Source organism: Typha angustifolia, chromosome 15 (assembly GCF_048772165.1).
Source record: "Typha angustifolia cultivar Huaian chromosome 15, ASM4877216v1, whole genome shotgun sequence".
Classification (NCBI taxonomy): domain Eukaryota; kingdom Viridiplantae; phylum Streptophyta; class Magnoliopsida; order Poales; family Typhaceae; genus Typha; species Typha angustifolia.
The window spans coordinates 15,176,072-15,290,679 of record NC_133253.1 but is presented as its reverse complement, the minus strand read 5'-3'; the positions used below and the strand labels follow the sequence as shown (position 1 = coordinate 15,290,679).

The 114,608-nt window shown below is 36.4% G+C and overlaps 11 protein-coding genes, 1 long non-coding RNA gene and 1 other non-coding gene across 38 annotated transcripts; 9 read left to right on the top strand and 4 right to left on the bottom strand.

Moving 5' to 3' along the window:
* Positions 1 to 5,567: 5,567 nt before the first annotated feature.
* LOC140777809 (pentatricopeptide repeat-containing protein At5g46460, mitochondrial) lies at positions 5,568 to 11,834 on the bottom strand. 19 transcript variants are annotated; one of them, XM_073122172.1, is made up of 4 exons: positions 8,828 to 11,828; positions 8,628 to 8,727; positions 6,051 to 7,903; positions 5,569 to 5,927 (listed from the first exon to the last, which is right to left on the bottom strand). In XM_073122172.1, the coding sequence occupies exon 1, from the start codon at positions 11,089 to 11,091 to the stop codon at positions 8,980 to 8,982; it is 2,112 nt and encodes a 703-aa protein (XP_072978273.1). In that variant the 5' UTR covers positions 11,092 to 11,828; the 3' UTR covers positions 5,569 to 5,927; positions 6,051 to 7,903; positions 8,628 to 8,727; positions 8,828 to 8,979. The 19 variants fall into 19 exon arrangements, with proteins under 19 accessions (XP_072978268.1, XP_072978269.1, XP_072978272.1 ...); XM_073122176.1 differs by having other exon boundaries at positions 5,571 to 5,927; positions 6,051 to 7,265; XM_073122177.1 differs by having other exon boundaries at positions 5,571 to 5,927; positions 6,051 to 7,261.
* An 11,552-nt stretch (positions 11,835 to 23,386) lies between these two features.
* Positions 23,387 to 31,804, top strand: LOC140777650 (protein MEI2-like 2). 3 transcript variants are annotated; one of them, XM_073121906.1, is made up of 13 exons: positions 23,387 to 23,626; positions 24,267 to 24,310; positions 24,404 to 24,547; positions 24,671 to 25,137; positions 25,490 to 25,648; positions 25,733 to 25,849; positions 26,117 to 26,268; positions 28,558 to 28,649; positions 29,039 to 29,750; positions 29,826 to 29,910; positions 29,988 to 30,056; positions 30,265 to 30,444; positions 31,335 to 31,804. In XM_073121906.1, the coding sequence occupies exons 2-13, from the start codon at positions 24,277 to 24,279 to the stop codon at positions 31,485 to 31,487; spliced, it is 2,364 nt and encodes a 787-aa protein (XP_072978007.1). In that variant the 5' UTR covers positions 23,387 to 23,626; positions 24,267 to 24,276; the 3' UTR covers positions 31,488 to 31,804. The 3 variants fall into 3 exon arrangements, with proteins under 3 accessions (XP_072978007.1, XP_072978005.1, XP_072978006.1); XM_073121904.1 differs by having other exon boundaries at positions 28,787 to 29,750; XM_073121905.1 differs by lacking the exon at positions 24,267 to 24,310 and having other exon boundaries at positions 28,787 to 29,750; positions 31,335 to 31,754.
* Positions 31,805 to 46,940: 15,136 nt separating this feature from the next.
* On the top strand, positions 46,941 to 49,469 carry LOC140777003 (probable WRKY transcription factor 31). The gene is made up of 6 exons (XM_073120903.1): positions 46,941 to 47,274; positions 47,383 to 47,481; positions 47,572 to 47,733; positions 47,841 to 48,176; positions 48,295 to 48,408; positions 48,513 to 49,469. The coding sequence occupies exons 1-6, from the start codon at positions 47,014 to 47,016 to the stop codon at positions 49,185 to 49,187; spliced, it is 1,647 nt and encodes a 548-aa protein (XP_072977004.1). The 5' UTR covers positions 46,941 to 47,013; the 3' UTR covers positions 49,188 to 49,469.
* A 3,605-nt stretch (positions 49,470 to 53,074) lies between these two features.
* LOC140779150 (putative zinc finger protein CONSTANS-LIKE 11) lies at positions 53,075 to 57,621 on the top strand. Its single transcript, XM_073124132.1, has 4 exons — positions 53,075 to 53,650; positions 53,780 to 54,016; positions 55,034 to 55,380; positions 57,011 to 57,621. Exons 1-4 carry the CDS (start codon positions 53,120 to 53,122, stop codon positions 57,144 to 57,146), a joined length of 1,251 nt encoding a protein of 416 aa, XP_072980233.1. The 5' UTR covers positions 53,075 to 53,119; the 3' UTR covers positions 57,147 to 57,621.
* A 6,064-nt stretch (positions 57,622 to 63,685) lies between these two features.
* LOC140779955 (ribonuclease 3-like protein 2) lies at positions 63,686 to 69,216 on the bottom strand. 2 transcript variants are annotated; one of them, XM_073125306.1, is made up of 4 exons: positions 68,759 to 69,216; positions 68,491 to 68,658; positions 68,032 to 68,402; positions 63,686 to 64,284 (listed from the first exon to the last, which is right to left on the bottom strand). In XM_073125306.1, exons 1-4 carry the CDS (start codon positions 69,191 to 69,193, stop codon positions 64,104 to 64,106), a joined length of 1,155 nt encoding a protein of 384 aa, XP_072981407.1. In that variant the 5' UTR covers positions 69,194 to 69,216; the 3' UTR covers positions 63,686 to 64,103. The 2 variants fall into 2 exon arrangements, with proteins under 2 accessions (XP_072981407.1, XP_072981408.1); XM_073125307.1 differs by having other exon boundaries at positions 68,491 to 68,628.
* A 961-nt stretch (positions 69,217 to 70,177) lies between these two features.
* On the top strand, positions 70,178 to 73,505 carry LOC140777279 (U-box domain-containing protein 33-like). Of its 5 annotated transcripts, none has more exons than XM_073121295.1 (7): positions 70,178 to 70,376; positions 70,926 to 71,030; positions 71,239 to 71,360; positions 71,576 to 71,680; positions 71,948 to 72,056; positions 72,400 to 72,456; positions 73,201 to 73,505. In XM_073121295.1, the coding sequence occupies exons 2-7, from the start codon at positions 71,010 to 71,012 to the stop codon at positions 73,303 to 73,305; spliced, it is 519 nt and encodes a 172-aa protein (XP_072977396.1). In that variant the 5' UTR covers positions 70,178 to 70,376; positions 70,926 to 71,009; the 3' UTR covers positions 73,306 to 73,505. The 5 variants fall into 5 exon arrangements, with proteins under 5 accessions (XP_072977396.1, XP_072977394.1, XP_072977393.1 ...); XM_073121293.1 differs by having other exon boundaries at positions 71,948 to 72,164; XM_073121292.1 differs by having other exon boundaries at positions 71,948 to 72,164; positions 72,400 to 72,544.
* A 148-nt stretch (positions 73,506 to 73,653) lies between these two features.
* On the top strand, positions 73,654 to 74,806 carry LOC140777280 (U-box domain-containing protein 70-like). Its single transcript, XM_073121297.1, has 2 exons — positions 73,654 to 73,728; positions 73,834 to 74,806. The coding sequence occupies exon 2, from the start codon at positions 73,872 to 73,874 to the stop codon at positions 74,547 to 74,549; it is 678 nt and encodes a 225-aa protein (XP_072977398.1). The 5' UTR covers positions 73,654 to 73,728; positions 73,834 to 73,871; the 3' UTR covers positions 74,550 to 74,806.
* A 284-nt stretch (positions 74,807 to 75,090) lies between these two features.
* TRNAM-CAU (transfer RNA methionine (anticodon CAU)) lies at positions 75,091 to 75,162 on the bottom strand. The gene has a single exon. It is a non-coding gene; the product is annotated as a tRNA-Met (tRNA).
* Positions 75,163 to 80,246: 5,084 nt separating this feature from the next.
* Positions 80,247 to 80,888, bottom strand: LOC140778991 (uncharacterized). The gene is made up of 2 exons (XR_012107275.1): positions 80,719 to 80,888; positions 80,247 to 80,628 (listed from the first exon to the last, which is right to left on the bottom strand). It is a non-coding gene; the product is annotated as an uncharacterized lncRNA (long non-coding RNA).
* Positions 80,889 to 81,637: 749 nt separating this feature from the next.
* Positions 81,638 to 83,290, top strand: LOC140778674 (fatty acid hydroperoxide lyase, chloroplastic). Its single transcript, XM_073123498.1, has one exon. The coding sequence runs from the start codon at positions 81,713 to 81,715 to the stop codon at positions 83,162 to 83,164; it is 1,452 nt and encodes a 483-aa protein (XP_072979599.1). The 5' UTR covers positions 81,638 to 81,712; the 3' UTR covers positions 83,165 to 83,290.
* Positions 83,291 to 89,291: 6,001 nt separating this feature from the next.
* LOC140778817 (pathogen-related protein-like) lies at positions 89,292 to 90,668 on the top strand. Its single transcript, XM_073123686.1, has 4 exons — positions 89,292 to 89,484; positions 89,596 to 89,728; positions 89,934 to 90,235; positions 90,351 to 90,668. Exons 1-4 carry the CDS (start codon positions 89,344 to 89,346, stop codon positions 90,477 to 90,479), a joined length of 705 nt encoding a protein of 234 aa, XP_072979787.1. The 5' UTR covers positions 89,292 to 89,343; the 3' UTR covers positions 90,480 to 90,668.
* A 3,959-nt stretch (positions 90,669 to 94,627) lies between these two features.
* On the top strand, positions 94,628 to 95,485 carry LOC140778782 (uncharacterized). The gene is made up of 2 exons (XM_073123645.1): positions 94,628 to 94,972; positions 95,062 to 95,485. The coding sequence occupies exons 1-2, from the start codon at positions 94,738 to 94,740 to the stop codon at positions 95,220 to 95,222; spliced, it is 396 nt and encodes a 131-aa protein (XP_072979746.1). The 5' UTR covers positions 94,628 to 94,737; the 3' UTR covers positions 95,223 to 95,485.
* Positions 95,486 to 111,379: 15,894 nt separating this feature from the next.
* On the top strand, positions 111,380 to 112,072 carry LOC140779923 (large ribosomal subunit protein uL24y-like). The gene has a single exon (XM_073125263.1). It carries the CDS (start codon positions 111,461 to 111,463, stop codon positions 111,914 to 111,916), a length of 456 nt encoding a protein of 151 aa, XP_072981364.1. The 5' UTR covers positions 111,380 to 111,460; the 3' UTR covers positions 111,917 to 112,072.
* The last annotated feature ends 2,536 nt before the right edge of the window (positions 112,073 to 114,608 follow it).

Sequence of the window (114,608 nt, the reverse complement as noted above, 5' to 3'; positions counted from 1 at the left end):
GCAAACATTAAAGAAAGGTACATTATCCATTGCTGACTACTTTGACAAAGCCTGCAACCTTGCGGACAATCTTTCTACTGCTTCACATTCTATCTCAGACCAGGAGAAAGCACTATATATTTTGGGTGGTCTTGGCCTTGAATATGAGTCGTTCATAATGACAGTCACGGCTCACCCCGAGTGCATCGCACTAGACGATCTCTATAACTCTCTCTTAACACGAGACTCGACTCTCCATGACACAACAACTTTTCCAAATTGATCTCTCTTCTCCACAAGCAAACTATATCTCTCATAGCAACTCCCTTAACAACCGTGGACGTGGTTGTGCTTTGAATAGAGGACGTGGTAATAGTTATCAAAACCAAGGGCGTGGTGGTCAACAACAATACTTCCACCATGGTCACGATGGTGGTGGATGCAACCAACATGGTCATGGTCGCCAACAACAATACCTATTTCCACCTCAACAACAATAATTCTAGCAAAAACAAGCCTGGAATGCTGCACATCTAACTTGCCAACTTTGCAATGGCGATGGTCACACAAGCCTCAACTGCTCAAAGCGTTTTGACCATTCCTTCCAAGGCTCCCCCTCGGCTAACCTCTCTTCTTTACAAGTCGAAGGATCTAATCCACTTTGGTATCTAGACTCTGGTGCAACACATCATCTTACCCATGATGCAAACAATTTGGACTCCACCCAATCCTATGGCGGAACTGACCATGTCTACGTCAGGAATGGTCAAGCTTCGGGTATATCTCATATTGGAAACTCTTCGTTTTCTTCCTCAATTTCTCTTTGCAATGTCTTGCATGTTCCATCGCTTCAAAAAACCTTGATCTCTATTTTAAAGCTCACCAACGATTTAAACTGTATTTTTGAATTTAGTTCTTTTGGCTTTGCTATCAAGAACAAAACGGCAAGACAAATACTTATGCAGGGCCCGATTAACAATAGGTTATACTCCTTCAAGAAATCAATAAAACTTGCAAATAATGTTGTTGTTCAAGGTGATCGTGCAACAATTTCCACTTGACACAACCGGCTTGGTCATGTTGCTCTTTCCACTGTCAGCATAATTATTAGTAAATTTCACCTTCCTCTCTCTAGTACTTAGCAAATAAAAACACCATGCACAGCGTGTGAAATGAGGAAATCACATCATCTTCCTCTTCCTCACTCTGGCATCCGAAGTAGTCGTCCTCTACAACTGTTGTTTGGCGATGTATGAGGCCCGAGTCGTGATCCCTCTCATGCTAGCTATCGCTATTATGTTTCATTTGTTGACGACTACTCACGCTATATATGGTTCTTTCCATTGAAGAATAAAAGTGATGTTCTTGCCACTTTTATTAAACTTCATTGCTACATTTAGAAGCATTTAAATCAGAAAATTTCTTCCTTCCAAAGTGATGGCGATGACGAATTTACCAATACATCGTTCAAACATTTTCTTCACCCAAATGGCATTAAACAACGATTCTCATGCCCTGTCGAACGACGTCATTGGCAAATTGTTCATCATGGTTTTTCCCTTCTTGCGCATGCTTTTGCACCTCTCAGTTTTTAGGTTGAAGCTTTTCTTCATGCCACGTACCTTACAAATATGCTTCCCTCTCCAATTCTTCACAGCAAGTCTCCATGGGAGAAACTTCTACAGTATCCACCGAACTACACAATGTTGCGCACCTTTGGTTGTGCTTGCTATCCTTGTCTTCGTCCTTATGCCACTCATAAGCTACAGTTTGATCATCTTTATGTATTTTTTTGGGATTTAAACCACAACACAAGGGTTATGTTTGCATGGATTGGAAAACTGGACGTATGTTCCTCTCATGCCACGTCATCTTTGACGAGTCTCACTTTCCTTTCTCCACAATTCCCACCATCTCACCAACTACATCACAACCAGACTCACCACTTGTTTCGTTGCTACCTATACCTGCATCACTATCTACTTCACCATTAATACTATCAATACCCAATTCCATTAATGCTTTACCTCCACCGTCACTTGAACCTTCTTCCACTCAAACTGAGCCAACAACTATTATCACATTTTCATGCTAGGAGTTTAGCCCACCACCACTGCACCAAACTTCCCTAGCATCCCCTCCACCTAAACGACAACTAGCTCCCCTTGCCACTCACCACAGAGTCACCCGCTCCATGACAAATAATCTCAAACCTAAGTGTTTGCTTGCCTCGAAATACCTAGTAGATCAACTACCAGAACTGGCTCCAACTCGCTACTCTTAAGCAGCAAAAGATGTAGCATGGAGATCGGCGATGGTTGACGAATTCAACGCCATGCTACTAAATAAAACTTGGTCTTTGGTCCCTCTCCTTACTGGCTGAAAGGTTGTCAGTTGCAAATGGGTATATCGCATCAAACGAAACCCAGATGGAACTATTAAAAGGCGCAAAGCACGATTAGTTGCAAAAGGATTCCATCAGCAAACAGGAAGAGAATTCCATGAGACCTTCAATCCTGTTATTAAACCTACAACCATTCGAATCCTGCTCTCTCTTTGTCTCTCGAAACTGGCAAATTTGGCAACTCGACGTACAAAATGCCTTCTTACATGGCTATTTAAAGGAAGAAGCCTACATGCTCCCACCTCAAGGTTTCCAACATCCTTGCTTCCCCAACTATGTCTATCGACTCCATCGCGCACTCTACGGTCTAAAACAGGCCCCTAGAGAATGGTTCAAACGCCTATGTGGTCTTCTATATCATGTTGGCTTCACTCCTCTAAGTCTGACCCATCTCTATTCATTTGGCAACATCACAACTCTCTCATCTACATGCTAATCTATGTTGACGACATCATTGTCACTAGGAACAACCCGGAGTCCATTAACAAACTTCTCCTCTACTTAGGCCACCATATTGCACTCAAAGACTTGGAAAAACTTCATTTCTTTCTTGGTGTTGAAGCACACTTTACTAACTCTGGTCTTCACCTTTCACAAACAAAGTACATAATAGAGCTAGTACAACGATTTGGATTTGAAGGCACTAAACCTATCTCAACTCTTGCTCTGACATCTCATAAATTAGTCCACAACAGTGGTGATCTACTTCCCGACCCAACAACCTATAGAAGTCTAGTTGGTGCTCTTTAGTATGTTATACTTACTCGCCTAGAAAAAATTTTCATTGTCAATCAAGCATGTTAGTTTATGCATGCCCCATGCACATCACATTGGGTACTTGCAAAGTGAATTCTTCACTATCTAAAAGAAACATTGCATCATGGTCTACAAATTTATAGTGACTCATCTCTCCATCTACAAGCCTATTCTAATGTAGATTGGGTTGGATCTCCAGATGATCGGCGCTCCACCATAAGCTTTTGTGTCTTTCTTGGTCGCAACCTAATTGCTTGGACAGCAAAAAAATAATCAACAGTGTCTCGCTCAAGCACGAAATTAGAATATCGTGCGCTAGCTATCACTGTAGCCGAATTATCTTGGCTCCAATATCTTCTTCACCAACTATGCATCTCCATTTTTACTACTCCAACCTTGTGGTGTGACAATACTGGCGCAACATATCTCGCTGCTAATCTCATTTTTCATGCACGAACTGAGCATATAGAAGTTGACTATCATCTTGTTCGTGAAAGAGTTGCACAAAAATGCTTGGTGATCAAATATGTTCCCACTTCTGATCATCTCGTCGACCTCTTTACAAAGAACTTATCGTGCACACGCTTTGACTTTTTAAGAGCCAAACTCAACATCTGTCTTTGTCGGATGTTGAGTTCGCGGGAGGGTATGAACATAAAGCCAACATCATCACGCCAGTCACGTCAACTTGATTGAGAATCATGCCGCTGTTACATAAACAGCCCCTATTGTTACTATACATATTCTATGCTGTTATGGTAAATAATCGTGTCAAATATTTCTGATATCATGCCTTGTATAACGTGAATAGAGGATATTCAAATCAGCATTGTAACATCATTATAAATACAGAAGCATAGCAAAGGTTATAATTGCCTTTGCTAATCCTTATTTGAATTCTTACTGGATTTAGATGAAATGTGCTTGTGCACGGTTTGTGTGTATCATTCCATGAACTCGTGCACACTAGTTAATGCATGCCTGGAAAAATTAATGTGTGATAACATGTCATGCCAAAAAGCTTTTTTTTATTTTTATTTTTTAACTCATGAGATTTTTTTTTTAATTTCTGAATCGTACATTAATTTGCTCAAAATCTAACAGGAATCTTAAGTTTACTTCATCGAAACTGCTTTACTGAAGTCTTCATTTGCATGTAAGATATTGAAAAGGTTTGAGAGGTCTGACTTTGCAATACTTTTACTGGTCTTATGCTCACTTCGTTTGTTTAATAAAAAAAGGTGGAAAGTAGCAAAACTGGAAACTTCGGATTCAATTATGGAGAGTTTTATGTTTGAGATAAAGCAGTAAGCACCTGCAGTATCTTATCGTAAACCTCTGATAACTCAGTGTTTTACTATCAAGCCCAATAGACGGTGATACGACTAAGTCTATATTGGCTCCACTTGCGATATTAGATTTACTGGGATGAATCTATTTATCTAATTATATTTAAAGAAATAAAATGATTTTTGCTAAGAGGCATTTGAATACAGGGACCGCGTTCGAACGGGTTATGCGAACGCTTACACGCATTCACAAAAACAGGGAATACAAATTATGCGTTCGAACTGAATCGGACCGTTCAAACACGATCATTCAAACGTTTACACACGTTCCCCCTTTCTTCCACCACCCAAGTCTTTGGTCGGTTTCCTCTAACTCCTATTCTCCCTCTTCTATAACAACTTCTCCCCCTTCACACCAAGAAATTAATCTATCAAGTCACTGAAGGGCTATCAAGCTAGAGTTTATTTGACCTTTGATCGCTATTCGTCCGATATCTCAAGATCCAGCTATCCAAACTCTATAATTTTGGATTTGTTAGAAAGCTCTTTTCAAAGACGACAACATATCCAAAATTTTGGAAGATCGAACGACTAGTAGATCATTCGCAAATTCCTTTGAAAATCATATCCCTAATTTAATTCAGAACTGTTTCGGATCGAATTAAGTTAGTTCGTAAAAGATAGGAGGTGATATATCTCTCTTCTGGACGATCACTTTGGGGGATGGATCATTTTAGTAAATGTTCTCGATAATAAATTTCATTTTACTTGATACTGCTTGGCTATAGCTACTCTATTAACAACGGCAAATGCAATTCAATACCCATCTCTAATGTAGATTCCTAATCTAATGGATACGATGACCCAGAAGTACGACTAAGAGAAATTATGTCGTTGGTATTACATATATAGGTTGAGTGTATAGATGAAGAGATATGGAGTTAAATTATATTTAGTGGGTTCTCTAACAAGAATTCTCTTTTAACTGTAATTAAAGTACATTTTCTGACAAAATCATAACTGATGGACATTTTTTTAATGTTAATTCCTGAGGAATAGTAACTAAATGTTACCACAAAACAATAAAAGATTATAACTAATCATACATAAAATCTTTAAACATTCGAAATATATTAAATAACAAACTGCTTAAATGTGTTTACTATTTTAATTAATGCTACTAACTGAGGACTGAGAAGTGAATGTCATTTAAAAGAAAGTTTGTTGACTGGATGTTCATTTCAAAAAAGGAGTTACAATTGATTTCCGAAAGTGAATCTATGCTATTTGGCCAGCCAATTGGTGCACCTCGTCGTCCTGACATGGATGGATGTCGATTTCTTTCAGTGTGACACAGGCATAGGAATGGTGCTTGTCTCTCCAAGTAGCCTTCTCGCAGTGGCCCTTCTTCACTCAATCCTTCTTCTATGTTGTTGTTGCCGTTATTCTGCACATATCATTCTTCATTATCAAAGTATGGAAAATGGTTCTTTCACAACCTGCATTAGTCCAAATGCAAATTTTGTTAATCTGGTACTACAACAATTGTTTAAAGAGGAATGGAGAAAGAAGGCTAAATGCAATATCCACTTTTTTTGACGACTTTCATTTAGGATTGCTACCTTTATAACAAGATTCTTCAAGCATCCGGAGTGTTTCTTACCAAACACAAGAAGGGAGCAAAGTTCTTGAAAGTGAAATCCATCTCCAACGCCTGTGAATTAAGCTTGACAAAAAAAACTACTTAGTCGTGCTCATCTGGATTAGAAACCCTAACCTAGTTCAATAACCAAACATCTTTTTATCTTTTTTATACCTAACCAAGTTTACTCTTCAAAAAAATTAAGACTAAGATATAAAACCAACTAATCAAATTCAAAGCTTAGCCTCAAAATAAACAAGCTGGGCAACCATATCTTTGGCAAACACTGACCAAGAAAAACTACTAGAGATTAAGATGGACAAGAATTACTGTAAGACGTGACAAAGAAGCAGATGAGATCTAGCACAAACACAAGTGGATTGCCGAGTTAAGAAAGCTCATCAACTCTTAGTGAGATAATTCGGAACACTAAGACACAAACTTCCTTCTCCAGAGAATGGCTGAGGGCAAAACACATTGATACAAAGAGAGTATGGCAGGAAGGGAAGCACGATTATAAGATTCTATATTTGAGTTGTACAATGAGAGTAAAATGTATAGGTCCTTGAACTGGAAATCATCAATGGTCTCTCTCGATGCCTCAACATGTGTTAGCCCTAGTCCAACGAGGCGATTGAAGCCATTAAACCAAAAGGAAGCCTCAAGGTGCAGCCTGCAAGAGAAGATTCTGAGAGCATCAGAGGCACAGAGATGAATCGGGAAGAAATGTTTTGCAATGTTGTAAACTTTGAGGAAATGCAATCCTCCTTTATTGGAAAAGGTGTGGAGGAAGCACACGGCTACACGAGTGTGACATAAGTCAAGGCTGGACTGGATGAGCTCAAAGCTGTAGACAGTGCCGTGATGGAACAGAAGTATGTCGTAGATGTCGCCCATCCAATCTCAGGTGCCAACCACAACAGATGTGAAAGGATAAGGAATAGTAGAAGTAAATTACTTTGAATGCTACAACTCTAAACCCATGAACTTTGAGGGAACAGAACTAGGAACATCATAATTGTTATGAGACGATCTGGGAATAGATGGTATAGGTCCATACATCACACCAATGGCGGGAGAGGACAGAGGTTCGAATGGCTTGGCAGAAGGGGAGGACAGACTCATTCTTGTGGCAGGTTGCTGATGTGGTCTTGCATGACCATCATTCTCTAGCTCTCCACCGTACCTAATCTTGCTAAGATAAGAATATATATCAGAAGAAACAAGTCTACATTAGTAGATCGAGTACGACAATCTAAACGTTTTTATTTTATTTACATGTAGAAATGTATTAGATAAGAGATAATAAATATGGATAGCATATGAACATTTAAGCCAATCTACTCAGCCTTTGAATTTCATAATTTGAATTCTGATTATCTTCAGAGTTTTCGACTATATTAAGACCATTAATTTCTTCCAAGTTGGTACAAGAATTTTCACTTTGTCGAAGATCTAGCAATGCTACTCAATGGCTTAAATGAATGACCATGATTGTCAAGAACAACCAAGTTTTAGACAATTTATGTCATCGACACAGAAGAAGAATGCTGTAATAAATGAAATAGATTGTTGAGAATTTTCGCCTTGTGCAGAAAGCGTAGATATTGTTATGCCAAAGATAACATATATTCCATGATAAAAAAAAAAAATTCACATGTTTCCAAAGAAAGACGGAATTCCTCTTGCTTAGTTTCACTCTTCTAGTGTCAGCAATCCTTGGATGCAGAGGGACATATCAAAGAAACAGAAAGATCTATTACTTTCTGTATGGACCTGCCACCAGACTATACCGAACTCTTCCCATCTCACAAGTTTGCTTGTATAATCTCCCTGCTTTCATTTGAGTTTAAGTTAATTTACAATATAATAATTAAAAACATGATATTTGGCTGAAAAAGAATATCAAACTCGAATTTTTTGCTTCCCAACTCTTTTATCTAAAGCCTGATGAAAAAGAATTTATCACAGTTCATATTGACTTTCTATAATGGCAAAAGATACACATTTCTTGCAACCTCTGGCCAACCTTTTGAAACATAGAATCTCTTCCAACTGATTGACTTCTATACAAATTAACAGTAGTCTTTAATTTGAAGTGAAATCAGTGATTGAGTAGCAATTATTGACTTAATCATATTATAGTTGCAATTTTCATATCATTCAGTGTGATGATAAGGATTGCAATCATCGAAAGTCATATAAAGAAAAGAAGAATCATTTATATCTTCAAACCTTATATGGTCTTAATATCTTGTTCCTAACAATACATTTTGCAAAAATAGCACTGAAGATGTTTGCATATATTCTCTTTCATTTATAATGTGAAGATTTTCACATTATGGTCTTGACTCACGCAGACTGAAGTGCTTTGTAGTTTGCAGTTTACGCTAACAGAACTGCAAAAGGCCAGATCCTAATGTAATGATCAATGATTATAATTTGAGTCCATGTGGCATTTTTAAGCTTGTTAATCAGTGGAATTGTAAACAAAAGTAAGGATTAACTTAGAACCAAGAACAATTGGTTGTGATCAAATGTAAATTGACAAATATACCTCAGTTATAAACATCTGAACTTCATCATTTGTTTCTTGCATGGCCAACAAAATGTTCCACGAAAGCTGGAGTTTTCTTGATGTACCTGCTCTTGCACTTCTTCAGATGCATTAAGCATGTCATAGGATAAATCATTCAATAAATATGTTCATTCAGAACAAGGCGCTCTAATACTATAGACTCAAGTAAGGGAAATAACCATTTCAAGAACAGGGCAAAGGATGCTTGCATTTTAATTCCTTCTTGGACCTTCCATTGGTGGAGCCTCATACACAAGGATGCTCTTTTTGCCATCACCATTCAGAAGCAATAACAAATCTGTGCACTACACACAAACGGACAAAGAACTGGCTACCAATAATCTCCACAAGAACATAGGCCATTCTTGAAGTGATGGAAGCGTGTTGAATCTCTCAAAACAATCTCACGGCGAACAATTTCTGATATAAGTTTAATTGCAGAGTGACAATCTCCACACACACGGAGGTTCTTCATAACCCTAATTGTACTGCCATCTACAGTACTTAGAAGTCCAAAGGCAATTGCGAGCTTCTCACTGTGGTATGTCAGTGCAGCCTCCTTTTGTTCATCATCCACGTCATGCAACACAAATTTCTTGTCACATACATAACCAAATTCTTTCAGTTTACTACCAAGCCAATCCAACTTTTTGTATATCTCTTGCGTCATTGTGTGAGACCTGTCTCCACAAACAAATTCGTGCCTTGATTCTTTTATTGTTATCCAACTATATCCCGGTATCTTTAAAATTCCTTGGCATCTCATCATCACCCTAGTTTGTAAGACATCATTCCATCGACCAGAAGAAGCATATATGTTGGACATCAGTACATAAGATGCACTATTATATGGATCTATTAGAAAGATCTCATTTGAAGCTCTTCGAGCCACTTCTACATTGGTATATAATCTACAAGCACCAAGCAAAACTAGCCATATAGTGACATTGGGTTTCATTGGCATGCTTCGTATGAACTTCTCTGCTTCCTCTAACTTTCCACATCGACCCAGCACATCAACCATGCAAGCATAGTGCTCTAGTTTTACATCCACCAAAGGGTCCTCTTTCATCAGTTGGAAAAAATATCTGCCCTTCTCAAGCATCCTAGCATGGCTACAAGCAGTCAACAGGCCTATGTAGGTAATCTCATCAGGTTGCACGAGGCAATGACTCATGTCAATGAAGAATTTGTGGGCCAACTGCACATAGCCATTTTGTGCACATCCAACTATGATAGAGTTCCACGACACAAGATTTCGCTTACTCATATTATGAAACACAATCAAACCCTCATCTATACTCCCACATTTTGAGTACATGACAATTAAAGAATTCCCCACAAACACATCAAGTTCCAATCCAAGCTTAACTGCACTAGCATGAATCTTCTTTCCTCTATCAAGAGCTTCTAGCCCACTGCACGAGTTCAATGCACTAGTGAATGTGGACTGGTTTGGCCTAATCCCAAACACTATCATTTTCTTGAATTCATCCAGTGCTTCCTCATGCTTACCATGTAAGCCATAAGCAGTAACCAGAGCTGTCCAGGAGACCACATTCCTATCCCTGTTCTCGTCAAATAATTTCCTAGAATTCTCAATTTCCTTGCAGTTTGCATAGAGCATGACAAGGGATGTAGAGACGTAGGTATCATAAAGGTGGCCTACTTTAACAATATGGGTATGCAGCTGTTTGCCTAATGCTAAATCAGACACATTCACACAAGCCGTTAGTACACAAGCAAAAGTGCTCGAAGAGGGCTTGACCCCTGAACAACACATCTTGTAGAAGAGGCTCAATGCTTTTTCACTTTCCCCATTCTGATCATACCCTCCAATCATCGCGGTCCAAGAGATGACATTTGGGTGCGGCATCTTCTCAAACAACGTATGAGCATCTATGACTCGTCCATTGTTACAATACCCAGATATCATCGAATTCCATGCTGCAGTATCCCTATCCGGCATCCTCCAAAACAATTCTTCTGCCTCACCAATTCGACCGGCCTGCGCAAGTCCATTTATGACAGTAGTCCAAGAGATCACACTTCGCTTCGGCATTTCATTGAAGAACTTAAGAGCGCCTTTTAGATCACCGCAGTCTAAGCAGGCCTTTATCATTGAGTTCCAAGAAGCAACATCTCGTGTAGGCATTTCACCAAACAGCTGGAAGGCCTCATCGATAAGCTTAACTCGTGAGTACCCATTGATCATCATGGTGTAGAGGTGAGCATCTGGGGATGGGATCTTGGCGAAAACTCGACGGGCTTCATCAATTTCCTGGTTCTGAAGGAGACGGGATAGGATGGGCTTCCAGTAGAGAATCTCTTGCTTGGACTTGTCCTTATTGCAAATGATGGGTTTGAAAGATTTGGGGCAGCTGAGGTGCTTATGAATTGAAATTAGGGCGGGAAGTCTCTTCCTACTTTGAACAGAGCACATGATTTGTCCTTAGATAACCTAAGGTTTAGCTTGTTCTTGTGGCATGTTTCAAGAAGAGAAAAACAATGTTAGTTCGATCATTCTTGAAATACATACGCACAATCACATATGCATGAAAAGATGTATAATATTGTAAAAAATTAACAAATTACCAAACTTAAGTGTGTCCAAGTCAAACAATGTTCAAATAAAAGCTTGCAAATTTTGGTCGAAAATTAATCTTGAATTTATTTGATTAAAGCTTGACATATCAAAGTTGAATCGAGCTTAATTCTAAAGATATTTTAAGTTTATCTCAATTATTGCTATCAAGCCGCTTGACAACTCGAATAGGTACGAAATTGAGCTAGAATTAAAGCTAAATAAACCAAGCTTTCCCTACTTTAGTTAGCAAACTATTGGCCACAAAACATGGATGTATTATTAGGGGAAAGTCAATTGAAAATATAAGACGTTCGATCTCAGCATACCTCTTAGACTTAAGCACTGGATCCAATGTGGTTCAAATCAAAGTTGCAACTGCTAATTTCTTTCATTCAAAACTAATGGCCATAAATAAGTAGCTAAATGACCACCGAAAGACCCAGTCTGGAACTAGCAATCCAAGGCGCAAAAGTGAAGAAATGTCTCACCTTCCTTCGGGCAATGGAGTGGACCTCCGTCTCGTAAGCGGAGACCACAATATCCTTGGAGGAGGGCCGGAACGAGGGGGAGACAGAGGGCTATGGAGGTGGAGAACGGAGTTACGGAGGGGGACGGAGAGGTGCTGAGTCATGTTATTTGACGGTTAGGGTTAAGTGGGTCGGGTCGGGTCGGACTTAAGAATTAGTTATATTTATAAATGGGTATCCAATATCCCAATCCGGATCCAACTGATTTATAATTAACCGTATCTGGATATGGACCCAAACAAATTATGAAAATGCTATCCGGACCCGAATCCGAAATAATCTGACCATTTTCACCCTCGGTTAAATGGTGAAAATATGAGGACAATGGGCTAAAATAACAAGCTAAAGCACTTAAAAAGGGCTCTAAAATTCCAAAGTATCCTGTGCTCCTAAGAGTGAAATCGAATCTCATATGAATTAAATAGTGCTCAACTTATATTCAAATTCATATTTTTAGTCTAATTCAGATATAAATATTGGACGGATAGTAAAATTTAAAATTGTATCCTAACTAAATAGATATGGATAATTTTTCGGATAGATAATCAGATCTTAACCGGATGCTAATCAAATTTTAAATAAATTATGATATTTTAGTTAGAGATAATTAACACAAAAATATTAAGAATTTCAAAAAAAAATTATATGTCAAATAGATATACAATTAGAAAAAATTAATCTTTAAATAATATATAACACATCATTAATAACAACATTAATATTTACTATTTAAAAAAAACAAACTAAAAATTATTCAAAAAATATGTGGGTAAACAGATATCCAATATTCGTATCCAAATTTAAAAATTATATTTAACCAGTATCCGAATTTGTATTCGAGTTTTTTTATAAAAAAATTATATTCATTTTTAAATCCGTATATGAATTGGATAGGAATTTTTTATCCGAATCGGATCAAATAGCGAGTCAAATTAGAGTTAATCTGACTCATTTTCATCGCTGTGTGCTCCGCGTATGAGTCAGCCTAGCTTGAAGTTCATATAACGTCCAAGACAATAGTCTCATACATATAAATCAGCACTAGACATACTAAAAGATAAAAAAATATATATATAATGAAAGCAAAAAAGAAAACCCCTCAAGCCACCCAAATTAATCAGTAGTACATTATACAATACTAGTATCAGATGAAATTGCATTCAAAATTGATATTTGAAACTGATACACAAATAGAGAATCTAGTCCTATTATAATTTACAGTGTAACAAAGATATAACTATAAAGCCTAGTCCCCCAGTGCTCCATCGATTATCTCGACAAGTCTGCACATTTCAACAATAGTGGAGTGAGGCTAATGCTCAACAAGTGGCCACATCCATGCACATTAATTTAAATATGAAGATACAAAAATAAATATATAAAATATAAATAAAATAGGAATAATTTCAACACGAGAACAATTCATACGTAACATATATTATTCTACAAAATTTTGCATCACTAGGAGTAAGTACAATAGCTACAAAATATAATTAGAGTGGAAGAAGCTACATGAAAGATATTAACATATTCTTTTTAAGTTCATAATACTGCATGCATTCATACAATATTATCCACTATCAAGCACTTTAAGACAAGTTTCTCAAAGGCATAAACTTGCAAAAGCAAAGGTGTCACAATCATCATTTTGTTCTTATCTCTACTTATTTTCCTCGGTGATTTTTATAACTTATTTATATATTATCTATCTCTTTATCTCGTACATCAATCTGTCACACTAGTTGCAACTTGCATATCGACCCACTAGACCTCAACTTTGCGCACACATCTCACTTGTCGTTATTTTCACTAATAGGAGCTAATTAAGGAGGCATTACTAAATGAGGTAGTGATCATAGCAGAGTCTATCTATGTTTGACAAACAGCTAATTGATAGTCTACCATCATAGACAAAGGATTTTACTTGCTAGCCCAACATCCTCATATCACGACATTATCACACGTTAGCGTATCCTCATATATCATTATCATTACATATCTGTGTGGAATTACACCCACTTAGTACCCTTTATCTCCACTTACTTTATCCATGTAATTCAAATCGCCTCATCAATAATCATAAGCCAAGTCATAATAATATCGTGTTTGCCTAAGCTCGACACATAATCTGTATAATTATCTGTAGATTCATAAAAATTAAGATCCCAGGCTTAAGCTTATATATATAATATATATAATACTACTACTTTGCAATATAATATCATGTGTACTTTGTCGCCAACCCTACCCTGATCGACTACTAGATACTTTCAAGCTCAAAATTTGATTAATTCAACATAATGACTCATGTGTGTGCATAGAACATTTATGTTCAATAACATACGCCTCAACAATACTACATTATAACTAAAAACACAAGCAATACATGTTATGATAATGAAAGTAGATGACATGAAGTATAAGCAAATAAATAATAAACATCAATAAAGATGGAGATAATACTATCACATTTGCCTACTATGGTGTTAGGTGTTATACACACTTAGCAAGTATACTAGAAAATAAACTACGGTAAATGTGATTTATATTGAAAGGATGAGAGATATCCACTTGCCTAATGATTAGTATGTCTTAATATTATGGGATGGTGCAGCTACTATTCGTTTTCGCAACCCCAATTGCATGAATAAGTTGGCCACCATAAGGTCATTTTAAGTGATATGCATCTAGACCTATTATGGGCCTACAACCATTAATAAACCCACTGATTTGTGCAGCATATGATACAAACAATCTCTGAAACACAGTGGCATTTTTCAAGATAGCCCTATCAACCTTCAACATGGCAGCACTCCCTGAATTTTTTGCTTTTATCATTTCACAATAATCTCTCCATCTCATATATTGCATAGAATGATATCCTTCAATGACCTTAATAGCCTTCCTCTTAGTTCTATATACTTGTTTAGTAGAAATATACAACATTCAATCCCTTAAAACTGTCCATTTAATGGATCCAACACTCCATTCCGGATTATCCACTAATTTATTCAAATATTTGTTTGAAAGCCAAATACTTGTGGCACTATAATTGTATACACCCTACCATAAGTATGAGGACCTCTCAAACTTTTAACTTAAAAAGTACTTGTGTGCTTAATAAGAGATGCATTACATCTAAAACCATAACCCCTCTTACATACTACTGAATTCTTCTTATTTTATTTTTAATATACTTAAACTCATAACCTTCCTTAATATGATACTCTCTTAGGAAACTCGTAAACTTAGTGGTTGTGGCAAATTTTATCCCATTTTGAAGGTTGTTCTTGTATATCTCTTTCTCTTCTAAATTCTAAAAAGTTAGGCTTGCCACATTCATCATCAGAATCATGCAAGCTACCCATGTCGTCGTTGCTGTCATCTTCTTCATTTTTCTCATTACTTGAGCTATTTATCCAAGGGATGTCATCACATTCTGTATCATCAGTGCTATATTCTTCATCTTCATCATCTTGATTCACATTCTCTTCATTCCTGGATGATTCATTCCCAGCTAGTTCATTTACAGTTGGTTCATTTACAGCTGGTTCATTTACAGCTAATTCATTCACAGCTAATTCATTCACAGCTGGTTCATTCATAGTAATGGCTTGAGTTAATGATTCTTCTTCAGTAAAAACAGTCAATGTTATAGTAGTTTGACTTAAAAGCTCTTCCATATTAACAGTACTATCCACAAAGTACATATCAATATTTTATGAATCTAGAATTGTACTAAACATATAAAGAACATCTTTATCATGAGCTATCTCCACTAAACCCTCATCCAATGATGTCCCTAGCAGCAGATAATATATTTTGCAAGTAGATGAGCAACCAAATTGAACTGCTATATCCATAAATTTAATAACTGACATCTTATCTGGGTCCACAAAAGAATATGATATCTCCCCACCCATGTAGTGTTTTTTGGAATCATGCAGTATCTTATCCCTATAAAATATCCTCAAGTTACGTCTACAATTAGCCATTTGCTATGCAAAGAATAATAAAATTAACTATCTGAATCACATTACATTACATGGTACCACATAATATGTGGAAAAATATCTTGTCTGTCAAAGAGGAGCAGAAATTAATGCTTTAATATACCATGGGACCCATTTCTACAATTATGAACAAAAGTAGTGATACGAACTGGGTCAGATTGGATCACATCAATGGGAGATTAGACTCAATGGATTGAGTCTTGTTATCTTAATTACTTATTTGGTTTAGTTAGAAGGTTAGGATTTTATTTAATTAGCTAAATCTAACTTTGCACAATTTTAAGAAAATATTCGCAGAATATTCTACAAATGTCCGAATAATATCAAACTAGCTGGATAAGATCTCTAACCTTTATATCTACAACTTTGGTATTCAAGACTTCCCCAGATTCAGAATCTATTTATGGCGAAACGAAGGATTAATCCAAGAAAGATAAAGAAGGCTGATTTAGTTAGTTAGCTAGTTTTATCTTGTTGTTTGAATTCCAAATAAATCAGATAATCCGCATATGGATCCGATCCACTATGGATTTTTACTCCTATAAATAGGAGTGGACATGTATTGATAATTATGGAATGGAATTGAATCATTGAGAGAAATCTAAGTTTAGCCATTTACTATTCTCGTCCTTATCTTTTTACGTTAACAGTTGAATTGATCTTAATCGTAGATCTCTTACAAACATCCAAACCCTAGCCACCTCCTATCTCCAGTAGCCACTCTACTACACGGCCATCCACCACCACCCTTGGCCATTTACCACCCTCCGACGGCCGCCACAACGTCGGAAACTACCGTTCTACCTTCCCTGATCTATCTCCACTATTTTATTTTTATCTTTTCATTCCAACCTCCAATTTAAGTGAAACTAGATTCATTAGAACCTTATCTCATGAGTCTACCTCCACCTAAATTTTTATATTCGACCTACGGATAGATCGTTCCAGATCTGGTCCGTAACAGGCAGTTGTTATTTGACATTATAATTAATGGCAATGGACCACAATGGTAGGGTTTCGGCAACAGATCCCTAATAGCAATTTATAATTAAAACACATGCATACAGTTGGGGGCCATGATAAAAAAATTCATGCCCTAAAAAGAATATAAAATAAATTAAGAGTTTCAAGTAAGGGAACATCTTACCTAACACCCTTTGTCGTCTATTCTCCTTTATATTCCCTACAAATAGTTGAGAGCAACTGCTTTGGGTGGAGATATGCGTGGAGTAGTGGAGATATGCTTAGAATAGTGGACACGAGAGATGAGTAATGCTTTGGGTGGAGATATGCGTGGAGTAGTGGAGATATGCTTAGAATAGTGGAAATGAGATATGAGTAAAGCTCCGAGTAGGGATATGCTAGGGATAAAGAGAGGAGGACAGGTCGGGATGAGGATGTGCTCGAGATAGAGAGATGAGAGGAAGAGAGGAGATGAGGTGCGCAGAGTGTGCTCAGGATGGAGAGAGGAGAGGAAGAGAGGAGAGGAGGTGCGCAGAGTGGTGGAGACGAGACGAGGAGTCGGGGTGGTGGGATGTGCTTGGAGGAGATCGTTGGGGTGCGATAGAGGTCGGGGTGTGAGAAAGGAGAATGAAAAAAAATTGGGGCAAAAGGGTATTAGGGCAGAGGGCAATGAAGGCATTTCAAAAAATAAATTTTATATTTAATTTTAGCTTTGCCATGTAATTAACCCGCTATATTGAGTGGAGGGGCAACTTGATCAATTCACCGATTTTGTTAACGACATCAGGGGGTGGGATATTTCTAATAGTTTAGGGGTCATAGTGTACCAAAAAAAAAAATTTAGGGGGTCATTGTAGAAATGAGTGGTAGTTCAGGGAGTGAAAATGTAATTATTCCTAATATATATTACTACTACTTTGCGATATAATATCATGTGTGCTTTGTCGCCAACCCTACCCTGATCGACTACTAGATACTTTCAAGCTCAAAATTTGATTAATTCAACAGAATGATTCACATGTGTGTATAGAAAATTCTCTTGAATGTATGTGCAACATTTATGTTCAATAATATATGCCTCAACAATACTACATCATAATTGAAAACACAAGCAATACATGTTATGATAATAAAAGTAGATACCATAAATTATAAGCAAATAAATAATAAACACCGATAAACATGGAGATAATACTATCATATTTGCCTACTATGGTGTTAGGTGTTATACACACTTGTAAGTGTACTAGAAAATAAACTACGATAAATGTGATTTATATTCAAAGGAAGAGGAATATCTACTTACCTGATGATTAGTATGTCTTAATATAATGCGATGATACAGCTACTACTCGTTCCTGCAACCCCCTTGACTTCGATGTCTTCAACAATAAATCAAGGTCTTAAGGCCATTTGAATTTTGAATACCTTTCTCTCCTTTAACCTTCTCTCATCTTACTCATATATTACCTATCCGACTTCCTCACTCTCTACTTCTATCACTATCCTCTTCCTTCCTCCACATTCTCTGCATGTTTACTTTCCTTGCTCCTCTCTCTCAACTCTCTTCTTTCTCTCCTCTACTCTTCCCCTGTCATCTCCTTCACTCTTCTGGGTGCCCTTCCTCTTTCCTCCACTTCTCCCCTCTAACTGCCATCCCATCTTTTCACTCAATCTCTACCTCCACTATCTCATTCTCCATCTCCTCTTCACTCTTACTCCTCCCTGAATAATTGATCGAGGAAGGCTTGACCCCTGAACAAGAACATGCTCAATGCCTTGTCACTTTCCCTATTCTGTCTTACCTTCCAATCATCGCAGTCCAAGAGAAGACATCTGGGTGCATCATCTTCTCAAACAATATATGAGCATCTATAATTCTTCCATTGTGAAATCATCAAATTACATAATGTAGTACCCTTGTTCGAGGCATAACTAACATCAAATGGAGATATTTGACTGAAGTCAAATCGATCTCAGTTCACCTTCTCTCTTATCAACTCAAAACAAAACTTTTTTTTTAATTTTTCTAGTGTTTCTCTCTCTTTCAATTTTATATTTCAACTAATATTTTGATGCAATAATAACTTTCACAAATCAATTAAGTTGCATTTTCTAATACATCATATAAAACGATAAAAGAACAATACTACAAGAGATATATGGCACGATGTCTAATTGAATACTACCAAAATGGCTTTAATATTATGTACGTGGTAGCTATCTTCGTTTATCTTTTCATAAAAGAAATGTTAGAAGGTAAAACTAAGCCAAAATATTTGTTATGAACCATATTTGAACAGATCCGAACATAAGAAAATTATAAAATTTGATATAGTGGTAGTCGAAAGTTATGGTTCTAATGATTCTAGTTTCACATAAATCGAATGTTAGAATAAAAAAGATATAAATAAAATAGTGGAAGAATGTCAGAATACAAAATAAAACAGATTGGCAGGTGGATGGCCGTAAGGTAGGGTGGCTGCTAGAGATGATGGCTATGGGCCATGGGTTAGAGGTAGAATTAGGTTTTTTTTACTTAGATCTACTCCTAGAAAAATAAACGGCTATGATTAACTTAGATTTATTCCTAGGAAAATAAATGGCTATGATTAACTTATTTATACTCCTAAATTATCTTATTTTTATATTTAAAATAAACTCAAGACTAAAATAATTTTTCAATGTTTGGATACTTGTATGGTTAAATAAAGAAGCCCAGCCACTCTATATATAGAGGTCGGGTATAATGAGTCTTATTTAGACTTAGCCCTAAACACTTATACGACTCGAATTAAGACTTGTTTTAGATGATTACATAATTGAATTGAACTTGCCTTAATGACTTACGTGACTTAATTGAATTTGTTTTAGTGGCTTATATGACATAACTAGACTTGCTTTAAGGGTTTACATAAACATTAATTAATTAAAAAGTAAATATGCTCAATTTATCGAGCCCAATGTCCTCGAAATTTGATCCGATTAGATTTGGATCATATCAATATTAAATAGTAAAAATCAATCTATTGAGAAAGATATCTAGAGAACTTCATAAGACATTGTCCACACTAAGAATGAATCACAATAACTATGATGAGCAAACAAATAATGTGACAAAAATTTTTTTTAATAGGAACAAGATACTTAGAAATGATATATCAAATTGTCATATATATAGGTGACTAACACTTTAACATGAACTCTATAATATGACAACTTAGTATCATAATAGTCATTTTAATTCAAAATGTGCATCAATTTTAAAGCTTTCTCATTTTTTATTTATTTTCAAGATAGGCAAATAAAATAAAAATAAGAAACACAAAATAATTAGAACCAACCAAGAGTTGCCTAAGGGTTAGATCCAAAGTCTTCATATACCTCCTCAAAGAATAGCTTAAAATATCATTCGAACATTTGCAAAGCAGACTCTGAAAAATTAGATATGTGCTCGTATTTTCGAATCACATATTGTAAAATTGAACGAACTCTTGTGAAAACTCATTTCACTCCCAAATTGTTAACCAATCTCCATGCTTATACACCAAAATTTCTCAAACCTTTTAGAGTTGAACCACTATAGCAAAACTATCGAAGCTTTATATATGTCTTCTTTTCGCAAACTAATGTCATGTATTGAGATTCTTGATTTTAATCCCAATTTTGTATTGTAATATATTTTTTATCAAATATCTTATAACTTGTGCCAAACTTATATGAATAAAAATCTATTTATATCATAAATTATTAATTACATAAGTACTACTAAAATCTTACATAAATAACATGAGATTAAGTGCTTAAGATTAAAATATACATGAGTAAACAGTTACTTATACAAAATATAATATCATTTAGTAAAGTTTTAACTAAAAGTATGCAATGAATTAAAATGACAAAAGAATGTAAACTATAAGAAATTCTATAGTTCATCTTGGAAAGACGACCGAAGATACTTGGAAGAAAATTTAAATCAAAGACAAAATGTTTGCTTTGCACTTGCATCCTGTTTCAGGTTGCGTCTCTTATAATACTTTTATATGCCTTTAGGCTGGATATAATATATGATTAATATTACAATGAATACCTATCAAAGTTGTGAGGCTTGTTTGAAGCAGGTTTATGATAGTTTCACTTCGAGATAGATTTAGATTTGTGCATCAACTCTTCCTCACGTTACTTGTTTGATTATTCGAGGATCCAAAGATATATTTTCTAGTCAAAATAATTTATATAGTTTCCATTAGTCGTTTTAACTCCGTAATTTACCTAATTTAATTAATAATTAAGAATAAGCTGGACAAATTATTCCAATAAATACCATCATAAATGGTTGTTGTCAAAATGGACAAACAAAGTCTAGCCCACTTCTTTGTACTTACAAACGAGGTTGAGCATGACCCACTTTGCTAAGGCTTTGTGCTCATTATTATTGAAAAAAAAAAATTATAAATCACACCCTATATTTTATTTATTTTATAATTCGCATTTCGTCTTTGAGATTTTTATAATCTGACTCTTACTTTTTTTCTTATAATTATCATTTAACATCCTTTATTAGCAAAAAAATATTTCATTCTAATTTATAAATTTTTTTTATAAATCACACTCTATATTTTATCTATTTTATGATTCATATTCCGTTAATTTGACTTTTACTTTTTCCTTATAATTATTATTTAACATCCTCTGTTAATTTAAATAATAGTACCATCAAATAAATATTTTATTATAATATATAAAATAATTTATAAATATCTAAATTACTTATGCCTTCTTAAAAGAGAGCCTAATGAGAAAACAATAATTGTGATGATATTTTAGTAATTTAATCGATATCAGTTAGTCAAAATAACGTTACAGTGTTGAACTAAAATTATAGAGAAAAATAAAGAATCTAGTTATAAAATTATCCAAAATGAGATACAAATTATAATATATATAAAACATAAGGTGTGATTTGTATAATCCCGAAGTCAATGTCCATTCTGCATTTAATTCCAAAGAATAAAATGATTGCTTAGAGCTAATCAAACCCGTATCTCACTCAATAAATAATATTTTATTTCCATACCATTTAAAATGCAATTACTTCACATAGCTTTATACACGATACCTCAACTACTGTTATTTTTTTATTATATTTAATGTGACTAAGATAAAAGTATTTTTTAATAAAATAAATGACTAATTTTATATTAATTATTTATATGCGTTAGGATCATATGAATATCCTCTCTAAGCCCCAAAAATAATTGTCACAATCTTATTAAGAAAAAAAATAAGATATCATTGTCCCGGTGAATTAGTGAGAAGCTTTGCCTATTCACTTTTGACTTAAATATTTAAAGATTAATATTTTTAAGATAAATTTATATATAATACTTTGTCTTTTAGTATAATTATGATTTACCCCTATGTATTTACTATTTACAAATCGAATCCTATAATTTAATAAAATAATACAGAAAGGTCTAAATATTTGGATTAAGTCATACTAAGGATATTTTAGTTATTTTAGAAATAAAATGTTTCTACTTAACAAAATATTTTTAGTTCAAATCTAACTCGAGTATTTTTTACACATATTTTCTAAATAATAAAAATATACTATATAAACTGCAATTTTATTAAAATGTATGGTGCTATATGAAATTTTTTCTATTTTTTAAGAACAGATTTGCCGCGTAGTACTGAAACACAGAACAACTACTCTAGAATTATATTTATTTATTTATTAACTACTCTAAAAATTTTAAGTAATTAAATAACAATATTTTTTATATTCTATGAATTCGTAGCTCTGTAGCAATAGGAATTAGCAATGCTAGCTCTTTGTTAGGCACCCCAAGGACGAAGAGATTTAAATTGCCACGTCACAGCTTATAATTAGGAGATAAGGTTACTCGTAATGACGTGCTACCCTATCCCAGCATTACCAACTGGAGGTTTACTCCCTCTCATACTTTGAAAGCATATCTTAATCACCCACCAAATCAAGGCTAGATAAAATAATTAAGGAAAGGGTTAATAGATTAGTCACCGTAATCCGCGTCATCCGAAGCAGCCCGAAGGTGGCATAGCAATCGAATTAATGATTAATTAGGCAACACCTACCTTTGTACTTAGTCTAACTAAGTCTTTTTTTATTAATTTCTTTTTTATAGCACCAATCCCTTTGGTTTAATATATTTTTTTCCATTTTCTTATCATTAATAAGATGGGAAAATTATTAATCAGTCCCTATGGTTTTTCAAATTTATAGGATAAGTACTTGTGGTTTCAATTTTATAAAAATGTGAATGTGGTTTGTTAACCTTTTCTTAAATTACTTTGTTTTATTTATGTAATATTTTAGTGTACAACCTAGTTGGCAAAAAATATAAAGAAGTAGAAACTATAGAGATATATATATTTTTTACAAGAATAAAATAACAAGGAGTGATTATCTAAAATTGCAAACTACGGGAGCAATTTAGAAAAAAAGAATGTGGGCCAGGGACGTATTTTAAGATATATTCGTATAATAATAGTTTATCGGCTGACAAGGTGAGCGCATTAGTGTCAACGGACGCGAATCGCTTTTCCAATACAGCGAACTCGGGATATGAGCAGTATATTTCTCTTTCTCTTTCTCTTTCTCTTTCTCTCTCCCTCTCTACTACTGTTTATTAGTTTTCTCTCCCTCCAATCACCGGCTCTCTTTCCTCTTCGTCAAATAATAGAGGGAAGGGTAGGGGAAAGACGGCACTTTTGCCTAGATTTTTTCGGTTTTGGTCGCAGAGCAATCGAAGGATCTTGTAGATTGGTGCGGGCCACTTTGGTTCCTTGTCTTCTCGGAGCTGTTTGAGGACCATTTGATCGAATTTGGAATTGTTGGAGTTGGTAAGCGGTTCTTGATTCATTGTTTCGGTACCTTCGCTTCTGGGGTCTTCTGAGATCGCGATTTAATCATTGTAGAGTTATGATCTTTTGCGGTGGCTGAGAAAAGTCTTGTTTTTCGTTCTTTCTTTCTTTGTCAATTTTGGATCATGTTTGTGCTTGATTATATGTTATTATATCGATGTTTATTGTTTAGCCTATTCTGGGTTTAGGCTATGCAGTGATTGTAGTTCTGCTGAGGGGTGACGCTGGTGAGGTTGGGGTTTTGCTGTTTGTTTTGTGATGTCAGATGAAAAGATTTGATCTTGACCAAAATTTCTCTCTTTTTCCGTTGCCTAAATGTTGCTATTTGACAAATTGAGTTCTATTCTCATGCATAATAATGAACCTTGATTGATTAGTTAAATTAAATATTTTCTGAATAGCTTCTGTTATAATACTGCTTGGCTCTGGAATGAAATCTGGATTGCTGCGCTTGGCTGAGTTGAATTGGAGGAGATCATCTAATGTCTCTGAGCTAATTAGGATGTTTTTTATGCAATTTATTGCACAATGTTTTCCTACATTAGATGATAATATCATTCGGTTCTTACTAACTCCTCCTTTCTCTTTCTCCCTAAACCTTCTTTTTGTCAAAAATCAGGGTCAATGAAATGGATAAGTCTATGGACAATAGAAATCCATCAGGTAGACTAGTAAATAAAATAGTTGTGGGTTTTCATATCGGGAATGAACTTCCTTCCATCTGAAATTGAGCTTTATATATGATTTTGTTTATAGACCCGTCAAGTATTCCGTCTGTGAAGACTCATGAGAAGGTTGGAAGCAGCGCACGGGGAATTACATCAGGACTACTTCTTCATTATGGATCCAGTGATGCTAGCCTTTTCTCAACCTCATTACCAGTTCTTCCACATGAGAAATGTATATAAGTTATCTTCTTTGAGTTTCTTTTTTTTTGACAAAATTCTTGAGTTTCTAATATTTGATAATTATTGCCAGCAGCTGTTTGATTAGGTTTGTGCCTTCTTTCTTTCTTTTATCCAGTAAAGTTTGCAGATTCAGAAAATGGTACTCTGTCAATGGATGATACTTCCTCCAAATTTAAAAATTTTAACGATGATATGGATGGAAAGGATATTATGGATTATCTTGATCTCCAACAGATTGGAGATTTGTTGCCTGATGATGATGAACTCCTAGCTGGGGTAATTGATAACCTTAACCATATTGAATTGCCAAGTCAAGTGGAGGACCTGGAAGAGTATGATGTTTTTGGCAATGGAGGAGGCATGGAGTTGGATTCAGATCCTACAGAAAGCATCATTGCTGGTATGGCAAGGGTGGGCATAAATGATGGCTACACGGGAAATGTGATTAATCAATACAGCCTCTCAAATGGTGTAGGAACTGTTGCTGGGGAACATCCATATGGGGAGCATCCTTCTAGAACATTATTTGTTAGAAATATCAATAGTAATGTTGAAGATGCAGAATTGCGTTCTCTATTTGAGGTAATTAGTTTTATATGTAGCTTTCATGTCAGATTGCCTTTAACTTCTTGCAGCGTGACTGCACACCAATTTTTCTTTTTTTCTAATCAAGCTAGAATCCAACTAATTCAGTTTTCAGGTGTCTTGAAAATGATTTGCAGAATCAATTTACATTCTTAGTTCAGCAGTTGTGAAACTCTATTCTTGCTGTTATAGTAGTCCGTCTCCGTCATGTATCTTTCTATCTGAATTTTAAGATGAATTATTGTGCATTACTACGCGTAAAATGATCTTAAGGCTTTTCTTAGTTTAGTTCTTCTATTTTTATAGTTTTTATGTGACAAATAGCATGATATTTGTTTCTTTTTACCAGCAATATGGGGACATCCGGACTCTATACACTGCAACCAAACACAGAGGATTTGTCATGATATCTTACTATGATATTCGAGATGCTCGAAATGCTATGCGTTTATTACAGAATCGGCCTTTAAGGAGGAGGAAACTTGATATTCATTTTTCAATCCCGAAGGTCTCTTGCAAGATATGTCTCATTGATTTGGCATTTCTGATATTCGGTATATCTTTGTTAATTATTGTTTCAACTTCTTTCCAGGAAAATCCATCAGACAAAGATATGAACCAAGGAACTCTTGTGATTTTTAATTTGGATTCGTCAGTCTCTAATGATGAGCTTCGTAAAATTTTTGGGGCTTATGGGGAAGTAAAGGAGGTCAGAAGCTGTCCCTTAAAATTTTCTACCTTCTATTGCTAGTAAAGGAGGGTGTCACTTGGTGTGACAATAGGTCCTGAAAACAATCTCCTCAAAAGTGAGGGTAAGGTTCCGTACATTCCCTTCCCCCACACCTCGCTTAGGTGGGAGCCTCGTGCACGGGATGCCTTTTTTGTTTTTTTTTTACTGCTAGTTAGCTTTATAGACTGGAAACATTTAATTGATTCATTTACTAAATCTGTGGGATTTCATTCTTCTTGAATACAGATTAGAGAGACACCACACAAACGACACCATAAATTTATTGAGTTCTATGATGTTAGAGCAGCAGAAGCTGCTCTTAGATCATTGAACAAGAGTGACATAGCTGGAAAAAAGATCAAGTTGGAACCTAGCCGTCCTGGTGGTGCTAGGAGAAAGTATGTATATGGTTACTTATTCATTTTATTTCTATGTTATTGCAATAAGATTTTACATTGTTTGATAACATATATACTATATCTACAGTTTGTTTTATTGTTCCAGAATTTTCATTTGTATCTAAGAACTTTCCTGTCTGTAACAATCTGTATAAACATTGGGTGGCTTGCTATAATTACAATCTTGACATGCATGCAAAGAGCCATATAGGATATTCTACTTCTGAGATAATGACTCATTTTCATTCAATTTCTGTTGATGGATGCTTGAACTTTCATTGTTTCCAAGTAAGTTGAGTTCATTATCTACTCTTTTGTATATTCAAGAGTGAAGGAGGATATTCTTCTTTAGAGAAACTGTGAACTTCTGTGTTTCTTATATTGTCTTTTCAATCGGTATCTCAATAATGTAAGTTATGACATTCTAGTATCAATATACTGCGCCATTTTGGTTGAAAGAAAGCAATGCCCAATGATCTTGTACATGCCCTCTTGAAATTTAAGTTTGTTAATTTTACTTTCTTTAACAAGTTAGTTTTTATTGTCAATGTGGCATTTGTGGATCGTTGCTCAATATACACATGAATTGCTGTTAAGTATTTAGCTTTTGACACTTTCTTCCCCCAATTGCCTATTGCTGTCATCTAAAGTATGACATCATCAAATTATTTGTTGGAGCACTTGTTAGGTCTCTCGGTTCTAACTGACATTAGGAATCAATTAGGTGGAAAACCGTGGAATGAATGGAGTATAGTACTCTCAAGGACCAGTTGTTCTGAGAGAAGTGATCTTATAAGCATCTATCACAACTTATGACCAACAACAGTGAAAACTTTCTTTCACAAGTTAGATATACTGCATGAGGAAAAATCAAGAGAATGATTCTCGAACTATTGAACTGATCTGGTGAAATAGATTTATGACTGTACTTTGATTTATTCTGCTGCATCAACTTTTTCATCTGAATATCGAATTATCAACCGGAGTAACTTGTTAACACCTAAAGAGTCATTTTCTATCAGCATAAGTCTGTCTGACCTCTAATTTATAACCTTTTCTCGAACAAACAAAAAATTGGAGAATGCTTATGTGATGTAGGCATAATATTGTTATCATGAGTGCATGACTATGATGCAAAATGGTTGGCAAGTTTGTTATCTTCTAGAAGAATAATATCTTGCTGAAGATATTATTGTGAAAAGAGTGATATCTTGTTTTAAGTGTCACCTTGCCTACCTTGGATGATGTTTATTTGCAACTAGTGGCATCACATGCTAAAACAGGGGATAAACATTTTTAGTCATGATGTCCTCTTCCCAAGTTGTTTTGCATAGCCTATCTTATAGTATTTGTCAATAGGGTGTCAATGAGCCGGGCTTGAGCGGGCTGAGGTTAGCTCACTCGGCTCGAAATTGGGAAATGTCTAACTGGCTCGAGCTTGGGATCAAGAAGAGCTAACTAATGTGGGCTCAAGCTCGGCTCACCCAAGTGTCGAGTTGGCTCGATTTTCAAAAGAAAATTATAATATGTACCTTAGTACTTTCTAAGAGGTGGGTAGATATAAAAATTATTCTTTCTCTTAGTTTCTCGATGTGAGACTAAATTTGATCTAACTAATTAGACAAAGTAATTATTTTACATTGTAAAACCTAGGATTCAAACCCAAATCATATTATTTGACAATGAAGCACATAACCAACTATACTACAACAGATTACTGCATATTTTAAAATAGAAAATATGTATTATATGATATTAAAAATATATATATCAAGCTAATTATAGCTGAGCTCGAGCGAGTTGAGTCTAGCTATTTCGAGCCAAAAAATTGAGCTCGGTTCGGTTTGTTTAGAGCTTAAGCTGCACTTACTAGCGTTTTGAGTCAGCGAGCTATTTTGAGAGCCCTATTTGTCGATGATAAATTGATAATATCCATATGTTGTACAGATGCAAACCTTAATGGAGAACATTGCCAAATTTCATTTGCATTGTAAGTTGCTGGACTGAATTATTCATGTTCACAATATCTGGAGGTTGTCTAATCTTCTGGACCAATGTTTGAAAGGATAATGAGCGCTCCCTTCCTATAAATTTAAGATAACATAAAATCAATTCGTATTTTTATTATTTTGTCGTAATATAAATGGCAAAGATCTTCAACTAGGTTATACAAATAAGTAGTTGTAGTTTTGTATGAGAAGATAGATTCCTTTTGGAATTTTTTATTCTTTCAAATACAAAACAGACTTGTCTTTAAAATGAATATTTTTTTTTACTTTGTAAATTCAGCTTGATGCAGCAACTGACTCATGAGTTGGAACTAGACGATGCAAGAGTTTATAGACATCCTGTTGGTTCACCTATTACTGCCTCTCCTCCAGGTATACATCTTTTTCATTTTTCTAGTTCCTAAGAAATAGCCATTGATTCCCATCTTATCTTGCTTGGAGCTGACAGCATATTTGTGTAGCAAATGTGCCACATACTGATCTGAGGAGACTGCCTCTTTTAATGACAGGGACATGGGCTCAATATAGCAGTCCAACTGATAACAGTCCATTGTTTGGAATGTCTCCAAGTGGGGTAGCGATAAGTCCTATTGCTAATAATCATTTTTCTAAATTAAGTTCAGTACCGCCCCTGATGTCAAACTCTGTGAAGATTGCACCAATTGGAAGGGATCCAAATAGGATTAACAATTCTGACCAAGTATTCTCTCCTAGCAATTCATTACTGCATAATGAAATTCAGCAGTCTCGTTCTTTTCCAGGGCATAATAGTGAAATTATGAGCTCGAGTCCTGGAAGTCGATCTTCTTTTGGTCCATCAACTTCGAATACGTCCGGCATTGGAATGTTGACTGGACACCAGTTTTTATGGGGTAGTCCCAAAAATCATCCAGAGCATTCCCAAAGTTCTGCTTGGCAGTCACCACCTATGGGGCATTCATTGTCATCCAATGGCCACGCTCCAAGCCAGGCTTTTCTCTATGGAAGTCGTCAAACCACCATCTTTGGTTCATCAGACCATCACCATCACCATCATGTGGGATCTGCTCCTTCTGGTATTCCTTTTGAGAATCACTTTGGCTATTTTCCCGAGTCATCAGAGGCATTTATGAGTCAGGTCAAGTTTGGAGGTATGGGTGCCAATCAAAATGGACGGGGCCTCATGATGAACTTAGGTGCTTGTGCAAATATGAGTCCTGCAGTTGCTCTCAGTGGGAGCTTGCCGGACAGTGGCTCACCAAATTTTAGAACAATGCCATCACAGAGATTGGGTAACACGTTCTTGGGGAAGGCTCCATATCAGGGACCGAGTTCCATTGGTTTTGACAGTTTGCTTGAGCGTGGCCGAAGTCAGCGCATCGACAATAGTGGGAGTCAAGCAGATAGCAAGAAACAGTATCAGCTTAACTTGGAGAAGATTGTCAGTGGGGAGGATACTCGGACAACTTTGATGATAAAGAACATCCCAAATAAGTATTTCTCATAATATTGTTACTAAATAATCTTATTTTGGTAAGGTTAGACTATTACTTAATCTACGCTTTCCAGGTATACATCAAACATGCTTTTAGCAGCCCTAGATGAAAACCATGAGGGAACTTATGATTTCTTTTACTTGCCTATTGATTTTAAGGTAATTCCATTTAATTCTAAACTTTATTTCATTTGTCATTTTTCTGTTACACTTAATAATTATTTTGAGATCTGCAGAATAAATGCAACGTTGGTTATGCGTTCATAAACATGGTATCCCCTGCACACATCATCTCCTTTTACGAGGTGCTTTTCCCGTACTGAGTATTGCTTTTCTTTTGGCTTTGCTATAGAAATTTCATTTATATTCCAGTTAAGAAACAGATTCATGTCACATTAACAAAAAATCTGAAGTAAATGTCAGCTATTTTATGTTCTACTTAAGCCCATATGTTGAGATTCAAAGAAAATAACCTATTAGAGAGTTTTTCTGAGCCTTGTAATACATGCACAGGCATTTAATGGGAAGAAATGGGAGAAGTTTAATAGTGAGAAAGTAGCGTCATTGGCATACGCCCGAATCCAGGGCACAGCTGCACTTATTTCACACTTCCAGAACTCAAGCTTGATGAATGAAGACAAGCGATGCCGTCCTATTCTCTTCCACTCTAAGGGGGTTGAGGCTGGCAATGAGGTGAATGAGTTAGTTGAAACTTTAATTACAAATTATTTACTGCAAGAAAGGCTGGCAATGGGGTGACCTATTTTTCTCTTTCTTCCTTGGTATCAATATTCCTGTCATGCTCTTTTCCCTAGGTCCATTGTATCAAACCAAGTGCATGCAGTTGATATTCTGTAATCTCTTTTGAGATTGTGTATGGTAGATATCGCAATGACTACAGCATATGCATATCCCAGTATTTAGAACTGATAGTGAATTTAATTTGTTATCTAGAAAAGGCATGAGTATCTTTTGAAATAATCTGTTTCTCTCTCTGTAGACACATACCAAGTTAATACACAGATGTAGAAAAATGTAGCACTAACTTCCAATATTAAATTGTTCTACTGTAGAAGCTTTTTGTTGGTGTGCAGATCAAATATAGAGTAACATTACTTTTCATTTTGCATAACATTTCTTCTATGAGAACAGTATTATATAAAGCAGAATAATGTTTGACACTTTTCCTGTATATAACTCTAAACCTCTATTTCTTATTTGATTTATGATTACGATCACAAATATTAAATTGTTCTCCTTTTTTTCTGCCCATTTAATCCATGATGAGTGAACAACCTTCTGTGTGTATATAAAAGATTTGATGCCCTTTCCATTACGTAGGATCTGTTTCGATCTCTAGACATGTATTTATGCATCTTGATATTCTAGACACCTGGTTGGTGTAAGATGCTCTTATGGATTAAGGACACATTAACAGAGGGAGTCCTCAGTGAGTCGGTCCCATCAGCATCATAACTTGATTAGCTTCTAATCTTCTTTCATTGATAGACAAATCTAACTTTATTCTTGCTAATACTTTGGTTTCTTCTGTTGGATAACTTATATTAACAATCTCTTTATAGGAACCATTTCCGTTGAATGGCATAAACATCCGTGTGCGCCAGCAAGATGGTACCATCATAGGAGGGTATTCATCTGAAAGTTCAACAAACGGCTTCCCATCGGAGAAACTGGAAGCAAGCAACTTACCTGAAAGTGGCTTGGACGGGAAGTAAATAATCTCAGATACCGGGTCATCTTTAGGTGAATATTCAATCGGTATTCAAGTGTACAAAGTGTAAATCTGAGGAAACCGTGCTATTGCAATTGTAAGATAACGTGCATCTAATTCTAAATCGACTGATGCACGAGGCGTAAATGGGAACTGTAAAGGGTAGCTAAGGTTTATTAGTGCTCCACATTTTGTACAGATTGAAGATATTAGAGGTGGTGTAAAGAACAAAAGTAAGATGTATAGTGTCATATTTCCCATTTCTTGTTGATTTTTGGGTTTTGCTGGAGTCCTAATATATTATTAGCTGTAATGGGAATACATTTTATTAGTTTGTGCAGTTGGAATCCACTTGTTTCGAGATAACTTGTGGAATTGCAGTGATTTAATCCTTTTTTTCTTATTGTTTTTTAAGAGATCTTATTGTTTGTTTTGCGTGTAAACCTCTAAATCTTTTTATTTACATTTGTTCGTTCTAAATTTCACATTTGTATGTATTATTTCTCAATCAAAAAATTAATATTTGTATATATAGTTTTTCAAAAGCTATGACTTTTTTTGTGGATATATTTTATTTATTGAATTTTTCCTATTTTGTTTTGAGAGAACTGGGTACTTTAACAATTACTCTCAGTTAGAACGATGTATTCATACATTATGAATTCCTTTAGCTATCTGACCATAATCTTATTGGCCTTTTACCACATAAGTTCAAATTTTAGTATTTTAGCATATGAAAAGACAGAACCTTCTGTAATGAATATATGTAAACAAGAGAAAGAGTATTTATATTTTTTATAATTTAATTGATAAAATTTTAATACTTAGGTCGCTTTTTTCGGGGGAGGGCAACTCAGGATTAGGCATGATAAGGTGGCCTTAGGTATGATATGGGTGGCATGGGCTAGGCCTTAGCTTGACTCGGCTTGTATATCCACCTGTGGCTCAGAATGATATGGGCGGCAAGGGTTAGGCCTTAGCCAGACGGCGGCTTGCTACATCCACCTGCCGTTTACCCTCTATTGCTGAATCTGAATACTGTTCATTAATTCTCACACAGCAGTTAAAGTAACATTATTTATGCATCTTCTCAAGAGCCTTCGTGCTGTTATCTTCCACCAGCTACTCTAACATGTGATAATTAGTGTTGTTTTCATGTTGTGCAATCCTGTGTCTAAGTTCCAGTCAAAATATATAGCTTTGGATTATCACTTCGTTCATGGAAAGGTTGCCTCTTGTCATTTACGTGCTTGCTTTGTTCATTTCGAGTTCCAAATTATAGATTTAGTACTGAAATGTCTCCCGTCTTAAGTATGCAATCTTGAGGTCTAAGCCCAATGCTATTCTTAATTCCCATGATTAGCTTGCAGGGTGAGGAACAGAGAGTATATATATATATATATATATATATATATATATATGTATATATTATATCAGCCTTTCTCTAGCCACTATGGTGTGAAATAGTGTAAGATTGTCGCCTGGAAAAAAATTATGTATTTGAACATTAACTTTATATAAGCTTTGAGCCTAAAATTTTGTGAGTTTCAATAATGGATTAACAGTAGAATTTAAAGAGCTCAAAGAGTATTTAATATTATATATTCACTAATTTAAATTTATAAAGTGAGGTGAATAAAAACTGGTTTTAAAGTGAGTTAGTACTATATTAACTATTTATGAAATATTGGTAAGATAGTGAGGACTGAGTTATTACTGTATTAACTATTTATGAAATACTAGTAAGATATATAAAGTATCAAGTTTTACTTGGGATTTGAGGCCTAATAGGTATCCATTTCTGTTAAAATCTATACAAATCATTCCATATGTGTGCCATTTAGTATCTGCACGAGTCAAATTATTAATTAACTCTTTATTTAATTAAATAAGAAAATTAATACCTTTACGTAAATTCAATTCCCATATTAATTTTGGAGTTGATATTTAGTACATTTACTATGAGGCATTATATATTAAGCTTGTTGTGCTTGTTTCTTGAGAGAGGATTAGTCTAGTTGTCTAACTTAAGTAACGAAGGGCTAACCTCTTTGTCTATTATATAATTCACCTACATACTTATAATCTACTAATAAAAAAATAAATAAAATTTAGATTAAGCCTCTCATCTTCTGCCAAGGACATGATTCTTTGTTGTAAAGTTTTAGAGCAATAATTCAATACAAACCAACTATTTATTAAAAAGAATTATTTAAGGAATTTTATAAATTATACTCTATATTTTACCTATTTTGATTCATTTTCCGTCTTTACAAATTTTGTAACTTGATTCCTCATTTTTTTTTTCTATAATTTGTATTTAACACTCTAATATTATTTTAACTAACTAACATTAAATAAATTACTAAAATACCTTTAGTGCCCCCTCTGCTCCTCTCTACCACTCCATCATCTTCATTCATCTTCTCCCAATCAACGCATCCCGATGCCACCATTGCCACCACCTTTCCTTGCCTTCCCCTTCTTCTTCTTCTTCTTCTTCTTCTTCTTCTTCTTCTTCTTCTTCTTCTTCTTCCTCTCTTCAGCTGGTTGTCGGAGAAGATAAAGCAAGCTGAGCATTTCAACCGATTTTGATTTGATGATCAAAATCTCCCACTTGAGCACGATGAGGCACTGAGGATGATGAGGAAGATGAGAGGATAAATAAGACAAGGATAATTCAAATATTCTATAAATTATTTAATATACTGTTCGAGTTAACCCGAGGTGTTAAATAAAAAAATATAGGAAAAAAATAGGGTCAAGTTACAAAATTCTTTAAAATGATGTGTAAGTTACAGAATAAATAAAATATAGAGTGTGATTTATAAAATTTTCTTTATTTAATAATAAATTAAGGGGTATAACAAACAATTTATAAATGTGAGCTAACTAACCAGTTAGTAACATAGAATTTAAGCATTTTCTTAGTGCTTATCCTTATAATCTCTCTTTCTTAAATAGCAGGTCATGTGGAAAAAATTATACCTGAGTATTAGTACGAATATCATGGACCTCCATAACAGTGAGAGCTATGTGGAGTTCGTGCAAGCCCAAATGCTCATCCAAAATTATGTCCTCTCTTGATCAATCTCCTCAACTCCTAAGTGCAATTTGGGGCTCAATATTGCCGATCACATCTATGGGCTTGCCCACCCCCACACACAAGAAGGACCCAATGCTCCATCGCCTCTTGCGCCTTCTAATAAGCAATGGAACCTTCGGTGCAAAAATTGATGGCATCTACCACCTGACGCCTTTCTCGCGTCTCCTTCTCACCAAGGGCTTGAACATCCGCACATTTGTGCTCGGGTTGGATGTCAAGGTTGTTGATTCATAGCATTATATAAGTATGTAGTTTAAGACTATTCGCTCGTCTTCTTGCGATATAGTGAATGACCAAAAGGCAATTTGTAACATATAAATCAAGAACTCGAGCATCCATGCTGCATCTAATGAGGCCATGGCAGGATTAGCGAAGCAGGTAGTGAAGAGCATGATCTTGGAGCATTGGGAGGTGTTTCGGGGGTTGAAGTCATAGTGGATGTGGGAGGAGGGAACAGGGCAGCAGTGAAGTTGAGCACTGAAGCCTTCCTAGATGTGAATGCATCGTCTTGGACCTTCCTATTGTCATTCCTACTCCGCTATGTGAGAGTTTCGATGTTGTTGGATGCAGCACATTTGATTATATTCCACTAGCCAATGTACTTCTCCTCAACGTAAATGAATCTTGACAATCTCGACAATTTAGACTGAATGACCTCTCTATTTTTGTTTTCCAATGAGTGAATGGATAGAATGATCTCTACAATCCTCAACTCTTGTCGATCCTTAGGTTACCCTAAAGGGATAATATATCCTTAAGATTATTAATCCCTTATTTTAGTTTTAGTCTTCAAAGGATAACTATATAAATTTAGACTATTATCCTCGAAAAAAATTCTAATAATACTAATTTTTATTTTGGTTATCTCAAACTTAAATTATAGGCTTAATTACACTTCATCGCCTATACTTTGATCATGAGTCACTTTGTCCCTTTGTACTATAAAAGCGTACAAATACCCTCCTAGATTTTTAAAATGATACAACCCCTTAGACATCATTAACAGAATCCTAAAATTACCTTTCTATCCTTTTAGTTGGAGAAAAATATTAAGGTTTATTAGCTGAAAATATAAAATTACCTATCTACACTTACCTATCACCAATTGGACTACGCTACCTCACACGGTTGCACCACACCCAATGCCATCAACATTGCCCACATTGTTGGTTGAGAGAAGAGAGAACGAGAGAAACTTATCTTCTTCCTTTAAACTCTTCCTTTTCAAGGATGCTAAGGTACTCAAGCACTAGAGAAGACACATAATGCCAAATATCAGAAGAGATCGAGTAGATTAGAGAGTTTGTAAGGTTTGCCCACTTAAAATTTCTGATTTTATAAGGTATAGACTTTCCTAGAGGTATATTATAATATTAATTTTTTAGTTTTCATCCTAAATTTGGGGTTTTTCTAGGGCTTAATGAGATAGTGAATATAATGAGTTTATTGGTGGTCCCTCTAATCTATATGTGGTTTGCACTTCATAAGCACATTAAGTCTATTTGTTTGCATAAACATTGAGTTTGTTTGTCAGCATATAGATACATTATAATATATATTTCATTATAAATACAAGTTACAGATAGATTCAAGGAGTATAATAATAGTGAACTTAGTCAAATGAGTCAAGTAGAGAAATGTCTATTAGTACTATTAAAGAAAATTGTAGACATAACAAATTATCTGACCATATGCCAATGCTTACTAGTACTGTTAAAGAAAATAAAAATATTATAAATCAATTATCTGACCATATGCCAATACCTAACCATAAAGAGTATGATTTTGTTATATCTATATGTTCATATGGAGATAAAGATGAAAGTGTTAGTACTAAAAAATATAATGACAACAACGAGGGTAGTGATATTTATTTTGAAATTGATAGAGGTGAATTTTCTCATCCACGAGCTAATACTAATAAAAGTGATGATTGTAGTGATGAGCTAAATGAATTTAATTATCCAAAATTTAATCATGACAAGAAGCATATGACTAAACATGTGTTAAAGCTTGGGATGATATTTTTTAATGCATACTCATTTAGAGACTTATTGAAAGAGTTTCATATTAAAGAAGGATATGAATTCAAATACATTAGAAATAAATCTTCTACAATCACTATTGAATATAAGAAGGGATGTGCGGATGCATAGTTTTCTATTGACTCGCACAAAATTCTTTCCAAATTAAGAATATCAAAGGACCACATAAATGTGAAAGAGTTTATAGTAATAAGACAGCTAATTCTACTTGGTTGGCGAAAAAGTATATAGACTATTTAGTTGATAATCCTTATTGAAAAGTAAATTCAATAAAAAAAATAATTAGAAGAGATTGTATACTTAATGCATCAAGGATGCAAGTGTATAGAGCTAAAAGAAAAACTATTGATGAACTAGAAGGTGACCATAAGCAGTAATACACTAGATTATAGGACTATTATGAGGTTATTAGAAGACAGTATTCAGGGAGTACAGCTATGTTGCATGTAGATAGGCCAACTATGAGTACTACACCAAGATTCCAAAGGTTTTTTTATTATGTATGTTTCGCAAGCTAAATAGTTCTTTGAATGTTGTAGACCTATAATCGGATTGGATACATGTCATCTAAAAGGATTCTTTGGAGGCTAACTAATACATACTGTTAGAAGAGATGAAAAATAATCAAATGTATCCATTGGTAGCTACTATTGTAATAGCAGAGTGCAAAAATATTTGAACTTAATTTTTTGAGATTTTAATCTCAGTCATTAGGAGGCCTGAAGACAAAGGATGGACATTTATTTCAAATTGCCAGAAGGTATAATTTAATTATATATTTATCTATATATTTATTTCAGATATGCATATTAATTGCGTGACTAACTATTGCAATGTTGTTGTATGCTAGGACCTTGTTCAAACTTTTGAGTTGTTAATGCCGAATGTGGAGCATAAATTTTGTATTAGATATATATGTGCCAATTTTAGTAAATTATTTAAGAGAAAGGAATATGAAGATTTCATATGGGCTGCTTATACATTGCAAGATTTTGAGGCTGCAATTGAAAGATTAAAGGAATTGAACAAAGAAGCTCATGATTGGTTTTCAGTTGCCAACTCTTTAGCGCCTTATATTGAAGTTAAAAGCACTAATAAGATTGGCGATTTATTTTTTAACTAAACCATTGGATATATCAGCGTTATATATCAATTTGACGCAATTACTTTCATAGTAATGCAAGGATTTTAACTAAAGAGTTAGCATAGATTAAATGTTAATAAGTTTAGCACTTTAATTATAATGTTAATAAGTTTAGCATACGTATATTCCATGGCAGCCCCTTGTTTTATCCCAGTAACAAGTAGGGGTGGCAAAATTTAACTCGGCCCGATAATCCGACACAATAACCCAGCTCTTAATCGGATTTGGGTTTAATATAATCAGGTTAGGGTCGTAAATGGGTCAACACGCCTAACTTGTTAAATAAATGGATCATGTTCGGATTTACACAATTGGCCCGTTTGACCCGTTTAAGTATACGGATCGGGTCAACCCACCAACCTATATATATATATATATATATATATATATATATATATATATATATAAAACCCTAACCTAACCCTTTCTCTCAAATCTCAATCTCTCCACTTCCTCTTCTCCAGTCGCCTCAGCATTTCGAACGAAAAAAAAAAAATTTGCCCCGTCTCTCTCCAGCGCCGCCACACTTATCGCCTCCCTTGCCTGCCCCCTCCCATGTCTCCATCTCCGCTTACCGTCGCGTCTCCACTCCCTGTCTCAGCCTGCCGTCCTCGCTCCCCTTCTTCTCCTATTGCTACCACGACTGTCTACCGCGGTGCCTCCTTCCTTCTCTCTGCTTGCCATGATGCCTCCGTCCCCGTCTCCGTCTGCCATCACCTCTCCGTCTTCGATTGTACCGACCGCCTCTAACCTCTCCCGCCTCGTCTTCCTCAGTAGATTCGGAGCTCGTCGCCATAGGAGCCAGCTCCTAGAGCCTTGCCTCTACGCTTTGCCAACTCCGACAATGCCTCCCCTGCCAGAAGCTGCTGAGCAAATTTGAATTTAGTTTTACTAAATATTCTCCTAATATTGTAAATCTAATCGATTTGTGTAAATGTGTAATATTTTTGTTAAATGGGTATTGTGTTAAATGGATGTAAACTAATTAAATGGGTTGTATAAATGGGTTAAACATGTTGTATAGATAGGTTAATCGGGTTGTGTCTGATTAAACGGATTGTATAAAAAATATAATTTATTAATTAAACAGGTCGTGTCGTGTTATCCGTTTAATAAACGGGTCATGTCCGTGTTTAGAAAAATTGACCCATTTATTAAATAGGTCATGTTCGTATTAGTACTTTAATCCGATCCGAACACGGCTAACACGACCTGATTGTCGCTCTTAGTAACAGTCATGCAGTAAAGTTTGTCTCTGTCAGTATTGAACATATATGTCAATGTCTTTTTGACTGGTCTAAGTAGTTTGGAACCAAATTAACCACGCAAGTCAAAAGTTCGGTAACATAGTAGCATCTCGTCATACATAAGATCATCAGCATGCCATTGATTGGAAACAAATAGTTTCATAGACTGCCAATTTCAGTACCAGGATTCCAGGAGATTCCTACAGCTACGAGAGCTGCAGTCTGTGAATAAAGAAAGATGTTAGTAGTGGGTAAACGGCATAGACTTGAAGTAATTATACGTTGATGGCTTTAATTAGCTTTTATGAAGATACTTTAACTACTAGACTCTGTCATATATACCGTGTAATCGAACATCAAAAAAGGGAAGATATTGGAAATGTGCGAGAGATCGCATGAAGGCGATATGTATAAATAACATGACGGGAAGGATATGCATCGCGATTTAGTTGTATATTTTGCACGTATGTGGGCAACGACTACAACTGTATTTTGGGACCATTTCTGCAAGTGTAAGTATAGCACTTGTACATGCTGTCCTAAAGGCTTGAACTCAGTCTCAAACTTTGCTAGATCAACTTAAGCCCATTTCATTCAAACATTCATATAAAATTATTGCTAGATGCAAACTTTATATTAAAAAGTTTGACCATGCTTGTAGCTATTGAGTATTTAAAAGTAAGAAATGAGTGTAAACCAAATGAAGCCTTACTGAATGTTTATCTTTTATATTCAATAGAGGAAGGAGATGTATTTCGGAAAGAGAAACGTGCATATATAACTCCTTCTTAATGACTTTCTAATCCTTAAACCCAAAAGTAAAGAGTATACTGAAATTAAAATTAGGATTTGCTTAAATAGTTTGTGTATGCAAGTACAGAACAGTAATCATACCCAAACAAAACAAATCTTCTTTTGTTTAATTAAGTTTTTCCATCTTTAATAGAAGGGCCAAAGTTTGTCTGTTTGTTTGTTCTCATCCTTATCAGAGATAGAGTCAAGAGAGATAAAGATCTAGAGTTAGAGCATGCAGACGTATGTAGACTTGACATTTGGACGTTGATCCTTTTGTTTACAATTTCATATGCTATGCAAACTTATCCAACCAAATATACAACAAGTTTTGGACGCTAAATATTCACATCGAAGTTAGATATGAATTCTGAATAGATCTGGTCAAACATTGTTACGGTGCTTAATGTCAACGATGATGAGAGTATGATAGATAGGCTTCATTATGTACCCATGTCCCATGTGCATGCTTTAATTTCGAAGACGCAACTTTATTAGCAGTACTTCTTGGAAGCCTTGGATACCTCTAAATCCACCAAATATTGAGGATGACTGCTATCTCAAATTTGTCTATGACAAAGACTCGTAAATACCGAATCTATGACTTGTGAATGGCTCCATTTTAACTCATTCACATGTATTTCAAACATAAATACTTAACCTCATTTGGTTCACACCAAGTCACAATTGTTAGCCATCCATTACGAGGGATGTGAAAGAATTAATTATCCCCAAAGAAATATAGTCTGATGTAATAAAAGTAGTGACAATCTCTTGGCCCTTTAGCCATTTACTTATGGTGATGAACAATATTGGTCTCAGCCACAGGAAAGAGGACAAGTTATAAATATTATCAAACTAATTCCCATCATCGATCTTCTCGTGTACTAATTATCCTCTTGCGTATAAGCAGTAGCTAGCCTCAAGAACTTTCTCTGGATGAAGATGTCATATTCCACCCTTTCATTGCTGTACTCTCTCCTACCAAATCTTCTTTGAAGTTTCCTCTACTTTTCCTCATTCTAGTCTTCTCCTGTTCCAACTTCTCTTCTTCATTACGTACGTAGGTTTAATTGATCTCCTTGTTCTTTTGTCAAACATACAGATAGATAGGTACTTGTTTGCAGAAGACAAAAGGAATGGTCTACGAGATCATGGCTTATTTATATAGATATTGATCTCTTTTCTCTTTTGTCTAGTCTATGCGTTTCAAAATTACGTCGGCTTTCACTTACTGGTCCAATAAATCAGCCAAGCTAGCCAGGAAGACGTGCAGAAGATTTAATGGAGGGGTACGTACTTGATTAAGACGTCTAGTGTTAAAAGAGAGTACGTTCACACATCTCCCAATAACGTTAGATTAGGGTTCTTTGCTACAAGAAGGATGGAAATTAATTTCTATCAAGTTGTTCCTTGTGGTGCATGTACCAACGAACGAGTAATAGACAGCATGCAACTTGTCTTCATCCTAGCGATTAATAAATGTACAAAATGGAATCCAATTCTACCTAGAGCTTAACAACTAATTGCACCATAGATTAATCATCTATATCATACTTTTTCTATGAAACTTTTGGCCTGTTAGGCCCCAGTCTTAATTAGTATAATTGATAGGTGGTCATACTAAATAGTAAGGGGTTATAAGTTCAAATTGAATGTAGCGTGTTTAGAGATATTATAATAGATAATGAATTCAGCTACCTGGAGCTTGAATGAATTCTCAACGCCCTGGATGACTGACAGACTACATGCGATAATCTTGTTGAAAGATTGCTTGTAAACTATTTTGGAACATTTCTATTTGAATATCCAAATCAACCTCTTTTTTTCTCCAATTAAATATTATCGAAAACATACCGAGAGTAACCATAGTCTCGAGTTAAACAAAATTTGATCTGTGTGCTATTATAATGTTCTTCGAGTTATCTTGACAAAATATTTTAATTCTTTATTTGATACTGTTGGAAGAGTTTAAATCATGACCCAAGGTCAAATAAAATTTTCTCATTTCTTTTATATCTTACGGCATCTCTGAGTAATACCGTGTTCTTTTCTTAATACGTGACATAAAATAATATAGAAGATTAAGCATCTAAGTCATCTCCTACGTGAATTAATTAAGTTCTTTAGATAATTGCGGCGGGGAAAGAGGTCTCACTCTCAGATTCATCCAGATGACTGACTACTTGATGACCAGATCCACCAATTGGATTGTGCTCCCATTTTCCAACCGTACAACGTGCGCAACTACAAGTTTAATCCCATCATCTCTCTCGACTAAATTATCACATTAGGGTTGTTGGGAAATTGGTCAACTCGGAGTGATAGAATTGGCCCTCATGAACCACCATCCACTGTCAAGCTTTTTCGTTTATTATTTTTCTTGCTTAATGTCAATTGAGTATCGTATACGTACGTATCTGTAGTTAACTATTATTTACATCGCTATGATTAGACCTACGCCTAATTTTAGTCTTATTATATATTTTTTTTAACTTAAGCACTTAAACTCCTCACGAGGATGCAGTGAATATTTGGTTTTGAAATAAAAAAATTTAGCTATAGCGGAGTAAACTATAATTTCCTCATATTTTCTATGGCTTGCTAGTTTATTGAGGTTAACACACATGCTCACGGTTAATTGCATAAAATTGTAGAAAAATATTAATAAGTGAGTAGTGCTAACTTAGCGATTACTAAATCTAAACCAACTGGCAAGGTAAAGATCTCTAGATGCAAGCTCTAGCCTAATGGATGGCTCCAAAGAACCATAGATGAAGTAAAAGAGAGCTACCTCATCCCCATGAACTACTAGAGGTCAGGGAGAACTCAAGGAGTTGATTGATGCCTCTGGCAATTCATTCAACCTTGTTTGATTTGAGATTAAGTCTCGAACTCGATTAGTTAATCTTATTTATTAATTTTAATTTATTTAAGAGTAAATTTAATTAGATATAAAAAAGATTAAAAAAATATTTAATTGCTGAACTAGTTTAGCGGTCGTTGAACTAATTCGGCGAGAGTCTTTAGATTCAAAGCAAACAAGGTCTTCAGTAACTAAGGGATGCATTCACCCATATTCAGCTTGCTAGGGGCAAAATTCAGTAGGTCATTGTCCTTCATCCGCTTTTCTTATAAATATTAATTTTAGTAAAAAGACCTAAATGCAATTATTTAGAATAAATTTTTATGAAAATCTTATAGTCTTGTGATTTTCTTAAATCAATATTCTCACCTTCACATTATGAAAGTTAAAAGTCTTCTCTAAACTGATAATATATGATTACAAAAAATTTAATAGTTTTAAGGAAATATCACCTTAGAACTAGGTGGTCGCACTAATGAACCAGTTAACCGACCACCAAATTGGTTTAATTTTAGGGTTAATTACGTCTACACCCTCTATTAGCTATACTTGATTTTTACGGGACCCCCTAAATTATTTTAGGTTATAATATCCCTTATAAACTTTAGAGAAATTTTAATTTCACCCTTCTATTAGTGTGTCATGAGAAAATTTGGGCGAGTCAAGTTACATAGTAATCATATCAAACATAATTAACTCTAAAATAACCTAGATGCCCTCTTTATGTATTTCAATCATATTAATAAAGATTTAAGTATGACTTTACTTTTTGACTCTTTAATTAAATTAAGATAATTAATTTTTCTTATAATTTTTAATCCTCCAAAAGCCAACCCCCACCTTCCCCTCCCCACCTCACCTTCGGCAGCATTAGCGACTGCATGTGTAGATCTCGAGGGGCAAGGATGAGGGCAGAGGTGGCAGAGCCAGGCTCGGCTCCTCACGACTCCTGTTGATCCTCCCCACTCCTAGTGAAAATCAGCCAACTTAACGGTTGAATCAGTATCTCTTGAACTCAATCGATTTTTGGCGAACACATCTCTTATTTTTTAAAAATTATCTAAATTATCTGTAATTTTAAATTATCCTATTCTTTATCTTAAGGTACTTTAATCCTAAAATTTTGAAAATATTGAGTTAGTAGTATATTTATGTGTTTTACAACTTTGTGATTATTAATTTATCAACGGATTGACTTCTATAGTTCTATCTAATTTTATGTTTCTTGCTAATAAATTGTATTTATGCACCGAAAATACTTAGCTAACATATTTTTGTGTTACCATTCATAAATTGGTTAATATGTTGTTAACTACGATATACAAAGCCATAAGTTTTAACTGTTGATTTGTTAAATATAAAGGCTAGTTAAAAATGGCTAGGTATCTTTCTATTAAAAAAAAAAATAGTGATATGATTGGATGAACCACCGGTTAATTGAACAAATAATCCAATGAGCTGATGTTTAACTGGGTCAACATCTAGTATGTCTGATTCTAATTACTATCCTTACAAGTACCTGCTTCTAGAAACGTACTAAACAATACTCACTACCAAACAAATGTTCAATAAAGTATGTCTACATGTATTATATGTATGTATGTGTATGATCCTGACTGGCGTTCTTCCCCACTTCTCTCAAAAAGTAAATAAAAAATAAAATTTTTGTCTCAGGGTATTAATTAAAGCCACAGGATTGTAGTTAGAGGAACAATGATCGATTAAAATTGAATAGGAGTAGAAAATGATATAATTTGATACCGTTTCCTAACTCTTGTTTGACTACAGGTGGTCAAAGCTAAAGTCGGTCACCTGGCCAATTTGATTAATGATCAGTTTAATTTGGTATCAAGTGTGGAGATTTTATTTGAATTAAAAAAAAAATCCTCTCTTTTATTTTCCTCATATTTTCCCACTTCTTTACTTCTGTTTAATTATTTTTATATATGGTTTGAAAAAGAAAAAAAAAAACCCATCTCTTCTTTCTTTCTTTAGCATTTTGAATCACCCAATGTAAGACTAGATTAACATCATAGTAAAGTGTGATTAAGTATCATATAAGAGAGCTTAATCTCATATAAGAGAATGTAAAAATTGAAAGAATTTAGGCCCCTATCTAACAGCTTAAGGCTTTTGTTTGAGTTAATTTTCAAGATTTTTTTAATGGATTTGATTGGAGTGAATATTATCTCAACAAGATTAGGGTAGTATTTAGTATTTAAACCCTTTGTTATTTACATAATTCTTTTATTAGCGAACCACTTCCGAGAAGTGGATACAATTTACATATGTAAAGTTTTATATTTTCAAGCAAATTATGAGTTCGATAGAATTTGAATCTATGACCTCTGATTCTGATGCTACGCTAATTTACTAATTAATCTAAAAACTTTAGATATTAAAAAATAATAATTTTTATATTTTATATTCTAATATTTATTTCTTTCTTTTTTATCCTTCTCTCTGCGGATGGACTATTCATAAGGTATACAAATTAGAGGGTCAAACGCACTGATTTGCAACATTTAAGATCTATAACATCTCAATCATTATGTTGGGCAAAATGCGTTGTGTAATTTCCCTTACAAACTCTGTGACTTATAGTAATGCAAGTTCTAAAAATACTGACAGCGTCTGAAATAATCTCCATTCCAACCAAACTCCAAAACACCTTGAGAGTTTTTGACTATTTTAAGTCACTCGCCAAATATTAGTACTTGAAAAAATTAGTTCCAAAGTAAGATGCTTTTAATAAATATGAATGCCATATAAAATAATTTATACGGGTATACAAAAAAACACTGCCTGATTATTAATTTGTTACTATCAGATAACATAGTTTAAGTCAAATTAGTTAGTTAACTTTATTTTATTATTTTAAATAAATTGGATAACATATATATGAATTGTGGATTCGATTCGTTAGGGATTTTTTACTCCTATAAATGGGAGAGGAAATATGTTGATAATCATCATGGAATGAATTTGAGTTTAGCTAAGATAATATTTTCCTCCTTACCTTTTATTATAACCGTTAGATCTTCTTTATTTTTTTAGGAGTAATCATAACCATAGAAGCATTCCGATCTTCCAAACCCTAGCCATCTTCCTCTACCAACGGCCACCTTACTTTACAGCATCTAGTACCCTCAACGATCACCGCAACATCAAATATGTAGGATCCTAACTCTAGAGGCCATCTCCATTTAAATTTTCATAATTATTTTATTATTAGATCGGTCCAGATATGATTAGTAACATAAATTTATTTAATATAAATCACTTTCTCTTTCTCTAAAAGATATATATAAGCAAAAAAATAAATGTATAGAAATTACTGAATGAGTGAGCAGTGCAAGTGTGCTTACATATGTTCATATGCTCATATGGCGTAGAAGTCACCTGCACGGTAAGTTTAAAACAATATTTGATGAATATAGTAGAATGTTCAAATACTCACTATTGGACCCGATCCAATCCAACCCAATCCAAACCTACCCAATGCAGCATATCTCACTGGCTTCTACGCACACGCACAGCAGCAACAGCACAACCGCCAGATACGTACGAAAAAGGAATAATTTAACTGATCCCCATTGGATCCTCGTAATCCGTTTACGCCCGGTCAAAAGCCCCAGAAACAAACCCACCCCCCCTCCCCGTCGGCCAATCTAAACGCCGCTCCACGTGGGGGGCCTACCCGCCAACTGTGGGCCCCGCGCCACCTGTCGTGCCCCCTCACGGTCCCGTCACCTCCCTCTGCTCGAGATCAGAAAGGGGTCCGAGTCAAAGCTGTTGACGAGTTCTCCAACGTGGTATGCGCCTGCCCAATCGGAGGCGCTGGATTCGTTGAATTAGTCCCTTTCAACTTGACTCTCTCTCTCTCTCTCTCTCTCTCTCTCTCTCTCTCTCTCTCTCTCTCTGAGAGATCGCATCTATTCTCGATAGAGTAGAGAGGAGAAATAGAATAATTTATCTAGACTTTGACAATTCTTTACCCTGCACGATAAGATTAACAAGTAATTCTGGGGAAGGGTTGGATTTATTCCGTTCCTGGCTCACGCCCAAATAAGAGTTGACCCGACGAGAGCTCGCCAAAATTCTCGATCAGGTCGTCACAAAATTAGTACTCTTACGGGTTAGCCATCGGGATCCCACCAACCGTCCCCACTGACGCAGCGTCTGATGTCACTCCATCCAAGTCGTCGATACTCTTTTTAATGCCCATCCCATCCCACCGGTAAAAGACTTCAAATTTCTTTCTCCTCTCTCTCTCCCTCTCTTGATTAATACTCCGTTCCTCTCGTCCCGATAGAGTCTTGGTCGATTTATGGAAAAAGGTAGTTTTGATTCTGGAGGTGGGCTCACGTTCGACTCTTCGAACTCGCTTGGGTTCTTGGCGAGAAAGCCTTTGTTATTCAAATCCAGTGATTTTGGCGGTCTCAAGCGTAGATCTGTCATGGATTCCGTCGAGATGGACTTCTTCTCCGATGACAAGAAGAAGAGTAATACTGGTATTCGTGTCGACGAGCCCGATACCGATCTCAAGGTCCCTAGTTTAAGTATCAAGAAGGAAGACCTCACCATCAATGTTAGTAGTAGGAGTCCAATTTATTTCCTATGCAAATTATCTAATTTTCTCTTCTTTTCAATCGATTTAAGATGATTGAATTTGATCGATTCTTGATTTGTTTTGCAGACTGGCCTGCAGCTCCTGACTGCCAACACAAGGAGCGACCAGTCGACGGTGGACGACGGCGTGTCGCCTGACGATAATAACAAACAAGGCAAGACTGAGGTAATTGGATTTGGAGTTTATCTCTAGTTGTTTTTTTTTTCTTTTTCATAAGATTGCGTTTATGGACTAAATCGGTTTGTGGCGATTCAGCTGACGGCGTTGCAGGCTGAGCTCGGCCGGATGAATGAAGAGAACCAGAGGCTGAGGGGGATGCTGAACCAAGTGACTACAAACTTCAATGCCCTCCAGATGCACTTCGTCACTCTGATGCAGCAGCGGAAACAAAGGAACGGAAACCAACCTGACCATGAGGTAGTAACTAACATCTCTAATTAGATTTTCCTTTTCTTTTGAGTGTTACTCCAATTTACATCAATATAGACATGTATTCTTATTTATAGATCTATATCATGTTTCAGGCTACGGATGATAAGATCACGGACGTCAAGAAGCCCGAGCACATCACGCCGAGGCAATTCATGGACCTCGGTCTCGGTCTCACTGCGGCAGATGCGAACGATGAGCCGTCGAATTCTTCGACAGAAGCCGGCAGCGGGCATCGCTCGTCGCCGACCAACAAGGAGATAGTCTCATTTGATAGGTCTAGCAGAGAAGATAGCCCGATCCTACCTTCCCATGACTGGATTGCTAACAAGATACCCAAGTTAGTGCCTTCCAAGAGTCCAGAGCAACCCCAAGAGGCCACCATGAGGAAAGCTCGTGTGTCAGTTCGAGCAAGATCCGAAGCACCAATGGTATGATGCTAAAACGTCATGCATCACATGCGTCGAACTCTTAATTTATCGTCGGTTGTTACCTAATTATCATAATTAGTTTTGATCTCAAAGTATTAAATTGTCTGACCACATGCAGATCACTGATGGATGTCAATGGAGGAAGTATGGTCAAAAGATGGCGAAAGGAAATCCTTGCCCTCGCGCTTACTACCGATGTACGATGGCAACCGGATGCCCAGTCCGCAAGCAAGTAATGCTCCTCTACTTCTTAAAACTAACCATTATGGTTTTATCGATCTTATATTCATCGAAGAATTCAACTAATTAATCCCTTAATTTGCATCATGAACTTAGGTCCAAAGGTGCGCTGAAGACCGCTCAATCTTGATAACTACCTACGAGGGCACGCACAACCACCCTCTCCCACCAGCGGCCATGGCGATGGCATCAACCACTTCGGCTGCGGCATCGATGCTCCTTTCCGGGTCCATGTCGAGCACCGACGGTCTGATGAACTCCAACTTTTTAACCAGGACAGTTCTTCCCTCCACGTCAAGCATGGCGACGATATCGGCGTCGGCACCTTTTCCTACCGTCACCTTGGATCTCACCAACTCCTCCTCCCTCAACCCACTTCAGTTGCAAAGGCCGCCGGCCCAATTCCAACTCCCATTCTCCGGTGGTGCTCCGGCTTTCGCAGCACCACCGCAGGCGGCGGCGTCCCTACCGCAGATTTTAAGTCAGGCTTTGTACAACCAAACAAAATTCTCCGGCCTTCAGATGTCTTCACATTTGGACGGCGCACAGTTCTCGCACCCAAAGCCACCGTCGGCTGCACAACCCTCTCTAGCTGATATAAGCGCCGCCACCGCAGCGATAACAGCTGATCCCAATTTCACGGCTGCGATAGCAGCTGCAATTACTTCGATCATCAGTGGCACTCATCAAACAAGCAACAACAACAACAACAACAACAATAATAATAGTAGTAGTTCTAACAAAACTACTACCCATGACAACAGCAACTAGCTATTGGGCTTGTTCCGATTTTTTGGCCATCCACAGATGGAAGCTGTTATTATTTTTTTTTTTCCTTGATTTTTTTGTTTCATCATAATTCATTTTTCTTTGTGGAGAAAAGTTTATCATGTTGAATATTATCATATAGGATACATATCTTGCCGAATATGGTAATTTGGGGATATGGGTAAAAGACAAAACTGCATACTTTCTTCTATCTTCTTTAGATGTTGTTTTTAATTTGCCTTGTGTATAAAGACAATATAAACGAAGATGTCCAAAGTATCAGTATTGTTATTCTTCTCTTTCTATTATATATATATATATATATATATATATATATATATTTTGCTCCTTCCCATAGAAATCTCAAACGTTATAGAGCGAGTCAAGGAAAGCTCCCATGCACGTTAACAACGTGAAGACTAGTTTGACACGGAAATGGGTTAGTCATTCGGACTGCATGTTGGGGTCTCAAAAAGGGGCTACGTGTCGATTGGTCATCTTTTGACTTAGAAGCCACCGGTGTGCTGGTGGAGTAGCAGATCCGTTGGTATGGAGATTAGTATATATATTTATGTCCGTTAACTTAGCTACGAATGGGCTACGAAGGAAGATTCGCATTTTGACGCAAGTGGGCGTTGAAATTAATGGAAACGAGGATAGAGTTTTGGAACTGGAGATCACGACGACTTCATTTTTGCCAACTAGAATATATTTACGTGGTCTTCCTTTATTTGGTCCTTTGTGTGGCCTACTATTGAATATTGTAAAGATAATGTTAATAATAATAATAATAATAATAATAATAATGGTTGGCAAATGGCATGACACAAGGGAGGACTGCAACTACTCCAAAGGGGAGTTGATAAGTAACTAGATCATACAACTTGTAGCATCTCCTGCTTGTTTTTTCTATTGTGATATGTTAGTTCACACCCTTAATTTTATTCACATTACTGTTCATACCGTAAGGTTCCCCAGTCTATTTTTTTGACCGGTCAAATATTAAGGATAACCCGTGATAAATAGAGGGATAAATATATATATAATATTTGAACGGACAGCATTAAAGATAACCTCTGATAATTATTTTAATCATATTACGGTTCACACTCAATAATGTTTCGTTGTTTACATAACAAATCTATCTTCTTCGTCTTCTTCTTCTTCTTCTTCTTCTTCTTCTTCTTCTTCTTCTTCTTCTTTTTTTTTTTTTTTTTTGACCTTTATCCAGTAAAAGACCCTATGGTTAATTAGTAGATGTAGTATCTAAGCCTAACCCAAAAGGCTATTTTCAACAATCAAGTCAAACATTCAGAATAGATCATTATTGGTTCTTATCTAGTTTGAAAATTTTGCTTATGTTTGACTGATTGATTTGTGCCTTTGGAGCAAACCCCACTACATAATGTTCAGATTTACCCTGTAGCATGATGATTGCTGCAATTGATGTTTATTACTCTTGTCTGTGCCGCTTAGTTTATCACTTCATCTTCTACTCTCCTCTTCCATTTTTGGCCCTTGTCCTTCTTTTCCAAGTTTCAATTTATGGCTGTTCCATTATAATTAGGCCGGGCCCAAATTGAGCCTAGCTAGACGTGATTATCATGGGGGCCACGTAGACTTCAGGCCGGGTTTTTTAGACCAACCAGGCTTAAATATTAGTTAACGGCCGGACCCATCAATCACTCGGGCTAGGAGCCGGGCTAGAATATTTTAGCTCGTTACCGCCCACTAGCCCATTAGATATTGGGCTTGGATTAGGTAAAATAGCTCTAACATGATGGGTTAGATATAAAAAAATATTATATTTTATTAAACCGAGTTTAATGGATTTATATGAAGATATTTTAGTTATCTTTCATACGAACATACTTATATATCGATATATAGTTTACTAAATATATAATATGAGACTAAAAAATTATAGGAATATATATGAATTATGAGTTGGGCTATAGATGAGAGTAGTGGATCAGGTTTTCGGGCCGAGTCGGGTAGGCAAAGGATTAGCCCATATCGCTTACTACCATCTCAGGCTCGGGTCTGACTTAGCCCCGTTAAAACCGAGTGGATTCAGGCAAGGTTTGGACGAGTCGAGCCTAATGATCATGTTTAGGCCTAACTCATGGGCTTTTTGAGCAATTGAGGTTTATCATAAGGTGAACCCTACCTAAGTTACAAGGATAGGAGTTGAATACAATTTTTTTATTTATTTAAGCATTCAAGAGCCGAAAGCTAGATATGGATTTGACAAATGACTAACTCTCCCTCGATAAAGAAGCACTCAGGTCGCATTAAATTTTAACTAATACATTAAGCTGCCTGGTTTAGATTTTAAACTAGTGCATTGCTGAGCTATTACTCTGAATTAAATGTTGTCAAGACTTGTTGTAATTCATCATGTTGCCGAGCAACTCCTATATTGTTGAGCCATCAACTGAGCTAAGTAATATTTAGACCCAAATATGAAGAAAGCTAAATGCACGAGAAAAATGGCTACAATAACAAGTAGAACCATAAGAATATGTGTGAATCATGATTCACCCATCATGTGGCTATAATCATGAGTGTAAAGAAAAATCAAAATCGCTATTAAGAATATAAAACATAAGTAGAGGGATGTCACAATCTCTACTAAGATGAACACGCGAACTTTTCAAGAGAAACCCTTTTTGTTGTGCTTCTCTTAAATAACTCTTGCTTCGGAAGCATTAGTCACCACTTTCAACTGAACCCGAAGCGGACTAAAATTACACCTAAAATATAGAACAAAAGAAAAGCATCCCTTGCCTACCAACAGTGCATAATGTTAGAATATAAAATATAAACTCTATATTCTCTAATAGCTTAAAGTTTTAGCATAATTTGTGAGTTAAAATGACATCAGAACAGAGATCATAAGTTTAATTCAGCTAAGCCAAATTGATGTTTAAAATATAAAAAACTTTCACACTTATTGGCTAAGGAGGTTGGAACCTCCAATAAGATGAAAGAACAAGAGAGTTCACTGTGGATCACCAGCCTAAGACGCCACGTCATCAACGAAATCTAAAACGAGATACATTACAATTTAAAGCACAAAAGAGAGGGAGAGTGGGGGAGAGCAGTGATGGACGGCCAATGAACGAAGCCCACAGAGGCAAAGGTCAAAATAATCCAAACTCATCCTGAATGCTTATGAATCTTTTTTCATCCTTAATATAACATCAATCTCGACTCACACGAGAGCAAGATTCAAGTGAGAAAAGCACGACGAGGGTCCAAAAAATCCATCCTCAGGGCGTAAGAATCCTCTTCATCCTTAATAGGAAATTAATCTCAAGCTACTTTAAACAAGATTAATGTGTAAGATTGAATTTGAGAATAAGATGAGACTCAGAGCGAAATCCTCTTAAATCTTTTATATATTCTTTTCAAAACAAAAAAAAACTAGACGAGAGAGGTAAAGATATGAAACCTTGAAGCGAATAAAGTGAGAACAATGGAGGAAGAGGAGAGGGAGGGGGGGGGAGGGGAGGCGAGGAAAACCCTAGCAGAGCAAAGAGGATAAGAAGTTGGGGGCAGTGGCGACGTAAATAGAGGGTGTTAGTTCGCCGATTAGGAAATCCTTACAGGAGTCTGAGCATTTGTCGGGAGACTAGTACTTTTCTTCGGGTACAAGTACTCGATCGCCAAGAGGATAGCTCAATTCAGTTATCGATACGTATCCGTGGATATCTAGTCTTGATCCTCGAAAGCGCAGTAAGCGGCAAGATGAGGGCTTCGTTGGACTAGTCCATGGCCGGCGCGTCGTCGCCGCCGCAGTATCAGCTCCACGCGTCCATCTCCGTCTCCATCTCCATCTCCATCTCTCTCCTCGCTATTTAAAGTACTCCAACCCAATCAGGTTCTAATTTATTATTTGTTATTATATTAATCATTAAGAAAAAGAGGGAATGGAGTCCATTTGCGAGTTTTGTGGGACCCAACGAGCCCTCGTATACTGTAAAGCCGACGCGGCTCACCTCTGCCTCCTCTGCGATAGCTTCATCCACTCCGCCAACGCCCTCTCCCGCCGCCACGCCCGTGTCGTCATCTGCGACCGCTGCTTCTCCCACCCCGCCGTCCTACGCTGCCTCGATGACCGCCTCTCCCTCTGCCACGTGTGCTCCTCGCCTCATTGGGCCCACCGCCACCACCTGGTCACCGGTTACTCCGGTTGCCCCTCGCCGGACGAGCTGTCCTGCCTCTGGGCCAACGCCGACGCCCCTCCCGCGCACGGGATGCTGATGACTATTAGCGAGAATCTCGTGACCGATTGCTGGGAGGACGCGGCGGGCCTGCCCGGGATTCCGGCGGCGGGCCGGTCGGGAGGCGCAGGTGGGTTTGATTCGTGGATGGCTTCCGCTTTTGCTATTGCGTCTGCGACTTCTTCTTCCTCGGTGGTGCCGGAGGCGCTGGATAAGCAAGAAATCGATCTTCCAGAGGTATCCATTTTCTATACTTGCATTAATGCGACGTGTAATTGTTAATAAGACAATATTAGCATTACACTTGGTTGAAAAATTTCTGCATATTATCACCTCTATTAAGTACCATTTATCTTTGCTTTACAGTTGGCTTGTCCTCGTATCTTAGATCCTGGAATATGCGACGATGATGATGATGACCAGCTCTCCGAATGGTTTAGTAATGGTTATGCTGGCCTAAAAACCAAGAAAGGCAATGAGATATTTGGAGGTTTGCAAAATGTTCCTAAGTATCCATTGAAAGATGTTGGATTGGATGGCCTCCCTTCAGAAAGAAAAGTTTCAGTTGCAGATCCAAGTGGTTGTATTGAAAATGCGTTAGAGGTACAAGTACAACTTTTTGTATCTCTGCTTGAGATTGTTTAAATGAGATCACAACTCAAAGCTCCGCCAATTTGATAGGCCAGCAAGGTTGAACAGAGTTGGAAATGAGCTGAGCTCAAGGCTCCTGAGAGAACAAGGACTATTTAACACCCTCCACAATTCAGTCTCCTTTTGATAGAGGGATACTCAACTAATACCAATCCACACAAATGAATTGCAAATTAATAGGAGTTCAGTGAAGAGTATCGAAGGACAACTTTTTTTTGGTGTTGGTATTGAAGGATTACCTAGCCAATCGTAACCTGACTCTATTCACCAAAAAAGAACAGCTGCTAGCATGTTAACTAGAGTAGGATGTCAATTGGAGAGAGATTTTATTTCACATGCTCTTTATTTTCTCTAAAAGCTTATGATCTCTTTTCTTCATTTTTTTCAAGACTTTCAACCTTTCTTTCTTGCATAATTCACATTCTTTTATAGGATATTTTTCTACTTAATTGTCTAGATTAAATCAGATCCTCATAGCAAATTAATCTCATATTAGAATTGGCAAGATCTGCCTAATAATCATTGTTAGCTTCATTAAACTCGGAATTTAGGACAGCTATTTCATTGATAATTTCCTGAAGTATTCCCATGTTTGTCTCTAAGTTGCACGCCAAAATGATCTAAACTACAATCAAACACTTTCTAGCCCCAATCTTGCTTGTGCCTCTACACATTATATTGTTTGTTATTATTATTCTTTTTCCCATTCATATGTGACCATCTTAATTTCTTCATGAAGGAACAATCAGTAGAATAAAGCACAAAAAGACATGACAGTATGCTTCTTTAGCCATCAGTGTAGCCCATAATGAATTTTAATATATCTGTAGGCATGTTGCTCATAAGGAATCTATGCTGCAGCCGTCAATCCTACTAATTATAGGTTTAAGTATACTGAATGACATCCAATCTTTTAAATTACTCGAGATTTTGAAACCGTTTGATGTTGATGATCTCTCATTACTACAGGCATCCTCTTCAGTGAAATATGATTGCAGAACACTTCCATGTTGTCAGCTAGTTGGACCATCCAATACCATGCAGTCTGCGAACAGCACTGCAGATCATTTTCTGTTAAATTTCAACTGCAGCAGAAATGTCAGCCAAAGTTTTCCTCCTGCCAATGTTGGTCGTAATATCTCCATTTCATTATCTAACCTCACCGGTGAGAGTAGTGCTGCTGATTATCAAGATTGTGAAGAATCATCGTTGTTTCTCACAAGTGACTCACCGAGGGACTCTACTCTGGAAACTGCTCAACCACAGGCAAGGAATGAAGCAAAAATGAGATACAATGAGAAAAAGAAAAGCCGAATGTATGTAGTTGCATCTAACATTACTGATTACCCCTTCTGCATGTCATTTTAGTATGTCATTTATAGCCTTTTATATGCTGACATGCTTTTCCTACAAGTGCAGACTAACCATTGTTTCTCAAAGTTACTTGACATGCAGTTTAGTTAGTTAGAAACCTTTTCCTATAATGTTATAGTTGGATGAGAAAGTTGTTCCAGACTATGTCCAAGTAGGTACACACATGAAGCAGTGCATTTAAAGAACTAATTGAATCTAATATATCATTATATTGTCGAGTTGATTGTTTTAATGTCGCTTTAACATGTCCAAAATTATTGTTTTAATGTCTCTTGAATCTTGTCTACATGAAATATTTTGACACGTAAGGATTTTCTTTAATGTAAAATTTTTTCTGCAATTTACTATTCGAATTGATTTCTTGCTTAATTTCCATGTGACCATTGTTGTCTTTCCTTGTATATAAATGTGTACATATTTAGACACACCATAGAGAATATCTATATAGGTAACAAAATAATAGGATGACGGCTTCTTTGAAAAGAAAATTGGAACAACGGAAGTGCTCTTCTACTATTTATTGTAAGAGAATATTATTTGAGAAAGGATAAACTTCTAACAAGGCATCTCCATTTTATCCACACGACAAGTTGATAGATCTTTTCAGGTATTGTTCTGCTAGTTTCATGTGCATTGAGGTATCTTAGCTAAGTTCATCCATCCCATAGAGTCTCAACAGTTTCAGAAAATCTTTGTACGATGGAAGTTCGTCCTTATATCTCCATAGTTGATAAACTCTATGCCCAGCTCATATAACTGTAATATCATGTCTTCTATTAGCTTTATCACTTTACTCTCAAGATCTGTTAATTATAAGTTCGTAGTGCACCTGCAGTATGATTTATACACTCATGATGAAGTCATCTATCCGTGGCTTACAACACGATTTTTTTCTGTTCATTTTTTATTGTCACTCAACTTCTTTTTGCTTTTAGTCCCTATTTTCACTATATAAAGAGGCTTCGTGTGACTATGCCCAACTATTCATGTGAGTCATGGACAAATTGGAAACAACCACTTCAAAATTCAAATGAGGGTAAGGGCCTCCTTGGATCCCACATCATGGAAGCCTTATGCACTACTTTAGTACTTTTTCGATTCTATTCTAATATTTGATCTCTCTCTCTCTCTCTCTCTCTCTCTCTCTCTCTCTCTCTCTCTCTCTCTCTCTATATATATATATATATATATTCTTTTCTCTTAATTGCTTAACTTGTTGGACCTGCCAGTTCTCGAAATTCAGTTATTTGGTGTTCACTTTGTCTCCCAATTCTTGATATGATCTGGATGTGAAGTGATATTGAAATTCCTGTCTCCTTGATAATTACTAAATTTTCTTATTCCTTTAAATCTTTTAGCTCAGTGTTATTCGTAGGGAGATCTTGCTTATCCGAAGGTTCTGAAATTTTGTTGTTTTTTGCTGCTGATTTTGTCTGGTGCACCTACTCTCCTTTCTTAGGAAGTTGCATGGTCTTCTTTGCCTCAGCGTATCTGCCAACATATTCTAATGTCTCGTTGCCACCATTAGGATGGTTAGTTTGAATCTTCTAATTTCTATTCTTTCATCCATAGGTTTGGGAAGCAGATAAGATACGCCTCGCGAAAAGCCAGAGCGGATAATAGGAAGCGTGTGAAAGGTCGATTTGTCAAGTCTGATGATGTTTACAATTATGCTCCTCTTAGAGAGGAGGAAGTAAAGAAAATCTGAGGCACTTCTTCCTGAGGATCACACTGTTCTCATTTGGACAACTTCTGGATAGTATTTCGAACAATTGAGACTGGAGATTGACAGCATGAACTCAGAGAGCTGTCTCCTCAGGTGCAGATTCGTAAGTAACGATATAATTCAAGACAATTACACATATTATCCTATACATCAGAGACTTTCATATTTCTAGTGGAATAATTTTCGGATCAATAAGTTTTGTAGGGAGTCTTATTCTTCCGTGAGTTTTTTGCAATCGGGAAACATTGCTTTTGAGGGGTTTCTTTTTCTTTTTTCTTTTTTTTTTTTGGAGAGAGAGAGAGAGAGAATGGGGATTAAATCCCAATTAAAATAAGTTCATTCCTAGCATAATTTACTACTTTATGAAACATCTGTAGTTGGAAAGCTCAACCTGCAATGGCTACATTTTTTGGGCTGCTGTTATTTTTATAAACTGTCCTTTGTAAATACACACCAAATGTTTATTCCATTTATTCTTTGTTTGTATTTGCTGGTTGATAAACATAATCATATTTCTTAGTGATAGTTGTGATGCATCCCTTTATTTACATTACGAGGAAAGAAACAAGATAATTAGATAAAGGACTCGAGTTATATGTGATTGACTCTGTACTTTCTAAACTGACTGAGTGCTTAGCTCTAATCCAGTGGTTGCTTCTCGCTAGGCTGTTAATTTATTACACACTTCAAGGAGGTAAAAGGATCTTTGTTGTTCTTTTTACAAATTATGCATTTTTGAGCTTAATATTGAACTTTAGATTTGTTTGTTGGCAGCTTTAGTATGGAATAAGTTGAATATCAGATAAGTTTACATTTCTTTAATCGCCCAAATTACTTGGGATTGATTTTGGTGGATTATTTTAGCGAAGCTCCTCCAATACCAAAGGTTGATATCAGTTAATTAAATAAATCATCCCCACATCGATAATGTACTCACAAACTGCTCCAGATCTGCACACCTCTTGCTAAAATATTAATTTGTTGTTCATTACAAATTTACAATGCAATTATCTTCGAAGGGGAAAATAAAACCGAATTAAAGATAATCTGAAAGGAGGAAAATCGAGCTTCTGTTTTTTTGTTTCGCCATATACATCTTTTGAACGTTTAACACCGAGAAAGACTACACTAGGTTGTACAATTGAGTTTGGCATTATCATTTATTCTATCATCACTACATCAAATATGAATCCTATCCATGTCATGCAATGATCTTTAATCAGCATAGCTACACATCCCATATCTGCAGAAGCTACCCTTCTTGCACCTCTTCTTGCATCCTCCGCAGTTTCTCCGATCATACATTATGCTCACACATTTGCCACTGCAACACGCCCACCCATATCGGCATCTCTGCCCGCATCCCCCGCAGTTGAGGTTGTCGCTCTTCACGTTCACACAACGCTTCTTGCAGCAGTCCTGCCCCGGGCTTCCCTTCGCATGGCAAATTCGCGGATAGTTGTTGCATGTCATGGTGGCTCTCGCGCCGTACTGCCAAAGAAAGCGGCTTGTTGCCATTGCAGACGACGCTGCTGCTGCTGCTTCTTCTTCTTCTTCTTCTTTTCTAGGCTGGTTGTGATCATTCATTTCGCTCTCAGTAGCGGCGGAGACGAACGAGATGGCCAATGCCATGGCTAATACCATGAGGAAGAGGACCCTTCTCATCATTCCGTAATGGTTGATGAAGATCACCTAGAGGATATATATATGTATATGTAGCGAGCTAGACGGTGTTGACCTAATAGCTAACACCTGTGAAGAACTCAGTTAGGTCTAGTTATGTACGTGTACAGTGAAGTTAGGCTCTCCAATATGAATTATCTAAGAGAAACTTGAGAAGTCTACAAAACATTAGGTAGAATTCGGTATATGGCAGACTCAAATATTCTAAGCGAACTTTGATATGTCTCATGCAATGCTGGATCAGCTCGACGAGTCAAAGCTATCTGTATTCCAGCATAATCTATATATATGTACACATATATCTTGGCTTATTCTTGAAAAGATTGAGTAGCATATAACAGTGTTAGGTCTGTGGGCCATTAATATTCATACCAGGGATGGAATTCCTTTGCTCGCAATGGACATTAATTGGTTGTAAGTACGTAGGTGTTGCTTATGAGTCAACTAAATAGCTAGGCATAGAGATGTATGTGCGTGTGAACGGGATTATAGACTTCTAGTGCCAGAACTGTGTGCGAGCTACGCCTGTATTCGGCAACTGGCAAGTTAGGCTTAATAAGAGTCAACTGATGCCTATCAGCAGGCCATGTGTGGTGTTCTTAAAGATTTAAGGCTGATTACAATTCATGGCTTGAGTCTTTTAGTAAGAGGGACTAGATCGACAACAAAGATTCACAGCCATTTATTTAACTTATTAGTTGACCATTAATGTTCATGCATGTGCCTTGTTTGTATGTGCTAATTAGAACTTATATGAGATCATGGGTGTTGAGATTTTTATTTGAAATGGTGTATTGGTCAAGCTTGTTTCCCACTGTACCAATAACTGTGTGCCCATACAGATCAGCTCACAATGATGAATCACTTTGCACTCAATCAACGAGTCACACAATTTTTGGCAATTGTTAAGTTGATTAATGTGATATAATATACAGGACAAGATATGGCTAAACAATCTATTAGGGTATCTAGATATTTTGAGATAGGATTTGGTGCTTGTTAAGACAATCAGATGTGCATAATGACATATTACATCCAGATGGAATCTGCTCGTGTTAATGTACGTAACACCAAAATTAATAACAATAATACTAAGAAAATAAAAAAAAATTAGGATGTGTGGTTTGACTAGCCACAATTAGCTGTGGTCGGCCACTCAAGCATATTCACAACGTATATGTGCTATTTTTCCCCCTCCCATCTCTCTCGTAATGGTTAAGAGAGAGAGAGAGAGTTCCAACTTCACTAGGAACGTCGAGCGGGAGTCGGGACTCATTCAACTTTATTCTTCCCCACGTCTCCCTTAAAAGCCCTACGTGATTACTCCTTCCCTCATTAGCCACCGTCCACCGTCCTCTCCTTTTTTCTTCCTAATCTCTATTTGTTTCTTCCTTGGCCATTGAAGTGTTGGATAAAGTCTATGGATTGTCGGAGCACCATCAGAGTAAGGCAATTGTGCTGTTCAAACGGCAAATTAGTCTCCTCTCCCTCCTTACGAGTAATTTATTTTCATCAAGCAAATTGTAGTTTAATTATATTTTTAGCTGTTCAAACCGCAAATTAGTGTACTTTCCCTCCTTACGAGTAATTTGTTTCTATCAAGCAAATTATAGTTTAATTATAATTTTATTATTTCAATTTCATCGGAGAAATTCATCAGCTGGTCTCATATTGACCTAACACTAGTTTGGGAAACTCCGCCTCATCACCCTCTTGTTGTGGATACTATATTTAGATACACATTGTTTGTGGGTCGCTGCACCATGTCACTTCTCACCTTCAGTTCCCTACCATGCATCCGACCACCATAGATGATCTTGGTCAAGTTTCTCTAGCCGGTGTAGTTTTCCTCCACAAGAGAAAACTATCGATGCCTTTAGCTAGTGCTCTCATAGCCCAGATGTGATATAATATATAGGACTAGGTATGGCTAAACTAGCTAGGATAGCTAGACATTTCCAGTTGGGATTCGGTGCATGTATAATAGGACAATTAAATGTGTGTAATCCAAGTATTGATGTACATCAAACGATATATCTAGTTGGAATCTGCTCGCGCCAACTTCTAATCGAACAATTATCGACATTCTATCCAAGTTATTAATCACTAGTTGGGCCTTTCATGTAACCTTGTCCTTATAGTTGGATCCTTACTCCATTAATTAACTATTACTGAGTTTGTATTCCATTCGCCTGTGTACATCTAATGTACACACAAGAAGGAAAGGAAATGTGCGATGGGCATCGGAGCAACGCTACGTGATTTGCTCCATACTTTCTTGTGAACGTCGTAGAATGCATGTGATTTGAGGGCCAAAAGCAAGTTGTACATCCGAAGCTAGCAATTAAGCTCCATCCTTCACATGGCCATTCCTTGGCTCGAGAGGATTTTCTACAGCTCTAGCTGCAGGAATTAATTTCACGCCTCTATATTTTAGCACAATTCTAACTTAAACTAACTATCTCTTCTGTGGTTCAAACCAAATTACGAAGTGCCATTGAATTTTCTATCCAAACTAATAGTATAAATGGTTAAACTACTCCTACCACTATCTCTATCATCTTCAAATCAAACTATAATTCTGTAGAAGTAATTTAGTCTTTTCATATTTTTGTTAACTTTTGATTAATGATTGTAACTTAGGACTAGATGAGGGTTAAATATTTAGTTCAAAATACACCAAGAATAAGTTGAAATCGATCGGCCAGACCACAAGAAGGTTAAGTTAACTGTAATTAATCCAATATAATTTTAGAACTTGAAAAAGGTTATCATGGGCTGCCAATTACTCTATTGCAGGAAAATTGCAGAACTTTCCTATATACAATTATAAAGGACGTTCCATTACTTAAGGAAGATCCAAAGATACTTCTTCAATTAATTATGTCAAGAAACGTATAATAAAATAAACTGAATTGAAGTCAACTAGGTGATTCGAGTTTCTCTTAATTAGATTATCCAGATGGATGGAACTTTTATTCCTCATGAAGATTTCCCATTCCCAACAAACGTAGAAATGGGCATGATCCATGGAAAAGAACAACCATCCTTGATTTTAAAGTAATTCTTCAATTTTGTCCTATATATGTACTCCTATTTGAACTCAACATCTTATGCAAGATACTTTTATACGCCGGGTAGTTTGTAGGATATTATCATATCATCATCATATATTCGTTTCTGGGAAATTATTATTATCATCATCATATATGAATTGAGTTTTGCTTATGCTACATTGATAGTAGCTGTGGAAAATGAAAAAAGATTAGGCTCAGATCATATAATGATCAATGTGTCGAAAGGTCAACGAGCTGATTCAAAGTTCAGATTGCAAGACATATATCCCCTAATGTACTCCAGATGGGAAAAACATAATGGGGTTTACTAATTGATTAGTATATGTATTAAGCCATTCAGGTGGCTTGCCACAAACTAATTTGTATCTACAAAGCTTATATTCCTATATAGTGCAGATAAAAGTTTCAGTGCCATGATACGCAGAAAGAGATATTACTAATGACTTGATAATATTACAGTAGGTACATCAGTATAGTAGTCAACAACCCATGATAACAATTTAACAACACATATAAGTAATGCAATACAAGTGTGTATATATAGATATAATAACCTTCTCTTCTGAATATGGAGATGAACAAAGAAACAATAATATGAAGCCTTTATTCCCATGCTCTATAGCATGTCTTCATGCCGAGATGCATAATTATTCTAAGCGTAGTTACACAGCCCATAGAAGCATCGGTTGGTGCACTTGTTGAAGCATTGCCCACAGTGCCTCTTGTCATAAGCCAAGTCGACGCACTTACCGCCGCAGCACGACTCCGTAAACTTGCAGACTTTGCCACATTTCCCGCAGTTGAAGACGTCGCTCAGGACGTCGACGCATTGTCCCCCGCAGCAGTCTGGACCGGGACTTCCCGCCGCCAGACAGAGCGAAGGGTCGATGCCGCACTTCTTGGCGTTGGCCTTCAAGGAGGCCAGGAAGCGGCTTCTCCTAGGAGGAGAGCCCAAATGGTTGCTTGACATGAATGCAAATCCTTGAGTGTCTCCCATGGCATCAAGAGTAGTGGCGAAAGCTAAGGCCATTATTGCCATGAGGAAGATGGTTACTTCCTTCATGGTGATAGGAGGATGGTGGGGATTGTAGTATGTGGAGTTAGAAGTGGAGGGCTTGCCAGTTTACATATATTGAAGGGGAGGAGGAGGAGTGGGAGTAATTAAGCCCAAGGTTGAGTTCAAATAGTGAAAGCCTTAAGTAAAGGGAGGGAGTGTAGCTTCTAAGTATTTGGGAATGCAAGGTCTAAGAGGTTTTAATTAGAAAGTTCTCAAAGCAACTCACAAGTATCTCCGCCACCTTGCATGAAATGGAAGCAAGTGCCACCCTTGCATTAGAATCTGAATTCAAAATTATTGGCTTTCAATTTCATCTACTTGTTTGGATGGCCAATTTTGAACGTGACAGGGAATATATGCATGCAAGCTTAGATGAATGACTTCAACAGTAGTCATACATCATCTCCTCTAGTTAGAAAGGGTAGAAGAAGTTAAATCACTCGGGGTGATTTCAAGCCTTTTAAAATTGGTCCCTCTGACTTTAATTTTATAAAAGAGATCCTTGTGGTTTGCATCTTTATGCCCAAACAGGTATGAAGCAACCAACGCCAGTAGATACCTTTTTAAAAAATATATATTTATCACTCTTTAACTTCTCCCTGCAGAGGATTTTACACTTGAAGTGGAAACCCTCATCCCAGGAGGGCATAATAACAGAGCAACAACTTTACTGGACTCAACAAGCATGTAGAAGATAAGAAGAATTCTAGGAAATTCACTGAGAATACTTGTTTAAATAAGAAGGCTAATATACAAACCCTATATGTCAAATATCGACAAGGATCGAAGGTAAAGTGCTATACATTTCTAATACTAGCTGACATCAAGATAGCTAGAACTAGGATTTTACAAAGTCCTTTGCGAAACTTGATTACCATTTTGTTGGCAAGGAGAAAAACAACTGGGTTTCCATGAAGTAATTGCATCTAGTAGCGCTATTCAGGTGATATAGTTTACCATCTTCTTCCTGCTGCATTCTGGATCTCATATCTTGATTAGCGGGCAAGGGGCAAAATTGAATAGTCAAGTACCACCACATTATCGAGAAAAGGACTTCAAAAATTCAAACCCAGTCAAAGAAAAATCTCATCTTCTAACATGCTGTTTGAGGAAATAGGGTTGCTAAAGAGATAAATCACCACCAACCAAGACTTGGGTTAGCATCTTGGCTGCTGCTGCGTTTTCTGCCTCTTTTAATCTTGACTTTAGTTCACCCAACGTTATAAAAGTATTATCTGAAGTTTCAACCTGTACTGAACACATGAATTTTTTCCCATGAGCAGGCCCCTGTTCTTTCTCCACCCTGTAGATTAAAAAAGTATGAAAACATGAGATCCTACAGACATGAGGAAGGATGTAATTGTGATAAATAATTCCTTAAGCCTTCTTTTCTGTGGCATCTCAAATTTTAATGACAAGAATACAAGAATACTTTATCATCAATATTCAGGGAAAACCATCCAAAGATGATAAGAAATCCATTGCAGCATCCAAAGTAACTATTGTAGCATCCACAACAATGTTCCTCTCAAGTGATGGAGAATAAAATTCATGGACGATGAATAGGATGAAACCTGCATGGAAATTAGAAGTCCAATTTTATTTGTTCTGAAGTTTGTTTATTTAGATTATAGTTATTTCAATGTACACTGATTCTTTTAATGTAGATTTGTTTATTTTGTTCAGTTTGTATCCTCAATTTCCATTTAAGTTAGATTTGTGCCTGATATCAATGCAATTTGGAACACTAATTATAGGTCGAAGACATGGTCAACAGGCCCCATTAGGGATAATAAATGAAATGGCTTCCCTGGGGGAGCTCCTATTCCCAGTTGAAGTAAAAAAAGAAAAAGTATCTCAAGATTGATGTTAGCTACAAACTTGGTTGTATGTGAGACCCTCCAGAGTGAATCTGTTATCCTATTTCATTCTTATTCTTCTCTTTTGATTCTTCTTCCCTTTTCCATTTTGTTCTCTTTTTTCGTTACTTACTGCACAAAGCCCCAGGGTAAATCAGGTATGTGCCTATATACAGATCCGACAACCCAAGGTGCTCATTGAAGGTTTCCAATGGCTTCTTTTACAGAAAATGAAAGTCTATGTGCCTGTGTTATCTACAAGACCTAGAGCATGTATGCACCCACACCAATTACTGCATCAAGGCAACCAAAAAGACAAAACAGAATGCCAAATAGAAGAGCACAAAGAGGATATTGGTTATTTTGTATAAGTAAAATAATTGGCAAAATAAAAGTACATTGTTTTAGTTTAACAAAGCTCTTACCCATGGGTAGAGCTTGATTCAGTCTGATTCTCTTTATACCTGACTAAAACAATGGTGTCAATGGAGCCATTTGTGTAGCAACCTATCCAATAGGGACGGCAATTTTTGACTTGACTCAATAACCCTACACAGATTTGAAGGCTTTAGGCAGGTTTGAGTTCAATATAATCAGGTTCAAGTTATAAACAGGTTGACCTTACTATCTCGATTACTACCACAACTTATGATCCGACATGCCAAAATGTTTATAACACAATAACCAGAATTATGACCTGAATAATCTATTTATCACTCGAATAATCCGTTATAACACAAAAAAAATTATAATATAAATAAACTCGTTTACAACCTGAATAACTTATATAAATATGAATAATTTATCACCTGACAAGCCATTTATGACTCATGTAACCTGATTAATAAAAGGGTTGCGTTCATATTTAAAAATTTTGACATATTTAATAAACGAGTTGTGTATATTTGCTTTACTTTAACTAGACGTGAACCTGATTGCCACCCCTACTACCTAATCCTCACAAATCCACATGGCCACAAGAGCCGGTTGAGCTCATCATGATGCAATTCTTTCATATAGCTGGTAGAGCCCAAGCTGTGGCAGATCAGGTTTTAAATATGGATAACCTAACAAACCACTCTTCTAGACCTAGATGACTGATCCAACTCAACCAGTAAGCTACATCATAAGCCAAAGTAACTAAAAACGACATAATCAAGTTTACCTAGAGGTAATATTAGAGGGTCTCCACACATTGTCAAACACTCTAACCACAAACCAAATCCATTGAAGGACAGCAAACACCCATGTCAATTGGCATGACTTAGTTTACTCAGGAAAGATGAACAATGTTAAACGGCTATCACTATCATTGTCTTGCTCGCATTGATGGAAAAGGCACAACGAGGTCTCACACAGGCTAACCAAGCCAACAAAGCATGAACTTGCTCAATCAAGTTCTATTGCTCACAAGTCAACAACTAGGTCTTTACCTCTTGTTCTGTTCCTGCCACAAAATAATACACTGAAGAGCAATGGTATGGCCAGTATGTGGAGGATCCCTTGAGAGTGTTCATTATCCCAGTAGGGAATAGTATCTATTGTACTGGAAAAGAAAGGTCAGCACTAAGGCTCCCTATTGTTTGATCCAATATTGATTGGGGATGAGCCTCGACATCCATAGGTCCTTGGTTAGACCTCCCATAGCAGTCCTTTCTTTTATTTAAGAAAGCTCCGCGGGGCCAATATTTCATATTTGCTCAGTGTGCCTTTAAGTGTAAGTACTTTAAAGTGCCCAATGTATCCACAATCCCAAGTGATTTTAGTTTTCAGCCAAAATGAATTAGCTTCAGCTAAGGTCCAAAATCAAGACCAAATCTCACTATATAAGGCCAAAATCAGAAAATTGTTGGTTTAGACTTTCATTTCGAGCTGATCCCGGCGGAAATTGATCTATTTTGCCAAAACACCTCATTTTCTTCAAGGGTCAAAACCGAAAAGTAAAAGAGAAAGACTTCAAAGTTCACTTATGAATGACCTTAAGCAATTTTGGTTACTGGATGGTAAGATTCTCCATATGTTTAATTGAAGTGACAATCACCCCCACAACTATATTCCAACCTAGCATGTGTATACAAGAAAATATGATGTTGGAAACATCCCTCTAATAAATCTAAAAGCTTCACCAAACCAACTAACACCCAGTGACCCAGATAACTCAATATGAAGGTTTGAAAGAATTTAATTTTCGACACATGAGATTCTCATGACATGGAATAATTTTAATTCATTGCAACTACTTAGTTGTTAATTGTAAATTGCTAACTTGCTTCTTCCCTTACAAACAGGTATTCTCTTGGTTACTATGATGTCTTTAGAGAACATCTACAACAGAGAAAGAAAAAGGTAATTTCTTCATGCTCATGGGTGAAGCTATAGGCCTCATGTCTCAATGTTGTCGGTCCACATAGTACGTAGTTATCTACTTGTATAAGCTACCACATTTCCGCACCTTAAAGACAGATATAAGCAGATTAAACATGAAATGTAGATGGCTAGCCACTAAACAAATGAACATCAATTTCCAAATGTAGATACTTGTGATCTTTATAGTAATTCATCATCTCAAAATAAAAACTGCTTTCTTGCATAAGCTTACTTGAAAGTTGAAACTTTACTATAATCTTAATATGCTACAAAATCCTAAAATAATTGTCTTCGTTCAGTGTTCATCATACAGTTTCAGATAATTCAAGTGTCCTAACTATATTAACAATAAACAATATATCTGCCTGCACAGATATCATATAAGCTATATGTGGTACCTACTTTGCTTGCATATCATGGCCACCTTTTAAAACATCGATTTGTAACATGCTAATGATAGAAGCAAGATCTAACTTTCATTATTAGATTACATAAATGTAAGGTTATATAATCTTAGAAGGTTATACTATTACTAAATAATAGTAAAATGTACTATTAGAATTCTATAGCAAAATAAAATAGAGCCTACGAGATACATTATATGATATGCACATCTGAGGTGAGATGTGAGTCAGATAGAAAATATGCATAATAATTTCAAAGGAAGACTTAACACTCATTCATTGGTTGACAGCAATTCCAAAGAACAGTCAAAGATCACATTAGTTTTACACTAAGATGAAGCACCATCTAAACACAACCAGAACATATATTAGTCAGACAGTTTATACTTCATATGTAAATAGAAGGAAGTAAAAGCTTACTTGTAAATCGGCTTCGGCCAATTCATCTTGCTGCACAACTCATTTAGCTTCTGCTTAGATTCCTTCTGTTCCCCGGCTTCACCATCCCCGGACAATAACTCTGTAGTCATTAAGAAATCAAATTTAGAGCTTGCTAGCTTCTCTAGTGCATCCCTCGCTGCATTGAGCTTTGCGATCATCTTATGCTCCGAGGATCCCATTCCAACAAGCTGCCCATCCACAAACACATTAAAGACATTCACATTATTCTTTTGCCAGTTCTTGAACATGAAGTTTTTCCCTTGCTTCTGGCAAAGCTCGTGAAGCATCGTCACCGGCTGCTCGTTCAGCGTCTCTGGCGTAATAATCGGCTCTAAGATTCCTCTAAAAACCTGTTCATATTCCCCTCATCTGTAAATCAAAATGCAAGGCGTACTACTAGGAGATCAGGAGAAGAGACAACAGAACAAATTGCCAAACCATCCAGAGAATCTCGAGGTTGAAATTGCAATCGACATAAACAGCTGCTGCGATCGCCTCGACGACATCGGCTAACACCTTGGGGGCCTTCATTGTGCTACCTCCGTATATCAGCCCTCCGAATTCCTCCTCCGATTCCTGCATTACCAACTCTGTGAACTGATTCACCTGATAGGAGAAAAGAAAGATGCAATAATGCGATTAACTAAGAACGATCTGCATATAATTATTTCAAGAAGAAGAATTTGGGGGGTGAAGTAGTGAGTACAAGATTGTCGAGGCTGGGGGAGTTGCGGCGGAGGAGGGGGTATAGGCGGTGGCGTACAGCGACGCGGGCAAGCTTCTCGGTGGAGATGTTGGCGGCGCGGAGGTCGGAGAGCGGGCCGGGGCCGAGGTCGGGGTTCGCGAGGTAAAGGTAGTTAGATAAGGCGAGGCCGAGGGCGGCGTCGCCTAGGAACTCGAGGCGTTGGTACGAGAGTTGAGAGTCGGAGAAGGAGGAGTGGGTGAGGGCTTCATTGAGGAGAGAAGGATCGGAGAAAGAGTAATCGAGGAGTTGCTCCACCGCCGCCACGGCGGCAAGCATGGAGGAAGCGGAGGTGGAGGAGGAGGAGTGGGTGGAGTCGGCGGCGAGTCTAGGGTGGCCATGGAGGGCTCTGGAATGTAGATGTCGGGGCTTCGCCGGCTCGTCGGCTGGCTTCGTCATGGTATACGGACGAAAGTGCGGCGTCGGATGTAGACCGACCGAACGAGGATGCGTAGTTTTAGCTTTAAGGAGTAGGGTGGCAGTCGGGTCGGGTTTCGGGTCGCAAGTCAGATAACAGGTATACTATCCGACTATCCGTATAATAAACGGGTTAGAATATCAATGAGAAGGACAACCACTAACCCGTTTAATCAGTAGGTTGGAATATTTATTATTAAATAAGAACATAATTGGACCTATATATGTAACCGATTTAATAAATAAGTTATTTAGATAATAGATCTTAACTACATCGCAAGTATATAGACTATATTTAAGGTTACATTATCCCAAGCATTTTTTATTTATTTATTTTAGTCTAAGCTAGATGTCCACATATACATGTCTCTTCACAAATATATATAGAGAGAGAGAGCTTCATCTTGTTGGCTGTTTCATTCCTCAGCCTTAGTTTCTTTATTAAGGATTTTGGACCCAAGGTTTTGGGTGCTAATCTAGATTAGCTACTAATCATTACCGTAAAACTTTTAATTAAACTAGGATTACTGATAAGTGCCTGTTATCCGCATTATAACTGCAATTTTAAGGTGCTCAAATTTATACTCTAAAAACTATATGCATGTGGAGTTATGGGCAAGCACTACTTTAGATGCTAGTGTATGACAGATAGAAGTCAAGGCTATCAAGTTTCATTTTGCTCTTCTGATAGTCTAGCTCTATACTGTAATGAGATGTTCATTCCAAAAGACTGGGGGTTTCAGAGACACTTTCTTCCTCCCATTATTTAACACTAATATCATTTGCTTAAGATGAAATAGAAATTAATTAGTCAGTAAGCACTTCTACTTAACACTGCTCTGTTCTAGAGGTGAGAGAAACTTAACTCGATTTTATTATGGTTTAAAATTCAAGATTTACTTTTAATGTTCTTTCTTCACACTTGGAAAAATAAAGAAGTTAAAACTAGTAGGCAATGAAGATGGTTGCAGTGGGAAATATAGATGGTGTTGAAGGAGGGGAAGGAAGAGGAGAAGATGGTGGTGGAGAGAAGGTGTACGTCGCTGCGGGGAAGGATGTGAAGGAATGGAAGGCAAATGTCCTCTGGGTGTTGCAAAACATTCCACGCGGCACAAGAAGATAGTAATCCTTCACATCCATCGCCCATCCAAAACTATTTCTCTTAGTATGTCTTCTTCCTTTGCCCCTACCTTCGAAAACCCAATTTAGAATCGTAGAAACAGTCAACGATTTGGAATAAAAATCACATTTTGCGTTCGTTTTCTGATATTTCTGATCGGTCTGAAGAGTACCCATGTTTCCGTTTTGCGAGTTGATGCCACATCTCCATGGAAAGGAGAGTTCCCTTTGTTGGTTTTCAGTTCTTTATCTTTTCTATTTCTTTTTTGATATGGAGAACAGGTTGATGAGATTAGGAGTCTTGATTAGTAATATTGCAAGCAAGGTTTTCTCCAGTTGTTTACAGGAGAGATAGATAAGGGAAAAGAATAATTCTCTTTTTGTTTTTTTTTAAATTCTAAGTAATTCAATTATGCTCCGTTTTCTTTTTCTCTCTTGATTTTATTTCAGTTCCACTGAGAACCAATTCCTTGGTTGTGTTGCAATGGGGAGAACTTTTAGTCGATTTGTTCTACCTCTATTACCTTAGAATATGTTTATTGTACATTATCTGTTCAAAGTTGTTGAGTAAATCATTGTGGAGTTCTAATCACAGTGGGAGGTTGGTGTCCTGCGGACCAAGTAAACGAGCGAGAAATTGCAGCATTCAGAATGATTGAGACCCAGAAGATGAATCAAAATGTTATGCACGCTTTCAAAGGTCCATTTGCTCTTCCATATTGTTCACAATTTTCCCTTACATTATCTCATATGACCATCAATGAGTTTGGTCTTGATTAACTATGAATTACTATGGTACCCATCTCTTTAAATATGAACGTTAAAGTAAAGATGAATCATTCCTAAACCAAGATGCATCAACTTGTAGAAACTAGAAATAATCTCCTAGCAACCTTTTGATGTCCCAGGTGCGAGCTGAGAAACTAGTTATTGAGATGGATGATGTTGATAAAGGGATAGTTATGTTGGCTGCGCAACATGGGATCACTGAGCTTGTTATGGGAGCAGCAGGAGACAAACATTGTACAAAGTATGCATAGTAAATAGCCTTTCTAAATCATTTCATTCCAAAGAGCAATCAGATGATTCAGATATTTCCAGTGTTAAAAACTGAATTATTTCGTAGAAGAGTGCTATCGGAATTTAAGAGGGGTTTGTGTGAATTGATGGTTTAGCTTATTTTAATAATAGAAATGCAGACATTGATGTTAGCTCACTAATAAAATGTGGAATTTTGGTGCACAGTGAAATGAAGATTCCATTCTCTAAGACAGCACTCAGTGTGCAGCAGCAGGTAGATCCATCTTGCAAGATATGGTTTGTCTGCAAAGGAAATCTGATCTACATAAGGTATTCCTGTAGTAGAATTACTAGAAACATATCTGGTTCAAGTTTTCAAATTTACTTTTGTCATTACAGCATTTGGCATTTCCAATTTTGATAAAAAAATTGTTCAACTTTGCTTCTTACTGTTGACTTTGAAGCAAAAGTTTCTCCACTAAAGTTACCAGTTACAAACTTTGATTCCTATGAACCATCCAAATTCATTCATGCTCCATTTTAAGCTTTATCATCTGTCTTGCTGAGTACTGCATGTTATGGGGTTTTTGTCAACAGGGAAGCTTGTCCTAATGGATCCACTACAGCAGAGTCACATGAAGCCAGACCAATTTCTGCAAACAGCCAATCTGGAAAATCAATTTCAAGATCTTTACCTCAAGGGCAGGTTAAGTCAATTAATTTGATGTATGGCCCTACGCAAGGGGTTATAAAGCATATATCTGTCCAATATAATTCAAAAGAAGGGACAAACAGGGAAGCTTCTCCTCATGAGGTAGGCTAGAGAAAGTTAATGAGGAAATATCAGAAGCAGCTAGTAATCATAAGTTTTGGGATTTTAAAATACATTGACCAACAAACTGATAACAAGGGTATCCGCCAAGCTTTATTTGAGTAAATTATGATTTTGCTTCTTGATAGTGCCTTAGTGAAATATGCCTAGAGTATCACAATGTAATCATTTCCAGTTGAATAGTTTTAGGGTATAATCTACTATATTGTTTCTGCAGAAGGATGTTGGAGCAGATAATGCGAGGCATAACAGTTCTCGACACATCCTTAAAGAGGTAGATAACGTAAAAGATGAAGCTCATCTGGAGTTTCAATGGCATCAAATAGTTGAAAGAGATGTTTATGAGACTTCCAGACACACGAGTACCATCAATTTTCTCTCTTTTTTTTTTTTGCTAATGTCAATTACAACTTCATCATTTTCCACAATGTACCAATCACAAATTGGAAGATAAATGTGAGGTTCCAAACACAATTTACTAGTGTGTGGTTATCGGTTAACCGGTCATAAGTATAAACTACCATAAGTCGTTGCATGAGGAGAAAAGGATGGGAGAGTGTTACTATCCGACCACATGAGTTGATTATTGTAATAAAGAAGTCTGAGTTTAGTTAATTATTATTTTTGTCCTTATCTTTTTACATTAGCCGTTAGATTGTCTTTATCTTCATAGGAGTAGATCATAACCGTAAATCTCTTTCAAGCATCCAAATCCTAGTCACCTCCTAGCTCCAACAGCCACCCTACTACACGGCCGTCCATCACCTTTCAACGACAGCCACAATGTCAGAAATTACCGTTCTGCCCTTCCCGACCTATCTCTACTATTTTATTTTTATCTTTTCATCTCGACTTCCGATTTAGATAAAATTAGAGCCATTAGAACCTTAACTCACGAGGCTACCTCCACCTAAATTTTCATAATCATCCTACAGCGGATCATTCCAGATCTAGTCCATAACAGAGAGCATAAGGAGCATTGTTCTATAATCTCATACTTGCTGCTCATATTGCACAGGTAAAAGAAGCAGATACTCCATACGCCAAAGAGATGATACAAAGGATAAAAACTGTGGAAAGGCATACAAGAGAGACAATGGAAATTGAACTTCTTATGTCTTGACATGAGATATTTGAAGAACACCAAAAGGCCCGTGAGCAGAGGGCTGCTTTGGAATTTCAAGCCACCAAATCCACACACATTGTCAAGGATCTCCAAGATAAGCTATCGATGGCCCATTGTCTCCTCCTCACACTCGAGCAGGAACAGGAGGATTTATGCCAGGAGTGAGACGATGCAGTAAAAGAAGCTGAACAGCTTCATCAAATGGTACAAGAGCTGGAAAGCATTCACCTTTTAACAGAAAGTTTCTCAGAGTTTTCCTATGCTGAGATAGAGGAAGCAACTAACAATTTCGATGAGTCACTGAAGATCGGAGAAGGTGGATATGGAAGTGTCTACAAGGGGTCCTTTCGCCACAGAGCAGTGGCTATAAAGATATTGAATCCGGAAGGCATGCAAGGAAAAGCAGAGTTCTACAAAGAGGTGAATAAAATAGTTCCAAAATTGAATCTTACAAGTAATTTACTTGTACACTTGCAGAAATACTACTGACTATACCATTATATTGTACTATTGCCTTCATTCAAGAATGTGCTATGACACAGTTGAAATGTTCATGTTAGCAGATGGATGTTCTTAGTAGAGTAAGGCATCCAAATCTTGTCACTCTCATTGGAGCATGCTCAGAAGCCTGGGCTCTCGTCTATGAGTTTCTCCCCAATGGAAGCCTGGAAGACCGCCTCTGCTGCAAGGACGACACACCTCCTCTAACTTGGCAGGCACGCATGCAGATTGCTGCTGAAGTCTGCTCTTCACTGATCTTCCTGCACTCAAATAAACATCTGACCTTGATACATGGAGATCTCAAGCCGTCTAACATTCTCCTCGGCAAAAACTTTGTAAGCAAGCTTGGTGACTTTGGTATCTGCCGTCTTCTAGAATCTAATGCTAACACAATCCTTTTCCGCTGCACAAATTCTATTGGCACATTTGTCTACATGGACCCTGAATTCCTTGCATCTGGAGAGCTTACTCCATCCTCTGATGTGTATTCCTTTGGTGTAATACTTCTACGCCTTCTGACCGGAAAACCTGCATTTGGGAACATCAAGAAAGTTCATGACTCACTGGAAGCAGGACGTTTGAGTGAGATATTGGATTCATCTGCAGGTGAGTGGCCTTATGAGCAGGCCAAGCAGTTGGCAGAACTGGGTTTGAAATGTCGTGAGATCAAAAGAAAGAGCCGTCCAGTTCTTGCTGATGGAGCTCGGGAAGTCCTGGAGCTCATGATGAAGGTTACATAGTCCATTATTGCATGTTCCTGCTCTTCATTAAGGTCAGTTCCCGAGTACAAGAAACCTTGTATAATCCTACTTCTTCTGTCCATTAATTTAGTTTCGCCTAGACAAATTATTTGTAACGTAAACTTGCACGTATGCTGTATTTGTATCTTGACAGGATGAAAAATAAAGAAGCACTAATTGCAATGCCTAAATTATTACCATCTCGATCTCTGTTTGGTTACATGGGGATTAAAAGGATAGAAAAAAAAAAAAAAAAAGCATCAACTAAGAAGTTAAAATCCATAAGAAAAAGAATAAAATTTGGGTTCGTGGAGACGAACAAAAACTAGAGAAAAAAAAAGTGGTACTTTTCCTTTATAACCTGTGAATTAAAAGAATCAATTTTTAAGGAACAAAAGAGGACATATACCAATCATGCCAGTGGAAAAGAAGTTAAAGACGAAGTCGGCGTGGGATAACAGGTAGGCCGGTTTGACCACCGGATTAGGGATCCAAAACCCATCAGCGAGAAAACCCAAAAATAAATCGGAAGCTACTCTATTATCAGAGCCAGGTTTCGATCCTGGGACCTGTGGGTTATGGGCCCACCACGCTTCCGCTGCGCCACTCTGATTTGTTAATATGTTTGATTCTTAAATTTATTTAGTTAAAGTTTCAGTCAATTAGATATATCAATAACGAGAACAAAGAAAAGAAAGCATGAGAGATATGCTCAGTTGAAGCAAATTTCCATCCTTCTGATTTGAGATGATTAAAACTAGAGGATTTACCCACCATAAGTGAAGTCACTCATTTCCTCCATGCAAACTGACCAATTTTACGGAATGCTACAGAAGAAAGTGGTCGGTAGGTTAATTGTTGCTACTAGGTGTAATGAAACAAGGAAGGTGATCGAGAAGTTTGCTAAGAGGCAAACAGGGCAATTAACCAACTGTTGCTAAAATTAGACCAAAATTTTATATTCAATTTTAAAGGAAAGTTCATTTTTAGTTTTATCTTGTGAAAAGTCCTTCAACGAGTCTTATGAAGTTTGTAGTCATCTACAACACCACAAAGAAATATACAATCTCAAGTTCAGAGAGCATATAAAAATATTATTATATACACAAATCACACTATATCACAAACGTAATGTTCAGTGACTCTATCATGACTACTGTACAATTCTATGGAAAACAAAGAGGAAGCTATAGTGAGCACTATCAACACGGATGCTAGATACCATTATTAACAATCCACTGATGGAGAGAAAGTTAAACAAGGGAAAAGTGCAAAATCAAGCCAAAAAATGAAGGCTACAACAAGAGTGGCACAGAAAGCTCAAAATCAAACCAAAAATAAAAGCAAAAACAAGAGTGGGCACGAAAAACCTCCACTTGCTAGATCTCGACAAGAATGCCTACAAAAGCATCCCTGTAAAGCTCTCAAATTTTGAAAATTGTATCCTCCCATAAAGAGAGAAGCAAATATAGTCTAACAAGGAAGAGAAGAAGAGGGATAGAGCAAGAGGAGGAGAACAAAACTACATTATTTACTACTGTAATGTTAAACGGATGAGTCGTAGCTACTTTTATTAGCTTTGAGAAACCAAAGTCTTACTTGTGATCTTATCTAGTTAGATGAGATATTTAAGACCTTAGTCTTATCTCTAGTCCTCTGAATATCTAGAGTAGATATTTAGGAGATTTAGTCTTATCTCTTAGCCTTTTAGATATCTTAGAGAGATATTTATGAATCTTAGTACCTAAGTTTCCTTTAGCCTATATAAATGCTTAAATATATACTTGTAAAAAGATCTAAAACAAGTGAATTAAAATAGAAGTGAGAACTTCACAAAAGATTTTATATTCTCTAATTTATTAAAGTTTATTTCCCTTTTCTTACTTCTACACTTTCTTTACTTTAAGGCTTTCTTCATCTTATGAAAAATATGGAGTATTGCACAGACTAACAAATCGATCGAAAAAATTAAGTCTATGACAAGTGGGTATCAGAGTCATATGCAACTCACTACTGTGAGCAATGAAGTGCTACTGTGATGTCTTCCTCTGAAGTTCCTATCATCGATAGTGTGCTTGAGAAGAAGAAGCACCCATAGTGAGATAAAAACAAGGAGCTTCTAAGATAGTTTGCATTCGTAGAGGATTGCATTTCCACGCTTGAGGCTGCTTTGGGCGTCATAACAATCAACTAGAGTTGTTAGAGAATCTTAACACTGAATTTAAAGAAAACAGGTGAGCGGTAGAAGAATGCATCTAAACTGCGATGGATGCTTTCAAATCTCAATTTTGTGAGTTTAAATTGAACTTGATCAACAAAATAATGAGAAAGTTGTTGAGGCAATTACCTATTTAAGAGCATCAATCCAAAGTTAACTAAGTCGATGGTCCCAAGTTGAGAGTAAGTCTTTTTGAGAGGGTTGTCTCACATAGAGGTGATGTTGCGAAGAGCACATCTATGCCTAATATCTTGGAGATGCGAGTGTTCAAAAACATAAGCAACACAAAGGAGTTTGAGAACATCCTTTGAGGCATAAAACATGTACCTTAAGGCATTACGACTTGAGAATAAAGGCAGGGGAAGTCCAAACCATATCCATGTACTTCACTGATGATCTCATACTGTGGTGGTGTCAACACTCAGTAGAGATTCAGAATGGTCTTTGCTATATCGACTCTTGGGTGGACTTGAAATGCAATCCAAAGGTGAAATTTTATCTTTAAAATGTCAAATTCTTGGCTCAAAAGGACTTGTAGATGTTGAAGCATAGCGAGACTCTTGCCAATTATGTCAATGAGTTTACCTGTTTAAAGCTGTCCATTTCAAATATGTCAAAAAATAATCACGTGTTCTTCTTGATGGATTGTAACCATGAGTCTGAAAGAGTTGGTGGCTAGAGGGATTAATAACCTGAACGCTACCATCTTCATTACTAAAAAATTGCCCAAGTACAAGCAGAGAAATGACCACATTGCTAAGCTAAAACCATTGCTGTTTGGCGATGGCAATGGTAGCCAAGAAGTTTGTGAGAAAGGTGCCAACGAGACCTTCGAAGAATGCAACCGAGGGTCGATGTCTCAGCTCTAAAATGTAAAAATTTCTTGCTATGTTTACAGAAAAACTATTGGGCACATGATTGCTGAATTGAAAAAAAAACCTACATGCTGTCCAAGTCATGATAGAAGAGGATAGCAGAGAAGAAATGATGGTTGAAGCCCTTCAATGCATCAATGCTATCCATGGATCAATTTTGGATGGTAAGCCCTTTGAGTGAAAGGGACTTATGTACATCAACGCGATAGTAAACGGTGAAACTACTCGAGCGTTGATCGATATCGGCGTAACCCACAACTTCATACTGCTTGTAGAGGCCAAATGGTTTGGCCTCAAGTTAGAAAAGGAGGATAGCCACGTGAAGACAGTAAACTCTAGAGCTTGCTCAATCTTAGGCATTGCTAAAAATGTTAAAATCAGACTTCATGCATGGAGAGGATATAATAACATAACAATGACAAACCTTGATGGCTTTCAACTATCGTTGGTTTGGAGCTTCTTATTGATGCCAATGCCACATCTTAGAAGGGTGCGGATCTTGGATAAAGCAATGCAATATGTGATTCAGACTAACAAATATTAAAAGAGGCAAGAAATCAATGGCAAGAAGTGATGAGGGCATACCTAAAAAACTATGAGTGCACGACAGGGATGATCACGCATTAGGTGCGAAAGAATAAGACGTCCTATCAAAATTTTGGTTGAAACTAAAGTGCCAAGGATATCCAAAAGTCGAAGTGACGTCAAGCGCAGCTAGACACGAGAGGCACTATGATAAATAGGCAAGATTGATGTTTATTAGGGGTATAAACAAGTAGAGCCTAAGCGATCCGACTCTAGCTTAGGCTTGACTTAGAATTAATTTTGAGTCCTCTCAAGATGTTTAGGCTCAACTCAACTCAACTCGAGCCAAGACAACTCGAGCTCGACCCAAGACAGCTCGAGCCCGACCCGAGCCCAAGCCAACCCTCAGCTTGGTTAGAGAAGAGGAGGAGATGGCAGTGCGGCGGCTTGCCGAAGGAGGAGGCAGTGGCTTGCCGAGGCTAAAGGAAGAGGATGATGAGGCCAGAGGACGAGAAGGGGGGTGATGGAGAGGAGAAGTCAGCTACGGCTTGTCAATGGAGGGTAATGAGGCCAAGTGAAGAGGTGAAGGAGGAGGAGGAGACTGCGAAGTGGTGGCTTGTCAATGGAGGACGAGGAGGTTGGATGGGGAGGTGAAGGAGGAGCACGACGAGGAGGCAACGGAGGAAGATGAGGAGGTGATAGAGGAGGTCGGCGTTGGGGCCAACAATGAAGGAGGAGGGGGGTGATGGAGAGAAGTCAACGACGGCTTGTCGATGGAGGATAATGAGGCCAAGTGAAGAGGTGAAGGAGGAGGAGGAGACTGGGAGGTGATGGCTTGTCAATAGAGGACGAGGAGGTTGGATGAGGAGGTGAAGGAGGAGCACGACAAGGAGGTCGACGTCGGGGCCAATGACGACGGAGGAGGCCGATGTCGTTGTCAGAGCCGACGCCGTTGTCGAGGTCGACAAAGATGGAGGAGGGCAACGCCATGGTCGAGGCCGAGTTGATGGAGGAGTAGGACCACTCATAAGCCGGTTGAAGAGAAAATAAGGAGGAAGAGTGTGGTTTGTTTGGGATTTTTTTATTATCTTTAAGGTTAGGATTAGATATGGATAGGATAATAATAGCCATTATATCAGAGATCTAATGGTTATAAATATATTTATATATAATATATATTAATAAATATTATTTTTAAATGAGCCAATTAAGCTAAGCCCGAGTGAGAAGACTCTAGCTCAAGCTAGGCTCGGCTCAAGGTAAATTGAGCTGAGCCCGAGCCAACTAGCAAACCGGTTAAAAAGATTAAGTTCGTAACGGACTACTTATTTTTATCCATAGGTTTCTTCCAACCAAATGCTAAAAAAATAATTTAATAAATCGCTTAATAACATTAAAGGAATACTAAGACTTATCAAAAGATAACAAAGAACATCTGTCTCGACTAGATCCAGATCTACCTCTAGTGCAATAATAATAGGTTATTCATCAATTGATGATCATTCCTTTATCGGCCATAAAAATGGCATGATCAATTGTTCTAAACTTACAAGATTCAGAACATTGATCACCTAAATAGTTCATTAATTGTAGAATAAGGTATTATTAATATATATAATATTATTTTTAAATGAGCCAATTGAGCCAAGCCTGAGTAAGCCGACTCTAGCTCAGGTTCGGCTCGACTCAAGCTAAATTGAGCCAAGCCCGAGCCAACTAGCAAACTGGTTAAAAAGATTAGTCCGTAATTGCTTACTTTTATCCGTAGGTTTCTTCCAAACAAATGCTAAAAAAATAATTTAATAAATAGCCTTGATAACATTAAAGGCCTACTAGGACTTATCAAAAGATAACAAAAAACATTTGTCTCGACTAGATTCTGGTGCAATAATAATAGGATTCATCAATTGATGATCATTCCTTTATCGGCCATAAAAATGGCATGATCAATTGTTCTAAACTCACAAGATTCATGAGCATTGATCACCTAAATAGTTCATTTGTAGGATAAGATATTATGAATTACAAGATGTATCAAGTGGTGGCAAATTGTCTTTTCTCCAATATTTGATCAACATGATCTTTGTAATCTAGCTTATTTAATTAAAAATATTATATCTTTTCAGAAGATACAGCAATAACAGCTTTGACAGCTAGAGAAGAGTTCAAAAAGACCCATTAGTTCTTGCTGGGGTCGTTTGAAGAGAGCTCATGCAAAGTATCTAACAATAATGGCTCCCAAGCCGCCCGAAAGACCTCCCTACATACCCTAGCGCATCCGACCAACAAATCAGATCGCCATCCATCGCGTTGGCCACGTAGTGTTAGCTACGTGTCTTCCACAGGGCCCACACGGTGATAAACACATAGCCAATGAGCTTCCCAGATAGATTATCATCGAGATCTATGGAGGATCCAGTCGGGAAGGTTGTCCGGAGGACTAGAGAGCTTGATTCCCAGCCTGCAGGAAAACCAATCAATCGTAGCCAGCTCACGATTCATGAAGAGATGCCCAATGATTTCAACCTCACAGGAGGGAGGGTAGTCTTACAGTTCCAAAACCATTTACTAGAGGGAGAGGATGTTAAGGGCTAGAAGAGGTGGAGAGCATCTCCAACTCCCCTTAGCCATCGAGGAACGAGGGACGAATAGACTGATTTAGAAGAGAAAAACTTCGGAGGATGCCGAAATGTTAGATAAAACTAGAGATGAAAGAGGAAGACGTAAGAGACGGACAAAACATAAATAAGACAATTGCATGTCCCACATGATAAGGAATTTATTCGCATTGGATTGGCTTCATTACCATACTCTATTAATTTGACACGCGAAGCAATGAGTGATGCACAACATGCCGTTTATCCATTCGGAATTGTACGAAAAACTAATGCTCTACAATTATTGACCATACTAGCTACTCCAAAGGATTTGTTATGCTTCTACCAACGTATGTCTTCTTTTTTTTTTGGTTGAAATTTGCACTTTTTTATGGTTTCTCTTAATTTTACAAATTTTTTTGTATTTTTTTAAATTTAAACAGTTAATTATTCTTGTGATTTTAAATAAAGTGGAATAATTATCTTTATCAACATATTTAGCGAAACTAAAGGTCGAATTTGTAAATCCTTACTTACTAAAATAAAGTCTAATTTCACTTAGACTCCTAAACTATTATCATTTTATATGTATTTCTTGAATTTTTTTACCACGTATACTTTCTAATCTAGAAGGTTTTTTTGGTTTAGAGATCCGTATGATATTTTTATTTTTCTTAGTTTAAATGGATATATATTTTTTTATTTAGTTTAAAATAAAGTTAAAAAATTATTTTTCGATAGAAATCGTTTTCCGGGTTAAACGTTTTATATAATAAAACCATTTCCGACCGAGTGACTTCTGACAGATACATGAAGGCACGTGTTTTATATGGCAAGACTGCATGAACCCGAGGTAAAAATGAATAAAAAGAAGAGAAAAGGAACGCTAAATGAAGCCTAGAAACAAGAAGAGAGGAAGAGAAAAAGCCCTATCTTTTTCTACCATCCATGTGGCCCTCCTTAGCCTCCACAGTCACCCCTCTAGTTCCGCCTCCCCGGCCGATCCCGGGCAGCTATGGCCTCCCATTGGTCGGCCCGTTGAAGGATCGCCTTGACTACTTCTGGCTTCAAGGACCTGAAACCTTCTTCCGCAGCCGGATGGCCTCCCACCGGAGCACCGTCTTCCGCACCAACATGCCCCCGACCTTTCCCTTCTTCCTCAACGTCGACCCCCGTGTGGTCGCCGTCCTCGACACTTCCTCCTTCGCCGCCCTCTTCGACCCCTCGCTGGTAGATAAGCGTAACGTCCTCATCGGCGACTACATGCCCAGCCTCGCCTTCACCGGCGACACCCGCGTCGTCGTCTACCTCGACACTTCCGAGCCCACCCACGCCAAGGTCAAGTCCTTCTGCCTCGACCTCCTCCGCCGTAGCTCCCGCGTCTGGGTCCGAGAATTCCTGTCCAACTTCCGCGCCATGCTAGACGGGATTGAGTCGGACTTGCTCTCTGGAAATTCTTCTTCTAGCTTCTTTGTCCCGTTGCAGAAGTGCATCTTCGAGTTCTTGTCGAAAAGCATCGTCGGCGCCGACCCAGCCGCCGACCCAAGAGTCGGGGATTCCGGCTACATCTTGCTTGACAAATGGCTGGCGCTGCAGCTCCTCCCGACCATTAAAGTCGGCGCCATCCCCCAGCCGTTGGAGGAGCTCCTCCTCCACTCCTTCGCCTTCCCCTTCGCCTTCGTCAGCGGCGACTACCGCAAGCTCTACGACTTCGTCGAGAAGCAGGGCCAAGAAGTCGTCCGGATGGCACAAGACGAGTACGGTCTCAAGAAAGAGGAGGCCATCCACAACATCCTCTTCGTCCTCGGGTTCAACGCCTTCGGCGGCTTCTCCGTCTTCTTCCCCTCGTTGATAACCACCATTGGGAGAGACAAATCTGGGTTGCGCTCCAAGCTAAAGGAAGAGGTGAGAAGAGTGATGAAGAGTCGAGGAGACGGCAGCGAGATGGGCTTTGAGGCGGTGAAAGAGATGGAGCTTGTGCGCTCCACGGTTTACGAGGTGCTCCGCCTCAACCCTCCGGTACCCCTCCAGTACGGGCGGGCGAGGAGAGACTTCGTGCTGCGTTCCCACGACACGGCGTTCCAGGTGTCGAAAGGGGAGCTCTTGTGCGGGTACCAGCCCTTGGCCATGCGGGATCCGGAGGTGTTTGAGAATCCCGAGACGTTCGTAGGGACACGATTCATGGGCAGCACTGGAGAGGAACTCCTCAAGTACTTGTACTGGTCCAATGGGCCGGAGACCGGGAAGCCGACGGCGGATAACAAGCAGTGCGCCGCGAAGGATTACGTGGTGGAGACAGCGTGCTTGATGGTGGCAGAGTTGTTCAACCGGTATGATGAGTTCGAGTGCGATGATAACGCCATGTCCATTACCAAATTGGAGAAGAAAGGGATCTCATGAAGAAGAGTGAATCGTAGAAGGGTTTAATTAGTATAGTTTTCGAGTATCAATAATCAAACGAGCTGGTCTTTGGCAGATTGGCTTGATTTTAATAAAGCATAGCCGACTTGAGGTGATTATTCTCGATATTTAATATTTTAGATTGCTCCCTGTTTGTATAGAAAAACTATTATCATTACGTTTTGGTTTTACTCTTAATTTAATACTATATTATACCGTGTAGCTAAGTTATGAAGAAGATATCCACCGACTCTAGTAGAGATGGATAATTGTTGATAATTTTGTTAACTATAGGTTTTACTATATAAATTTGAATTAAAATAACTAAAAATATAAAATAACCTTAATACCCTTGAAAAATTAAAATAAAATTTTGTTTAAGTTAAGATAAAAATAAGTGAGAACTAAATTTTAGGTTCAAATGAGAGGTATTTTAAATTTTATATTCAAAGTAATAAATAATCTCTAATTTTTATCTGCCATAATTTCGGATGTTTTCGAGATATTAAAAATTAAATGTAGAGATTGAATAATAAATATTTATATATATATATATATCTGTTCATAAGTTTTATTTAGTTGGGTAGAATGAGCTTTGTTCATGGGATTAATCGGCATTTATCTCGAAATTATAATATCACATCTCTCTTTCTACGAGGGAGATCTTCTTCTTCTTCCATGTCATATCTGATGTCAAAGAAATCTATAATATTGGCAAACGTTTGGTTATATTTACAATTTTAAAAACTTAAAGTTTATTTGATAATCTCTCCGAAAATGATTGCACCGAAACTGATACGTGGACGTGATGTCTTAAATAAAAACATAGACAAAACTCTTTAATAAATTATTAGGTAGATTATAAATTTGCCCATGTAGTTTTATCTAAAATTAATCCACCATTTCATTTCTATATAAAATTGTTAACTTATCTATTTAAAATTTATAAAGAGAAATTACAAACAAAATTTAAAAAACTATTTGATGGGAATTTTTTTTTTCTCACCATAATAGATATGATAATATCATAATTATCTTACTCCTATTACATTTACTCACTATATTTTATCATTCAAATTTTAAATTAATATACACTTTAAATATTATCTATCTTCTCCTATTTAAGATGATAAGCTTCAAATCTTAGTTATAGCGTATTGTTGCCGAGCTGTCACCAATTAAGTGGTTGTCGGCGGCGATGCGAGTACAAGTACGAGTTTCAGATGAGATTTTCTCGATCCGGATAACGTTTTGGAGTGGAAGTATGTGGCCAAGAGAAAGACGTGAGTGATAGAAAATAATCGGGTGGAATAATTAACTTCACACTAAATAAGGGTATAAAACCAAGAACCATATCAAGGAAATATGGTGACAAAACATTCACTCAGATGGAAAGAAATGAAATCTTCTATTTACTACTGTTATTTTTTTCTTTTTAATTAATGGTATGGCTTCCCAGATTTTATCTAATTTGTTGAATAGATTGGTGGGATTCCCGATTAGCAATAATTGCCAAATGTATCGTCTTATGTATGCCGATGACTTGCTTATTTTAATCAAAGCTTTCTCCGTTAGCTACAAGGTGATTAAGGAGGTATTTGGACAGTATGATAAGATTACTAATCCAAAAAGTTAATCTTGATTAGTCTATTTTTTATATGCCTAGCTGGATTGATCCTACTATAAGTAGGGATATCAAAAGTATTTTATGTATCAATCATGGTACTTATCATATTTATCATCTAAATTTAGACTTATCAGGCTGCTATTGAGATAGTCAATAGCAAGCTTATTGATTGGACAAGAAACTCTCTCTCAAGTGGGTATATGATCACTATGATTTATTCTATCAGAAATGCTTTACCTACCAGCTTGCTTAGTAACTCTGTGGTACAGGTTGGTGTTTTTGATCATATTATTAAAAAAACCTAATAATTTTTTGTGAAAAAAGAGTGATAGAATGTTGTGCATCTTATTAATTGGGATATTGACGATTGCTTTTATGAACCCTAACATTGATAATCCCTATTGGTGACGGTGATCTCCTGTGGGTTATTTCAAGTATGTATAGGTACTTGATTGAGGATAGTAAATTGTTGAGGACCGGGTATATGAGAAATATTAGCAATGACAAAACTACTTCTTCGAATAATGACCCATGGATCTTTACTGTGCCTATTGCCTTCAAGCCAACTTACTTTAACATGAATGTTAGTTTTGGCAAAAAGATTATGGTTAGATCAATTAACAAGGGTGTTGACTTGCATTTTGACTAGTTCAAAATAAAATATATAATCTACATATATATAGCATATCTCAAATATTATAATTATAATTACTCATAAATTATACCCAGTTAATTAATATATATTTGCTTACAGTATTAATATTATAACACACAAACTCTTACCACAATATGCATAAGGTTATAAATCTTTATAATTACACAATTACTCTTGAGACATAAATATTATTTTAAAATATTAATATGTCAAGTTTCATAATATTTTAATAACATCCTATATAAAGACCCATAAGATAGGAACATTTTGGTGATTCTACTCATTGAATAATATTTTAAATATAAACATATAATATATATAATTCCACACTATATTATTTAAATTTGTGTTTAAAGTAATACATTAAATTTTTTTTATATATACCTTGGAGATATTTTCAAAATTTCGTCTAACCTAGGGGTATTTTTTGGAATTTGATTTGACATTTTTCTAGAAGATGTAAAATGCTATCAAATATCATTTTTGACCTAAATTATCAAATTAGATAATTAGTGGATTATATTTTACTATTGACACATTTATCTATTTATCCATTAAGAGCGCAACATGAGTATATTATTGTATTTTACATATAAAATCTAATACAGTTAGCTCAATGAGCTAATAAAATAAGTTTAAATTATACAAAACTCTCATATAAGTAAACATATTTCATTATAATACATTTCATGCTATATGGCATCTTGTCATTGTGCCACTTGTATTAGTTGAATCAATATCTAATATGATTAAATTTCTGTTTCCTTTATCCACATGGAAGCATAATTGATCCACATGTCAAAATTATATTATTAATATTTTATTCTGAGTCAGCAAGTCTACCAACCCCTAGCGGCTGCAGAAGGGACCCATGGTCCCACTGCAAAGGAGCGATGGCGATGAGAAGCCTCAACAGAGCCACCCCGGCATTGGAGTAGCTTCCTATAGTGGTGGCTATCGAGTCCGGCGTTCCCACAACCACCGACGGCCACAATTGGCTTTCTTGGGCTAGTGGCAGTGGTGTTCGATAAATTCCTATAGAAATGGAGATGAGTTCCTAGTCCTCCATGGCTGATTCCTTCTCGTTCGTCTTGGATCGTGTTTTAACCATTGTCCAAGGAATGTCGTCTTTGATACCAATCTTACAAATTAGATATTGAATCATCTATTTGTAGGATGATCCTGAGCTTTCGTTGGGTAGTAACCTCGGAAGTCGTAAATCTAATGACTTTAGAATGAAGTCAATCGGATATTCAGATGAAAAATTATAGTTAAAAATAGTGGAGCAACATCCAAAAGAGAATAACGATAAATATTCGATATTGTGGCGATTGTCGAAGGGTGGTGGACAGCCAAGGGTGGTGATAAATGGTCGTAAAATAAGGTGGCTGCTGGTGGAAGAATGTGGCCAGGGTTTGAGATATTAAAATGCTTCTACAGCTATGATCTACTCCTAGAAAGATAAAGATGATTTAACAACTACGTTAAAAAATAAAAATAAAAATAATAGTTTAGCTGAACTCATATTCATTCAATGATCCATGATAATCAATGCATGACAACTCCTATTTTAGAAGTAAAAATCCTAGCGAATCAAATCCATCCGTAAATTATTCGATTTATTTAAAATTTAAAATAATAAAATAAAGCTAACTAACTAACTCAAGTTGACTTGACTTGACTCGACTCGACTAATCTAACCTATGTGGTCAGATCATAACATAGTTTTGACCAGTACGTATTGCTTCTAATAGTCCCTCGGAAAATCAATATTGGTGTGCCCTCCTCAAGACCAAGCCTACTACGCACTACTTATACCAAGTAGAGATGATCATTAGGCTCAATCCGTCCAAATCTGGTCCGGACCCGCCCGATTTTAATCGGGCTAAGCCCAACCCAAGCCCGAGCCCAAGATGGTATGGGTGGCATAGGCTAAGCTTTTGCCCGCCTGGCTTGGCCTAAAAGTCCGATCCACTACTCTCATCTATGGCTCGACCCACATATGCATATTCCTATACTTTTTTAAGTCTCATATTAAATATTTAGTAAACTATATATCAATATATAAGTATGTTCTAATGAAAGATAACTAAAATATTTTTATATAAGCATATTAAATTTGGCCCAATAAGATATAATATTTTTAATATTGAACTTATTATGTAAGAACCATTATACCTAACCTAAGCCTAATATCTAATAAGCCAGTGGACAGTAACAGGCTAGAATATTTTTTGAGTCAATCGGGCTTAAATATTTACTCACGGTTTGGATCGGGCACCTCTAAGACCAAGAGAATCCCTTGAGTACATTTTGATTACAGTGTGCACCGCTTCTAGTTGATAGCAAAGAATCTTCTTGCCCTCTAGGTAGACCCGGTGGTGATCTTTGGCATCCCTTAGGCCGGGTCACATCATACTTCTTGATGACCAAAGTAGGGAAGTGGTCCACTTTCAGAATATCAAGCTCATGATGTTGGGCGAGGCCCACCCATATATATGGGTAGTGTTGTTTAAGATAGATGGGAATTTAGCGATGTCTCATCAGTTAAATCTTCTTAGATAGTTGGGTGTTGGTGACTATTTATTTTTAAAAAACCTTTTTTTAATATGATTCACCAGATGAAAAGGTTAGATGTCAAACAATTTAGAAGACAATTTAGAAGTATAAGTGAGTTAAATGACTTCTTCCTTCCCCTCCCCATCCGGTTGTAGACGCGGGTGATAGTTCTTTGATCAACAAACAAAGATTACAAGGGAACTGACACATTTCTGAGAAATAGTTAGATCTGCCCAATTATGGACGCAAGACTATCATTTAAGAAGAGACTATCCACCAAGTACGTACATTGTTGAATGCCCCTAAAAAGATTCCATTTTAATCACTTGGGAACTTGGCTTTATAATCTTGGATATGATTATGATTATCAAACGAGCCTGCTCAATATTTTACGACGTTAAACTAAGCTCAGTTAGGTTTAATTGGTCCAGTCCGGATCCAATAAATACTTGCAACTTTGGCTGGCTTTGTCGATATTTTTATCAAAATAAATGATTCAAACAAGAACTATTAATTTCTCCATTATAATCTAACGATTAAAATTAAATAATATTAAATAAAATTAATCAAAAATATCGATCATATGAATCGATCACTTTTCTAAATTATAAGAATAAATTAGTTATATTTTATTTATCTCTAAAATAATGATAATAAACTGATAGAAGTTGGCAATATTATTATTAAGGAAACAGTTATAAGGATAAGTAATAAGAAAATACTTAAATTATAGTTTACTTATAAGATAATCTAGTCACATATATAAAATAAAATATCTTATATACCCTTTAATTTATCATGAAAATTATTTTTAATAAATAATTGGAATCATTGCTCTTTTATCAAACTATACACTCATACGAGACTTTTCTCCTCTTCCATGGGGGGATTCACTGGGATCATACTTCTCCTCACTCTCGGCAAGCCAAAATTGGATAATGGTTCATGCCAACCAACACTAATTCGCCTGAACGAAAATTCTATGCTTAGTTGTCGTGTTAACATGGTTACTGAGTTGTTGGCAAAGGATAAGGACCTTAACGATGCGTGGAAACATTTTTTAATGAACATAATCCAGGTACAGCTTAAAGTTTTAGGTGAAGCCTCAAATGAGAAGCTTGACTGGAAGCACCACTCCTCGGTTAAAAATCATCGAAATTAACGTCAAGAACTAATTTTATTTGACTTGTCTAATTTATTAGTTGTACGCAATTAACCACCAATATTTCTCTTGTAATATTGGACCCGCAACCACCGAAAGAACCTCTGCGTTGTACCATAAATTAAGAGCCATTCCCTCAAGCGTCAGTAATTTTCCATCCCTTTGGAAGGCAATTAATGGCATCTGCTGCTGGTGTTGAGGGAGACAAGTATCGCTCTTTCATGTATGGGGAGAGTGAAAAGAACACCGTATGGAGGTACGGGGCTCCTCCCAACTATGATACTGTGAACAAGCTCTTTGAAGAAGGTAGAACTCAGGTAATAGTCGAAACAAATATTTGATTAAATTAGTACTAAACTATATATACTCGTCACTCCCTTGCCCTTATCAACATGTACTTCTTCTCCTACGTAAATTATTTTTACTAGGAATGGCCAGTGGGATCTCTTGAGGAAAAAGTGCAGCGCCTCGTGAAGACATGGGAGATGGAGTTGGTCCACAAGATTCGGCCGGAAGACTACAAGACCATCAACACAAACAATTTTCTTTTCAGCGTCAATGGTACTGAAGCTATATATATATAGTTGCTACGCCCTTATCTTTTGTTCCTGATCTGCTATATATCCAGCATCTTAATTATTAAGATTTTTAGATTAATTTACTAGTTATCCGATGCAGAAGGCCGCCGCACATCTCCTTGTCAATAGCTTATCTAACATTAATTGATCTAGCTTCAAGTTAACAAAATGATCTTATGATGGTTTAGGCCGAAAACCTATAACAGCAAAGCAAATAGGGGAGATGGGAGGAAGCTACAATGCCTTCTTGCAAACCAGCTTGCCTCCTGAACTCCGGATCTTTGACCCGGCGCAAGAATCGACGGAAACATCGCAGTCGACGTTCACCACCGCCTTCCCTCGTGGGTTTGCCTTGGAAGTGTTACAGGTCTACAGCGGTCCGCCGGCGATCTCCTACAAGTTCCGGCACTGGGGTTACATGGAAGGACCATTCAAAGGGCATGCTCCAACTGGAGAGCTTGTTGAATTTTTCGGCACGGCCATTTTCCGCGTACTAGTCTAACCTCTTATTTCTAATTAAAATTTATGTCGTTATCACTACATCATTACTCTTTTATATATATATATATATATATCTATATATATGTGTGTGTGTGATCTAATAGGTCGATGATGAGATGAAGATAGAGAGGGTGGAGTTCTTCTACGAGCGTGGAGATTTCCTCTCGAGCTTCCTTAAAGGAGCACCAATTGATGGTACGTCAGCATCAGGCTGCCCTTTAATTAAAAAATAAGTAGATATCGCAACTGGAGAGAAAGAAATGGAAGACGAGCAGAATAAAGAAAATAAATTATATTACTATCGGTTTGGTCTTGATGTATTTATTTATCTTGCTTTCAGTCTGTTAATGTGAAAGAAGTTGTTGAACACTGAGATCTGAGATCTGTTAGTATTATTATTAATTAATCAGCATATGAAAGTCTATCGAGATCTATTTAGCTTAGTGACTTGGTTTAATAATAATATGTAGTGGTTGAAGGTTCGGAGTTTTAAGATGAGGCGTACGAGATTATTGTTTGTTGTCTTTCTTCTTCGTTCTGCCTCAGTGCCACATATTTTATTTGTTGTTTTCCTCTCCTCTCTGGCTAGGAGAATTGGCTGTGGGTCCTTAATGGACAATCAACATATAGATTTTAGAAAATAAGTAGAAGAATGGTTCTTTGTGACGAAAGGGTGAGAAACCTATGTGCTTTCTGTTGAGTATAAGATGTTTTCCGAAAGAACGATGAAAAATATAACAAAGATGTTTATAGTAAATAAATATTTATAAATATAGGCTTTGCATCAGGATATGAAAAAAAAAAAAATAATGATCATAAATACATAATTTGTGGTGTTAAATATAAATTTCTCCTCTATTATATATCATCAATAATGGAGCAAGTCGAGAAGTAGTTTTACTATCTTTCTCCATCAATTAATTCTCCTAGCTGAGAAGATAGGAGAAGAGAGTAACTAGAAATTACTAAAGAAGTAATAGAGGATAGTCCTAAATGGAAGAGAGGAAAGAGAGGAGTTGCTTCTTTATTTGGAGAATAATTGCTGTAGCGTCTGACCTTGCATATATATGCCTTTATTTTTTTTCCCTAATACAATTGAATCATTTATTACATGAAATTCAGGTTATACTTGTAGATAGAAAATGCCACTAAAAGTTATCAAAATGTCACTATAGATCAATGCTGATATTTTAAAACATATTGCTCAAAGTAGTCTCAGTGTTGATCAACATTGACATTTTTGTCATATTCAGTAGACAGATAGTATGTGCCAACAAAAGATATAAACAATGACATTATTGGACTTTTAGCAAAAATGCTGATAAATTTAGTGGCATTTTATAAATGCCGGTGTATATAACTCATGGCATTTGTTCAATCACCGGTAAATAACCAATAATTAATGGTATTTCTTTAAATATATGTAAATCTTTAGTAGCAATTGCTAAAATGTTGTTGGAGCTCTTATTTGGCTTTTACAAGTTTTGGTGGCATTTACGAAAATGTCATTAAAACTGATTACTTAATATCATTTTAATTTTAATTTTTTTAGCACTATAATTGTGCTAAATTCAAATACCTATAGTGTAATCAAACATAATATTCTTTTATACTACATATCAATAAAATTATATATATAACAAAGACCACCCTATAAATAAGAAGTTCAAAAATTATATATATATATATATATATATATATATATATATATATATATATATATATATATTATCTTTCCAAAGAAAATACAAGTGTTTATGGAGTATACACACATCAACAACTATCCAAAAAGATTAATATTATGCCTATAATTAGAATCATGCATTTAGATCAATAATCATCCAAATATGATCATATCAAAATAAAGTAGTTTTAAGACATTTTAAAATCCTTACTATTAAAGATAAAACACCTAACACATTCAAAATTTAAGGTATCCGTATTGTATTTCATCTTCATCATAGTTTGACCTGAAAAAGTAAAATAAAATTTATAGATTAAATAAATAAAATTATATAATAAATATATACTTAATATAAATTTTTATTCACTAAGAAGATTAAGTTATTGTCTTTGTAGTGACATCTTAAATTGACCTCATATAACTATGGCATCTTAATAAGGGCTCATTTGGTGCGACAGCTACTTCGATATAAACTTCCCAAAATTCTTATTCAAGTCTCTCCTATCCAACTAATTCCAAGAAAACTTTACTATAAACTATTTCATATGCCACTAATTGATGAGGTCTTCTAATTGATATTGAAACTTATTCACAACCCTATGTATGATTTATATTATTATTACACATGAATTATATAAAAATCAAGAACTTAAATATAAATATTTATATATTTACCTTATTTGATACTTCACAATATCTTTTTTTCTTTTTAGACAGAAGTACCTACCAAAATTAAAAATTTACATAATTTAGTTGAATAACAATTTGCTATATGAAAAAAAAAAATAAGAACACCGTGTTACGAATCGAGCTAAAGAAAAGGTTAGGTTAGGTACTTGGATTCAAGGGAATTCTCTAATGGTGATAGAAAGAACGAAAGTGGGATGAATATGGAGATGGGGATACTTGCAATCAAAGAAGAGATTGGATGTGGGGGAACAAGGGGGTCGCTCCTAGAAGAAGTAGAGAAGCGATAGACGAGAGGAAGGATCTAACCAATGTTGGCTAGGGGACGATGTGATATAAGGGCATAAGGAAGGAGAGAGAGGAAAGGAGATAGAGAGAAAGAGATTCCATTCATCATAACCCAACTAGGGTGCACTCCATAGATTTAGAGGCTACTATTTTGATCCAAACAATAAAAATAAAACCCTAGAAACTAAGCGTTCTAGACGCGACTCATTCAAACGTGCGAATTTTGTTTTCTATCTTTGCAAATGCATGCAGGCGTTCGAATAGGCCCAAAGCCATTCAAACGTGCAATTCCTGTTCTGTCTTTGTGAACACGTGCATGTATTCGAATAATGCATTCGAACGCCCCCCGAACAAAAGACCTTATTTTCTCAAACAAATTTATTTCTTCCAAACTAGATAAATAGATTCATCCCAATGAACCTAATACCGCGAGTGGATCCAATCCGACCGAGTCATATCACACAGTAGTATCGACACAGATATATTATAAAATATATATTAATTAGACAAATAATAATTAATTCAAAACTTGTATAACTTCACAAGTGTAAGCAAAGTGTAAGTCGTTGAATTATTAATTTTATAAATAATTATTTTTTGCATCCATATTAAAACTATGAGATAACTAAATTTATATTATTTATATTATTTTTCTACTTGTGTGTACAATTTTTTTTGCATGCTTTTTTTTTTAAACAGTGAAAGAAGAGCTTTAAAAGATATGAAAAATAAGGATATTTTAGAAGAAAGAGAGGAGAGAAAAGGGGGAGGAAGAGAACAGAGAAAGCATTGACAAGATAAGAAAAGAATTAATATGAGAAAAAGAGGAGGGAGAGAGGAGACATAGCAATGACAAGATAAGAAAAGAATTAAAATAAGTTATTTCAAGGATATATTTGAAATATATTTCAATTCAAATTAGATTTTTTATTTTTATTTTTTCTCTCTTTATTGGGGAATAAATTTACTTAAGGATAAAATGATGCTCGGTTATTAAACGCAATCAAAGGCTAATATCCTATATTTTCCATCTTCATTAAAAATAAACGATTTTTAAAATAAATAAATTTGTGAAGGAGAGTTTGTCTTGCCAAACAATTTTTATAACACCACTGTGCTACGAATATATACAAAATAGTCGATATGGAGGATGATGACTATCTCATCACTTTTTATACATTATTTATACACTATATGAAGATAAGTCTTTATTTATTTAAAAGTTTTAATACCGCTTTGAATAAGTATTGGTAAATTTTTTTAAAAAATATTATAATTAATACTACAACGTTCAAAATATTATAAAGGGATTGAAATCAGTAGAACACTTTGAAGAATATAGAGTGGCATTATGATTATTGAAAGGCTTATATTAACAGAAATTATGTAAAAATCCTTTATTTGATTAATTATAAGAGTTTTTAACCTAATGGGTTTGCTAGTAAGCTTCACCATCCACATAGCATGCAAGCAGGAAATAGAAGAAAGAAGGAAACAAATCAGCAGTCAAATTAGTTTCTCCCGCACGTGCTAGTTTAGACCAAATTAACGGCCAGAGATCTACGACAGCCGCCATCCTCGTTTGAATTCCGGATTTAGGCATATGCGAAGGAACTTTCCTCTCATCTCCTCGCCCCCATTCGTCTTATTCTCCGATATTTCATCTCTCTCTCTCTCTCTCTCTCTCTCTCTCTCTCTCTCTCTCTCTCTCTTAATATAAGAACCATTGCAAGATTGTCTTGGATAGTGGGCATATCTCTCTCTCTCTCTCTCTTCTACCCAATTCCTCCTCCATCCTCTTCTAGAGTGTGCTATTTACACTATTAATCACCATGAAGCTCAAGAACAGCCCCTCCCGAGGCGGGGACGGCGGCCGAAGCCGGATCCTTGCCACGGTCACTCTCATGGGGAGCTCGGGGCCTCTGCGGTTCCTCGTGCACGAGGGCGAATTAGTTGAAACAGTCATAACCACTGCCCTCAAGTCTTACTCCCGACAGCGCCGTTTACCCGTTCTTGGGTCCGACGTCGAAGATTTCTTGCTCTACTACGCGAATGGCAGCTCCGATGGTATGTTCGCTCTTCCTCCTCTTTTTATGTTTTGATTATTCCAGAGATTTATTGTGTTTTCTTGGGTTGATTTGTGTGATGGAATGCAGCTTTGAGCCCAGAGGAGCCCATCAACTCGATGGTTTGTAGGAGATTTATACTTTGCAAGAAGCAGAGGGAGGGAAAAGACCAACCGCATTGCAGAAGGAAGGGAAGAGGGAGCTGGAAGGCTATGCTTAACTTGCTTAGCTTCAGGGTCTCTTCTTACTGATCTAGAGCTGAGAGAGAGAATTTTGTAATTATCAAAGTAAAATTGCATAGGAGTTCATCCTCTGTCATCTGGATTGAGGGATGGGAGTGAAGAAATGACGAGGAATTGATTATTCTTTTACGTAGAATCATTTATTGCTTCGTAATGATTCCTCCAGCTTGTCTCAGTTTAATCTCTTTTTTATAAACTTTCTTTGTAATACATAAATAATTGCGTATAGTTAAGGTTCCCAATGTGGTATTTGATTGCCAATTCTCCTTAAATGATGCATGTTAGAGTGGTTTTACGATTTCTGTCGTACATCAGAATTTGAGATGGAAATCACGCATTAAAATCAAAGGGATGGGGAATCCAAAAGTTTCCAAGGGGATTGCTTATTGATTGTGGCAATTGAATTGTACAGACTAGATTTAATATCCACCACCAATTTTCTTAATGTAATTGAAACTCTGTTTCTCCACATACATCCTTGGTCGCCCCTTTTCTAAAAAAACCCTAGAAGAGCTCCTTCTGAGACACGTGTCTCCAGCTACGGCTTCTCCTATTTTCACTATCATAACCATTTTGTTTAGGAGGTGAGAGGCCTCTCTTCTAGTCTAGCTACCTTTCTCTCTCGCCTCTCTTCTCTCTCCTAAACCTTCAGATCACGCCCCACCAACGATGCTCAACATAGTGAGCTATTTGGGGGTTGAGCTCCCTCTCTTTTGTAGAGAGAGCTTGAACTCAGCCCCTTCCTCCATATTGTTTCGTCTACTAGGGTAGATAGGGCAATTGAACTAGCTCCTTCTCTTTTTGAGATGTTTTATTGCCATTCCTATTGGTAGACATGATTATTATGCCCCACTCGTCCAAACCCGGCCCGAACCCACCTAGTTTTAACTAGACTAAACCCGACTCGACTCGAGCCCGAAATGGTAGTGGGCGGCATGGGTTAAGTCTTTGCCCACTCGACCCGGCCCGAAACCCTGATCTACTACTCTCATCTATAGCTTGACCCATAATGCATATTCCTATAATTTTTTTAGTCCCATATTGGATATTAAGTAAACTATATATCTATATATAAGTATGTTTCCATAAAAGATAACTAAAATATCTTCTTATAAATCCATAAAACTCGTCCCATAAGATATAATATTTTTTTATATTTAACCTATTATATTAGACACATTATACCTAACCCAAGTCCAATATCTAATGTGTTAGTGGCCAATAATGGGCTAGAATATTTTATCCCAACCTAAACCTGCTCGGCTAGAGTGATTAGTGGTCGGGTCATGAACAAATATTTAAGCTTGGCCTAAACCCGACTGGGCCCACTCGATCACATCTGCCTATAGGTGATTCGAGGGGTTGAGGCTTTTATCGCTTATCTAAGGTTGTTATTATTTTCCTTCCTTGGCTTGCCTTCAAGCTTGTTGTATTTTTGTTTACTTAGTTATAGTTTAGTAAGTTGACTATCAATGGTGATAACTAGTATTCACATCGATAATCTTCACTTCAACTTCCTTTCAGTCCCTCGTTAGGCTATGTGTGTGCATAGGTTGCCAATGGTCATGATGGAACCGCTAGGTATTGGACCCTTTTGTGCTAAGGTGCCATTTAGGTTGTGTCTAGCATCATCTTCTCTGAGCCATTTGAGCTAGATTATCAACAACAAAGATTGATAACTAGAATTTGACGCTCTTGTGTCAGGGCAAATTTTAATGTAATATAAAGCTTGACAACCTAAAAATGAGACTCTAAAGGAGAATGTATGAACTTACAATATTAATAGGGCTTGCAAGATTAGGCCTTGTAATAGTTAAATATTGTCAGGCATAAAAGGTGACTGATAGTTTATAGGATTATCAAATGTTTTTACTTTCTCATGAAAGATGTTGGCCATCTATATGAGAGTATGTTATGAATCAGATTTGGATCGATATAAATATAGATGAATTTTAGATTGGGATGAAAAGTTAAAAATAAATAGAGAAAGGTCATAACAAGATAGAAATGGAGATATTCGTTATTACGGTGGTTGTTCGATGGTGATCGACGAATATAAAGTAAGGTGGCTTGTGGAGGAAGATAATGACTAATGTTTAGAAATTTGGAACGGGGTCTATCTACTCCTAAAAAGCTAAAGATGGTCTAACGGTTATGGTAAAATAATAAATCTTATAATAATAATTTAGCTAACTCAAGATTCATTCCCCAATAATATTCAACACATGCTCACTCATATTTATAAGAGTAAAATCCTAGCGGATCAAATCCACATACAGACTATTTGGAACATTTGCCATTTGTTTGCATCTAGGTTTAAGCTAGCCTTCTCCCTTCTCATCTCTTTCCCTCGGGTACCCACTCTGAGATCGCCGAGGTTATGTCTCCGTCGCTTCTCCCTCCTTAGTTTGGTGACTAGTTCCACCTATAGAAGCCTCCTTCTCCCTCTCGACTTGTTCCAAGAACTAACCCCTCCACCATAGCCACTTTTCACTTCCATAATCCTAATCCTAACCCTAATTATATCACCAATTTCCATCATTCACGTCCATTCTACCATTCTTGACCTTTAGCTAATATTTTCACCATATCTTTTGATCTACCAATCCGATCAATAAGATCTCAATTCTGTTGGATTTTTTACTTCTAGAGGAATAACATATCCGAATCTCAGGTCATTTTAACAATTAGATCGATCCCTTATCATCTTCAAAAATTCTAGATTAAGTTCTATCCAAAACTACAACTCGGATCGCAACCATCTTCCTCAATAGCGATTGTAATAGAACCTAATACAAAAAATCAACATGATTGAAAACTTGCTCAATGGCATATGTAGGGGTGTAAACAAGCCAAGCTTGAGCGAGCCAGCTTTAGCTCAAACTCCGCTCAAAATTAATTTTGAGCCTTAGAGTTGGGCTCAGGCTCGGCTCAACTCAACTTGAGCCTGAAATGAGCCTATCATCAAGCCTCATTCAAGCCGAGCCAAATCAAGCCCAAGCCGAGCCAAAAGAAAAAGAAGAAGAAGAAGAAGATCGAGGCCCGCGGGATGGTGCTGGGGGACCTATCGGAGAGCTGCGTTGCGGAGGTGCTGATCCACCTTGATCCGTTAGAAATTTGTCAGCACTGCAGCAGCTTGACAAGGCGGCACCGCAGCGACTTGCCGTTGCCGAAGAAGGAAGAGGCAGCATCGCGATGGCTTGCCATTGTCAAAGGAGGAAGAGGCAGCACCGCAGCAATGACTTAGCAAAAAAAAGGATGAGGGCACGAGGCAGCACAGCGACAACAGGTAGGCAAAGGAGGAGGAGGCAGCACCAACACATCACAACGGAGGAGGAGGCGGGGATGTGGAAATGAGATTTGGAGATTGGGGTTTTTATCACCCCTTTTATACTAAGCCTATCGAGCCGAGTCTAAGCGAGCCGGCTCTAGCTCAGGCTCGGCTCGATATTAATTTCGAGCTAGTTTTGGTAGCTCGGGCTCGACTTATCTTTAACCGAGTCGAACCGGACTTGAGCTTTAACCGAGTCTGAAAAAACCTCTAAACACACGTATGTATCTAACCTCTAGACAATGATATTTCTCGTTCGCTTAAGTAAAAATCGGAAGAAATATTAAAAATGAAAGTAGAGATGAACACCAAGATTTTAACGTGGAAAAACTCAAACGGGAAAAAAACCACGGATCCAAACTCGGATCAAAACCAATCACTAAAATATTAGCAATTACAAGACTGACTCACAAAACAACCTGTCGATCCAAACGACTTTGTTCCTCTCAGTCTTGATCGCTAGAACCCACGATTCACTACTTCTTGTGATTGAAATCCAATCTCAATAGCCCTCGAGATTGATCTTTCATCTAGATAGCCCTTAAGACGAAAGATTAAATTCTTGTAGATGAGTGAAACCTTGTTCGCTGAAGAACCGATGTAGCCTCAAGAAGTCTCCTTCAATAATCTTCTTCCACTACCCTAGAGATAGGGTTTCATAATCCTTATATATGATATTCAAGATAGAACCAAATCCGAGTCTTATCCGTACTCATGAAAGTTCAATATTTTCATATTCGTTGGTGCGTTCGAATGACATGACTTGATCTCATCAATTTTGCTCTAATAATTTTGCAATTCTTCAAACCAGAGATTTTCTAGACTTGTGTAAAGCTCATATACATGTAAAAAAATACTTAGAATATTTTGTACACAATTGCCAACAATTAAAAACCTAACAGAGTCGAACCAGACTTGAGCTTTAGCTGAGTTGAGCCCGAGTTGCTCGTTTAAATTAACAGCTCTAGGCATATGGAACACATACCCCTGATCAGGTGACTAAAGGCATTGGAGCATTAGATTTAGAAGATGGACATATATAAAGAGAGGATCATACAAGGTCTAAAGAGCTTGACAGTGTAGTCAAATTTTGAAGGAGTTAATGGTTTATTCTATTATAAGGAAAAAAAGATTCATTAAATGCCACATGATGCAAGATGAATACATGAAAGGATGTGCGATTAATACAATGAAAGCCTTCATAGAATGAGCTATAACCAACAAAAACACAAGAAAGGTTATGTGGAGCAAAATTGGGGCTTACCAAATAAAATATTGAGTAACGAGACTCACTTAGAAGGACTCGAGTTAGATGCCGATTAATGATGAATGGAGACATGCTATATGCCTCAACCTATAGGGGCATTGCAAATGAGATTGAAAGAGCATGGTAAGACATGTTTTTGTTGCAAATCTATGCCTACTTATCGTGGCAATTCCAATAATAAAGAGTAATATGATTATTACAACCACATATTTGGCAAAAAGAGGCTTGTTAAAATCAGAAGGCTATTGAGCTCGATTTGATTATACTATTGATGACCCACTTGATTATTACCACTGTGCCTACCAACGTAGTGCCCCAACCACCATAGTTATTTGAATAACTATTATTGTCATGATTGCTAGATTTATGGTTTGGATTATAATGCCCATGTTGAATAGAGAAGGCAAAAAAAAACCAATCCAAGGTTCACGATATTTAGCATAAATGTTAGAACTTTTTGTTTAAGAACAACATTAGAAAAGGCAGAAAGTGCAGCCTCAAAATGTATGGTAGTTGAAGAAGTGGAGAACTTTGGTCGCAACTCCTGAGAAACCAATGTATCTTGTTAGTATCATCTGCAACATAACTCATTACAATGAGCTAATCATATAAGGACTTGAATGCACGAACTTTCTTGTCAACGCTCTTGAAACTCTTTTTCATAAGTTGAAATCATCTTTTGAGGCGAAACTCATGAGTTTTGGATTGGTGAGAGAATGAGCATTCACTTGTTGTCTATGCCTTGTCATGAGATCAAGAAATTCCAGACAGCTTCTTCAGAAAGAGATAAGTAGAAGAGATTAAGAACATGTTGATAGATTTGCTTCCATTCAACTTACTTTGGGTTGGGAACTTGAACATTTTTTTCAGTCACTTGCATGGGTGGTTAAGATGAGAACCACCATCAATATACCAATATAAGTTTCTGCTGATGAGAAGTCTGCCACAAAAGATAGTTGGTGGAGGTTATCTTGATAAATAGATTTATGGACGACGGTATTGAAAGTGAGAAGAGGAGAAGAGGAGGTGGAGCTGTTCTCAAAAGCCATTGATCGTGTAGAGAGAAAGAACATTTAGATGCTCTGACCATTAAAAGGTTAGACAAGCTAGTTAAGATAGTGGAGATATTTTGAATTCCACAGCTATGTGTTGCTTACTCTTTGTATATATGAAATTGATTTACCACAAATGTGGGTATATAATGTTCTTCTATCCATTATAAGCATATATAAAACTAATTCAAATACTTAAACAAATATTAGAAGTTAGATTCAAGGATATTCTAATTAGACTCCTTAAATCTTAGAGTTAGTTGGACTTCCTTCAGTAGAAGATATATATCCACCAGGTGGCTTGCAACGTATATACGTTATTGATCTTGTGAATATGAATTCACAACGTGGTGCTCAATAGAGAACATAGTTATAGATTTTCAAATAGATACTATTAAAAGTCTTTTCATCTTTACCAAACCAAATAATAAAGTTTAAAAGGTTTTCTTTCTTTTTTTCCTTAAATTTTGGCGATCTCACCGTAATTAGATTAAACACATAGATGTATGATAACATGCCATTCATCTTCTAGAGAAACATGTAAGTATTGTGATCATCAATTCATGCCTAACTAATATGTTTATCATATTCTTGGCATGATATCATAATACTCTGTGCATGACTATTAGATTCTCTAGCTTTCTATGCTCTTAAAAGTGTTGAAAATGATTCAAATTTTAGAACTACAAGTAATATTATTCTTGTCAATATTATTAACCGTAGAGTTGTCACATAAGTAATCTACATTTGTGTGCTACCATATTGGAGTTTCCAAGTACAATTGTTAAACATGAGATATTGGAGGATACAAATTCAAAGTAAGGCATCTCTTTTATTTTAGCAATTTCAGAATTAAGTTATTTCGAGATCAGTAATGCAAAACCAAAGATTTATTTTACTTCAGTAAATATTTTATATTCAAATGAGTTATCTTTTCTTTTTTTAGTTCAACTCATTTTCAGATTTTTTTTTTCCTTCTTTCTTTAGAGAGAATATTTTGGATCATATTTTGATTGCATGTCTTATTAAAGATAAGATTTATTTAAGATACTATATGGGATTATGTATATTTTATTTATATTTTCAGTAAGTTTTAGTGTATAACATGGAAAGAAAGTATTCCAGAATAGAAATAAATTGATGTGGTATAATGAAGACATATTGTACCTAAATATTTTGTTCATAAGTATGACATGGTACTTTTTTCAATGTAATGAATAGGACTTTTTTATAACTAGCACTAGCTCTTTCTCCTCAACCTAATTTCAAATTTCAATTCAAATTAGAGAGTATGTCATGCTAACTTGCCATCTCAATGTTTTTGCAGTAAACGAATACAATGAGCTACTGATTTTTCCAAAGGAAAGATAGCTAATAACTAGGAACCCGTCGGTGGATGCTACGGTATCATTTGCTTGATAATCAACCTAGCTATTCGGAGGCAATTAGGTTCTAATATTAAGTGGCGGCTTAATGTGCTCATTGCATTTGGACTACCAGTACCAGCCTAATTCTAAATTCAACTAGTAATACATCATATCATCTACTACAACCATCGAACTAATTATGGTCTTTTATACTTAAGAAATTGTAAGAAAATTAATAATATTATAATTATCTTCATCACCGTTGCAAAGTTTGGGATAACTCAGACACTGATTTGAAAATTCACATGTTGGCGAGATTGAGATATAGAATACACAGTTCTCTATAATTTATCTACGAATTAAAAGGAAAATAGATCGCTGTTACAAATGAGTTACTAGAAAGATTGCTTGTAATTCAAGATAAAAAATAATAATTGTAAATGCCTTCTATATTAATATGCAGACACAAATTCTGGTGAAAGATTAGCTACTTAAGAGAGCTTACTATTGAAACAAATTTCAGCTTCATTGTATAATTAAAGATAAGCAGTATCGATTGCCTCACATCTAGGCTCAACTAATACAACATTAATTGAGTTTGTTGATTATAGCCATTTGGAGCTTCCCCACCCTCAAATATTTTATAATAAGTGATAATGTGACATCTTATTAATCCTTAATTTTTTTTTCGTGAGACAGCCATCATAATAAATAGACAGGATAATGACACATAATCACTTTTTATAGATATTGTTAAAGTGTTTGCAAATAAGATTTTACTTAATGCTAAACTATAGATAATAATATCCTTCTGATGCAAATATGCATGGACACACTTGTACACAAGTGTAATATTGTATAATATCAAATTTTTGGTTATAAAATACTAGTGGACAACCTAGAGTTTTATATATGACTAAGTCATATTACTTATGGATGACTTATATGAGCACAAAATAAAAAAATATTCTAAGATTAAAATTTCAAAGAGCAGATTTCAGCAATCTTGTAGAAACGGTTCGAACAGCAGCATAACTTTGACGATGGAACATATAAAATATAAATTAGGTTCAAATTGAGCTCAAGCAGTTAGAACTGATAATCCAGAGCTAAGAAGAAAAGTTTAAATACTAATTCAAACTTCGGTATCTTTTTTAGTAATTTACCTAATTTAAATTACAAAGAATCTTCCACTCTTTTCAAAGGATCATAGATGCTAGAGAATTTAAAAAACTTCAGGGGAGATCAAAGACCATAATTAGAGAATTCTAGAATTATCAAATGAGCTTAATTTTCAACAAAGTGTGAGGAGGAGTTCAATTGTTCGTATGCTTGTCTTCTACCGATCATGTCTAATGCATCAAATAAGCTTAACCGTTAGTGACTACACGTCTACTACCGAAGGAGAATTATCATGATTCACATCAGAGATAATCAATCAAGAGTTAATCTAGTTTCATAGAATAGAGTCCGAGCAAGAGAACTTTAATTAGCAATCATCAATATTATAGGTGAATTTTATATCTATAATTTAAGTGAAATAAATTGATCCATGTGTGATAAAATTCAATAGTTTTTTTTCTCCCTTAGAGCATCTCTAAGGGATGCTCCATATTTGGAGAGCCAAAAATGGAGCAAGAGCCCGGTGCACTCCAACGCACCGGGCTCCATATTTATTAAAATAATAATATAATATTTATATTTATATTAGTTATTATAAATTACTTAATAGGTCCTCTTAGTGTTATTATTTTTTAATAAAAAATATATTATTAGAAAATTCTCATCGAGATCTTTAAAATAAGACTAATATTCAATAGTTTCAAAAGTAATTTTTAATTAAATGCATCGAAATTAAATTACACGAAATAAACATCGAAATAAGCATTACATTTTATTAACTAAAAATATCAAAATTACATTATATAAAATAAGTAGAAATTAATATTTCATAATAAAAATAATAGATGTTTAGTAGTCTGGTAAGTCATCTTCATAGCTTTGGTAGGAAATGATTTGGTAAGTCTCTCATGGAGGCACTGGAATGAAGGAATATAAATTTTAATGTAATTTTATTGATGTATTTTATGTTTGATGTATTTCATATCTAATATATTTTAATATTTAAAATTTATATTGGAAAATAATTTTGAGTAATTATATTTTAGGACATATAATTTATTAGACTCATTTTTATAAATAATAAAAAAGTTAAAATTTAAATTGACTCAAAAATAATTTAATATTAGACTTATTTTAAAAGTCTCGATGAGACCATCTTTTCAATAGTATTATTTTTATTAAAAATTTATTAGTAAAACTAATTATATACTCGGTTTAACTAACTAGATTATTTAATAAAAGATACTGATAAAATTTAAAATTATTAAATGCATTAATTATTAGATAAATTGATATTTTTAAAAAGTTGAAAAGACAAATAGAACAGAGCTCCATGTTTTTGGTGGGGAGTTGCTCTTAGATGAGGAAGATTTCTTATCATATTAAATGAATTGTTTTTCAGGATTCCTAAGTCGTAACTCCCTTCACGAAGGATTATGGAGTTAAAGAGTTACCATAAATTATATATTAAAATAGATTTCCTTTTTATTCAAAAAGGGATCACGTATGATATCAAAAAGGCCGTATCAAATATAAGAGTTACCATAAGTTATATGTTAGAAAATATTTCTCTTTTTATTCAGAAAGGGATCATGTATGATATCAAAAAGGCCGTATCAAGTAATAAACAACTCTATATACATGATATATTGAGTTTAAAGCAGGTTTAACTGAATGGAATTAACATATATATATAAAGATTAAATCCATATCTATTTAGTTTTGTTAGATTCGGGCTCGGAATTTTAAATGTCAAAGTAATTTTAATATCTATATTTAGTCAATTTATCTTTAGATTATGAATTCAAATTCAATCCAATAACATACTAAATTCAGATTCTATATAAATTATGAGTATTGTAGCAACTAAAAAAAAAGAATTTGGGCATGCACGTGCTCGGCATGTGAGCTGATTTAAGGGTGCGCACGTGCGGGGCCACGTGCACCCCTTTTCCTTTTCCTTCTCTCTTTCTTTTTCTTTCTTCTCTTCTTTCCTTCTTTCTTTTTCTTTCTTCCTTCTTCTCCCCGCCAGCTCAACCCCCCCCCCCCTATCTCTTTCACGCCGCGCTGGAGGATCGAAGCGTCGGAGCTACCTATCCCGTTAGGTAAACTTAATTTAAAAATGTGTTAGCGTTTGAGTTATTTTCCTTCGAAACTTTCCCCTCTCGGTCTTGCTGTGATCCGGCCGACCGACAACTTCATCGTGCCTCCGATGAGCTCCCCTTCTTCGCAAGGATGCCCTTAGTGGCGTCCTTTGAAGCTCTTGCGATCGGAATTGTTGGGCGGCCCCTCACTTTGGCTGGCGGCCTTAGCGAGGATAGTTCTCACCGTCGACCACCTCTAGCGGATAGGCTCCCCCTCAACTAGCTTCTGAGCCGAGGGGAGGGTGCTGGATAGGTTGGGCGAGGCTGTCAATGGCCGGGACAGCCAGCAGCTTCCCCTCCCCACTATGGGGCTTTTGGTTACCTTATTGGCAGCTGTCGCCTCCTCCGTCGACCGATTGGCATCGTGGTGCCTTCCTTAGACGACAAGGAATTTGCCGGAGTACCGGCTTGGCTGTCAGCAGTGATGCTCACCGGCAGCCCTTTCTCCGTCTCTTCCTTAGCTAATCTGAATCGAGGAAGAGGGAAAGGGGGTGGTCGGGCTCAGCCTGAGTTTCTAATCGAGCTAGATGTGGCCCAGCCTGTGTCGAGCTAGGCTGGCCGTGGCCTAGCCCGTGTGTTGGGCTGGGTACAGCCCAGCCCGAGCTTGGGGTGGGGTGGGCTGCCTGTAGCCCAGCCCAAGTGAGTGGTGGGTTTAGGGTTGCAGGCAGCCTAGCCCTAAATTGTGGGTATGGCTTGGCCCATGTGGCTTTGGTAGTAGTGTAGGCTTCGGGTCCATATTTTAGTGGATTAAGTTAGTGGTCTTTAGGTTGGTTGCAGCCCAGCCCCTTTCTATAAGCCTGATCTAAATAGATCAGTCGTTGTTCATCTATTTTATTATAATTTCAAATCCTTGAGTCAATAGAAAATATATTTAATTATTTTAGAGGGTCGCTTGCTAGTCATATTATGGGTGTAAATCAATTTTAATGAATTAAATTATGAGCCTTAATTAATTGATATTTTTAACAAATAGTAGTGTTCGCTGTATTAATTGTTTTATAATTAATTTTAATGAATTAGACTATAACCCGAGAGTGCCGCTACAAATAACACATATTAGGAACTAGCTCCAATTGGATATTAACTTTTGCTGATTATAATTTTGGGCTAATTCAATTTTATCAAAGGAGTCGATGGTCCGAATATGTCTGTATTAATTGCTCCTATCAGAGAATTAATACAGATAAAAGTAGGAAAATGATATTAAGCAAGTTGCATTATTTTGACGAAGCTTATTAATTAAATATTGTCTATGCAATCTTCTGTAAATTTTGGTAATAGTGATTTAGGCGATAATTTAAGGAGAATATTTTTATTCTGTTTAATAACACGTTAAACCTTGGTACAGTTGTGTCAGCTCTACCTGATTAATAAAGGTAGAAATTACAAGTTGGACCTACCCAAGCCTATAGTGAACATGCATAAGATTATTTAACGAATTAGTGGTATGAATATTATGCTCGATACTCTATAAGAATGATCTCGTAGCGCTGTTGCAACTAGTGTCAAGAAAGCGGTTCAAGCAAGTGAAACTCCTATAATCTAAGAGTAGTGTAGAGAAAATGAAATGACTTACCTTATGATGTCATCACATTCATAGCATGCATGTGCATACGTTTCCTTACGGTTATTATTGCACGTCATGCATGGTAAATTATTTTGTTGTTCAGTAAGATTTCGTATATCATGATTCTGTGCACATTTATTAGGCATGAATATGTGTGGTGGCATGTAAATCATGATAATGATGTATTGTATTATGCTTGTTGTGCTGTATAATATCATGCACTTGCACACGTGCACGACAATAAAGGGGATAAATGCTGTGTCCCAACAATACTCGACATCTCCTCAGCTAGGGTTAGGGGAGGGGGATATTCTTATATATATATATATATATATATATATATATATATATATATATATATATATATATTAGAGCCCACGCCTGAGGTCTTAGTTTGTTGCCGAGCAATGGGCAATTTATTGTCGATCGACGAGAGTCATATCTTTTAGAGTATTTAAGATAAAGAGAAAGAAGGGTAGAATGACGTAGACCTAGCGGTTCCCGATGGTGCAAGATGAGGGCGTTCGTGAGCGATGGCTCATAATTTCCGCACGGTGGTGTGATGATGTGGAGCTGAATGCTCAGATTGTAGTATCGATGTGCGATATCAACCTCTGTGATGAGTTGACGACTGAGGTCTTTAGTCTGCGGTGCAGACATTTGGTCATACTGTTCGCCGGGTGATATGAACCGACGATTCTACTACTAAGGTCACCCCTCCCTTAGGGTATGCGTGTGGTTGGGTGTGAGGACTCATGTGGCCTACGAGCATAGCTCTACATGAGCTCATATTAGAAACTTAGTAGTCTGAGATAATACATATTATGTAGTATGGTGTTGACATAGCCTTTAGGCGAAGCTCAGTATAAGCTCGAGTTTGAGGACTTGATAGTCCGGATAAATTGTATGGTAGGTTATTGATTGCTAACGTGTGTGTGCATTAGATGGATATGTTGCGTATGAGATATTGATGTATTGATTTAAACATGATGCGCATATTTATATTTACTTACTGTTGCATCATTCATTGCACTATTTTTAGACTATAGAAGTAGAAATTTGCTGGGCTTTATGCTTACAATCTTCTAGTGGCAATATTTTCAAATTAGTGGATGAGCCGGAGTTCGTGGCGAATCTAGCGAAGAATGGCCAGAGTTTTCTTATTCTTTTTCTTATTCTTATTCTTATTTTTAGTTTACTCATGTAAATTAAGTTATATGGCTTGTAGCTCCTATGTGGGCTTTATTAACTTTTGTTATGGATATGTATTTTGGGCTTATTGTGGCTTTAGTGTTATGGGCTTCTTGTCTGTTTTATTTGTGGAAATGTGGGATTCTCACTTGTATATTGTGTTGAAATATTGACCAGCAGGTCACGTGGTAATTACATGGGCAGAATCCACGTGAGGGGTACGTGTTTGGTGGCAGGTGTTACAAGTATCGTCTTAAATTTGTCAACTTAAAAACAAATTCCTATGCTATAAAATTCTTCACAAATACTAGTATTACCACATTCAAAAATTAAAATACGACTTAAGTATGTAAACTTAAATACGACCCGAATATGGCCTAAACACGAGATGAACATTACAATTTAATTAAATTAATTTATATGGGGTGAATCAGATTAAGCAATTTGATTATAGAAATATGAACTAGAAGTATGAATCAGGTTAAGAAACTAGCCGAGTTGGATAACACCAAACAATGAAGTTTAAAAGTCGTTTACTTTTTTCCTCCAAATTTTGGTGATCATAAATTCATGCCTAAATATGTTCATTTTTTGTGCATGACCTCATGTATCAGTGATGAATGTTACTAATACTCCATGCATGACTAACTATCATATCTTCGCGCGTCCTATGCACTCATAGTGTTGAAATGCTATAAAATTAGGAGCTACAACTTAATTATATCTTAACTCTATTATTCTCAATAATATATATGGTCCATCTTTAATTTTTTTTTTGTTGCATAATATGTTATTGGTGTTCCAAAATATAAGTATTGATATTATTATTATTATTATTATTATTATTTGAGACATTGGAGGATACCGGGGTGAAAACGGGTCGGATTAACTCCGACCCGACCCGCTATCCGATCCGACTCGGATCGGATTCAGATAAAAATTTTCTATCCGATTCGAATTCGGATACGGATAGAATTTTGAAAAAAAATTGGGATACGGGTCGGATATATTTTTCGGGTTCGGATACAGATATCGGATATCCGTTTACCCGCATATTTTTTTAAATGATTTATAGTTTTTAGTTTACTTATTTAAATAGTAAATATTAATATTATTACTAATAATACGTTCTATATTATTTATAGAGATTAATTTCTTTAATTTTATATATTTGACATACAAAAATTATTTGTTGTAAAACTCTTAATAATTTTGTATTATTTATATTTAAATAAAATATTATAATTATTTTAAATTCAATAAATATCCGTTTAATATCCGATCCTTTATCCGAAAATTATACGTATCCGTTTAGTTAGGATATGGTTTTAAATTTTACTATCCGTCCAACGTCCGTATTCGAACTAAAAATACGGATCCGAATATGAGTTGAACACTATCCCAATCCGTATCCGATCCGTTTTCACCCCTAATACCAATACAAGATAAATTTAGCTCTCTCTGCTTCATAAGAAATGCTTTGTTTTTTTTGTTTTTTTTTTTGTTTTGTTTCAGACCGTATCAAGGAAATATATTTCTTGATAAAACCTTCTCTTTTATATAACTGGTGATCTCTCATGAGTTAATACTTGGTGAGTTAGCAAATTACAAGTTTATGACCAACTATTGCATGAGTAGACATCCTAGACCATTTGTTTCATTTGTTTACCATTTCAGCATGATATGTTTTCTCTTTTTCAACTGAGAAAACCTATTTCTTTTTAAGTCTTAACCTCAAATAATTAGCCCATTACAATTTTTTACTGCTTCTGGACAACAATCCAATTCCCTTTGCCCTGCTTTTGAACATAACCCATCAAAATGTCTTTTTGTTCATCCTTCAACAGCAAGCTGAGTCATTTTGGTCCATTGGTTCTGGTTCACTAATATCTTAGAATCTAATTTAAAATTATAGCCTATAAATTTTTTGACAACAGTGTACGTATACAATAGGTTCGAAAGAGAATAGATCAATAAAAGAATACCAAATTAAGAGGGTTATATGAATGGAATAATGAATAGTATTGACTTTATTTTTCATAAGACCCACTCTTTAAATTAGCATCTATCCATCGGCCAATCATACAAGAGTACAATAGGTGGATTCACACTGTATCACTTCTATCAAGATATGCTACTCAAGCAGAGAATTTTAATTAAATTCCTCGTAACTTAGCTAGTTTTGCAATAAAAAATAAATCTTATGAATAATGAACTAATCTACCGTTGGATTAATAAAAACAATTTATTTAATCACATACCTACATAGTATGGCACGAAACGATGTAACGCTTAAACAATTTTTTACTCGTGATAACTCATTCTAATGATAAATTTATGTTATAATCAAAATAAGCATTCATAATTATGTGTATGTGTATAGCAAACTAGTGTAAGATCCGGCAAAACTACAGCATATTAACAAAACACCAAATTATATATATACAAACAAATAAAATATATACCACGTAATATAAAAATACAAATGCTATTGTCTACTACACACGAAGCTTCATCATATTTCAACTTATTATCATGTTTCGTATATTAAGAAATATAAAATAAAATTTTTGATCATCAGTCAAAGCCTGATAGACTTTCTCTTATATTAGGAATACCCAACAAAATATAAATTATATGCTAGATAATGCCAAGAGGAAGTAAACTTGAGTATTAATATCAGAAATGATCTATTTGGAACATCTTAACTCTCATCTCATCAGCAAATATTTACCTTCCAACTAGGAGTAATATTGTGAATATCATCTATGACAGCCATCAATATTTGCTTGCATAAGTATTAATTATTTTATTTGAATTCAATATGAATATTAATCTCTCCTTTTTTTTTCTTTCTTTTACTACATTTCATTAGCTATCGATTAAAGGGGTGTTTGTTTTATAATTAAGCCCAAAATATGTGACTCAAATGTAAATTTTGAAAAAGATAGATACAAAATATAATTCACTTTTTTTTTTAAATAATTTATAAGCTCATAAATTAATTAGTTTTGTGCATAAATAAATAATGAACACTATGCCCGTCGAGTCACTAAGGGCATTACCGTCCTAAAACTTCTCACCCCAAATCCTCAAAGCCCTAGCCTCCAGCCATCATCTCGCTATATAATCCATCTCCTCCCCTCTCTCCCATTCCGCCGCCTCCTCCTCCCACCAAAAACCCTGACGCTAACCCTAGATCCACCATGAAGTACAACCCACGCGTCTCGAGCTCCCGGCGCAAGTGCCGCAAGGCGCACTTCACCGCTCCGTCGAGCGTGCGCCGCGTGCTAATGAGCGCCCCACTTTCCACCGAGCTCCGCACCAAGTACAATGTCCGATCTGTCCCCGTCCGCAAGGACGACGAGGTCCAGGTGGTGCGCGGGACCTTCAAGGGCCGGGAGGGCAAGGTGGTCCAGGTCTACCGCCGGAAGTGGGTCATCCACATCGAGCGCATCACTAGGGAGAAGGTTAACGGCTCTACCGTCAACGTTGGGATCAACCCCTCCAAGGTAGTCATCACCAAGCTCAAGCTCGACAAGGATCGCAAGGCGCTTCTCGACCGCAAGGCGCGTGGCCGAGCTGCCGACAAGGCCAAGGGGAAGTTTTCCGCCGACGAGGTCGCTGCAGGTGCTGCGCCGTCGCTCCAGGAGATTGATTGATTGGTTTCTATATCCTTGTCTTGGTTTTATCTCGTGTTCTATGTTTTGGATTAGACAATCTCTTTCTATGTGCGGAAAAACTAAAATTTTGGATCAATTTAGTGCTAAGACTACATGTTTTTGTTTTATCGTAAAACTGGTTAGATAATTGTTGCATACGGTGTTTATCATGATCGATTGGTGGTGGTGTTTATTTTCTTTGAATTAGTTTTTTATTAAACTATTGCTGTTTAATGTTTTTTGTATATCTGTTGGATGAGTGTATATTGCTTTCAAGGAGACACCAGAAGGTCCATAGTTCATACTACCTACTTAGATGTCATCTAGTTTTCTAATGACTTGTCTTTCACACTTAGAACTTTGTTGGGATGTCATTGAGGAACTTGGATATTAGTTGAAGGAATGAATGCACAAAAATTATGACTTGAGGTGAGAATTGAAAGGTATATATGGAAGGAAATAGAAATCACTAAGTCCGTGTATTATTCATTGACAATCTTTCAATACAAACAGAAACAATGTACGGTTTTGGGTAGCAATATCACTTTCTTAAGTTATCAAGAAGGTTAAGAAGTAACGTTTGAATCAGAGACCGATGGACAATAGCATTTTAGACTTTCAGAGCTTTCAAGATATTTTAGGAATTAAACCATTATGTGCGAGGATGAACTATATCTGGTAAAATGTGTCCCCAGATCTCCTGGTAAATGAGGCACAATTACTGAATTTTATATATAGAGCCATTTTTCCATGATACAAAGTTCTTATGGGATCCAACTCGATCTTGTTAGCCTTTTTAATATTAGCCCTCATTAGTGATAACATTGTTACAAAGAGCTCTTGAGTCTTGTAATCTCTTTCTTGTTGTTTGATGATTGAAACCTCTTGAGATCTAAATGTTTTTTCCAGGACGCCTTACTCGGTCACCTAATTATTTTTGTATATTGTGAGGAAAATACACTGTCTGTAAGGCGCATGAGAAGTCTGCCTAAAATTGATTTGAAAATAATTCTATTAGCTGAAGTGTTGGTAGATTTGATTGTTTGTTGATCTTTCTTTCTGAGTAACTGGTGGATCTGGTTGAACGCTTGTTAATGGAATTAGAAGCCATAGAGACAACCGTGATATGGATTAAATTGTTTAGTTTGTCGAGCTTTTAAGAATCTATCCTACCCATCAAAAGATTTCTTTACTGGAGACTATATTTGTTACTTGTTTAAGGATGTTGAATACATTTGCTTATTTAATGAATTCTTTATGTTGCTAAGATAAATTATACTCTTACTCTACATTGGACTTGAATTTCCTTATGGTATAAGATTGCGGTGTAACTAGTATCAATCAAATGTATATGGTTGAGTTTTGTGATACTTCAACTCAAATTATCTTTTAATTGATTGTGCAATCCTTGTGAAATGATGAATCTCTTGGCCCTGATTCTGTTATTGGCTATTTAAATAAGTCGACCAACTTGTTCTAGGGTCTTGGGTTTGCAGGATCTCTTTCTCTGTTTCTCCTTAACTCATATTGGTGTTCCAAACTTGTAGTATGTAATTCATAATAGTCCTTTTGTCAGTGCCTGTGTTTACTAGCTTTACCTTATGGAAGTGATTAGAAATGATTTGAAACCTTACAGGAGATGAGAATTGTGCTTCTTTTAGCTCTAATTGCATACATGTACTCTATGATGAATAATAGCTACTTACAACTCTTACGAAAGAAGCACAAGGCCTCCCATCTTATAATTGCTATAATTCTTAGCTATTGCTTTCATTTGTTCATTTATTGTTCATATAGGGGATATTTTCTGTTTCTGGCCTTCTGTATACGAATTTTAGTTTCATACTTTTCCATAACTGGGCCTTGCTTCTCAATATATACTTACTAGCGGTAGAAAGTTTCAGCCGCTTTGGTTCATCCGATATTGCTTCTCAATCTTATGATAGTTGTATTTTTGCATTCATGGTATCATCTTCTACTAGTTCTCAGTTGATGAGCAACGTTCGTATCTTTGTGATTGTTAGTGGTAAGTTTTAATCCATAAAGTCTACTTAAATTGGAAGAGCTATATTTGGCATTTGAGGGTTCATTATTTGACCTCATTGTGTATCAATATATGGCATGTCTGATGAATCAGTTTCTCTCCAAACTGAGTTGGTCTAACATAGGCGCCACTTGAATCGATCAAGCTAGGCTCAAATCATGCTCAGACTAAGTCAATCCTGCCTGTTCGAACAAGTACGAATTGAGTTGAATTTCCTCATCTGTTAAGCAATTTTATTGAGTTTCCTATGAAGAGCTTCACTAATCTTAAAATCTTCAGCTGGTCTTTGTCTATAATCCCTCATCTGGTGAGCCTCCCCTTTGTTTCTAACTTAAATAACCACACTTAATGCTGGTTGTTGAGGTGGCAGGACGTTAATTTTGTCAATTTTAAATACTATTGAGGACCATTTCACTCCACTTGCTCTTGAGATAAGCTATAGGTAGGGGTGGCAATTGGGTCAAGTTAGGATAAGACAAATATAACCCATTTATTAATTAAGTTTGTTTCAAGTTATTGCCTCAAGTTAAAAGACTTACCACCCTTAGCTGCTGATATATTATATTCTATAACTCCTGCGTAGATCAATTTAGACACAAAACCCCCCAAAGTTCCAATCTCAAAGACTTCGAATTGAGAACTCAACGA

Excerpts from the sequence above, each read along its gene's own strand:
- LOC140778817 (XM_073123686.1), top strand. The coding sequence starts at position 89,344 with ATGGCATCTGCTGCTGGTGTTGAGGGAGACAAGTATCGCTCTTTCATG. Across the intron at positions 89,485-89,595 it reads TTGAAGAAGGTAGAACTCAG|GAATGGCCAGTGGGATCTCT; the intron begins GTAATAGTCGAA and ends TATTTTTACTAG. Across the intron at positions 89,729-89,933 it reads TTTTCTTTTCAGCGTCAATG|GCCGAAAACCTATAACAGCA; the intron begins GTACTGAAGCTA and ends ATGATGGTTTAG.
- LOC140777650 (XM_073121904.1), top strand. The coding sequence starts at position 24,277 with ATGGATAAGTCTATGGACAATAGAAATCCATCAG. Across the intron at positions 25,850-26,116 it reads CTTATGGGGAAGTAAAGGAG|ATTAGAGAGACACCACACAA; the intron begins GTCAGAAGCTGT and ends TCTTGAATACAG. Across the intron at positions 28,650-28,786 it reads TATTACTGCCTCTCCTCCAG|GGACATGGGCTCAATATAGC; the intron begins GTATACATCTTT and ends TTTTAATGACAG.
- LOC140777279 (XM_073121291.1), top strand. The coding sequence starts at position 71,010 with ATGTTATGCACGCTTTCAAAG. Across the intron at positions 71,681-71,947 it reads GGAAATCTGATCTACATAAG|GGAAGCTTGTCCTAATGGAT; the intron begins GTATTCCTGTAG and ends TTTTGTCAACAG. Across the intron at positions 72,165-72,399 it reads GGGAAGCTTCTCCTCATGAG|AAGGATGTTGGAGCAGATAA; the intron begins GTAGGCTAGAGA and ends TTGTTTCTGCAG.
- LOC140779923 (XM_073125263.1), top strand. The coding sequence starts at position 111,461 with ATGAAGTACAACCCACGCGTCTCGAGCTCCCGGCGCAAGTGCCGCAAG.
- LOC140777809 (XM_073122167.1), bottom strand. The coding sequence starts at position 11,091 with ATGTGCTCTGTTCAAAGTAGGAAGAGACTTCCCGCCCTAATTTCAATT.
- LOC140777003 (XM_073120903.1), top strand. The coding sequence starts at position 47,014 with ATGGAAAAAGGTAGTTTTGATTCTGGAGGTGGGCTCACGTTCGACTCT. Across the intron at positions 47,734-47,840 it reads GAAACCAACCTGACCATGAG|GCTACGGATGATAAGATCAC; the intron begins GTAGTAACTAAC and ends ATCATGTTTCAG. Across the intron at positions 48,409-48,512 it reads GATGCCCAGTCCGCAAGCAA|GTCCAAAGGTGCGCTGAAGA; the intron begins GTAATGCTCCTC and ends TCATGAACTTAG.
- LOC140779150 (XM_073124132.1), top strand. The coding sequence starts at position 53,120 with ATGGAGTCCATTTGCGAGTTTTGTGGGACCCAACGAGCCCTCGTATAC. Across the intron at positions 54,017-55,033 it reads GTATTGAAAATGCGTTAGAG|GCATCCTCTTCAGTGAAATA; the intron begins GTACAAGTACAA and ends TCATTACTACAG. Across the intron at positions 55,381-57,010 it reads GAGAAAAAGAAAAGCCGAAT|GTTTGGGAAGCAGATAAGAT; the intron begins GTATGTAGTTGC and ends TTTCATCCATAG.
- LOC140777280 (XM_073121297.1), top strand. The coding sequence starts at position 73,872 with ATGGATGTTCTTAGTAGAGTAAGGCATCCAAATCTTGTCACTCTCATT.
- LOC140779955 (XM_073125306.1), bottom strand. The coding sequence starts at position 69,193 with ATGACGAAGCCAGCCGACGAGCCGGCGAAGCCCCGACATCTACATTCC. Across the intron at positions 68,659-68,758 it reads CCCCCAGCCTCGACAATCTT|GTGAATCAGTTCACAGAGTT; the intron begins GTACTCACTACT and ends TTCTCCTATCAG. Across the intron at positions 68,403-68,490 it reads ACCTCGAGATTCTCTGGATG|GTTTTTAGAGGAATCTTAGA; the intron begins GTTTGGCAATTT and ends GAATATGAACAG.
- LOC140778782 (XM_073123645.1), top strand. The coding sequence starts at position 94,738 with ATGAAGCTCAAGAACAGCCCCTCCCGAGGCGGGGACGGCGGCCGAAGC. Across the intron at positions 94,973-95,061 it reads CGCGAATGGCAGCTCCGATG|CTTTGAGCCCAGAGGAGCCC; the intron begins GTATGTTCGCTC and ends GATGGAATGCAG.
- LOC140778674 (XM_073123498.1), top strand. The coding sequence starts at position 81,713 with ATGTGGCCCTCCTTAGCCTCCACAGTCACCCCTCTAGTTCCGCCTCCC.